The sequence below is a fragment of the Petromyzon marinus genome, chromosome 2 (genome assembly GCF_048934315.1).
Source record: "Petromyzon marinus isolate PM22_M1 ecotype Great Lakes invasive population chromosome 2, UKy_Petmar_22M1.pri1.0, whole genome shotgun sequence".
Classification (NCBI taxonomy): Eukaryota; Metazoa; Chordata; class Hyperoartia; order Petromyzontiformes; family Petromyzontidae; genus Petromyzon; species Petromyzon marinus.
Window position 1 is genome coordinate 21911618 of NC_133668.1, and position 114713 is coordinate 22026330.

Below are 114713 nucleotides of genomic sequence, written 5' to 3' on the forward strand. Positions count from 1 at the left end.
AAGGGGGGGGTTATAAGGGGGGTTGTAAGGGGGGGTTATAAGGGGGGTTGTAAGGGGGTTGTAAGGGGGGTTATAAGGGGGGGGTGGTAAGGGGGGGTGGTAAGGGGGGGTTATAAGGGGGGTTGTAAGGGGGGTTATAAGGGGGGTGGTAAGGGGGTTGTAAGGGGGGTTATAAGGGGGGGGTGGTAAGGGGGGGTGGTAAGGGGGGTTGTAAGGGGGGGTTGTAAGGGGGGTGGTAAGGGGGGGTGGTAAGGGGGGGTGGTAAGGGGGGGTGGTAAGGAGGGGTGGAAAGGGGGGGGTGGTAATGGGGGTGGTAAGGGAAGTTGTAAGGGTGGTGGTGAGGGGGGTGGGCTAGGGGGAGGGGCTCCCCCGTGACGGTGTTTCTCGTTGGTGGCCGCTCCCGCTTCCCGGAACGCGACGTGACGTCACCCCCACCCCATTCTCATCCACGGGCCGACGTTCTTGTTAAACCTTCTTGTTAAACCTTACCCCTCTGTTGTTCTTGTTAAACCTTACACCGTTCTTGTTGTTAAACCTTCTCCCGTTCTTGTTGTTAAACCTTACCCCTCAGTTGTTGTTAAACTTTCCCGCCGTTGTTGCTAAACCTCCCTCACGCACTGTACTCGCACTGTGTTGAGCGACTGAGGTTGCAAGCGACTCCGTTCGTCGCGGCCGTCTTTGTATCTCCCGCGCACCCTTCAGCCCGTGGATGCGCCTGCGTCCCGTCGCAGCTTTCGTGAGCGCCCAAGAAAGAGGTGAGAGAGAGATGAAGAGGTGGTGGTGGTGGTGGATAACCCAACGCGCACGTCCTACTACTATAACCCTCGGACGTTTTAACAAGCTGATTTGTTTGACTCTTTTTTTTCCTACCCACCCCACCACCACCCCCCCCAATAATATTTCGTTACGTTCACGAGCTGGGTGTGTTAAGTCGTTGCTTTGCCGTCAAACATTACGGACCAGCGTAAACAACAACAACAATAACAACAACAATGTCCACTCGCGGCAGACACGACGGTGTTCAGACTGAAGTCCGCCTGTCGCCCGCCCGCTCGCTCAGTGTGCGGTGCGATAAGGAACGTTAATGTTAATTATTACGGCGAATATTTTTGCTCGTATGGTCATGCCTTACAAAGTTAGGCGGCTAACTTTTATTTTATTTATTTTTCCCCCTCCCCCCTCCCTCCACCAAAGCAAAAGCCACCACCGCTTGAATGGAGCTCTCGCTATGTTATAGTAATAGAGGTTTTTAGTACCCTTTTTTATCTGGCACAAAAAACTGACACCTTTATAGAAGGGATCATGTTTGCAATAGCCACAACACAAGCAGTCAAAATGCAAACAAAAAGAGACAACTCTGATAATGATTCTAGATTTTCAAGCTTTCGTGACTGCTAGGATCAATACTCTTTGGTTCTATTGGGTAAAGTCACGTGGGTAAAAAATAAAATAACAAAAAATCACGACGTTTCGGCCACAACACAAGCGGCCTTCATCAGGTGAAGGGACGAGACTTGTCTGGAGGACAGCGCTGATAATGATATTGGAGCCTAGTCTCCACTGGTGTTGGACCAGAAGACGCCAAAAGGCGTACTGGCTATGTTGCTAGCGTAAGTTGCCTTTTGTGTTACATTGCCGTGTGACATGCACACGAAGTGGCCGAGAGCCGTCAGTTTTGGGGGCATTGGGTTCAAGAACTTGTCCAGAAGCCACCCATCTCTCGGCTCCCAAGGCTGATGATGACATTGGTGTGAACGCAGCGTCGGATTTAAGGTCATGCGGTGACCTGTAGCATGATGTTATGAAAGGTGGCCCTACAAATTTTTTTTATTTTTTTTAAAACGTAAATATTAAAACATTTTTTTAACTTGCACAGTAAAATAATCGTATTTTTTTAAATTTGCAATACAGCCAGATAATACGAAAAAATCGCTAACCTTATAAACACCCAGTCGTGTGTAAAAGTTGAAGGCGGTATAGTACTATGGTAATAGAGCAAGTGCAGAATCGCTGAGCCGGAATTGATAGCTTGAAAGCGTTTAGTGCGGGGCCCTTGAAAGTTCGGGGCCTGTATTTACTACATATGTAGTAGTAGCTACATATGTAGTGGTTACATATGTAGTAGTAGCTACTACTACATATGTACTACATATGTAGTAGTAGCTACTACTACATATGTAGTAGTAGCTACTACTACATATGTAGTGGTTACACATGTAGCTACTACTACATATGTAGTAATTACATATGTAGTAGTAGCTACTACATGTGTAGCGATTTTTGCTACTAAGATAATCTGGCACTGTGTGAACCGTGCAGTGGAACGTGTGGACATTTACTACTATAACAAGCCAAGAATGTCTGTGTGTCCCGCGCGTGACGTCACTCCACATCGGCCAGCCCCGCTAATTAATAATCATGAGCGGGTGACGTCGCTCCACATGGACCCCTCCCCCTCAATAATCATGAACAAGTGGTGTCTCTCCACATCGAACAGCCCCCCCCTCATTAATAATCATGAAGAGGTGACGTCTTCCAAATGGACACCCCCCCCCCCATTAATTAATAATAATTAGCGGGTGACGTCACTCCACATGGGGGGGGGGGCGAGGCGCCTCCTCCCCCCTCCTCGGCGTCAACTCACAACCCTCACTACAAAGGCAGAACCCTCACGTCACGTGATCTCCGTGACGCTGTTGTTGAGACATCGAAGTAAAAAGGACGTCATGATGAACAAGGGATTATAACCTTTAAATAAAATAAGTCTGTGTCACCGCGGCCTTACAACTTGCACACGCATGGATGCAATGAATATATCACGTCGCGGTCTGATTTTCGCTTGCAAGTTTTTTATTTACTGCAATACATCCGTCCTTGGACGGGCAAGAGGCTATTTAATTATATTTTCAAAGTAAAATGCTTGTACTACTGTACAGTAGGCTCTTGCCCTAACTGCCCACCACAGTTGTAGCCACAACTTTCCCGGGATATGTTGACACCCCCGTAGGCAAGACTCATCAAGCTCATGTCAAACGAAATGTGCCGCGCATTGCTACAGTGAGGGAAAAAAGTATTTGATCCTCTGCTGATTTTGTACGTTTGCGCACTGACAAAGAAATGATCAGTCTATAATTTAAATTGTAGGTTTATTTGAACAGTGAGAGACAGAATAACAACAACAAAAAATCCAGGAAAACGCATGTCAAAAATGTTATCAATTCATTTGCATTTTAATGAGGGAAATAAGTATTTGACCCCCTCTCAATCAGAAAGATTTCTGACTCCCAGGTGTCTTTTATACAGGTAACAAGCTGAGATTAGGAGCACACTCTTAAAGGGAGTGCTCCTAATCTCAGCTTGTTAACTGTATAAAAGGCACCTGTCCACAGAAACAATCAATCAATCAGATTCCAAACTTTCCACCATGGCCAAGACCAAAAAGCTATCCAAGGATGTCAGGGACAAGATTGTAGAACTACACAATGCTGGAATGGGCTACAAGACCATTGCCAAGCGGCTTGGTGAGAAGGTGACAACAGTTGGTGCGATTATTCGCAAATGGAAGAAACACAAAATAACTGTCAATCTCCCTCGGCCTGGGTCTCCATGCAAGATCTCACCTCGTGGAGTTGCAATGATCATGAGAACGGTGAAGAATCAGCCCAGAACTACACGGGAGGATCTTGTCAATGATCTCAAGGCAGCTGGGACCATCGTCACCAAGAAAAAATTGGTAACACTACGTCGTGAAGGACTGAAATCCTGCAGTGCCCGCAAGGTCCCCCTGCTCAAGAAAGCACATATACATGCCTGTCTGAAGTTTGCCAATGAACATCTGAATGATTCAGAGGACAACTGGGTGAAAGTGTTGTGGTCAGATGAGACCAAAATAGAGCTCTTTGCACACAGCGTTGGTGTGCGGTGCTATTTCAGGAATATTTTGATGTTTTTTTCCTGGAGTTTCTGTTTGCACATGCACAAAGTCACTTTAGGATGTTTTCTTGTTCATGTTTTTTTGTTTGTTGCGGTTGCACCCGATTCAAGAGCCGAATGGCTCACAGGGCTATACCAAATAAATGAAACTATGAAAACTATTAAACTATCAACTCAACTCACCGTGTTTGGAGGAGGATGAATGCTGCCTATGACCCCAAGAACACCATCCCCACCGTCAAACATGGAGGTGGAAACATTATGCTTTGGGGTGTTTTTCTGCTAAGGGGACAGGATAACTTCACCGCATCAAAGGGACGATGGACGGGGCCATGTACGGTCAAATCTTGGGAGAGAACTTCCTTCCCTCAGCCAGGGCATTGAAAATGGGTCGTGGATGGGTATTCCAGCATGACAATGACCCAAAACACATGGCCAAGGCAACAAAGGAGTGGCTCAAGAAGAAGCACATTAAGATCCTGGAGTGGCCTAGCCAGTCTCCAGACATTAATCCCATAGAAAATCTGTGGAGGGAGCTGAAGGTTCAAGTTGCCAAACGTCAGCCTCGGAACCTTAATGACTTGGAGAAAATCTGCAAAGAGGAGTGGGACAAAATCCCTCCTGAGATGTGTGCAAACCTGGTGGCCAACTACAAGAAACATTTGACATCTGTGATTGCCAACAAGGGTTTTGCCACCAAGTACTAAGTCATGTTTTGCAGAGGGGTCAAATACTTGTTTCCCTCATTAAAATGCAAATCATTTTATAACATTTTTGACATGCGTTTTTCTGGATTTTGTTGTTCTGTCTCTCACTGTTCAAATAAACCTACCATTAAAATTGTAGACTGATAATTTCTTTGTCAGTGGGCAAACGTACAAAATCAGCAGGGGATCAAATTATTTTTCCCTCACTGTAGCGTGATTGGAAACTTGCTGGAACACGCATTCAGTACTCTCACAGCTCTTTCCCACTCTCTACGGTGGCCTCAGTAAGATGTTTTGGAAATTACCTTCGACCATGCAGCATCCATGATGACTTATTTGCCGTGTAAATTATTTGCCACGAAACATACGTAAATGGGGTGATACATTTCAGTGCTGTAAAGACCTAACCCAGCAGGGTGGAATGTGGCCAGATTAAAGGTTTTTGTTTTCTTGTATTGGGATTATCGCCAGGACAATGTGGACAAGTAGCTAAGCTATTATGGATGAATACCATGAGAATCTGTAAAAACCATCCAGGAAAATAGTCCGGTGTCATGATTGGTGCTTTGTTACTACTACTACTAAATAAATGCTTCTTCATGCCATGCCAAGCGTGGTTTTCTTTTGGCAAAACTCACCATGCCTGTCAATGTGGGTTTGTGAGAGAGAGGGGGGCGGGAGGTTGGGTTGGGGAGTGGAGTGGGCAGGAACAGCAGATAACACTCATGTTACCCATGGCCAGGAAGTGAACTCAGTTCGCCCAGTTCATAACACAAACATGTTCTTACCACTGTGCCACTGCTTATTCAGTACAGTATAGCATTAGTGGAACACTATCCAATCACTGCACTATTTAGTCTCAGCTCTGATAAGCTTTTATCATACTAATAATTCAAATTATTCACCCAGAAAAGCCCAAGTCCCAAGACCTTTTCTGGAGGGGCGTGAATTTAGATGTTTGTCCAATAATATTCACGAGTACTTTGGAAAGTGTGTGGAAGCGAGTGTTCCTGGAGAAACCTCACATTTGGGGGTGACCCTCAACACTGTCACCTCCTTGGCACCTTGTAGTCCCACCCCTACAACACCTTGCAGGCCAGGCCATGGTGGGCATCCATCCAATTCCTACCCAGACTCATACAAGCGAAGCTTCAGAGATCCCATTACATTGAGGACATTTAGTGTCATTTGTCAAAGACATCTATCGAGGTCAGCCTTGAAATGCCAACATGACCATAAGTTACAATCATTCTCCTTACAGTTCCCATTCATCTTGGATGCCAAGTGTCAGGGTTTGGTATATTTCAAATAAATGTTACCCCCACCAAAGGCTGTTACTTTTCTATACAAGTTTAAAGTTTTTAACTCATATCCTGAGGGCCAAAATTCCATGTTATGCTTCTTATGAGACGTGTAAATAAGTAAGCCAATGGCCAGGTGCTTATGGCTTTGTTACTTCTGTGCATACATTATGGCGATAAAGGTAAAATAAGAGCCTTGCGTCTAATTTATGTAATTAATTGCGTCCACGAACATGGTCTTAAATATCACTCTTTTGAGCTTCATTGAATGGGTTTCATATGTCATGTGTTGAGGTCCTGAATCTATTGTTGATGTCAGGAAGTTGAAGGTGACTTTTGATGTGGGTAAAATGGAACTTCACCTACCAACTAGGGCTGGAACAATTCATGACCCTTGGAGATTCGATCGATTTTGACAATTCAGGGTCGTCATTCTTTACAATAATTCAAAATCAATTATTCTTGAATGGCAGGGCTTCTGGTGTCAACAGGGGTGATGTTGGGCCTTCCACCTCTTAGCTTTTTAAATCTATATTAAAAACTAATTTCTTCAGAACTGCCTTTTGTGCCTAGTTTACTGTCTTTCCCCCACACCTCCGATTAGCACAGTTGGGTACGTACAAAAGAAGTTCAACATACGTACATACTTTCCACACACCAAAAGCAGATACATTTCTCAGTCAACTCATGTACAGTAGAACCTCGGAGATCGAACGCACCAGAACTCGAACAAATCGGTGTTCGAACGATATTTCCGAACATTTTTTGCCCCGGAAACCGAACGAAATTCGGAGGTCGAACGGCAATCGCGCCTTGAAAGAACCTCTACGGCTGAGACGCGTATGGCCAGCAGCGTGCATGACGCTTGCCCAGACAAACAGGACTCCCCTTCCAAACAATAACACCACCTCCTCCTCCTCACAACCTTCCACTCAAGCCATCAACTCTCCTTACTACAGGTAAAGTGAAGCTCAATGTTCATTTATTTCATTTATTCCATATATTTATTCATTTTTTCCATTTATTGTGTTTCTTGTTTTTTGTATGATTTTATGCATGTTATTACTGTAAACTTCGTGTAAAAATGCTTTATGATGAGAGATTTCTTGTGTCTGGAACCAATTAATGTCATTTACATTAATTTTTATGGGGAAAATTAATTCGGTGTTCGAATAAATCGGTGTTCGAATGGCCTTCTGCAACGAATTAAGTTCGATCTCTGGGGTACCACTGTATATCAAAACTGTGCAGTATACAGTACTGCAATAAAGTTCAACAGAATGCCTGGGTCAAACCCACCCAAGGTGGTGTACAACCATTGCAACATGCATTTTTTTCTAGCTCTTTTTTAATCCACTTGAATGAATGCCTGTCAACACAAAGTTGGTCATGGGGGTTGCTTAATTATATAACGAAGAATAAGGGGTAGGAGCTAGGAACCAGAGTATTCACTCGCCGTTTCACGTGAGCCATAGCTTGGAGTCGAACTCAGGTTGCCACTATGCCACCGCTCCCTTCATGAAACATACGGTTTACGAAAAGTAAATAATTTATTCTTACACACAATTTAATCCATGTACAGTACCATGAATTTAGAGAATTACTGCGGCTTATTTTGTTTGGTATTGTAATGTTTTTTTTACGCGCCCCACTTTCGCAGACTCATCTTGAGACGTTTAAGCTTTCACCTTTTATTGAGTTAATTGCAAAGTCAGCACTCTGCTCCAGAGAAAAGTGCCTGATGCAGTGCCAACCTCCACGACCGACTTAATGTACTCTGGGAAAGTTTTAATGTTTATCAGGAAAGTTTTGCTGTTTGCCCAACATAACATTTACATCTGGCTAGTTTATGAGCAACTAGCCAGATGTTTGTAAAAACAAAACATCCGAGTCAGATTTGGCACGGTACATAAAATACAGAATTTCATATCTGGTACAAAAGATGTATTACCGAAGCTATCAACAGAAGGTGTGTACAGGATTAACTGCACGTGTGGTAAATGTTATGTTGGGCAAACAGGACGAATGATCAGCACGAGACTAAAATAACATCAGAGAAATATTATATTCTCCCAAATGCAACTGTCAGCAGCAGCAGAACACGCGTGCCAACAAGGACACTCAATTGATTTTGATAATGTTGAAGTTTTGTGCAAAACTAGCTACTACTGGCCAAGACTCATTAGAGAATCTATCAAAATTGAAAGAAATCAAAATAACTTTAACCGTTCGGATAGCTACTGTCTTAGTGCTGCATGGAAGCGAATAATCAAATAATACATTATTTAAATGCATGCCTACAAAGGGCAGCGTATTACCGTTGGTAGGGCTATTTTAATACACACAATAGACAGGAAGGACAAGTTAAAGGACTCGCATAATGCACATCCATAATATACGTTGCCTCAGTAATCCCCCCCCCCCCCACATTGTGCAAGAGCGCAGAAGCGTGGTCACCACATCTACGCCTCTATATAATCAACGAAACAGGTGGACTTCTCCACAAATCTGGCTGTCGCCTGATGAAGCTAGTTGTAATTACTGGCGAAACGTCGTACTCAGATTGTAAATGTTGTGGCTTGGCTCTCCAATACACCGGTGTGCTGTACTAGTGACGAATTGGCATGTTCTGTTTATGCGACAACCCTTACTAGTTGGCTGTGTCGGGTGATGGCGGGTTTTAACGACACATTTACGCGGTCTAACCGAAAAACCTCTTATGGATGATATTGGTCGCGAAAGCCTACATGTTAAAACGTAAGTCGATTTGTTCCTAAGTCCAACTTTACTCGTGACGATTCCAAACATGTTGTACGGCATGTACAGTAAACACGGGGAATGGCTTTCAAAGTTGTATAATCTCCTGGAGATGCAGATGCCACTGGTTCTCTTCATGTTCTGCAGATGTAGATGTCACCACCGCTATCTATTCTGAGGTGGTTGAAATGTACGACCCTTGGTCCGAACAGGCAACTGGAAATACAGACAGGTTTGTTCTTATCTCTGAAAGTTCGTAAGTCGAAAGTTCATAAGTAAAGGAGTCTCTGTAGATCGAATAGGTTTTTGACCTATTTGGGCTGACTTGTGTTCTCCACTAGTTTTGGAGTTTTCTCTGTGTGCTCTGGTTTCTTCCCACGTGGAAAAGTAAAGTATTGCCCTAAAATCCCAAAGCAACACTGCATAAAAAGAGACTTGAGGCTTTCCTGGGCCGAAGAAACTTATGAAAAATACAAGAGCGATTTTTTTTTAGAATTCGTGTTAAACGGGCATTTTAGGGTAACTGCAGTAAAGATAAAAAATGGAGATGCATGACCCGATTGTCGGAACCATCTCGAAAGCAAGAATATCCCAAGGCATCCATTACATTCTTTGTGTTTTTTTTTGCATTCTGTGCCATAGAGTAGGTAGTTCTGCTGTTTACGATGATTAAACATGGAGGCACATGCTAAAATTAGAAGGCCACTGGATGGTAATTTTCCAAATGGCATCTACCAGAACATATGACTCTTGTCATCCGGTTCACTTACACACATTTTCTTTTTCACCAAGGGTGCCACGACATAATAAAGCACTATAATTATGCTCTACTTTATGTTTTATTATAATATTTTTTTTCTTTTGTCTGGGGGGGATTCAGACATTTTAGTCGCTGGATATCGTGGCAAGTGTATTAGCACTGAGTCTGTTTTGCAATAACTAAATACCAGCAACTGACCAATAAAGCTGTGTGGCCTTATCAGCAGTGGTGTAAATGGACCAGAATGCCCTGGAACACTGTGATGGAAGTAACAATTTGAACTCGACTGTGTTCCGGAAGGAACCAAGGATTCATATTTTTATTTTATTGACTCACAGATAGACCCCTAGACTAACGGAGAGACCTACAAACATGCACATAAACCCACAGACATGCTCAGAGACCCACAAACACGCATATAGAGTCACAGACACGCATAGAGATCCACAGACATGCACAAAGACCCAGAGATGTACACAGATGAGCACAGAGACCCACGGACAGATATCCAGAGACTGGCAGACGCACACAGGGACCCACAGATACACACACACATACCCACAGAAATGCACAGACTCATATACACGCATAGAGGCCCACAGATGCACACAGATACCCACAGAAACACACAGAGGCCCACAGATGAAGCGAAGCTCCTAAGATCTAGTGTACGGTCTAGATTTAGTGGGAGGTGGGGGGAATCATTTACGAGTTCCCCCAGTAGATTATTCTCATTTCCAGCCCTGCTTATCAGAACATACCATCTACTATACAGTGAGGGAAAAAAAATATTTGATCCCCTGCTGATTTTGTATGTTTGCCCACTGAGAAAGAAATGATCAGTCTATAATTTTAATGGTAGGTTTATTTGAACAGTGAGAGACAGAATAACAACAAAAAAATCCAGACAAACGCATGTCAAAAATGTTATAAATTGATTTGCATTTTAATGAGGGAATTAAGTATTTGACCCCCTCTCAATCAGAAAGATTTCTGGTTCCCAGGTGTCTTTTATACAGGTAACGAGCTGAGATTAGGAGCACTCTCTTTAAGAGGAGCACACTCTTAAATTAGGAGCACACTCTTAAAGAGAGTGCTCCTAATCTCAGCTTGTTACCTGTATAAAAGACACCTGTCCACAGAAGCAATCAATCAGATTCCAAACTCTCCACCATGGCCAAGATCAAAGAGCTCTCCATGGATGTCAGGGACAAGATTGTAGACCTACGCAAGGCTGGAATGGGCTACAAGACCATTGCCAAGCAGCTTGGTGAGAAGGTGACAACAGTTGGTGCGATTATTCGCAAATGGAAGAAACACAAAAGAACTGTCAATCTCCCTTGGCCTGGGGCTCCATGCAAGATCTCACCTCGTGGAGTTGCAATGATCATGAGAACGGTGAGGAATCAGCCCAGAACTACACGGGAGGATTTTGTCAATGATCTCAAGGCAGCTGGGACCATAGTCACCAAGAAAACAATTGGTAACACACTACGCCATGAAGGACTGAAAACTTGCAGTGCCCGCAATGTCCCCCTGCTCAAAAAAGCACATATACATGCCTGTCTGAAGTTTGCCAATGAACATCTGAATGATTCAGAGGACAACTGGGTGAAAGTGTTGTGGTCAGATGAGACCAAAATAGAGCTCTTTGCACACAGCGTTGGTGTGCGGTGCTATTTCAGGAATATTTTGATGTTTTTTTCCGGATTTTCTCTTTGCACATGCACAAAGTCACTTTAAGATGTTTTCTTGTTCATGTTTTTGTTTTTTTGTTTGTTGCGGTTGCACCCGATTCAAGAGCCGAATGGCTCACAGGGCTATACCAAATAAATTAAACTATGAAAACTATGAAACTATCAACTCAACTCGCCGTGTTTGGAGGAGGAGGAATGCTGCCTATGACCCCAAGAACACCATCCCCACCGTCAAACATGAAGGTGGAAACATTATGCTTTGGGGGTGTTTTTCTGCTAAGGGGACACGACAACTTCACCACATCAAAGGGACGATGGACGGGGCCATCTACCGTCAAATCTTGGGTGAGAACCTATTTCCCTCAGCCACGGCATTGAAAATGGGTCGTGGATGGGTATTCCAGCATGACAATGACCCAAAACACACGGCCAAGGCAACAAAGGAGTGGCTCAAGAAGAAGCACATTAAGGTCCTGGAGTGGCCTAGCCAGTCTCCAGACCTTAATCCCATAGAAAATCTGTGGAGGGAGCTGAAGGTTCAAGTTGCAAAACGTCAGCCTCGAAACCTTAATGACTTGGAGAAGATCTGCAAAGAGGAGTGGGACAAAATCCCTCCTGAGATGTGTGCAAACCTGGTGGCCAACTACAAGAAACGTCTGACCTCTGTGATTGCCAACAAGGGTTTTGCCACCAAGTACTAAGCCATATTGTGCAGAGGGGCCAAATACTTATATCCCTCATTAAGATGCAAATCAATTTATAACAATTTTTTACATGCGTTTTTCTGGATTTTGTTGTTATTCTGCCTCTCACTGTTCAAATAAACCTACCATTAAAATTATAGACTGATCATTTCTTTGTCAGTGGGCAAACGTTCAAAATCAGCAGGGGATCAAATACTTTTTTCCCTCACTGTATATACTACCCGGCTTCGCCTGTGAATTAAACAATGTGGACACACCACACCACTTACTCGTTTGAGGCTGAGTCGACCTAGGGGAGGCCCAGGACCGTTTCAAATAATCATCACCGGCAGTGGCCGTGAGCGGGAATCGAACTCGGGTCGCCGGGTTCGTAGCGCTTTGCGCTAACCACTACACTACAATGGGTTACGCTTCCACACACACACAGATACACACACACACAGATATACACACACACACAGACACACTGACAGACACACACACAGCGCGCTAACCGCTACACTACAATGCGTTACGCTTCCACATGCGCGGGTCACATGACAGATTTGACGTCACAGCTCACTTGCCGTGCAAAAAATGTTATTGAGCTCCCCCCCCCAAAAAATAAGTATTTTTTATAATTTTTGCATGGTGTACAGTCTGGAAAAGTACCCACATGGCAAAATTCAAGTTTGTGTGAATTACGGGAAGTACGCTAAACACTTTGAACAGACACACATATTCACAACTTTGCCTTTTATATATATGGAGATGGCCCAATCACAGATTTCACAACAGCGGACCATTATTTGCACTTGTAATAGCTGAAATCTCAAATGTATTCCCCTTGTATATTTGCTCAATTTCCAATCAGCTCGTCGCATGTTCAAATGCCAGTCGTGGCTCAAATTAACCTATAATTTATCCGGGGTCACTACAATGGGTATCATGTTGGCCTATGGAGAGACTGTTCCCTGCCATAGAAATGTGCAATGGCGGAGCCAGGATTTTCAGGTAGGGGGAGCAACTCCTCCAGCAATGAAAAATGATAGGAGTTGTTAGTAAGGATTTGTCCCTTGCTTTTTATTGGACGCGTGTGCGGCGATGGCACAGCCATCGATCGAAGGTTGAATTCAAACCGTTTGTGATCGGCATCGCGCTCGCTGAAGGTGAATGCCTTCAGGGAAGTCGTGTACTGTATACGCAACTGCGCACAATTCTGAGTCACAACTGCTTTGCCGTTACTTATTGCCAATTATGGACTCAGACTATTATCCTATCATCTCATAGAGTCCCTGGCACATAATATGCTACACAGTGGCAGTGGGGGTTGCAAAATGCCGATTTATTACTAATAAACCCCATTGGGGCGGCACGTGCCCCCCGCCCCCCCCCCCCCCACTCGCTCTGCCAGTGGAAATGTGGAGCTTTCACCTCTGACTTGGTGTAACAAATAGAGATTAGTGCTGTTGCATTGCTTGCTTGAACTGTGAGTAACTTTGACAGTGAGGCCTCCGGGTTAACTCCTCTAGTTGGTTTGAGCCCGAGACGAACCTGTAACATTCCTCCCTTCTCTGACTTAAACACGATCTCCTCTAAACAGGAGATAAGCCAGTGCTTGTACATAAACTAAAACAATATTTAAACTGCACACTATTTTACCAGGCAAGGCCCTCTGAGCTATATAGCTATTTTTCAGAAGCGATCTGGCTACAAATTATAGCTCAACGGAAGTGGCTTATCACGTGCACATTTATAGCAGCCAAATGCTCTAAACGCACGTTCATTCTAAATGTGGAGGGAAAAACCGGAGGAGCCGGAGAAAAATCCACACAACCACAGAGAGAGAGAGAACATCCAGGGTCGGGATCGAACCCACGACCTCCTTGTATACCAGGTGAGGTAGTTAACATCTCGTCATCGCGGTGTGCAAATCCCCAGTCTACGAGGAAACATCATGGCGCAGTGGAACAAGCTCCAGCAGCTGGACATGAAGTACTTGGAGCTGTTGGACCAGCTCTACAACGAGAGCTTCCCCATGGAGGTGCGGCAGTTTATCGCCCCCTGGATCGAAGGACAGGACTGGTGAGGAGCTCGGTTATGCTAACGCTGCACACTGACGATGGCCCAATGATGACGATGATTACGACAATGATTTACAGCAACCTGGGCCGATTTGCCTTTAAAATCGTATAATTGAAACTCGATAGCGGCAATGCTTTTGCAAGTCGGTGATTCGCGTGGGACATGTGGTTCCAGGAGCCATGCAGCGAGCGATCCGTCGCAGGCTTCTCTGCTACTGCATACTCTGCTGAGCCAGCTGGACGTGCAGTATGGACGGTTCTCCTCCGAGCACAACCTGCTTCTGCAGCACAACCTGCGCAAGATAAAACAGAACATTCAGGTGCCTAGCTGAGCCTATGCCCAACTGCAAACACAACTCCATATGCACACACCAATGGTTTACAAGCAGTAAACAGGTATTTGTGCATAAGCCAAGGTCCTAGCTCCGTGTGGACATTTACTTTCAAATAGATGTGTGTGTGTATGCTTGTAGGGGAGCGGTAGTGCAACTGTTAGCATGCTGCACTATGAACCCGGGCATCCGAGTTCCATTCCCGCTCACTGCCAACACCAGTGATGGTTTTCTGAATGGGTCCTGGGCCTCCCCTCGGTCGACTCGGCCTCAAATGAGTACCTGGTGTGGTGTGTAAACATCGGCACTAGGGAGACAAAGGTGGCCAGCCGTGGTGCTGGCCACCCATCCCCTCGTGTGCTTTGCCGGCCTTCATAGGTGCTCGCTAACAACACTTGCCCTGTTAAGGCTGTACGAGGGATCTTTGTGTTTGTAGGGAGTGGTGGCATCGTTGTCAGCGCACTGAGCTACAATTCTCCACTCTTGATTCAATCCCTGGGCATGCACACCTTCACTTACGTAGGGAATATTAACCTGTCCTGTGCCTCCCTTAAGTTGACTCAGCCTTAAAGTAGTGCTTCATTAAATGTGCAAACAACAGTGACAGTACTCACGAACAGGACTTGCCCCCACAGCCGTATAATGCCAAGCAAGTTATCCGTCTCTGTATATATGTGTTCACAGGCAAAGTACCTAGAGAACCCAACCCAGATGGCTTCTCTCATATCTCAGTGCCTGCAGGAGGAGCAGCACATCTTAGATAGAGCGAACAAGGCCCACATGGTGAGTTGAACTTGCGTGCATTCATGCATCACTTGTAAAGGTTGCTGTTATTTTTGCTATTATTTTCCTATTCACTCTTAAACATGTAAATGCAGAGACCATGGTGAATTGCAAAGATTTACCTCCAGGTCACTTCAGTAAAGATTTGTTTCAAAGTTAAAACATTGTAGCATTGTGCGAGTCCATGTTCTCCTGAAATTCCGAATTCCTTTAATGGCGCATGCATTTAACGATGACCACATCACCCCAAAAATGAAATCGCCCTGAATGCACCCGATTTATCTAACCAGCTAATCAGGAACAAGCCTGGTTCTTGCTTGACAGGGAGACTCCCTGGAAATACCAGATGTTGTAGGCTTGGGCTGTGAAGTGGTCAGTAAATAACTATTGAGTACATCGGTGCCAAGCTTTTGCGTGTTATCGCCTCGCATGCATGGGTGTTCTCCAGGTACCTCAATTCACTCCCACAAGTAAAATACTTATTAATAGAAAAGGCCAAACATCCCAAATCAGGATTCTCTGAAACAACCCGAACGACACGGTAAGGCTTTCCTCGGTAAATAAAAAGCATGATTGTGAAAGTGTTTTATGCAACAACTTTACCAGTTTCGCAGCCTATCTAATTGTTTCATAGATGCAATCAAGTGCATCGCACTTCATGAACAGATGGATACTCATGGCTCACCATTACTGGTTACTACCGATTGCGAGTATGGACGTTCGTCCATGGTCATGACACTTTCCTTGTCTCTGCCACAGGGTGCTGAAGGTCAGCAGTATCGACCTCAGAGCTCCATCCAGTCCGAGAAGCAGAAGAACCTGGAACTAACCATCGCAGAGGTCAAGAAACGCGTGCAGGTATAACACCTGTGGAGAGTGGTGCTGTAACTCATTCCTGCGGAGGGAGCTGGTAGGAACGTTGGGTTGCTGGGTCAATGGCCAGGGTCAACGGCGGCACCACGTGGTGTATTCCGCAAATATGCCCGTCTGTGAGGGCGGGCACAAGCCGGCGTGAGTAGGTTAAACATTGAGTTTTATAAGGACACCACGGGGTGACCAGCCCCTCCCCACCCAGCCCCACCCCTCCCAGCCCCACCCAGCCCCTCCCCACCAAGCCCCACCCTCTCCACCCAGCCCCTCCCTTCCTACCCAGCCTCTTCCCACCCTCCCCTCTCCACCCAGCCCCACCCCTCCCATTTTTGGATGCACGACGGCCGAACACAATAATCCCCTGTGGCCTGGTGGTGTAACCAGTAGGTTTCCACCAGTAAAACTAGGCTTATATGGAGCCCGAGTGAATGGATCAGTCGAGACACGATGATGATGATGTTACTGCACGGATGTGCACCTGCATATCTATATATATAAAAGGGAAATTTGTGAATATGTGTGTCTGTTCGAAATGTTTAGCGTACTTCCCGACATGCAACAAACTTGACATTTGGCATGTGGGTAGCTTCCAGACTGTAGACAATGCATAAAGTATAAAAATAGAGTTTTGTATTTTGGGGGGCGGGGCGCAATAATGGATGTATTTTGCACGGCAAGTGAGCGGTGACGTCACATCTGTGATGTCACCCGCATGTGGCAGCGTCACGCAGTGTGCCTGCTGACGTCACGCTTACCCCCCCACCCCCAACCCTCCGCGTCGGCCGTGTATTAATCCAAGGCAAGAATCCAAGTCCCGGGCGAAGCTGGGTAGTAAAGCTAGTGAGAAATCAGATGGAAACATATAGTGTGAATGTGTAGTGAGCTCATAAAAAGACATAATAGTCGTAAACTATTGGGATGCTGTTGGCGAACAGTAAACCTAGTGATATCTCTTCATAGGAGATTAATGAGTTATAAGAGTTCTCAAATTACATTTGTAGAAAATGTGGTTTAGTCAAATAAATGGTACTGCACTATATATGTATTCATATGTTGTTTTGTGCCTTCAGGTAACAGAGCAAAATATCAAATCCCTGGAAAATTGTCAGGATGAGTTTGACTTCCGCTACAAAGACTTTCAGACCAAAGGTGAGGACAAATGTTCTCAAAACGTGGTCATTTGCCTGCATTTTTGTATCAGCTACTGGGCTGTTTTTTTACCACTGTTCTATTTTCTTATTCTTTCGGTGGGGCTTTTAACAACATTTTTCAGTCTTAAGTCTCTTACAAATTGACTTCTAGATGAAAAATGTAACCAGTTTTGTCTTTTGTTTTTTAAACTGTCCACTTTCAAAGTGCATTTGCATATTTTATATTGTGTGTGTTTGATTTGATTGAACACGTGGCTGAATTCTTGTGTCACCACAGACGGTCCAGAGAGCAATAGCGCCAGTCTCTTGTCAAAACAGCAGCCGTCGCCACAGAACGGCAAGCCCAACGGGCAGGGGGACTCCAAGAAGCAGATGGCACGGCTGCAGGTGATGCTGCAGAACCTGGACCAGAATCGCAAGGTGCGGGACCCTACAGCAAAACGTGTCGCGGCAATCTTGGTCTCCACGTCGGGGACACAGAGTGATCTGGTTCTGGGTTTGACCACATAGGCGCTCTGCAATTGTGGTAAATCTGCACATTCGTATCAAGCCACGCGTATCCATTGCGGTGGGTTGCGATTTGGTGTTTTAATTATGGGGAGCGGTCGAGTTAAAACCCCGATCACGGTCAACATTGCTAAATTACAGAGATGCCCCGTATATATATCTCTACCCATTCAGGGCCTCCCCCCTAAGTTAACTTAGCCTGAAATGAGTGATTGTGTGATGTTTAAACATCGCCACCAGGGAATCAAAGGGGGTCGGGGGTGTGGTTCTGACCACCCAGCCCTTCGTGTGCCGTGCCGGCCTTCGTAGGTGCTCACTAACAGGACTCGCCCCAGCAATCCGTTGACTCCTTCAGGGGATCTTTTGTCTCTTGTGCGACACAGCAAATCTTGCAATCGATGACAGAGCTGCTGGCCATCGCCGACTATGTCCACAACAAGCCGCTGCTGGAAGAGCTGAACGAGTGGAAGCGGAGGCAACAGCTCGGTTGCATCGGCGGCCCACCCAACATCTGCCTCGACCACCTGGAGAAGTGGTACACACCCTCCCACTCGCCCTCTTGCCAAGTCGCACGTGCCCGCTTGCCGCATGATGCCTGCTTGCCGCATGATGCCTGCTTTTCCCCACCTGAATTGCACAATGATCAGGTTAATAAATCTGGCCAGGTAGCTCAGCGGTTCGCGTTGAGTGGCTCGCAATGGTGAGGTTGCAAGTTCAGTTCCCGCCCCGGGGGGTTGACTCGGCCCATAAACCCTCCGCGGTCGGTTAAAATAAGTACCAATTGTGTGGTTGTCCTAGATTTGAAGCTTTCGTGACTGCAAGGATTCATACTCTTTGTTTTTTTCGGTAAAGTCACGGAGGTAAAATAAAATAAAACAACTAAATTAAATCACGACGTTTCGGAGGCAACACAAGCTTCCGTCTTCAGGTGGGGAGCTCAAGAGCTCTCCACCTGATACAGCGATTCTGCCGTGACTGTTCCACCTGAAGACGGAAGCTTGTGTTGCCTCCGAAACGTCGTGATTTAATTTAGTTGTTTTATTTTATTTTACCTACGTGATTTTACCGAAAAAACCAAAGAGTAGTGGTTGTCCTGTAGATAGAACCGCCTCCACCGTAGGAATGCGGAATTTGTAAACAGGAGATGATCACCACCCTAATGTTAATTAGAACAGGAAAGCACCGTGATTTTGAACTGACGGTGTCTTACCCAAGAAATTATATTTGTAGGTAGATTACAGTGGCAGTGAGGTTGCACTCTGCAAGCACTTCACTTGATTTTCTCTGAAGGGGATGCTTCTTGTGCTGCTTGGCCAGGCAGCACCAGTGGTCGGGGATGTTGTGTCGTAAAATCTCATCTCTGGGAGCCTACAGTAAGATATTTTTTTTTTGCTCTCGAAATACCGATACAAATACAGATTTTCATAAACGAGTCTTAAAATACTCCAGAGCTGTGAACTTTCAGTTTTCAGGTCGCACACCTGTTCTATATCATGCACACGTTTCACAAGCAAACTCCTGCCGGTAAATACTGTTGATGTGGCTAGGATGAGTTTTCTCCAAGAGCTGCGGTTATTTCCCACAAGCCAACTTGTTCATGGTATTGGTCAAATATCCAAATGCAAGAAGAGCCTTCTAAAATGATTCTTGAGACTGGTTGAAGTGTTTCTTATTAACTACCTTGCCTGTTATACAGGAGGTCGTGGGTTCGATCCCGACCCTGAATGTATATTTGGAGTTTGCTTATTTTCCCGTGGGTGTGTGGATTTTTTCCGGGTCCTCCGATTTTTCCCTCCACATTTAGAATCAACATGCATTCAAGAGTATTTGGCCGTAATAAATTTCCACGTGGTTAAGCCACTTCGTTGAGCAATCATTTGTCTGTAAATACACATTTTGAATTCCAATAATGTGTGACAATTCAATGGATTAGAATACATCACAAAAAGTGTCCCTCCGGCTTTTCATTGTAGGCACAAGTGCTGTTCACGCGCATCACACCCATCATTCCCTGTCTCCCCAGTACTACAGTTAAAAAGCTGCACAAACTGTTTATTTTGAGGCTGTATGTATGTTGAATTTCTTTCGCACCATATGTAGCCAACCGTGCTAATCGGAGGCGCCATGGCTGAGTTGTTTTAAGCTAGTCATGAACAGGTTGACTCCCGTATCTGGCACTGACGGTCGAAAAGTCATTGACAAGGTTTGAAGTAAAAAAAAAACATTATTTCCATTCATCATCTTAATTGTAGATTTGTTTTTCATTGTGCGCTCTTAAATATATGTAATTGTTATTATCGTGACACGCTAAGACATATCTAACTCTGTGCTCTATGGTTACCTGGCTATGCCCTTACACACTCCTGACCAGCTGGCTCAAAAACTCTGTAAATGGATACGCAACTGAGAAATGAACCTAGCTCACCTGGATTCTACAAATCGCTGTTCCTCCACTCCCCTCATAAAAATGCACGTAATCATCCCTGCATAAACCCGCTGTCCTTTTCCAGCCATATGAACAGAACTTTGTTTTAATTAACTATTGCTCATTACAATGCTAACGCGTGACAAAGCAGCTACATTAGGGTTATACCTAAACTATACACAGTAGTGGGGAACTATAAACCCTGCTGGATTTAGATTTCACGGAAAAGTAAACAAATATAGGTTATAGGTTGCTATGCCCTTAAACACGTGGTGGTGTACCTTGCTGAGGAAGGTTGCCCAACTGGTTTTCATGTTACTCCCAAAACCCTGGGAATGCAAATAAATGCAATTCAACAGGTTTGTCCGTCTGATGAAGTGAGTTGTAATGACTGGCGACACATCGTACTCTGGATTGTAAATGTTGTGGATTTGCTGTCCAACACACCGGCGTGCTGTAGTAGTAACGAATTGGCATGTTCTGTTTACGTGACAAATCTTACTAATTGGCTTTGTCGGGTGGTGACGGGTTTAATGACACATTTATATTTACACGATCTAATCCAAATAAAAACCTGTTATAGATGATATTGGTCGCGAAAGCCTACGTATTAAACTATATACACTTAGTGCATCTTCTAAAATGCTTATCTGTAAGATTTAGAGGCATCACTTTCACAAAATTCAATCACCTGTTGAGAAGAAAGTAAGAGGATCAGTGGAGTATATATAAATGAATTGTCCTGTGTGTTTGATACATGTGGAGGAACAACCTTAAACGTTTCCTGGCAGCGCATTGAGAGCATTGTGTTGCACAGTGACGAGGTCTGAAAACACACCTTGTGTGTGCGTGCGTGGGGGATCGTTGTCTTTGTTGTGTGCGCGCATTATAGGTACACCGAGCTGGCAGAGGCACTGCTGCAGGTGCTGAGGCAGCTCAGGAAGCTGGAGGAGCTGCAGCAGAAGGTGACCTACAAAGGGGACCCCATTGTGTCATACAAGGGCGACTTGGAGGAAAAGACCAGCAACCTGCTGCAGGCTCTCTTCAACAAGTACGCACCACATGCTGTTACAGGCTCGAAACCCATAACCACACTGCGTGTATTTCAAGCCATGCGTATTGAACAAAATATATATTTTTTGCTATTTCATCAGAAGAATTACCTGCTTCTATTATTTCGCACATCAGTCACGTGATCAGAATATTGATTTATACTGGAGGAATCCGATGAGCTGTAAAGCTCTTTTTCACATGTCCAGCAAAGACAGCTGAAGCAATACAACCTCACAAGGGTTTTAGTATTTCTTTTTAAGGATCCTGGATTTTTTTTGTTAACGAAATCATTATGAACCCACTGCTGGATGAAGGTCTCCCCATGTTTGTGCCATTGCCTCTCGATCTTGCAATGTCGTCATCCATCTTGTACCTGCACATTAGCTCATCTCATCGCCCCAACCCTTGTGGTGGTCACACATTGCTGTGTATGACTTTTGCTTTTTATTTATTTCATCAAATATAAAAGCGTTACCAAATTATGTATTGAATGAATACTTTAATGCATGGAACCTGGTCTCCTGATAACAAGGTTCAATCCACAACGTGTTGCAGCAATGTCTTTATATTTGTGTAGTGGGTTCTACGGAGACGCACACTAGAACTTGGAGGCAACACGTTTATTATAACACCCCAACTAGACCACAACGGGGTAACTACATAACCGGGTCAGTCAGTAACACACTGCCTGACCCACGTTGCCGAGCGTAAAGACCGAGGATCGAGGATTGAAGAGACGTAGCACCGACGGGTTCCATTCCAACAGACAGCCCGGATCGGCTCTCGGGACTTGCCTTTTATGCCTCTGAGCGTGGCCTAGCTCCGCTCTTGGCCACGCCCCCTTCTAGATCCTACGAGAAGGCTCTGGGCTATATATCACGTGTCCCTCTTGCCACCCTTTGGCCCCGCTCACTACCCTCTCCTGTCACGTGCCCTCTCGGGTTCACCGAGACTGTCACGTCCTCAACTGCCCTCTCTCTGACCGTCACCAGAACCATCCCCCCTAGGGCCCGCTTGCATGCCATACCTCTACTCTGGTGCCAGAGAGAGGCTCAACACGCACAGTTCCAATCCCCGTGACAGTATCTGGCGCTAAACGCCATAGTGACTCCATTTACGTCACTACACTTGTGAGTGGTGATGCAGTGGTTAGCGCACTACACTCTGAATCCAGTGTCTAAGTTAGATTTCCGGCCACGTCTAATATCAGTGGCGAGTGATATCTGAACCTCCCTTCACCAACCCATACTGACCAGCATGGTGAAATATGGTCAAATGACCCCTAAAATTGACATCCCATGGGGAAGCCTTAATCCACCAGTAGATTGACAAGGGACTTATTATTATTAACAATTATTACAGTACCATATTGCACCATACCCAAGCAAGCTTGTGCACAGTAAACAAAAAAAAAACTAACACATGAACGTCTTAAATGGCCATAAGATTATCCTGAGAGCTAATTATTTAGGTCTCGTTTCTATGGCCTCTGCTGGTTGTGCGGTAAAGCACTGAACACTTACGTGCACAGCCATTGCTGCAATTAAACCTGCAGCAATGATTGGACAGTAACTCCTGGTTGAAATTGTCCAAAGCCTTGAACTTCATATCGCCTGCAATAAAGCACACGATTACTGGTTCTGTGTTTTTTTTAATGCTCGAAGAAGAAAACAACATTATTTTAACCTTTCACAAATGGAACATATATTTCTAGATTATCCACTACTCTAGAAACAAACAGGAGAGGTTTACCACTTTGATAAAGGTGTTGTTACTTTCATATTGATAATGAAGTACCATGCAACTCACACCGCGTTAGTTTAACACACAGGCTTTTGCGACCAATATCCATAAATAGTTTTTTTTTGGGTTAGATCGCGTTACTAAATCATATCCTTCAGAACTTGTGCAATGGGTGTCATTTTCCTGCTGTTACAGTCTCGCCATGCGGCAGCTGATTTATACTAGCTGTTGGGTATAGTCTGCGGGAGGGTAGGTTCTCATGTTACTCTGTTGCTCATCTGTCTCACTTGTGTGACTGTCCACCCACGTGAATGACCTCAGTGCCTTCGTGGTGGAGTGCCAACCGTGCATGCCCACGCACCCACAGAGGCCGCTGGTGATCAAGACGAGTGTGCAGTTCACCGCCAAGATCAGGTGCGTGCATCGCACACGGTGATATTTTCCAGCAGAGCTCCGGCAACGCGGCTGGTACGCAACATAATGTCCACGGTTCTAAGCGGATACCGCATGCGCGTTGCTCCTTGCTGTTACAGGCTCCTCGTGAAGCTGTCCGAGTTGAACTACCAGTTGAAGGTTAAGGCATCCATTGACAAGTGAGTCATGCTTTCTGTAGTATCGGTCCCATTTTGGCCTCCATGTCCCCTAAAAGGGGTTCCCATTCAATTAAACTAATGCAGTGCATCTTCTTGGGTTCCTTCGGTAAAGTCACGTAGAATGAGAATAAAATAATAAATTGATAAAATAAAATAACACATTAAATCGAAATTTAATGCAGTGCATGTTTTAAAATGAAAACAGCAACTCTTGTCGGTTTGACAGGTGTTAATCAAGACTAACCTCGTGTATTTTTTTGCATTTTCTGCCGTCATCAGGGATATTGGCGATAAGCCTCCAGTCAAGGGGTGAGTGCCTGAATTCCATCTCTTTAGATTTGTTTAATGTTCTGACATTGTGCATATTATTAGCAAAACATTTGAATCTGTCATATCACACAGCATCTTGGGCTATGTGATAATTAATTCCAAAAACAAACAAGACTAAGTATACCATCAGTCCTTAAAGTCAGTTACTCTTAGACCACCCAGTGGCCTCAATTACCTGCAATATTGCGATGCATAAAATATAAAATATCACTATTTAGTTGACAAAGTACTCCGAGTCCATCACATCTTGTGCAATGTGAGCCAATCAGCGGCAAGGACAGCTGCAGCCAGTGTCGAGGACTAAAGTCACCATGTGTCCCACCAACCCTAGCTTCCGTCGCTTCAACATCCTGGGCACCAACACCAAGGTGATGAACATGGAGGAGTGCAACAGTGGCAGCCTCGCGGTGGAGTTCCGCCACCTGGTGAGCTCCTCACACGGCACACGTTCACAACGTGAGAGTGTGGCCACTGCACCTGGCAGTCAGCCACAGCTCACCGCTACAGCTGCCTGGTGATGTATGTTGAACATTTCACAGCGTACGGAGACGACCGTGCGAATTGTTGAAGGACAACAAACTAAACACAAAAAACAATTCTAAAGAAATGGGTTTTCAATTTAGATTAAAAGTATATATCTCCAGTGGCTTACTAATATCGAATGTAAGATTGTTCTAGACGTCCACAGAAGCACATCTGAAAGCGCGTGATGCACACTGGCGGAGCCAGTTGGGGGGGTGGGGTGGCACGTGTAGCATATTATTATGTGCCAGGGACTTTATGAGATGATAGGACAATAGTCTGAGTCCATAATTGGCAATAAGTAACGGCAAAGCAGATGTAATAAGTAACTCAGAATTGTGCGCAGTTGCGTATACAGTACACGACTTCCCTGAAGGCATCGACACCTTCAGCGAGCGCGATGCCGATCACACAACGCGGTTCGAATTCGACCCTCGAACGATGGCTGCGCCATCGCCGCACACGCGTCGAATAAAAACCAAGGGACAAGTCCTTACTTACTAACAACTCCTCTATATTCTTAGCTCTTTCGGTAAAGTCACGTTGAAGGGAAACAATAAAATATATATAATGCAAACCGACACACCTGATGACGACCGTTTGTGTTATGGTCGAAACGTCGTGAGAATTTTTATTGTTTTATATATATTTTATTATTTTATTGTTTCCCTTCAACGTGACTTTACCGAAAGAGCTAAGAATATGAATAACTGCAGTCACGAAAGCTTTAAATCAAAACTCCTCTATAATTTTTAATTGCTGTAGGGGTTGCCCCCCCCCCCCCCCCCCCCGACATTAAAATCCTGGCTCCGCCATTGGCGATGCAGTGACCGTCTTTGTTCGATGGCTAGGTTTATGCTCCTTGCCGAGATCAGCAAGGTATTGTGGTTCATTTGTGGCAAGCGTGATGTTACAAAGCATAAGAGCAAGGTGCCCTGCAGTAAAGTTGATGTGCAACACCCTGCAATGTCATGCACAAGCATTGCCAGAAGAGTACCGGTGTCATAGCCAAAATTCTGAATTTGAAAATCGCCTGCACACATATATATAAAATATTTCTTCCCATGCATGGGCTAAATTTCCCTATTGTTAAAGATATATTTGATCTCAATGGGCTCTCACCTGAATCGAAGTAAGTCAAACTGAATTAAACCTCTGCATTGCAGTAGCAGTAACATGATCATTGTACCGCAAGCAGCTCTTCGTTGAGTGTTTCCCTGGCAGTGCACTAGATGATGTCAATGTGCTCAGGCAAGGTTCACGTAACACCTCCTTACCACTGTCATACTGCGGTGGAGCAGCGGTGACACACATGTACATACATAGTCGCCTCTTACATAAACCGATTGATGATAGCCCCCCCTCCGCCTGTTCTACTGCTTTTGAATAATCATAGTTTAAAATAACTGTTCAAAAGGAGTCTTTGCAGGAAAAGATTTACTTTAGCAACGAGGTGTGCGTGCGTGCGCGCGCGTGTCTTCTGCAGCAAGTACGAGAACAGCGCACGCAAGCAGGAGGCAGGAACGAGGTGAGGTTCCTTTACTGCACCCCTTGCCGGGGGATCAACAGTGCCCCACTTGTGATGGACTCAATGCGCACTCTTGATAATTCAGCATGTCACCCAATAGATTTGCGAGCTCATGTAAGTACAGTGAGGGAAAAAAGTATTTGATCCCCTGCTGGTTTTGTACGTTCGCCCACCGACAAAGAAATGATCAGTCTTTAATTTTAATGGTAGGTTTATTTGAACAGTGAGAGACAGAATAACAACAACAAAATCCGGGAAAACGCATGTCAAAAATGTTATAAATTGATTTGCATTTTAATGAGGGAAATAAGTATTTGACCCCCTCTCAATCAGAAATATTTCTGGCTCCCAGGTGTCTTTTATACAGGTAACGAGCTGAGATTAGGAGCACACTCTTAAAGGGAGTGCTCCTAACCTCAGCTTGTTACCTGTATAAAAGACACCTGTCCACAGAAGCAATCAATCAATCAGATTCCAAACTCTCCACCATGGCCAAGACCAAAGAGCTCTCCAAAGATGTCAGGGACACGATTGTAGACCTACACAAGGCTGGAATGGGCTACAAGACCATTGCCAAGCAGCTTGGTGAGAAAGTGACAACAGTTGGTGCGATTATTCGCAAATGGAAGAAACACAAAAGAACTGTCAATCTCCCTCGGCCTGGGGCTCCATGCAAGATCTCACCTCGTGGAGTTGCAATGATCATGAGAACGGTGAGGAATCAGCCCAGAACTACACGGGAGGATCTTGTCAATGATCTCAAGGCAGCTGGGACCATAGTCACCAAGAAAACAATTGGTGACACACTACGCCGTGAAGGACTGAAATCCTGCAGCGCCCGCAAGGTCCCCCTGCTCAAGAAAGCACATATACATGCCCGTCTGAAGTTTGCCAATGAACATCTGAATGATTCAGAGGACAACTGGGTGAAAGTGTTGTGATCAGATGAGACCAAAATGGAGCTCTTTGGCATCAACTCAACTCGCCGTGTTTGGAGGAGGAGGAGGAATGCTGTCTATGACCCCAAGAACACCATCCCCGCCGTCAAACATGGAGGTGGAAACATGCTTTGGGGGTGTTTTTCTGATAAGGGGACAAGGACAACTTCACCGCATCAAAGGGACGATGGACGGTGCCATGTACCGTCAAATCCTGGGTGAGAACCTCCTTCCCTCAGCCAGGGCATTGAAAATGGGTCGTGGATGGGTATTCCAGCATAACAATGACCCAAACACACACGGCCAAGGCAACAAAGGAGTGGCTCAAGAAGAAGCACATTAAGGTCCTGGAGTGGCCTAGCCAGTCTCCAGACCTTAATCCCATAGAAAATATGTGGAGGGAGCTGAAGGTTTGAGTTGCCAAACGTCAGCCTCGAAACCTTAATGATTTGGAGAAGATCTGCAAAGAGGAGTGGGATAAAATCCCCCCTGAGATGTGTGCAAACCTGGTGGCCAACTACAAGACACGTCTGATCTCTGTGATTGCCAACATGGGATTTGCCACCAAGTACTAAGTCATGTTTTGCAGAGGGGTCATAAAAATGCAAATCAATTTATAACATTTTTGACATGCGTTTTTCTGGATTTTTTTGTTGTTATTCTGTCTCTCACTGTTCAAATAAACCTACCATTAAAATTATAGACTGATCATTTCTTTGTCAGTGGGCAAACGTACAAAATCAGCAGGGGATCAAATACTTTATTCCCTCACTGTAGTAACATCGCGAGGTGCCCATTAATTTCCATGGAATAGTTAATTCCGGGTTGGGAGATGAAATAAAACAGCATGGATTTCAGGGTCAATGTGAGGAGGAGGAAAACGTTGGTTGAGTGTCTGATGTGCATGTCAAAGTAGCATGGTGACGTAGTAGGGAGCACAGGTGATGCATCTGCAAAGTCACCGTAGTCTGCTGACCCATAATACCTGTGTGTTCACCTGTCAGACTATTCCACATACTCCCAAAGTACAACTAGCTAGGCACTAAATCTGTGGTGATATCACCTTCACTTTGTGGTGTCAAATTTTAATGTATTGTGCTACATTCGCCATTATCCAGATTCGAATCCTGTATTCGTTACCTCTCTGAGTCGGACTGCGGCTAAATATTTGTTCTTGATAGTGTGCCAACAATTTGTGACACTTGGGAGGCAAAGGCAATCATGACAATGATGTCTCCACCATTGTCACAGGGCATCCTAGCCATATCAGGTTATTGATAATCAGCACTTGGCCTGCAAGTGTAAGGTGGCTTAGAATGTATTCTTTGTGTGTGTGTGCAGGGATCACTGATAGTGACGGAAGAGCTCCACCTCATCAGCTTTGAGACGCAATTTTACCACCAGAGCCTCAAGATGGACCTGGAGGTAGCTGTCCCACATGCAGTGACAAGATTATTGGTTGGAGTTTAGATTAGAGTGGTAAAACATAACTACTTCAGGTTTAGTAATTTCAGTGGAGTCCTATCACCAACAATACAATTTGGATAGACATCGCATCTAAATGCAACTACATCTGAAGTCCGTGCAAAATATTAACAGATTGTTTAAACATATGGGATGATATAATGGATACACATTTACATTCCTGGCTAATATTAGTGTTGTTTTTTTGTATCTGTGAATAACATTGGGGTTTTTGCGTTGTTTGTAATATCAAACGCGAACATGAATGTTTTGGAGTCTGGCTTTAGAGCTTGGCATTTGTTATTTCTTTCCGCACCTTCGATTAGCATGGTTGGCTATGTACGGTGCAAAAGAAGTTCAACAAAAATACTTTCATAAATGGGTTTAGAGGGCGTGATACTGCAGATGTCATCTCTTCTGAAAGTCAGTGTGATGTAAGTGCTTGCATTGTCACGGCAATATCTTTGCAGCTTGATTGTGCATCACAGTGCGTGCATTGTGTGTGCGGTGCTTTCGTCTAACACAGACGACGTCTCTGCCTGTCATTGTCATCTCCAACGTGAGCCAACTGCCCAATGGCTGGGCGTCCATCCTGTGGTACAACATGCTCACCAACGAGCAGAAGGTGAGACTACACGTGCACAATGTTCTGGGTGGATGGGGCAGTGCAGGGCGATATTTTATACTACGTTTCTAAATTCTAGTGCTTGGAGAAATTAAATGAAGGCAATAGCCCTCTATTGTAAAAAAAAAAAAATCAAACTTACAATGCATTTTTTTGTATCTGTATGTACGTTGAACTTCCTTCGCACGGTATGTAACCAATGGTTATAATCGGAGGTGCAGGTATATAAAGCGTCTGGCATTAATATTGGTTGAAATATAATTATCTCTGCTAGATTGTACGATTAGAAAGGTACTTCCAAAGCATTGTATTGAATGTGTTTGTGTTGCGCTAATTAAAGTCGTGTCCATTACGTGCATGTCAGGATAACGAGGAGTGTGGCGCCACGTCTCTGTCTCTGCCACAGAACCTGTCCCTGTTCCTGAACCCACCGGCAGCGAGCTGGAGCCTGCTCTCCGACGTGCTCAGCTGGCAGTTCTCGTGCGTCACCTCCAGAGGCCTCAACCCACAGCAGCTCGTCACGCTCGCCGAGAAGCTGCTCGGTGGGTCCAGCGCGTGTTCCCCCCCGCCAGCGGCGCGGCCGGACTTAGGGCCCGCTGTAGGGTCAGCGGTGGTGACGCAGCGCTGCGTTTAAAGGGTGCATCGATCCCATCGGTTTAACATCGATTCTCAATTGTCATATCAGGGCTCTACGACACGTTTCACCGCTATTGAGTCGTGACATAGCCAACACGGTCGCGTGTAGCATCGTATCGACAAGCCTCGGTTATTGCAACTCACTACTCTACGGGACGTCTGGCAAAACCATTACCAAGCTGCAGTGTGTACAAAATGATTTGGCACGTGTCGGTGCTGTGTCCATCCATTGCTCGCCGAGCTGCATTATCTTCCAGTTGCCAAACGAATACATGATCAGGTAGCACTCGTTACACACAAAGTGCTTGCCACAAATGAACCACAATGCCTTGCTGATCTTGTCGAGGACCATACACCATCACGCGAACTCCGGCTTTTGGCTAGCCATTGAACAAAGACAGTTACTGCATCGCGCGCTTTCAGATGCACTTCCGTGGCCGTCTGGAACGCTCTTCCTTCAGATATTAGGAAGTTATGCACTTTTAAATCCAAAAATAATTTCTTTAGAACTGATTTTTGCGTTTAGTTTGTTGTCCTTCCCCCGCACCTCCGAATACCGTAGTCGGCTATGTATGATGCGAAAGAAGTTCAACTTAGAGGGCCCGCATTAGGGTCAGCGGTAGGGACGCGGCGCTGTGTGGAGAGTCGTAAGCATTTAAAGAGTGCATCGATCCATCGGTTAAAATTGATTCTCACGTACACGGTTCACACGTGGATCATCCATGTGAGAATCGATCGCATTCAACTTATGCAAATAACATACAAATGATATGCGAAAGTTATACCTGCGCTGATGAAGCAAACTAAAATACAGAAAGATGCACGGTACTCGACTTGTGTTTAGTAAAAAGTCAGCGTCTCCTTGCTCAAGCAAGCATTTGGCAGTACTCATCTCTGTTGACAGGCCTCACCCAGTTATGGTAATTTTGCTATGGTGGGAACCAGTCTCTCCATAGGATGATCAATGTTGACTTCCCATTAAGTGATGTGAATTTATTGACACCTGGGAAGGATGATGGGCTGAATTGACCTGCAACAAAAAAATCTTATTTCATAATTCAAACTCTAGGATAGACTTCTGGGATGTCACGGTATGTCTGTACCACTTGTGTTTTTGGTGATTAAAAAAAAATAACTGCTGTTTGAAATATGGTGGCAGATAATTATTTATAATGGCATAGCTTCTACTGTGACGATAACTGACCGTGTCTATGGCTCGACATTGTTCCAGGTCTCACTACAAACTACAAGGAGTGCCAGGTGCCCTGGGCTAAGTTCTGCAAGGTGAGATCAGCAGCTCTCACTGGTAGCAGGTTCTAGCTTAATAAAGTGATAAATATAAAAGGGCAGAGAATATGCCTCAACATATCTGTCTCGCCACATAAAACGCAAAAGTATTTATCCACATCCCATCAGCCACACATTCCCCAGGGAGTGCGTAATATCAGCAGCCATTGATTAAACACGAGAAAAATTTGGACTGGTTTGACATTGAGTGTCTCATCAGCAGTCCAGCTTGCTTGAACCAATTCTGGTGAGCTGCCAGATGTTTTAAAGTCAAGGACCCCCTCTCTTTTGGCGTCATCTGGTCCAACACCAGTGGAGACTAGGCTCTAAGAAAAGCCGTCTCGGGTGTGGACCAATCAATTTCAAGGACAGTGCCTTTATCATTATCAGAGTTGTCTCTTTTTGTTTGCATTTTGACTGCTTGTGTTGTGGTTATTGCAAACATAATCCCTTGTATAAAGGTGTCAGTTTTGGTGCCAGATAAAAGGGTAAAAACCTATTACTACTACTGAGTCTGAATCGCTTTACTGCCATTCCGTGTGTACGTGGAGTGCAGGAGAACATGCCCGAGAAGCAGTTTTCGTTTTGGCTGTGGCTGGATGGGATCATTGAACTCATAAAGAAGCACCTTCTGCCCATCTGGAATGAAGGGTAATGTGTGAAACGGAGGCAACAATTCACCTATTATTCCTGCCCCACTTACCTCACCGGTACACCTCGCTTTTCCATCAGCAATCGATTCTCTCCCCAACACTAAGCCTCCGCATTACTCGCTCTTTCATAACCACACTCGCCCTCTTCATAGCACTCAGTCTTTCCGTGCTAGTCACCCACTTCACACCATGAACGCTGTGGGCTTCCAATAGGCTGAATCGGCCACGTGCAGTGCAGTTGACAAAAAAACAGTTGGGCCACACATGCGTGGTGCTTGCCACGCTCGCCTTGTTGGACACTCGCTCATGGTGCCTGCCCAAGGGGCAAGCTGATGCTAAACGGGCGAGCCTTGTCTTTGTCTGCGCACACACCAGGTACATCATGGGCTTTGTGAGCAAGGACACGGAAAAGTCCCTGCTTAAGGACCAGCTGAGCGGCACCTTCCTGCTGCGCTTCAGCGAGAGCAGTCGTGACGGTGGCATCACCTTCACCTGGGTCGAGAAGCAGGATGGCATTGCCTGCGGTGAGCTTGGGGGGGAGGTTGGGAGCGTTGCGTGCTTTGAGAATCGCCCACCGGGGCATCCCTGGCAACAAGATGAGGCGGTGGGCACAGTGGGAGGATGGAGAGGTGTGAGAGAGGAGGGGGGTCCTGGAAAAAAGGGCAAGGAGAGGTGTGAATGTGATAACACGGCCACGACTAGAGGGTGGGCCGGCATGAAGAGCACCGGGAAGAGTTTGTGAATGGAATTGTAATAGGGGGTTAGGGAGAGAACAGGAATCTTACAGCACTTAAGGCCACTCACTGCAGGCCCGGTGAAAACATGGGCAGAATAATGCATGTGGAGCAGTACGTGAAGCCGGGTGGAGCAGGATCCTATTTTTAATTGAGCTAAGGAGTAGTGCTGTGACCCAGCTGTTTGAATCAGCTGCTTGCCCCTCCTGCGAGTGGATCACTATGAGTGGAGGCTCACGTGCTGCCCATGTGATCATTGCCCCCGCCCCCGCCCTTCCTTCTCTCCTCTATTGTCCACGGGGTTGCGCGTCTGCAGGTGATGTTCAGATCCACTCGGTGGAGCCGTACACCAAGCAGCAGCTAACGGCCGTGTCTTTCCCCGACATCATCAATTCTTTCAAGATCCTGAGCGACGCCAACATTCCCGAGTGCCCCCTGAAGTTCCTCTATCCGAACATCGGCAAGGATGTAGCCTTCAGCAAGTACTACTCGCGCAGTAAGTCCTAAGCCTCTGTTTACTCGCGTGCATTATATGTATGCACAATACAACAGTCATCCCACTCGTGCTGATGAGACTCTCAGCAAGCCCCTGTGAAGGTCATCGTGGCACATGAGAAGGTGATGTGACCAGGAACATGCTACCTCTGTCTCCCCAGTGTTGCTGTTAACACAATTGCAAGATTATCCATTTCAGACTGAGTTACCCTAGTGGAAGCCCAGGTCATGTTCACGTATCGATTTTCAGATGTATGCATGGGCACGAATCGAATGTGGGTTGCCAATATGAGAATGCAGTTTTGTCTTTTGTGGGTTTAATTGCTTAACCCTATGTCCCCGTTACCTGTAGCATCATAAGCAATATGTTCTGCACAGACATTTTTTACAGAGCCAGTGAATAGCACTCTAAAAAGTAATGAAAGAGATTACATTTAATAGTGGATTATGTGTTTCATCTTTGTGTGTGTGTGTGGCAGAGGTTGATGCCATGGAGGAGGATAAGAAAGAGGGCTACATCCAGACTGTGTTCATCCCGGTGCATGAGTTGTAAGCCCCTCTCTGCATCATTGTATTATGGAGGTTACCACATTGGTCTTGTTTGTGCTCCGCGCGATGGACGAGCGACTTGGCCTTTCTCTGTACATCAGTTGAATGCGTTATTACGTGCGCTGTGTTGCGAGCTCTGAGCTGTGTGCCACACCGTGTAGGGTGTCAAGTGCATGCTCTGTTCTGTGCTACTGCTGTGAACACCGCTCGCTGCACTCGCTGTGCCATTCGGTGTGTGTACACTTGCACTGTGCCATGTGTGTTGCTTGCTGTGCCGTACACTGTATTGTGCTGCGTGTGCTATCTGCAGTGTGGTGTTTACTGTGTGCCGTGGTGTGCTATGGGTCACTGTGTGCCTGTGTCACCGGTGTGGTGTGCCGCGTCAGCAGGAGGGTACCCCGCAACTCCGACATCTTCCCCATGTCCCCGGAGGACTTTCAGCAGCTGACAGACACCTTCCCTGACTTTGAACAGATGAGCATGGAGGTGAGATACTATTCAGTCAATCCCACATCGATCCTCTGATTTAAATATCATTCGCCACAATCATAGATGAACATTTACTGTACGTGTATCCCAAAATGTTTTAATTGCATGAATTAAAATTACATTCCGCAAGCAACGGTGTTGCGCATCATACTTTACACCGGTGGAGTTTGACCTCTGGAGATAATATTAAGACTGGATTACAACTGGTGTATAAGAGAAACTGCTGTGTTTTGCCCTACAGCTGTGCAGCCCACCCCATCCTCCCCTGTGATGAAGGAAGACCCCTCCCCCAATTGCGAAAACCAGCATCGCGCCTCCTTGGTGGGAATGGAAGAACTACTCATTCCGAGGCAATTGCACCAGTCTGATGATGAAACAATTAACAGTCGCCCTTAAAAGCTGTCCCTTAGAGACAGCCATTCAATGAGAAACCTGCCCCCCCACTCCTTTCCTGTCCACACTTCTTGTCTTTGCTTCCCTCCGAGGTTATAGCCTGGAACCGTATATGCCAACGCGTGTCGCTGCCACAGTATGCACACTTGGATCGCGGGCTCAAAGTGGATGAACTTTCAAACTGTTTTTTTTGTAAAATGTTTAAATCACCCTGAAAGTTAATTAATTAAGCTCCTAGAAAGCTTTATTATTGATGAGGCGAATGCCCATTTGAGGTTACTGAATTGGCACTTTTGAGATTCTGGCTTGAAGCACTGGGGTGGATAGGTGTGGTCTCCCTCAAATCCCCCTACCCAGGTGATCATGAAAAAGGCCCAAATTAATGTTTGCACTTGAAACTCCTGTGCTGTTCTCTTACCACTTGCAGCAGGCTACACAGCTTACATGTATTAAGAGTTTGTGAGGATTCTAATTGGCAATGATAGGTGGGGTAAAATCCCACACTTTCTGTTCTGCATAGCATTGCCGCAGAAACAGCTGCTGTGCTGATCCTGGGCACTCCACTGTTATCCAGGGCATTGCAGGCAACCTGCATAATGCAGGGAACATCACGTGTACGAGACTCACAACTTCCAGGTTACAAATGAGCACGTAGTTAGTCGTTCAGCAATGTTTGTATGTACGGACGTTGAACTTCTTTCGCACCATATGTAGCCAACTGTAGGTATGAGCAAGAAGGATGCTGAGTAATCTCTAAATATATATTTGAGCGATTTATAATAGATTTTTGAGTTGGTGGCATGCGTGTCGTAAAAACCCTGCTCCATTGGACACGGCCCTGTTAAAGTTGTCACGCGATGTGCCAATATATAACCGGAGTGTTACACACAGCGATTCACATTTAGCTGGTAGTTCCAACCAGCTTCCATGAAAAAAAAACATTTTGAGTATTACCCCTAATATTAGTCGTTTCTTTAGCACGTAGATCCTCCCCTCCCCCCAACCCAACATTCTTAGTCAATAAGGAATTTGGTCAGTGTTCCAAGCAGGAACCTCCTAACTTACCTGGTATGTAGGAGTTTTTGGGTTTGATCCCGACCCCAATGTCTGTGTATTTGGGGTTTGCATGTTCTCCCCATGGTTGCGTGCTTTTTTTCTCCGGTTTTCCCGCCGTATTTGGCTGCTTAAAATTTTCACAAAGGCCACTGCATTGAGCTATTATTTGTGGCCACGACGCTTCTGAAAAAAATAGTTCCTAGTTGAAGGACATTGTTGTTTTTATTACAATTATAGTAGGGACTCCAATTGAGGGAAAGCCTTGGGCTGTAACATTTGCACACTGAAAAAAACAATTGTAAATACATTAGCAATCATTAGAACTCGTGAATGTCAATGACTTCCAAACTTATTGCTTCTGCTGCAATTTTTTTATGGATATGCGTTTCTTTTTTGAAGCACCTATATATTTGTCTTCGTACTGTTTAAATATCGTGCATATGCTTTTGTAGTATACCTGTTTTTGGAATTTCAGTCTGATACTATTCTTGCAACGTATATATGCGTAACATTAAGCAATGGGATGCATGTTCGATAGTGGTTCAGGAAAGTAGTCGACACTCTGCTTGTTCCATTAAATAACTTTATTGAAACACAAAGCCTTTTTTGTACACAAGCACTCGGGCACTTACGCAAACACACAAACAACAGTTGGCCGTTTAACATTTTGCTTCATGTCAACTTTACTTCAAAGTACTGCTCCTCAAACTGCACTTAATGGGATTGCAAATGACACCAAGACGAACAAAGCGGTGTCCGTGATTCTGCTATTAATCATAAAATAAAGTTGCCCACAAGTCTTCTTTGTTGCATCCTTATCCTGCTTGAATCGATAACCTACAATTCACGATTGTCATTTGGAAGTAAATCTGCTGTGTACTTTTGTAACCATGTGCTTGTAAATTATTCAGAGCTGTCAGGGAACTAAAAAGGACTAAAAGTTCTGCAAATGTTTGATTCGAAGCTGACTCTACAATTTCATAGCAGGTACTTGTGAGAGTACTTTTTTTTTCATTGCATTCTGACCACAAGTATTGTGGTTAATGCAGACATGATTCCTTGTAAAAGGTTTCAATTTGGTGTTTTAACATCTTATCTGTTTTGTTGCCAGAAAAAAGGGGAAAACCTCTTCTCAGGTACTTTTGAATTTAAAATAAAGTGGTCACGTGTCAAAATAAATTAAATATATTCAATGAAAATGCTGTAAATCTTAAAGCTTTTGTCACTGCTGGAATTCATATTCTTTGGGTCTTTTGGTAAAGCCACGTAAATAGAACAAATAATAATATATAATTTTTAATAAAAAGAGTATATAATTTAATATATAAATAATTATCCTATATCATTTTTAAGAAAAAATAAGATATAATTTAATATATTTTTATTATTTGTTCTATCTACGTGGCTTTACCGAACGGCCCAAAGAATAAAATTCTGTACGTTCTAGCATTACAGTGAAAATAATCCTAACGTTTTAACAGTATCACTTCTGCCCATGGTGGTTCACACAGGAGTAGCAAGTTCAGTACATGCATCAAAACAATGCCAAACATGCTGATGAGTTGTGTTAACAGGCAGGACACTTGAGTACAATTTTTAAAGTTAGCAGATAAGAGGCTATCTTGTCTTGAAGTCATAACTAATGAACAAAACATACATTCAGAAACTCAATAGCGATGTATGCTTTTTGAATTGATTGCCTTGAAAGTTATGTTTCATTTAAAACCGGCTGTTACATAACAAAAGTAGCAAACGGCTGTGTATGTTAGATACCCATAACATAAATTGTCGACATCAGACGAAGTTAAATGCCTCGACTCTAAAACACTGCACATCTTAGTATCCTGTGTTGGAAGGCTGCATGTCCAGGATGAAGATACTATGAAGACAACAGCTTCACTTCAGTTCCAATAAACATCAATACTCAAAATAAACAAATGGGGAAATGACAAAACACACAAGACCGCTCATGACGACATCACGCTGGAAAAAAAATATAAAATAATACATCGCCATAACGCGGGTTTGCACAAAGAAAGCCAGTTGCTCATGCTGTACAAATACAATGAAGCAATACCAGAGCCTCTTCTTACAATAACTTAACTGCACATTTGTAAAAAGAAACACATTCCGAATAACCATCCCCACCTTTGGTACTAATGGTTTACTCGGGTTACAGAGTGACAACCAAAAACGATAGCGCATTCATTGCGCTCACTCGCATAGCGAAAACGTTCAGCCTCTCGAGGTGTTTTATTCCAGCAAGTGTGTGTCCTGCGCATCCACAATTGCGTGAATATTGCAGACTGCAAAGCAGACACGCACCAGTGCAGCACGCAAGATCCGCAACTGGCAGCATTGTGAGACAACTGCTCGAGGTGGTATATGCTCGTAACTGTAAAGGCAAGCATCTGTACCAAGCCAATGTGACAATTATCGGTTTATTAATGTTATGCCTCATACTGCAAAGTTGAAAGTGTTGCGAGACCACGAATGTATTCCCAGAAATGTTACTTGTGGACAGTGTTGACTCATTGCATCCCTGCAAGTTTCTCCATATGGAACAGAAGAGTAACTGCAAATCTGAAGACAGTGATTTTAAACTAATGTATCAGTTTCAAGTCTGCTTGGATATATATATTACTAAAGGCATTACTCTACATAGTTAAACTATCACTCAATTATCCTTTAACAAACCTATCCAATCGATCAACTATGTAAAATCGGCACAAAAATGTATTGCCAAAAATGACGTTAGAAGTTAAGAATTTACGAGTGACGAAACGAAATACGTTCCAATTTGGAGGCCTCATTTGTTTAAAAAAAAAATTATTTTCAAAGGCAGAGCCAGCAAGTCGTATGCAATCGGTCCCAGGACACATCCTTCCAATTTGGAATGCTATAGCATAGCTTTAAGACTCATCGATCCTGCTCCAGACACCAGTCTCACCCAATGTGGCACAGCGATGCCGGCGATGATGAACAATGGGCAATGCACCATCGGAGTACTGAGCTCCAAAGGACTCAACACTACACCTCTCATTTGGATATTGGCAGAAGCAAACAAGTTTGGTTTATAACAATAAATATATATTTTTGTTCCGTACAACCAATAAACATTTGTTCTTTCCATTTGTAGTGAGTCACTTCTGAGACACTATTTTAGGAGGCAACGTTTATTCTACACTATATATCTCAAACACTGTTCACACACGGGATAACTAATTACGGGTCAGAGCAGCCAACACGCTGCGAAGACGAAGCAACTCAGGTTCTATTCCACCTGTAGACAGCCCTGATTCAGCCTCAGAGCTTCCCTTTTATGCCCCTCAGCATGGCCTGGCTCCGCCCTCGGCCACACCCCCTTCTGGAACCTTCCAGGTTCTGGGCCGACCTCCACGTGCCACCTGCCCGGCTCCGCCCTTAACCACACCCCCTTCTGGAACCCTCCAGAAGGTCCTGGCCCATGCTCCGTGTCCCCTCGGTCACCTTTGCCCTACATCCTTCACCCCGGCCCATCACGTGCTTCACCGGCCGGCCGGGGTGCCGTGTCCCCACATGCCCCTCTCTGCCAGCAGCCAGCGCCACGCACCCTAATGACCCACTGCGTGGTATTACATGCTGTGCTGGCTGCTACACCCATATTCCCTCATTCTATTGTACCCAGCTCTACGCGCCATAGTGATCCATTGTATGTCACTACACATTTAAGATTGATCAGTTTAAGTCCGTAGTCTACAGCGAGTAAATTTGACTAAGGAAACCACCACTACAGTAACACCAGACCAGCACGAACGCTCAATTCTCTACTTTAGGCACAGCAAGGTCTACAAGTGCAGTTCAAGCAACGACATCCACCTTGTGCCTTGACCACAAAGCTGTCATCATCCCACGAGCAAAGCACTCGTCACGGGCTCGTTTTCACTACATTGCACTCTGATGACAACCTTTATATGCGTCTCGTCAGATCTTACAACTCGCACACACAAAAATTGACGTCCGTAAAAACTAATTTCAGAAATGTACATTCGTGCGTGTGTAAACATTGCGGTAAACAAATGGTTACAATTTGTATTGGGGTGTTTTTGGCGGGACACTTTAGTCTGGGGGTCTGACGCAATGCAAGTAGGTGCCGATGCACAGCTCAAATCCACGTGACTGACAGAAATCAAACATGACCCTTGATCTGAAAATGTTCCCATGCGCAGTGGATACAGCTCAGTGACTACATCGTCTGACTAACAAGTGCTTCCTAGTCACTGACCTATTCCAAATGTTTTTGTATTTGTAATGCTCAACTCCGGAGAAAGCAAAACCAGTAGCGTGAAGTCTCATTTTGAATGGGCACTGGGAAAGAGTTCAGTCTGCAATTAGGGCTGTGATTACATCTTGGATTACTGTATATTTGGTCTGGGCTGGGCCTGTTCCCAGCACGACTAATTGGAAAAATCATTGAACACAATGGAAAAAAAAAACCCTCTACAGATTCATGCATTCATTTGATAACAGATCAGTCAAACCACACTAGAAACTTCATGCAACTTCCGATGCGACTGCTTTTCTGATTAAAAGGTTTTCAAGTCTCGGACGTCTCTGACTGCACGAGGGATGACAACAGCCTTCACTGCACACACGTATTACACCACTGGTTACAAACACATCTCACGATGCTCCGAAAGCTTTAAATACGGACGACACCCACCTTGCAAGGCCACAGCAGGACGGCCAAACAGTGCAAACATAGAAGACCACAACTCCATTCTGACTACAGCCATCCCAAAAGCAGCAAAACCCCAAAACGCACACTCAGGACCTGGATCAGGAACTGGGTCAGGACCTGGGTCAGGAACTGGGTCAGGAACTGGGTCAGGACCTGGATCAGGAACTGGGTCAGGACCTGGGTCAAGACCTGGATCAGGAACTGGGTCAGGACCTGGAGCTGACCGCCAACGTCGTGGATGAGGGGCAGGGAGAGACAGTGGTGAAACACGTGATAGAAGATGAAACCCTATGCACATGGGATCGTGAGTCCACGCTTCAGCTGATCAACGCCGAAAGGAACTTTGTGGAAGTGTTCAGCAGACGCCCGCACCTTAAGAAGGAGATATGGGCAGAGATCACGCGGCACCTGCAGCAGCTGGGACTCAGATTCCAGGCGGTGCAGGGTCGCCGGAAAAACGCTGGCCGCCGCCTACCGCCGGGCCCTGGTGCTGAACCGACACGCCAACGGCAGCACGGAGCGGCGCTTCTGCCGCTACTTTAACGGGCTTCAAAGCAAATTTTGATTTAAAGCTTTCGTGACTGCAGGGATTCATATTCTTGGTTCTTTCGGTAAAGTCACGTAGAAGGGAAACAATAAAATAATTGTTTTATATTTTTATTATTTTGTTTCCCTTCTACGTGACTTTACCGAAAGAACCAAGAATGAGCTTCAAAGCATTCTGGGCGACGGTGAGGCGCAGGCTGCGGGGGGCATAAACATAGCCGCCGGGAACTGGGGAAGCACCACAGGAGGAGGGGAGGTCGCTGATGGAGCCGAGTCTGCCATCCTCCACCCGACCTCCTCCACAACCGCCAGCAGCACCACGGTCGACTCAGCCTCAAATCAGTCGTCAGTCCCCCTCGCAGAGGCGGAGGAGCTGGAGGAGGCTGTCCGCGTGGAGCGTAAAACGCTGGCGTCGTATGACGGCCCAACAGCCACCGCCGTCACAACCGCCGCAGCCACTGCTATCATCACCACAACAACTACCACCGCTACAAGTACAGCTACAGCAACAACCCCAGCCGCCGCAGCATCTATACCACCATCATCAGCACCACCACCACCATCAGACGCCTAAGTACCAAATCGCCAGCTACTCGCCGGTCGGCTCTACCGCATCCCCCCCTGGCTTCTGTGAGCATGGCCGCAGCCTCCTCGTCCTCCTCCACCTACTGCTCACCTGGTCAGCCCTCTCAACCCTTGAATCATCGGTCGAGTTTTCAGGGTCCAGGAGATGGGGTCATCTACGACCCCAGCACTTTGCCCAGCCTGACACAGCACACGCGTTTCGACAAGGGTGACCGTTCATGTTGCGACGAGTGTGCGAGATGTTCTCGCGCTCGGCTAACCTGTGCTTTTCACGTGCGTGTTTCACTGTGTACCTATTATATTTTAACAAGGGCAGTTCTCCTTCTGTTGTGTATCCAACTACTGTCCCTCCCAGACATACCAAGTGCCACACTCAACTCTACCACCGACTATGCTCGTTATTTCTCGTCCGTACTTGATGCTCTGTTTGCCACTAAATCTGCAAGTGGAACAGCTCATAGCCACTTCTACACTCCATCATTTGATCCTTTAAACCCCTATCTGTCCCATTACTTCACCAGCTCTCTTTCCAAACGTCATTCAGCTCTTTAAAATTTCGCCATCTGCGAGCTGCTGCTATTCGTCCAAGGTTTGCCGCTCTTCATCCTTTCACAGAAAATATCAGTGCAAACTATTAATTCTATTTCTGTAAATAACTCGTATAATTCTGTAGATTTTTCTGGTAGAAAAGGTGTTGGTGTTCTACACGTCAACATCAGAGGGCTTGTGATTAAATTTAGCCAACTAAAACTAGAAGTGGCAAATCTGGATCCGGACACCCCTGCAGATTATGATTGACAACTACAACCTTTTTCGGCTTGACCGAGGATCTAAAGGAGGTGGAATTGCCATCTATGTTCGTAGTACTATTGCATGTCTACCAGCTCATTCAGTGTTGAAACAATGTTGCTTTGAAGGTCTGGCTCGCAGAATCACTCTCCCTAATAATCAACAGATATTGGTAGTGTGCTGCTATAGACCGCCTAGTGGTAAGGATGTTTAAGCTTTGGACTGCACTGAGGGAGCTTATTGGGGGCCTCCCTAAAGGTGAAATAGTTTTAGTGGGTGATCTGAATTGGAATTGGCTAAACCCACCTGCCGTGGCCACAAATTTTGAAAATGAATTTAGCTTATTTCAATAAAAAAAATGTCCCCACAAGACCCAACCTAAAAAACACCCGGGACAGTCATCTCTGATTGATGTCCTGTTGACTAATGCCCCTCACAATTTCACACTTACTGGTGTTCTGGGTAATAACCTTAGTGATCACCCCTTCATATTTGGGGTGAGATTGTCAGCGAGACCCAAAGCCCCCCCAAATCAGTTGATAAGCACTACATGAGACACGTCAGCATACAGGCATTTACTGATGATGTGCTTCACTCTGATATTGACAAGGTCTGCGGTATCCACAAACTGACTACGGCTTGGGAGACCCTTCAGGTACACGTTTCTCCAAATTCTTGGCAAACATGCTCCGTTGGTTAGATTTAAAATTAAAGGCAACCGTCCACCATGTTTTGATCCTTTGATTACTAAGCTCATGAAAGCTAGGGAAAAGGCCTGGGCATGTGCTCACAAAAAGTAATTTTGTCTGACTGGCTCGAGTACAGGAGTTTGAGGAATAGATGCGTAAAAAAAATACGGCATGCAAAAAATGCTTACTTTTCCTACACTCTCCTGGAATCACGTGGCAACGCCAGGATCTTCTGGAAAACAGTCAAATGTATTGAAAAGGCATCTAATACGGATAATCTTGCACTTAACCGAAATGGGGACGATTTTTCAGAGTCCCAAAAAATAGTCGACAATTTTAACCTAAATTTTTCTGAAGCTGGTGACCTTTTTGATAATAATGTGTTGAGAGTAAACCCCACTAAAACAATTTCTGACACCCCTGTACAAACATTAAACGAATTTAGTTTCCAGTCAATCCACGAAAATAATGTTCTGAAACATCTGTCCTACCTCAAAGGGTCCTACTCTTCCAGAGAGGATAGTATTCCCGTCTTTGCTCTGATAACTGTTGGTCACCTAATATACAAACCTATAGCCCATATTTTCAACCTGTCCATCAATGAAGCCATCGGTACCTCTAGAATGGAAACATTCCTATGTTCGTCCACTTCATAAAGGGGGCCCTAAAGATGATCCAAAATAACTACCGTCCAATCTCAATTTTGTCCCCGTTGATGAAAATTTTTGCAATTTCCTGTCTGACAATAATCTCTTACATCGAAACCAATCTGGATTCCAAAAAAAATACAGCACCACATCTGCTGCACTAGGCTCTCCAAATCACATTTACAGTAGCACGGATAATAAGCAGTACTGCGCCAGTCTTTTTATTGACTTGTCCAAAGCCTTTGATACAGTGGACCACAACACCCTGCTTAGTAAACTAAGTTGCCTCCGTTTCTCCAAACACGCAGTGGAATGGTTAAAAAATTACCGCTCTTCTCGCACCCAAACTGTATTCATAGATGGTTGGAGGGCAGTGTTAAGTTAGCAAAAGGGGTTCCACAGGGTTCCATCATTGGCCCCCTCTTGTTCTCTCTTTATGTAAATGACTTGGGCACTGACCTGGATCATTCCAGGGTAAATCTGTTTGTAGATGACACGATATTGATTACTGCTGGCCACTCCTCGGATGACGTTATTGCTAAGCTCCAGTGTGATTTCAACAAACTACAATAGCAGCTAGTTGCTCTTAAACTAGTTCTGAATACCTCCAAAACCAAGGTGCTATGCTTCTCACCAGGACTAAAGCAGGAAATTATTTTTCCCCAATTACATTCCTTAAATAATTATCAAATAGAGCAAGTGAAGATCTATAAGTATCTTGGGGTCATCTTTGATTCAAATCAAAATTTTCAAGATCACATTGATTATATTGGTAAAAAAACAATAAAAATGTTTTTTTCTGTATCGACACAAGCACTGCTTCCCCCCTATGTTCTGTTTAGAATTGATAAAAGCTACCATACTGCCTCTACTTGATTACTGTGACATCGTATATAAATCAGCCCCCAGTACTGTACTGAATAAGCTTGACCCAATTTATCACTCGGCCTTAAGATTTGCAATGAACTGCCCATATAGGACCCACCACTGCGAATCTCTACACTGGGTCAAACTTACCATCTCTTATTGATTGGCGGTTTGTGCATCAGATCTTATTTATTCACGATGAACTTACAAATAAATCAGCAGACTACCTGCTGGATCTCCTCACTGTTTTGAAGAACAAATGTCACCTCAGGTAATTTACCAGCTTCACATTCCTTATTGCCGTACAAATACTGGAGGAAGGGCCTTTGCTGTTGATGCCCCAAGGGTCTGGAATGCTATCGCCAATAAACTGCAACTTGGGTCACTCCCTGTGAGATCTGCACTCAAAACTGCTCTTGAGGAGCTGTATACCCCCCCCCCCCCCGCGACTGCTATGCTGAGTGGCCTGAAATTAAATGCATCGCTCCGGATGTCCGCTGCAAAGTATGATTTTTAAGTTGATTATCGTGTACTCATCTAAAAAGGTGAATTGATATAGTACGATACTACTGCTGATATTTGTGCTGTTATGGAGTAACTCATGCTTGTGACTATGGCTACAACGGTTTTTTTACTGTTGTTACATTGTTTTTATAGTTTTAATTTGGTGATTTCAGAAACGTTATGGTTAAGCCATGTTTGTTTGTTGAAGTACTGAGCTAGCCTGATAACTTTAATCGAAATTGTCTTTTGGTTGTTTTTTTACTTAAATCCCATTGGGATTTTTGCACACAGCCTTGTTATACCGTGTTTTTTTCCTGGGAGATTTAGCTCTTTTTTTCCTGGATCTTTCTGTTGCGTGTCGTCATTTTAAAGATGTTCTGTGTTCATGTTTTTGTTTGTTGCGGTTGCACCCGAGTCAAGAGCCACATGGGTCACAGGGCTACACCTGAAAATTAAACTTGAAACGCGGCCGCAAGTGCCGTCGAGATCATTTTCGCTTGGCAAAGTGCGTGACGGCATCCCTGCCACCGTATGCCACGACGTGGCTGCTCATTAAATACGTCACGTACAGAATGTGGCAGTGTGCTGCAGAGGTCAAGAGCACCGAGCTGTCACTGCCAAAATCCTGGGTTTGAATGCTAGCAGCCGACCGTGATTAAAAACGGGTTCGAGTGTCGTAAGTCCATGGTCTCAACACAGTCACCAATGACTGCACAAGTAAACAAAACATCACATACCGAATTCGGTGTTGCACTTAAGAAGGTTAAATGCTATCTCTGAGAGTTAAAAACACTGGTCTGTCATGTGATGAATAATACTCTGCAGCAGGGCGAGTGGAAAAGTGCTGCCACCTTAAGTTGTGCTGCTCTTTGACAGTTCCCGATGGATTACAATTCATCACATGACATGGCACTAAATAACCCAATTGAGATAACATTTTAGAAAAACACACAAATCAGTCACGTATCAAAACAAACTGCACAGGCCAGGTTTCTATTTATCTGGTAGTATCAGACAAATAAGTGCATTTAATAAGATGCGCACTTTGCAATGTAACGTATATTTGGTTGGATATAATCAAACAGGAGAAGAGCATTCCTGTAATTGTTTTACATCAAACTATCTGTAAAGATGTCACCGGAGATGAAATGAAGCAATCAGATCACGTGCAGGATCTAGACGGACTGTTGCATTGCGAGATTGTTATACATTGAGATTGCTTAGGGAGGCATTCATCCCAGCAGTTGATTGATCATGGCTGATATCTGTTATGTAGAATGTATTTGTTAAAATGAGTGACTGCACAGAGCTGCAGACAATCTTTCACGTGGACACTCAATATAAATATGTAGTCATAGATCCGTTAGGCATGCTTCAGCGGAAACCGTGTGGTGACGCGCAACGGCCTCAGGTACAGAGATGTACTGCCTCATGTGTCTGTATGCGTTGGTGTGTATAGACATGGAGTGCTCATATTTACAGTAAACAAAATATTCAGGATAACAATAAACATGCAAATGTAAAAAGTTTAGATGTAAAGTGTTCCGCTCAGCACAGTTGTCCGATTTTAAAGAAATCCAACATGTTGTTGGTGTATTTGGCAAGCCAAACCTTTTCAATGATCTGCCTGTTTAGACTAAGCTTGTCCATTTTTTATAATGAAGATGTTGGCCTAGTTAATTAATTATATTAAGTTGCCAGGTTTAAATTCCTAAATTTCCTCTTCTTAATATATTAATTCCCTGCACAAATGCATCACAGGGATTTTCATTGTATGCATATTTATGTGATAGAACTGTGACTTGTAATGTGCATACAAACTTTATCTGATCAGACACTTAATATTGCAGCCAATTTACTTTAAAGGACTGTTGATGCCTTAGTCATAGCAGCCTAGCACTACTTATTATCCAAACGCACAATGTACAAGTTACCGGCTCGTTATAGACATACAAACATGTCTTTAATGCCACTATACACACACACACTTTTGATGACTGTTGGAACTACCAAATATTTAGCCTATGTATTTGACTTATTATATAAAGCCTGACAAAAGCCAATACCATTTTGGTTGCTTTTGCTTTGCCATGTCATGAATATGAAGGGTGATCGCTGCTCATAAAAATGGGCAGTGCTTAAGACTCAACACATGTAAACACAACAAACTAAAAAGCATCCAACTGCTAACCAGATGATGGCTTCTCAAAGAACCCCTGGCAAAATTCCCACGGGCAATTACATGGCCATTTCTTTGTTCTTACTATAAAAAAGCACAATTGACGTGTGCGTGTATGCACGAGCTGGACTCTCGCCATCAGTTGGGGCTAATATTCAGTGTGCGGTGTAGTCCAGTAGAGGCCACTGAAGCCCACGCAATGCTCACTGAAGCTGCTTGCAGTCTCGAAAAATGTAGATGCATTTGCAGCAGGAAGAGCGTTTCACTGATACACTTTGAAAATTGTGCTGCAGATGCGGCTGCTGAAGTCTTGCCAGCAGGGTGTGCCGATGAGCCTTCGCCTGCATCTGCATACTTTTACTGAAAGTCATATATATGCAACTGTAATATTAATATAATAGGGGTTTTCCCTTTTTTTTCTGGCAACAAAACTGAAACCTTTTTATGAGGATTCATGTCTGCATTAACCACAATACCTGCAGTAAGTTCAAGGACAATGCATATATTATCATAGTATGCTTTTTTGTTTGCATTTTGACTGCAGGTATTGTGGTTAATGCAGACATGAATCCTCGTAAAAAGATTTCAGTTTTGTTGCCAGAAGGGGAAAAACCTTATTATATTTTGGTACTGGCAAAGGAGGTCTAATGATGTAATATTATTATGAATACAAAAAAATCTGAGAATGTTATTCACACATAAGCAACCATGTTTAGCTGACATGGCATGCCTATCATGTGACCATAAGCAGCCAATGAGGAGGCAAATTTCCCTCATGCAATCTCATCCTCAATTCAAAAAGATCACAATAATTTTTTTTGCAATAATTAAATTTGCCTTTTGGAAACACTTTCTTGCGGCAGATGCATACATGAGCACCGAAACCCTAAGAACAAGTGTTCCCTGGCACAGCCACAGTGCAACATACGGCTTAGAGATGAGACTATGAACACTCGAATCTTGACTTAAAGCTTTCGTGACTGCAGAAATTCACTCTTTGGGTATTTCGGTAAAGTCACGTAGGTAGAAAAATAATAATAAAGAAATCACGACGCTTCGATCACAACACAAGCAATCGTTTTCAGGTGAAACAATACAGCAGGCGAACTGCTTAGGCAGGGAAAATACAGGGTATATATTTCCTATTCTTGGTTCTTTCGGTAAAGTCACATAGAAGGGAAACAATAAAATAAAAAAAAATATAAAACAATAAAATTCTCACGACGTTTCGACTGCAACACAAGCACTCATCATCAAATTTTCTTGCTGTGGTTTTTACACCTGATGATGAAAGCATATATTTTCTCTCTATATTTCTCCTGCCTCAGCAGTTCGCCTGCTGTATTCAAGACGATTGCTTGTGTTGCGATCAAAACGTCGTGATGTTTTATTATTATTATTATTTTTCTTCTATCTACGCGACTTCACCGAAAGACCCAAAGAGTATGAACACTTGCTCCGCTATTTCCTGACCTGTTCAGCCTCACACCGTGTGTCCCCAGAGGCCTCTTGTCATTGTACAAGCCCCAGGATTGATGCATGGAGGTCATTATGGGAGCAGGCAGCAGAGAACAAATAATCTCCCCCCCCATTGTGCATTGCAAAAACGCTTTTTTTAAATGAAAGTGATTCAACACAGAGGCAATTACTGAATCGAACTGTTGATAATTTTGGTTCTTGAATGGTTGTGTTTGTGTCTGTAAAAGCATAAAAACTGTTTACGGAAAATGTTTTATTTAAAGCTTTCGTGACTGCAGTAATTCATATTCTTAGCTCTTTCGGTAAAGTCACGTTGAAGGGAAACAATAAAATAATAAAATATATGTAAAACAAAAAAAATTCTCACGACGTTTCGACCATAACACAAACGGTTGTAATTGTGTTATGGTCGAAACGTCGTGAGAATTTTTATTGTTTTATATATATTTTATTATTTTATTGTTTCCCTTCAACGTGACTTTACCGAAAGAGCTAAGAATATAACTGTTTACGGACTTTGCCGAATTTTGAACACAATTGTGTTGCTTGTTTAGGAGTGCACAAAAGGCAAAAGTGCTGTATTTAGTTGACTGGCTTCTACGTTTTGTGACTGTAGGACATAACTCGTGCTTTCAAGAAATGAAATGAGCTGAATTTTCCACCAACATATGTATACACATACATATTTAGGGGTGATAAATAATGTAGTTGTGCAAATGCAGTTTATCTTAAGGTTTAACGGGGCTTTGTTCAAGCACCTATCGTTTTCAGGAGCGGTGCGTGAATTTTATGGAAAGAAGTTCTGTAACATTCAGTTTGTCAAATGTTTTAACGCGATTTTAAAATGAAACGTTGCTTAAGAGAGACCAGTCTGTTAGCTTAACTAAAATACCCTGAAATAATGTTCTGACCACAACAGAAATAAAATAAAAACTATTTCAACATGACGATAGCTTAATTTAAATGGCCGCAGAGTGTACGCTCAGAAATGTATAGAAATATAAGCAGTGAGCGAGTTCAACAGTTTAGATGTGTAAGTAAAAGGGAATTGAAGAGCCACACAATACGGACGGCACATGAAAGCAGAGAAAGTTTTAAGCACAGCTATCTTGTCCTGAACACAGCAGTGGCCAATAAGTTGATCACAATCCACTTCAAAATATTTGTTGTGGATATCAGAACAAATCGGAACACTTACATAAGCAGACAGCAATTTTCGTTAGGGCTGATGGCAAATTAAAATCCTCAAATAATTATTCACGTAAAAAAAACTTCTTCCAATAGATGGCGCTAGTACTTTATGTCTACATGTTAGTGTATTGGCCACTGCCGCCTGAACACATTTTGATCACCCCTTGTAAATACTGTCGATGCTCAATGTCATATTTATTTAAGCACTTGCTTCTAAGCGTACAGCGAGTAGAGCTTTTTAATGACCTATTATATTCGGTGATGCTCTTGAAGGGTTTTAACAGATCACGCAGTGTCAAAGTCGCAGGGCCACCTGTGAGGGTGATACCCTTGGGAGTGCGTGCGCACGCACACGTACATGAGTCCCCCGCCCTGTGCCGCTCGCTTGCTCGCTCACACCATGCTCTCCAGGTTGTCCTTGGTGACAGATTCAGGCAGTGGCTTGTCGGCCACGTTCCCCGCCTGCAGGTACTTGTGCTCAAACTGTTGCAGCAGGTGAACAATCTCCTGGTGTCCGAAGCGCACGGCCTCATCCATCGGGGTGTTACCCCACCTGTGGGTAACATCACGCACACGTGAGTGCACACACAGCAGCAATGCACATCAAAGCACCCCAGCACAGGGTAATGGTCAGCAATGAATAGCAGCGTGGCGCAATGGAGTCCAACAGAGAGCAATGGTTCAACAGTGCACAGTTTCTTATTTGAGATGTATGTTCTACAGCTGTTGATCACGACAAAGTAAGGTCAAGTGGCATTTGCAACTTTTTTTTTTTAAAACACTAAAAATCTCAAACAGCCAAACTATGGCAATCGACTGTAAAATCTAAGTGCGTGGAAATAGACATTCCAGGCTGGCCTGCATGGTTGCTTTGGTATTACTCGCGAGTCATCACTTCCAGTGCCAGAAAATAAGCATAGAGCACAGGCAAATTCTGTACGCCCGCATTTCATTCAGCACCATCATGTAACACCTAGCATCTCCATATTCTAATCAATCAACGGGCATTCAAGCACCCCCCTGTGTCAACCCTGAATAGAATATTCCCCCCCCCCCCCCCCCCATATGCAAATAATTAAAAGTCAAAAGCATATCCATGGCACAAGGGACGGTATTCATCTTCACTGGCAGCTTTAAACAAGCGTTTGGGAAAGCCACATTCTATCACAAGAGCCGATTTTCATACTGAACAAACGCTGTTGATTCTCCACTACCATACTGATTTTATAATCGACAAAGGGATGAGGAATTCCAACTGTAATTCTTGCCACCGTATATCTCAGACAGATAAGGCCATCACAACCATCACCCACCTCCTTCTCCACGATGAGCCATTTTAAAATCAGCCATAGAGCCACTACTGCCACCAAAGACCTCATCATCCCAAGGACCTAGTAAATGTGTCAGTCTCTTCTTAAGAGTTTCCCTTGCTTAGTCCAAGGAACACTGAGGCATATGTATGACCTTAGGTTCCTATACTCTGGTTCTTTCGGTAAAGTCACGTAGGTATGAAATAAAATAAGTGTCCTGTCATCAAAGACTCCCTGCGACACGTACTGGCGACACACTTACCTGTCTTTGGGAGTAGGGTTCACCTTGCATTTCTCCAACAGGAAACGCACCACGTCCTGGTGGCCTGTGGTAGAGCAACCCGTCATGTCAGATTGAGCTTTAAGCACGCGAATAATACAAATGCCATGGGGCTAGGATGTTAGATTAAACTGGCTCTTTCAGTTATCTCTGAGAGACCAGTGCACTTTTCATTGATGTAAACACCACGCGTTAAATGACACGTTAACATGACATTAGTGCTATGATTTTGAGAGTCTCATTCTAGAAAACCATTTAACTCAAAGAAATAAGTGTCAGTGTCTCCATGCTCATAACAGAGGAAGACTCAAACATATTAGTGGCCACGTGCCAGTAATTTAAGTGTCTGTTGATTATATTATTGGTTCTTTCGGTAAAGTCACGTAGAAGGGAAACAATAAAATAATACAAATTTAAAACAATAAAATTCTCACGACGTTTCGACTGCAACACAAGCAACCATCAACAGGTGTGAAAACCACAGCAAGAAAATTTGAAAAAAGTGGCGGTTTTTTTTTTACGTTAGCACCACGGAGAGCGATTTCACAGTTTGTTCAGATGGACGGGTCCATCTATGTTCGTAAAAGAGGAGGGGGGAGACGAAAATAATGGATGCGGTCTGAAAGCCACCGTAAGCGTGAACAATCAATTAAGACCCGAAATGGTTTACCAATGGGTTGACATTGATTTTATCAATCCCACAGACACGATGGGCTGCAATGACAACCGACTGGAATTTGAAGTAGAAAAGCGCCGACTGTAAGATGAGCGCCGAAAGTAAATGGCACAAGTGGCACTCGGAGGCCCCAATCGATAGGTGTGCATGGGCCACCAAATACGCGAGATGCGGTCCAACGGGGTGGGGGGGGGGGGTCTACATTGCACACAGGGACCTCACCTTCAGCAGAACCCACGTGCAGTGCTGTGCGGTAGTCATAGTCCCTCTGCTCCATGTCCATTGCTGACAAGGCATACCTAAGCACAAGCAGGAAACGCAGAGTTGAAATACACCACTTAAATGTGCCATTCACGCCAACATAGCATACGCAGGAACCTTGAACAGTCTTTTGAAGCTGTACGGTCCCATCGGACAGTTCTTCGGTGGCATTTATCTCAAAAGAATGTATACTTTGTTTTTTTTACCAAATTGGTTTTTAAGACTATGAAGATTGCAGGTATGGCCAGAGATGCGACGAAATGCTGAAAACGCCACACAGTACTTGTGGTGAACATGCAAACAAACATACTCTGATAATACAGTAAAACCTTGGATTGCGAGCATAATTCGTTCCGGAAACGTGTTTGTAATCCAAAGCACTCGTATATCAGTTGTGATCACGTGATGCTCGGCAGACAAAGCGTATACGTACTACTCGTATTGCAAGACCTCGCTCGTTTATCAAATTAATATTCATTTAAAATTTATGCTCGTCTTGCAAAACACTCGCGGACCAAGTTACTCGCAATCCAAGGCTTTACTGTACATTCGTTGTCTTTGAAACTGAATGACTTACACCAGTGACAGCTTTCTCTATGGCCTAATCTCATCAGTGTCAGGCCAGAGAACGGCAAAAAAAGGCGAACAGCGCAAAGACAATGCACGTGCCAGAGAGTTTATAACTCTGGGTTAGGAGCTATATCACGGGACCTTTTCACCAGGATCAAAGTATCAAAGAAGCTCAAACAAAGCGCAGAAGCATCACCTTCGGAGGGCCGACACATCTCCACTGTAGGCCGCAAACAGGAGGCTGATAACCGACTTGGCCTGAAAAGAAACGCATAAAAGCTTTTAGGCACAACAAGGGATTAACAGGATTTCACCCACCAAACGAAGAATTGTTTTATATATGACAAAAATATATTTTACATAATATATCTATATATATAAAAGGGAAATTTGTGATTGTGTGTGTCTATTTGAAAATGTTTAGCGTACTTCCCGACATGCAACAAACTTAAAATTTGCCATGTGGGTACTTTCCAGACTGTACGCCATGCAAAAATTATGAAAATAGATTTTAGGTTTTTTGTTTTTGGGGGGGGGGGGTCGCAATAATGCATTTATTTTGCACGGCAAGTGAGCTGTGACGTCACATCTCTGTAATGTCGCAAGCATGCGGCAGCATGACGCAGTGTGCTTAGCTGACGTCACACCCCCCCCCCCAACCCTCCGTGTAGGCCGGCTGGGGGGGGAGGGGAATAGGTTACAAACTTTTAATTTGCCATGTGGCTAGCTCCCATACCGTGCGCAATGTAAAACGTTTAAAAATAGACTTTTGTATTTGGGTGGGGGGGGAATGACCATAGTGTGGCGTCCAACCCGCATACAGGACTGGCGGGAATCGATTTCTGGTGAGCGTTTGTGGTATCGATTAAACGGGAATAGGCCGATTCTAACGAAATCTACAACCTTCGATTCCTTTGCACGAATTAAAGAATCGAATCTTGGCACGCGAGCCCAAGTTTTTTTTTTCCCACCGCGCGTTGGGTTTTATTTTTATTAATGAGGTAATGATCAAAGTTTTATTGTCATTTGTACATGTTATTTTTTTTAAGTCTTGAGAAGTTTTTTTAAACAATTTTTTTTTTCCCCCGGGCAACGCCGGGTGCTTATCTTATATATGGAATACAATGAGTGAAGGATGACATAAAATTATCTGTGTAATCTCCGTCATATAACGACGATTTGTTTACCCAGGAACATCTTTCGACTCTTTATTAGGAGGGCCCTGCTTTGGATGGTTGGCTAATTTCTTGTTAAATTGTGTTTGTTTTCCAAAGCTCATAGAGGTAAACTTTCCACTTCCCATTCTGCCTCCAAATAGTACATTACTGCCTCTGCAGGGTGGGAGTCTTGTGCACGTAATTACAGCGACACCAACAAATCTTGCCTCCGAATCTCTGAATTACATGGCTATAAATGTACTTCACTTGATTCACAATGAACACTGATAATGATGGTCAATCTCACCATACAGATAGGCAGAACAATCGATGATGATGATAAACCAGTTTTGTAGTACGAGCCTACAGTGACCTATCCTCTGAGTAATAAGCATGCATTAGCACGTGGATGTGTGAACAAACGACTCAATAGAGCTCGTGTTGGTGAAGGGAGGAATATATCTCACCTGTGCATCGCGACCCTCCGTCCGTGGGTCCAGCTTCTTGACAAAGTGTCGCAGGTTGTCATAGTTGTGGAAGTTGAAGACGGAGACCAGTTCCTGATGAAAACATGGGAGGGCATGAGACATCCACACAGTCAATGTACAGAGGCAGACACTCGCGCAGCATGCTCTCAATGATATAGCCACACACAGCAGCACACATCCAATAACTGCAATCTCAAGCGGACCCGAAGCAGTGGTATCCTCAACACAATATGCACTGCTATCGTACATCAGAGTAATTAACTTTAAACTTGGCATCACCACATGCCGCACATGGCAATAATGAACACCTCATCGGCCAGTGCCAAATTTATCTGCTCTGGCAATATTGCACACCATACCTGACAGAACTGAATGCCACGGACGCTGTTGCCCAGGCGATCGAGTGCGGGCGACCAGCACATGACTCCCATCACGTTGGGAACCACCAACAGGATACCACCCGAGACCCCCGACTTGGCCGGGAGCCCCACCTAACATCGCACGGCACACTACACGGTTAGGAGCTCTACAGCAACGATGGCAAATATTTCAGGCTAAGTAGTACGGCTGGCAGTGCATGTGTGTGGTGTTGTACGCAGTGATTGGCTTGTGTGATGCGCCACAATTTTGGTGACTTGGATCGATTTCCCACATCCCCATATCAGCGGGAAGTGGTATATGAACTGGTTCTGGGTTTCTAAGGCGAATCAACTTTAATTGTCGAAGACGACATGGGGCTGATTTGTGCTGTGGCAGCATAAGAAGCTTCTTGCTATGAGCACTAGTTCCCACATCCTTAATAGCACTCGCCACAAGAGTCTATCGCGTGATTTACATGCTGAAGGAATGCCATTTAAAGCTTGCGGATTGCTCCATCTTGGCCTTGGCAGAGTGCACGCAAGCATGGCCCTCCTCCACCAGCTTGTGAATCAGACCTTCCAAGCCTGAAAGAAATGTTTTTTCTTGTATATGGGGGGGGGGCATTGGTGTGTTTTACACACTGCACAATTGTTTCGGTCGACCCAAGCTTGATTATTTGCCATACACAACATGAGCAATCAAATATAGATTCAAGGTTTAACAAACAAAATAGTTAATGTAGAACAAGGGCACAAAAACGAGGCAGTGGGTGGCAAAGATGAGAGCAGAAGAGCAGGGTTGAGGAGAGTGGATAAGTGGGTTTCGCAGACCAAGTTAGAAACCAGTCGGGAAAGTTTCACAGAAATGTAAGTGTTCACTCACTCAAACAAGTGAAACCACATTAACCACCGTGAGTGCGCGTGTGCGCAAACGACAGAAGCAGACCAGGGAGAATCTACTCGTGGCAAAGAGCGTGCGAGCTTCTTGGCATTCAGTGACCAGCGACGCCGAACAGTGAACAGCGACACTGTTCACAGCGACGCACCATTCATCGAACGCCAAGAGGCTAATGTGGCTTCACCACACGCAAGCCGGCGCCACGAGAGTACTCGGACAACTCACCTGGAACGCGAACTGCCCGGAGAAGTCGTACATGCCACACGAGTGCATGAGGCTCAGCGTGTTGCGCACGGCCTCGGGGCTCATCACACGCTCGCCCGTGGTGGGACAGATCCCGCCGTTGGCTAGCGTGGCCGCCATCACGCTTGCCGACTCGCACGTCACCTCGATGGAACACAGCTGGAGTGCCCACGCGCAAACAAAGGAAAGGGGTCACCCCCTATAGCCCTGAACAAGCTTTTTGGAACAAGTGCTGTTAGCGAGCGCCTTGCACGCCGCCACGGCACGTCAGGGGGCGGGCGGGCGGCCAGCACCACGCCAGGCCACTTGTCCCCACAGTAGCAATGTTTACGCATCGCACCAGGTACTAATTTGAGGCTGAGTCGACCTAGGGGAGGCCCAGGACCGGTTCAGATAATCGTCACCGGTGTTGGTGGCCATGAGTGGGAATCGAACGACGGTCGCCAAGTTTGTAGCGCAGTGTAATAACTGCGGTGCCACCTCTACTCACAAAGGCAACCACACAGGCATGGTTCCTGCCATTGGAATGTGAAATGTTCACCACTTTCTCACCCCTGGACTACCAACAGATGTGAGTGCCACCCCAATTGCTTATTGAAGCAGAAATATATTTTTTACTCAACTGTGACTTTCAGTGGCTAATCAAATTAGTATCATGTTACTTTTAAAAAAACTGGGTAATCAGTTACGACACTAATAACATTACAGAGCTCAAATTGAGATACTTGCCAAATCAGATCCATACTCACAATCAACAAAGCTAAATTAATTAGTTACCTTATCGATACAGTGTTTAAAAATCATGACAAAATAATGAATTTTGTACGATGTATTAAAAAATTGTCAGAAGTACAACTGAAAATTGTGTACTCAGGGGCCATAACCATTATCTGCAACATTCAAGAGGACAACCATTCTGTTTACATCCAGGTTTGTGCTAAGTGACCACTGCACTGCTTGTACTTTAATACAGTAATGCTACATGACAAACTAAATACTGCATGCTAATCTTCATTGCCGACTGCATTTTTCCAAGCTATATTTAAAAATGACTACTTTCGATTGTTAAAACTAGTTAATAGTTGACATCCATTTTCCCAAGTCACCGGCAAAAGGAAGGTACCTGCAAAATACAATACAGGTGGGCAGGCAACCCAGGCTCACCCACCTGGAAGTAGAAATCCAGGCAGCCAATAAGATCTGTGCCCTCAGGAAAGCACTGGGGTTCGGGAAAAAAAAGACAATGTTGTTATAGACCTTGCATACAACACTTTAAGAGACACTGAACACTCCCACAAAGCAAAGTGTGTGTGTGCACAGAGCGGAAATGGCCTCGTGGTTCACATACTAATTCTGCTTCCCTGATTTTTATTTGGATTGCAACAAAAAAAAAACACTGTGGGCCTCTCCGATAAGCTTAACATTAAATGAGTACTGTGCCTGGTAAGGTGTATAAACATCAGGACTGGGTAGTTGTTGAACTTCTTTCGCACCGTACGTAGCCAAGCGTGCTAATCGGAGGTTAGCACAGTTGTCTATGCCAGTCGTGCTGACTTTAATAGGTCCTCTCTAATTGCAGTTATCCCTGAGGTAGCTGGTGGGCAACCTGTGGCTGCATATCAGGCCGGGCAGATAACATCTCGGCAGCGTCTGCTCTGAGCTGTGAGGCTCTGAGAGCAAGAATGAACGGCAGGCAAGAGTCAAATAGCACAGTCAAAACCTTGGAGTAAATTGCCAACATATTTTATTACAGGTCATAAAAGCACAGTGAATGAGTAGCAACTGTGATAATCATTAACCAATAAGTTTAGGGGCTGCAGGAAAGTTCATTTCTTTATCAAAAACCCAAAAATGTTACGGAGCTATAGAGCTAGATAATTTACTATAGTTGCACACAAATATGAAGCTTTAAATGATATCTACATAATGTAATAGGTGGACAATAAACCAAACGATCAATTGTAAATGTTTTATTTAGCAATTCATATGTATGCAGGGTATATGGTTACATATGTTAAAATGTTGACCGCCTTGCATCCCAACAGTAAAAACGATGACGTTGACAAAATAAAACCTGTTACAGTGGATACCTAGGTTCTGCTTTAACCCACTGGCATAAATATTTAAGGTTTGGAAAAAGACAGAATCTGCACAACCCTAGGGAACCTTGGCCGATGAAGCATGCAGGCATGTAATGAGAGAATGAGCATCAGCGCTGTGGGCATGTGAAGGACGTAAGCACGGGGGACGTAAGGACTCGTACAGCGGAGGACGGGGCAGGGAGGAGGTGTGTGCATTAGTGAGCTCACCTTCTTCTCCTTCAGGTAGTAACCAATGGCGAAGTTGCGATCGCCCGATTCCCTCTCTGACTGGAACCTGCCGAGGCACAGCGGAATGTTAAAAAGCGTGCATGGGGTGAGGTGGTGAATGCTATTGGCTGTCACGCACCAATGTGACGACCCAACAATAATGCTGCGTGTAGAAAGAAAGAAAAAACACGCACACAGAATGGCAGCTGTACAGTAGTACACATAATTAAAGACTCAAAATGTTCGCGTCAAATTGTCTTCATCTTTAATGGCGGTTCTGAGACAGCAGTGAAAATGACGCGTTGATATGGCAGGGGCCAATAATATCTACAAAGGACAATCACAAATGACTTTCAAGATTGGTTCATATTTTACTGACCCAAGGAGGGATGGATGAGCCGAGTTAACCAGAATTTTTTTTTTTGTAACTGACCAAAGGTGGCCACTATAGCCCATAGCGCCATCCTGCAGGGTAGCTGCATACTGAGGGAATGCAGCAAATCACTATGATAAATGCACAAGGCTGACCGAGCATGAGCACACTGTGGATTGAAAGGGGGAGTTGAGTGTGTGCCACGAAAGTTTCAGGGAGGTGAACTCACGTGGCATTGCTGAAGCCCACGTACTCGTGCCCACCCATCTTGTTAAGGTACTCCATGACCTGCGTTGGGAAGCAGTTCGGCACATTATGGATAGCGCAGCAACAGCAAGGAAGACGGCGATACACAGGACAGGAGCGAGTGTATGATGTGCAGCTGCTTTAGTCAAATTACATGAAAACTTTTTCACTGCCAGTGTGAAATGTGCTTCTACCAGGGCAATGGATCTCATCATCGCTCACTTGCCATTGCTTTTTTTTTTCTCAGTTAACTTCTGAGATTATAGTAATAGGTTTTTACCCTTTTATCTGGCACGAAAAAAACTGACACCTTTATACGAGGGATCATGTTTGCAATAACCACAACACAAGCAGTCAAAATGCAAACAAAAAGAGACAACTCTGATAATGATATGCACTGTCCTTGAAATTGATTGGTCCACACCCAAGACAGCTTTTCTTAGAGCCTAGTCTCCACTGGTGTTGGACCAGATGACGCCAAAAGGCATATCATTATCAGAGTTGTCTCTTTTTGTTTGCATTTTGACTGCTTGTGTTGTGGTTATTGCAAACATGATCCCTTGTATAAAGGTGTCAGTTTATGTGCCAGATAAAAGGGTAAAAACCTATTACTATATCTTGCTACTGGCAAAGGTGTTCTGAGATTATTTCAAGTCAAAGGTAATGTGTCTCCACACCTAAGCCCTGGGGGAAGTGCTCAGCTCAACTCAACTCAATATTATTAACCTCAGATGGATGATGTGCTCAATTAATAATTCCCAAATTAGGATTTGAACTCGAAAACTTTTAAATTGAGTTATGCAGTCTTCAACAGCACCACACTAAACAATGCATTTCAGTTTGTTGCATTACTAATAATGCTACCATATTTATATGTACAACAGAATTATCTCTGCAAGATAGTTCTTACGTTCGTTATTGTCATGAACAATAAAGACCGCCTTGATAATGTATCCATGCAGATCATACACAGTGGCAGTGTTAACAAAAAAATAAGCAGGGCAGCCTCAGGGCCGAGAATAGTTGGTAATTAAAGAAGACTTTCGATGAGCATGCAAAGTGCTCATTATTGCATTTGACCACTGATGAGCGACCATTTAAAATTAGCCATGGAATCTCAGCTGTACAAACCGATGAAGTCTGATCCTTGGGACTCGTTATATAAATATAATCCTCACTCAAATTATTGGGATGGATTACACCATGACTGATTTCCTTTATATCTATGCAGCGCCATTCAACTCGGGAGAGTATTCAGGAATCAGCATTTCAGAATAACACAGGTACATCTCCAAAACTCAAGGTTTGCAACCAGGATGTGTAATTGATATCGATTTTGCAGCACGTCATCATGGGGCTAAATTTGCCTTGAAACCCACAAAAATACCACGAGGTCAATGACTACCGTATTTTCCCGCATATAACCCGCAGAGGGTGGGGCAGCTGAGGGGAGAGAGAGGTGGGGGTTGGGGGGTGGGGCAGCTGGGGGGAGAGAGAGGTGGGGGTTGGGGGGTGGGGCAGTTGGGGGGAGAGAGAAGTGGGGGGTTGGGGGGTGGGGCAGCTGAGGGGAGAGAGAGGTGGGGGTTGGGGGGTGGGGCAGCTGGGGGGAGAGAGAGGTGGGGGTTGGGGGTGGGGCAGCTGGGGGGAGAGAGAGGTGGGGGGTTGGGGGGTGGGGCAGTTGGGGGGAGAGAGAGGTGGGGGTTGGGGGGTGGGGCAGCTGGGGGGAGAGAGAGGTGGGGGGTTGGGGGGTGGGGCAGTTGGGGGGAGAGAGAAGTGGGGGGTTGGGGGGTGGGGCAGTTGGGGGGAGAGAGAAGTGGGGGGTTGGGGGGTGGGGCAGCTGGGGGGAGAGAGAAGTGGGGGGTTGGGGGGCAGCTGGGGGGAGAGAGAGGTGGGGGTGGGGGGGTGGGGCAGCTGAGGGGTTGGGGGGGTGGGGCAGCTGGGGGAGAGAGAGGTGGGGGTTGGAGAGTGGGGCAGCTGGGAGGAGGGAGAGGTGGGGGGGTTGGGGGCGGGGCGACGGCGTTACCGTAGTGCCGCTATTATCTGCGCAGTGCGCAATCTACCAGTGCTAAAATTGTACTTGCGTATCTACCAGTTATGTGTTACTTATTTATTGGATATTTTCTTTTGTTACGTATTTACTGCTTTAAGTTAACTCGTTTCCGGTTAGTTTGTTTTCTTTGTGCACGTTATGATTTTCATGTTAACAATTGATAGTGGAATGTATTACAAATGTAAACTTCGTATTAATATGATGGAATCAAGCTGCGGTAACGACGTTAAATATATGAATGCATGTGGGGTATATGGAGGTGCGGGCTATCTGAAATTTGTTTCACACAAAACGCTATTTTTGCGGGTTATATGCGTGTGCGGGCTATATGCGGGAAAATACAGTAATTGTACTGGACACCTGAAGAGACACACGGGCTGGAGGAATGTCCTTGCTGTGGCAGTGATTAGAGAAGCTATTTGACACGAGCAAATGATGAGGCCCATTGGCTGGTGTTGAATCTAAATCCAGAGGAGCCCCCATGTGGAGATTTCGGTCAGAAAGGCACTCGTGATCAAAGCTTGTGGGGCACACACGAATGTCTTCTGCAGGTGAGTTACTCACATGGTCAAACTTCTCAGAGGTGTGTGCTCCTTGCTGTGAACAGAAATAAAATACCTTTGATGTTATGTTTCCGAAAATAAAAAAGCCATTTTAGTTCATAAAGTCCAGTATCATTTTATCATTTAAAATGATACTGTATCATGGGAACTCCTTTCCCAGTACCAAAATATGAGAAGAAGTTTCCCCCCTTTTTTCTGGCAACAAAACAGGTGTTAAGATGTAAAAAAAAAACACCAAACTGAAACCTTTCACGAGGAATCATGCCTGCATTAAACCACAATACTTGCGGCCATAATGCAAACAAAAAAAAACAACTCTGATAATACATGCATCGTCTTTGTATGGTTTGTACACCGTTTGAGACTCGGCTCCAAAGAAAGCTGTACTCTTGTGTGGACCACAATCAGTTTCATGAGACAATGCATATGTAGTGGAGTAACACGCGCGGGGTTTTGCGAACAAGTGTGCACGCGTGTGTGAGCTGCGGAAAGCGAGTTCACATCGGGTGCTGCGAGAGAAAGCAACGAGAGAGCGAGAGAGAGACGACCAATTATAAGATGCATAGCGGTGATTGACTGGCTGCAAATGCAGGCGCCAGGTTGGCGAGAGATTGAGGCGACAGCGGCCGAGGCCACGGGCGAGAGGCGACGGGAGGACGCCAGATTAATTAGGGCGTTTAACGAGGAGCAGGATAAATAGGGCAACGTGTGAGGCAGAGGAGGTTGAGTTGGTTGGAGTGAAGACGAGAGCGAACACGAGCGAAGTCCTCGGCCACGCTGTCCACAGTTCGATCTCTCCGGCGGTGATGGCCGATCCCCCGCTGGAGGCAAGGGCGAGTGTGGAGAAGTGAGGTTAGACAGGCTAGCAGTAGAGAAGATAGCAGGGTGTATAGTGAGAGGCTAGCAGTGGAGAGACTAGGAGAGTGAAAGGGAGCAGGCTAGCAGTGGAGAGACTAGGAGAATGATAGGGAGCAGGCTAGCAGTGGAGAGGCTAGGAGAATGAAAGGGAGCAGGCTAGCAGTGGAGAGGCTAGGAGAATGAAAGGGATGCAGGCTAGCAGTGGAGAGGCTAGGAGAATGAAAGGGAGCAGGCTAGCAGTGGAGAGGCTAGGAGAATGAAAGGGAGCAGGCTAGCAGTGGAGAGGCTAGGAGAATGAAAGGGAGCAGGCTAGCAGTGGAGAGGCTAGGAGAATGAAAGGGATGCAGGCTAGCAGTGGAGAGGCTAGAATGAAAGGGAGCAGGCTAGCAGTGGAGAGGCTAGAGGAATGAAAGGGATGCAGGCGAGCAGTGGAGAGGCTAGAGGAATGAAAGGGAGCAGGCTAGCAGTGGAGAGGCTAGGAGAATGAAAGGGATGCAGGCTAGCAGTGGAGAGGCTAGGAGAATGAAATGCATGCAGGCTAGCAGTGGAGAGGCTAGAAGAGTGAAAGGGAGCAGGCTAGCAGTGGAGAGGCTAGGAGAATGAAAGGGAGCAGGCTAGCAGTGGAGAGGCTAGGAGATTGAAAGGGATGCAGGCTAGCAGTGGAGAGGCTAGGAGAATGAAAGGGAGCAGGCTAGCAGTGGAGAGGCTAGGGGAATGAAAGGGAGCAGGCTAGCAGTGGAGAGGCTAGGAGAATGAAAGGGATGCAGGCTAGCAGTGGAGAGGCTAGGAGAATGAAACGGAGCAGGCGAGCAGTGGAGAGGCTAGGGGAATGAAAGGGAGCAGGCTAGCAGTGGAGAGGCTAGGAGAATGAAAGGGATGCAGGCTAGCAGTGGAGAGGCTAGGAGAATGAAAGGGATGCAGGCTAGCAGTGGAGAGGCTAGAGGAATGAAAGGGATGCAGGCGAGCAGTGGAGAGGCTAGAGGAATGAAAGGGAGCAGGCTAGCAGTGGAGAGGCTAGGAGAATGAAAGGGATGCAGGCTAGCAGTGGAGAGGCTAGGAGAATGAAATGCATGCAGGCTAGCAGTGGAGAGGCTAGGAGAGTGAAAGGGAGCAGGCTAGCAGTGGAGAGGCTAGGGGAATGAAAGGGAGCAGGCTAGCAGTGGAGAGGCTAGGAGAATGAAAGGGAGCAGGCTAGCAGTGGAGAGGCTAGGAGAGTGAAAGGGAGCAGGCTAGCAGTGGAGAGGCTAGGAGAATGAAAGGGAGCAGGCTAGCAGTGGAGAGGCTAGGGGAATGAAAGGGAGCAGGCTAGCAGTGGAGAGGCTAGGAGAATGAAAGGGAGCAGGCTAGCAGTGGAGAGGCTAGAGGAATGAAAGGGAGCAGGCTAGCAGTGGAGAGGCTAGGAGAATGAAAGGGAGCAGGCTAGCAGTGGAGAGGCTAGGAGAATGAAAGGGATGCAGGCTAGCAGTGGAGAGGCTAGGAGAATGAAATGGATGCAGGCTAGCAGTGGAGAGGCTAGGAGAGTGAAAGGGAGCAGGCTAGCAGTGGAGAGGCTAGGAGAATGAAAGGGAGCAGGCGAGCAGAGCAAGTGGGAGAGTTGCGACGGAGTCACGTGGCGTTGAACGCGAGGAGTTGTTCGAAAAAAGTGACACAGGAGAATAATAAATTTGTCCGCGTGATATAACGCCACTACACGCACTATCAGTGTTTTTGTTTGTTTGTTTGAATTCTGACCACAAGTATTGTGGTTAATGCAGACATGATTCCTCGTAAAAGGTTTCAGTTTGGTGTTGTAACATCTTAACGCAGCTGTTTTGTTGCCAGAAAAAAGGGGAAAACCTATTCTGATATTTTGCTACTGGCAAAGGAGGTCCCATGATACAGCATCATTTATTTTGTTTAACCTGGACTTATTCTGCATTTGTGTATACAACATTCTCTATGTATGTCTGTTCTTGTCTGCATATTCTCAATTATAAATCACCCTTCCTTTGCCGTTACAGTTATAAAGCAGGCGTCTGGCAGCACTGAGTGTGTCTTGCATTTAAACACACGGTAAAAACAAACCACTCTTTACAGAAGCACCTGAAATACCAAAGTGTGTTTAATAAACATCGCCCAAATTCCACAAACAACACACCCAAGATTTCCATTCGTGACAAGTGCGTATGCATTAACCGCCGAAAATAATAGACTTAAAACTTTCGTGACTGCAGGAATTCATATTCTTGTTTTTTTTCCCCCCCGTAAAGTTACGTACATAGAACACAAAAATCTAAATTCAAAGCAAAAAAACCCCACGACGTTTCGATCGCAACACAAGCGGTCTTCATCAGGTGCAGGGAAAAGAGGGTGGGGGCAAGCCTTCAAATGTAGCTGCTTATAAGGGCTCCAGAATTAGTGGGCGGGGCAAAGGACTGCGTGGGCAGACAATGTGGGGGACAGAACAATGGGGATACACAAATTCAAGGGCTCCAGAATGAGTGGGCGGGGCAAAGGGCTGCGTGGGCAGACAATGTGGGGGACAGAACAATGGGGATACACAAATTCAAGGGCTCCAGAATGAGTGGGCGGGGCAAAGGACTGCGTGGGCAGACAATGTGGGGGACAGACCAATGGGGATACACAAATTCAAGGGCTCCAGAATGAGTGGGCGGGGCAAAGGACTGCGTGGGCAGACAATGTGGGGGACAGACCAATGGGGATACACAAATTCAAGGGCTCCAGAATGAGTGGGCGGGGCAAAGGGCTGCGTGGGCAGACAATGTGGGGGACAGACCAATGGGGATACACAAATTCAAGGGCTCCAAAATGAGTGGGCGGGGCAAAGGGCTGTGTGGGCAGAGAATGTGGGGGGCAGACCAATGGGGATACACAAATTCAAGGGCTCCAGAATGAGTGGGCGGGGCAAAGGGCTGCGCAAAAGACAGGGGGAGAGAGAGGGATGATGGGGCAGAGATGGGGGGGGGGTAGAGATGGGAGGGAGGAATTGCACCTCGGTACACCCATCAGAAAATGGGGGGGGGGGGGAAGGAATGGGGCAGAGACAGAGGGAGAGAGAGGGGGTGGAGCAGAGATAGAGATGGGAGGGGTAGAGATGGGGGAGGGGTAGAGATGGGGGAGGGGTAGAGATGGCGGGAGGGGTAGAGATGGGGGGGGGGTAGAGATGGGGGAGGGGTAGAGATGGGGGGGGGGTAGAGATGGGGGGGGTAGAGATGGGGGGGTGGAATTGCACCTCGCTACACCCATCCACACTGCCGACGGTAGAGGTTGACAAGAAAACACAAATCAAGTCATGACCCAAAGTGGTTGAAGACATCTTTCCAATGATTGCTGAGTTTAAAACCGTTGTCTCGGTTGCAATTGTGTCTGTGTCTGTATATATTTGGATGGTTTCGTGAACGAATCTTTGTTGATAGCCAGTCGGCTTGCAAAGTACCATCGTCTTAGAGAAATCCATTTCATGTGAGCCAGCCGCATTAAAGTAATGATCAGCTACGGCAAAAGTATTGGTCCTGCCGTGTTTCAAATCTGCCTTGTGTTCACGAACACGGTCCGAGACATGTCGTTTGGTTGCCCCAATGTAACTGCTGCCACAGGTACAGCTTAGTGTTCCAAACTGATGTTTGTTAGTATCACGTATTTAATGGTGATATCATTATTGGGTAAAGCCACCGAGATGATGTCTCAGCTGATGTGATATCCATGCCTAGCTTGAGAAGACCAGCCTCTTTGAAAACTGTCCTTTCCAGGTTGACATAATTTATTGACAGAATTCAAACAAAACGAGTCCTAAAGATTAATAACCTCAGTGTTTGGGCTTTAAACACCATTACATTTAGATTTACTTATACACATGTGTACATAATATATCATGTACATAATAGTATTTGAAGGAATAGAAACCTAACTGATATAGCAATGACGAAGACTGTGAACACCTGGGATGTTTCATCAGTATGTATGTTCGTTTAACTTCTTTCGAACAGTTTGTAACCAACAGTGCTAATCGGAGGTGTGTACCAGGTACATGTGGGTGCACGACGTCACGTGCTTAGAAAGGCGGGTGAATTTTCCACTCAGGGATAGACTTTAGACACTATGAGACCTCCTTTGCCAGTAGCAAGCTATAGTAATAGGTATTTACCCTTTTATCTGGCACCAAAACTGACACCTTTATTCAAGGCATCATGTTTGCAATAACCACAACACAAGCAGTCAAAATGCAAACAAAAAGAGACAACTCTGATGATATGCCTTTTGGCGTCTTCTGGCCCAACACCAGTGGAGACTAGGCTCTAAGAAAAGCCGTCTCGGGTGTGGACCAATCAATTTCAAGGACAGTGCCAATATCATTATCAGAGTTGTCTCTTTTTGTTTGCATTTTTACTGCTTGTGTTGTGGTTATTACAAACATGATCCCTTGTATAAAGGTGTCAATTTTGGTGCCAGATAAAAGGGTAAAAACCTATTGCTATACTTTAGACAGTCCAGCATGGTTCTAGAAGCCACTTCACTGCAAGAGGTGCTGCGACTATGCAATGATATATCAATGTATGCCATTGCCTCATCTGAGAGCACTAAGCAGGCATCATGTCCATTGTTGTATCCTATGAACCCATACAATGCTTAGGTAATACTGCGCTGTATTACCTAAATAATGGCACGTTAGAACTTTCAACTGGAAATGTACACAATAAGGACATTTGACAGCCAATTTCTCTGCTGGCTATGTGGAACAAAGTTGTTCAGGTGCTATTTCCATGATTGTTTATAACATACTTTAATGACATGTAACATTTGAAGACATTTGACATGCAAATGTGATTCATGGTATTTATAAAAAAACACAAAAAAACACCTTTCGGCTGAACTGCTAAATTCAGGTCATATTATGCAAATAAAACCACCAGAAAGCATTTCCATGCACTCCTAATCCTGAAAATGTCAGGGAGCTGAGTTTTCATCATGCAATCAATGGATTACTTTGGGCTCGATATTTTTTCCGTGCTGCCCATTTGTACAAATTGGGGCAGACGTGTGTCAGCACAAGACCCACGGTTACGATAATCCCACTTCAAGGTCAAACCAGCTCCACGCAAAAGCTCCACTGGGCCCTTGCACCAACGCGGCATCTATGTCTTGGAAGTGATCATAAATTACCCAATAATAGACAAACTAGCTTGTTAGCCCGTCATAGGACGGAAGCTGTGATATTAAAGATGTAAATTCGCCCCCCCCCCCCCCCCAAAATACAAAAGTCTATTTTAATATTTTTTTGCATTGTGTACAGTCTGGAAGCTACCCACATGGCAAATTTCAAGTTTGTTGCATGTCGGGAAGTACGCTAAACATTTTGAACAGACACACATAATCACGAATTTCCCTTTTTTATATATATAGAGATGACCTGAAGAATTGGCATGCCAATTGGTGTGTGCATTTAGCAAAATTGAAATTGTCTGCACTGCACTGTAGTTTTATAAAATATTGAAGATAGAAATATCTACCACGGCATACAAAGCTGCAATGCATAATGCATAGAAGGTGGGAGCTGTGTTTAATGCTGTTCGTGCAAGACATTCACAGCATACATAATAAACGCAGTTCTTTCTGCAGTCAATTTCGGGTTACAATTGCATTGGAATATTTGACTTGGCATGTGCTCTGCTCGTTGCAAACCTGATTTGAATTCCGCACAAAAGTTGGGATTCCTGGAGAATTTTCCCCCAGGAAGCAACTGTACTCATTGACAGCATGAATAATGATTATGCACACACAGATAAACCAAGCACATCTGTCACCACAAAGCAGCACCAACGCATTCTCAAAGTGAGAGCCCTGCTCATTCACATTCATCACGCAATTCGTTTCAGTTACCGTGAAAAAATGTTTTTCTATTTTTAAGCTTCGATTTAAAGCTTTCGTGACTGCAAGGATTCATCTTCTTTGGTTCTTTCGGTAAAGTCACGTAGAATGAGAATAAAATAATAAATTGATAAAATAAAATAACACAATAATATTCTCACGACGTTTCGGCCACAACACAAGCGGCCTTCATCAGGTGAAGGGACGAGACTGTCTGGTAGGACAGCGCTGGAGTGAAAGAAAGTGAGAGCCCTGCTCATTCACATTCATCACGCAATTCGTTTCAGTTACCGTGAAAAAAAGTTTTTTTTTACAAAACATGCAACAGCACCGCCCCGAATAAATATTACGATGATAAACAGGAGGCAATTCAAGCACTGCTCAATAATAATTTGAGAAGCAAAGCAGAGGGAGCTATGTTATCTATTTAAAAAAAAAAACTGGTTCTTCCAGACTGACAGCTCTAACAAGGTTAATAAACATGGACTTTTATACATCTCGCCATTAAACGCAGTCACCCGTTTTATTGCGTTTTCAATATGCACCACCACAGCAATATTTTTTTGGTTTTAGACAGGCTCCCTGAAATAGCTAAAAGCCCCTCGGGACAAACAGCAAATTAATAAGATGCTGGTGCTACACAATCAATAAACCAAACTCCGTAGCACTGACTGATGTTGGGCTGCACGTGCCAGCTGTGTACCGACATGCGCACACATGGGCTGGCCAGCAGCACAGAGAGGCCCCACTTGTGCATTATCAACAGTGAATGCAGTGAAACCTGCCAAAGTCAAACGAATTCAGTAGAGGGCTTCTCTGGTTATGGTGTGGGGGGAGGGAGGGGAGGGGGTGCTGCAAATAAATAAAAACAAATATATATTTATTTACATTATTCACACGTAATTAACACCTAAGAAATTTAATTAGCACATATTAACTTAATGAGAATTCACTAAATATTCATAATCTAATAATTGCAGTGAAATAACACGAAAACAGGTGTAATCCAAGTCATGTACCATCACCATGAAGCGGTAATAGAATAGGTTCACTGCATGTGCAAGTCTGAACACATTTTCTCACAGGCCTGTAGAATGTATTTTGTTTATTTGTAAATGAATTGCAAAATAAACATGTGAGCACGTGAGAGGGAGAGAGACAGAAAACGAGCAGAGCACGTGGCAAACCAAGGCACCCAGGAGCATGGGTTTACTGAATCCCATACAGGACACAAGTATCACGGCACAAATGCACATCAATTGTACCAATTACAACAGTCGGGGATGGGGTTTAACACTTGCTGGTATCGAGAAGCCGTCTCCTACACCACGCAGCTTAATTAGCACGTATACAATTGTGCTCTCTGGAGTTTTGGGGTACAAATGAAAATCTAAACGTGATAGTGATAATCATCGTGAAATTTATCGTGAAATATCACATCACGGAAACCCTCATCTAAACGCTGTTTGACCATGACCACTTTAGAGCTCTTGTATGGGCCACGTAGAAGCCTTCTTCAGACAGCCTTGTTTGGCCCGCAGACGTTTGCCCATGAATAAATCAGCAGGTCTGCCATCTGAGTCTGTGCCCTGGCGCAGCATTTTCCTGCACTGCCAGCCAGCCGGCCAGCCCTGATCAATCCGTTTTTTTCTGTTTATTTGTCCGAGCAATGCAATGACAAATTGCTATACTATACTGTACAGGTCTGTGCAATGTTAACGCAAAAAGGCTGTTGCGGTGCAACTTCCTTGGCGTGTAAATGTATGCGGTGCGAAGAGAGGCGACGAGGAATGTACACCAAGCCACGTGGCAGGCAGTTAAAGAGCAAGACACATCAAGGGCTTCTCACTCGTTTCGAGCGTTACAGCGCGCTAATTCACCGTCTGCCATGGTAAAAAAACAGCAACCGAATTGCATGCATATTTTCCCCAAGAACCGGCTGAATAAAACTTCTATTAAAAAAATGGAAAGCATCCAATTACAATATTATATTTTTTTTGTTAATCAAGCAGTGCAAGCGAGATGTTTGGGCAAAGCCAAACTTTTTTTCTGGCAGATTCGCAAGCCAGAAGACCGACGGCTCATTTAGGTATGAACAACATTTTGAATGTACTCTCTAGTGTCTTCATTATTTTCAACAAAACACATTTGGGTAATTCGGAAAATACCAGCTGCATCACTGAAAGCATGATTGAATTATGAGAAAGCTTGTTTATATATAGAAATGTGATGCAAGGAATTGTTGCATCTAGCCTGCTGTGCTCATTATAAAGGTCACTCTGGAAATAGCGCACCCATGCCATCTAGTTCAGCTTACAGCACATAACCCTCTTATGCAAAGATTGGGACTCAATACCCCGGGGTCTGGCACGCGTGCAGGATTACCCGGCACACGAATCGCGAGCCCCAACGAGTACTCCCTGATAAATCCACGGACACAAACCAGCGCAGGTGAATACTGCCTGGTCTGAACACGGCAAGAAGGTGCGTCAGGCGAGACCGTCATGGGCCATTCGCCCTGAGTGGAAGCCAACAGGACAGTGAGATGGGGGAGAGGTGGCATAGCTAAGTAGTTTTTAATCACTGGGATCATAATAACCCACTAGCGTATTCTGCAGGTGGCGAATGGATACTGAATTTAGCATCATTAATAGATAAGGGGCACCATGGTGGCGAGATGTTAACTACCTCGCCTGGTATACAGGAGATCGTGGGTTTCCATCCTGCCCCTGACGTCTGTATATTAAGAGTGTGCATGTTCTTCCTATGGCCGCATGGATTTTCTCCAGGTCCTCTGGCTTTTCCCTCTGCATTTAGAAAAATGCTATACATTTCCCCATGATAAGCCACTTCGTGAAGCTCTCATTTGTGGCCAGGTAAATATTGAAATAGAGCTACATAGCTCAGTGGCCTTACCTGGTAAAAAAAAAACTATAGTTTAGCAGTTAATAGGCGAGTCAGTCGTGAGTTGTAAGCAATACCGACCTCAAACACTGTTAGGCAATGTAAATCAGGCTCACTTGGAAAAAGCATGGCTGAGATCAAAGCCAGCGGAAGAACGATTTACATTTTTCCTGACACTAAATAGATTCATATTTGTTGTTCTGCTTTCCAGGTCATCAAGTTCATATATTACAAGTGCATTCGTCCATATAAGCCAGAGTCTAGTAGACCAACGCCCATTCAAATATAAAGGGCCTCTACATACATACAGACGTGTGCATACATATGTGTAGAGAACACTTACGCTTGACATAATGCAATGTTACAGTTGACATTGCATGAATAATTTTTGCTTTTTTGAATGACGTGTATAATTTTCTTGACTCAAAATAATGTATCAGAACATAAAACTGTACCTATAATTTACATCAATGTCAATTCGTTAATAAGCACAGATGCCCTTCTAGACTGAATATACAAAGGCCTCATTTAGCACCAACCAACACAAGCAATAGCTCCAAGCAACCACTCCCTAACAGCGAGTACAAAGCCTGGATAATGAGTAAAAAAATACTATTAATATTATTTATTTATCCAGGAAAGCCTCACTGAATGTTCTGCATTGGAGTGTTTGGCCAATTCCATTGATGTGTTGCAAATGATTCTGAATCACTCCTGCTGCTCATTAACTGGGGACATCACATTGGAAGATGAAACCAGTTACACTGAGCATACAGTGATAGAGTGATAGAGTGATGCATGTCAAATATAGAGCGTGCCTTAATATTGTTAACTCAAATTTGGAGCGCAGTTGATAGCTTACACACTGGCTCTGGCCACATGTATCATGAAAACCCACACGCACCTGGCCCTGATACCCTAACCAGAATTGTGCATCCCTCTTTTTTCAAAGCTCGTACACAAACATGCCCTTAATGAAAACCCTTCTGTAGCCAATCCACTCACTCAGCTCAATGCATACACATTAAAACCGATCCACACATCAGATAAGCACATATTCATTGGTCTTCATATGGAACGCTTAAATATTAGTCCGTTATTTCTTCGCGGTGTTATAGGCAAGGCATTTTACATTTTCATGATTTTTAGAACATGTTACGTTTTTGTTTAATTGCTCGCACTGTGAACCCCATTTATTTTTACAAATATTTGTATGATTCATGTAGCTGGGATGTGAACAACTCTAGTAATCGCATTCCAGAGTAATCATTTGTCCATCTATATTCACAGCTCGCACATACAGTAAATAAAAAATAAAGCCTCATTCCAACCAATTCCAACACACAAGTCATTCTCATTTTCAAAAATGCCATAAAATGTCTCCTAAAATTAGGTACAAATAGCTTTCCCTCCAAAACCCCAAGCTGATTCTCTATGGAAATCCTTAAGGAATTTGGCATTTAATCCATGGCAGTGCTGCCGACTTTCTACAAAGTGGCACTATATATATGGTTTCTGGGGTGGTAATAGGCTGAGTAAAATACTTTTTAAACGAAGGGGTGTCATTCAAATTACCTATAAACTATCCATGACCTGAAAGTCTTTTTGAGAGCTACTAAGCCACAGCGAACCCTGCTCAGATTATAAACACAAAACTTGATTATTGCAGCCAAAGCAGCAGCAAAGCCGAGTGGCAAAGAAGGCGTGATGCATTCTTGCCACATACAAGGCAAGGTCGTGATGGACAGACCCCAAAAAAAAACATTTTAAATCTGGCAAAAAATGTTTATGATAGTGTATAAATTCAGCACACAGTACAGTTGTTGTTCCAAGGGCAGACAAGTGCCGACGTACGTGCACCAACAGTGACACAATCTTTTTTTAAAAATGTGTTGCACAGCTCCATGCTGTGCAGCGGAAGGATGGTAAGTGAGATCGATGGTGTACAAACTCTGCTAACTGGTCTGTTAAATGCACGTCAAGTACCACCATTGTTGATCTTAACCACCACCAGTTAGTCACGCACGCCTATTGGATTCTGCACTGCAGCGCAACACACACAGCGAGCAATGGGAAATAAATTAAATCGGTCAAGGGAAGTTTTCAATACATTACAATAGCCGTAATGTCAGCAATTCCACCTGGATTCCTTCTGATTCATATTGTGCTGCCGTGTTCATTGCGTCTCGTCTGCGCTGTTGCCCAGACTGCCTGTGCTGTTGCCCAGACTGCGTCAATGCTGCTGTTAAAACGCCTGACTGCACACCACGGCTCAGTGCAGGCAGGAAAAACGCTTCCCACAGCCACTGTTGATATAAGCTTTTGACTGCGATGTGAGAAAACTACTATTTCCCACACGACATTGACGTATATATTAACACCAAATTTTAGGTAGCAAATACCTTTTAAAAACTAAAGTTACAATTGATAACATTGTAACAGTGGAATATGATAATAAAATGCCTTAAAAACTGGCCATGCACACGCCTTCGGTGGGAGTGAGGGTTGCGTTAAAAATGCGATAAAAATACACTAAACGCTCAGGTAAATTCTTCACTGTCTCTTGTCCCCCCCCCACCACGATGTGTGCAGTTATTACTACTATACAGTCGCTAGATGCAACCACTATAGGCCGTAGATATTACTGCAGAGCGGCCGGGGAGATCGTGCCTGTGGGGGGAGGGGGGCAATAGCCCAGTCTGCCAAGGTGTCACCTAGGCCGGCTGGACAATCTAGGCGAGGCCGGAGGCTCTGCACAGGACTAGGCCTCACCACGCCAATCTGTCAGGTGAGTACTTTGTGCTATAGAGTCGAGAAATACTGTTAAAGAGTCAGCATGTACTACTTTAGTGATAGCAGGTACCACCACAGTCAGTATGCACTGCTGTAATCATAGCAGGTACCACCGCAGTCAGTATGCACTGCTGTAATCATAGCAGGTACCACCAGTCGGTATGCACTGCTGTAATCATAGCAGCTACCAACACAGTATGCATTGCTGCAGTGAAAGCAGGTACCACCACAGCATGCACTGCTGTAATCATAGCAGGTACCACCACAGCATGCACTACTGTAATCATAGCAGGTACCATCACAGTATGCACTGCTGTAATAATAGCAGGTACCACCGCACAGGACTAGGCCTCACCACGCCACTCTGTCAGGCGAGTACTTTGTGCTATAGAGTCGATAAATACTGCTATAGGGTCAGCATGAACTACTGTAGTGATAGCAGGTACCACCACAGTCGGTATGCACTGCTGTAATCATAGCAGGTACCACCACAGTCGGTATGCACTGCTGTAACAATAGCAGGTAACCATCACAGTATGCACTGCTGCAGTGAAAGCAGGTACCACCACAGTATGCAATGCTGTAATCATAGCAGGTACCACCATACTATGCACTACTGTAATCATAGCAGGTACCACCACAGTCAGTACGCACTGCTGTTACATTTTTAAAAGTATCTTCTTGGTTCTTTCGGTGAAGTCACGTAGAAGGGAAATAATAAAATATTAAAAATAAAACATAATAAAATAAAATTGTATTTTATTATAATAATTGAAGATGAATCCCTGCAGTCACGAACGCTTTAAATCGAAATTTTTAAGAGTAGTTTTGAAATATTTTTAAGACCCGGTCAACGCCGGGTACTTCCTGCTAGCATTATGTAAATTTGTTTCTACATCTGCAAACATTTCATCTTTGATGTGTTGCTGATGTCCAATAATGTTACCACGGCCTCTGAAAAAAGCCCATTTCAACAGGACAGATGCAAGTGGATGCATGTATCCTCAATGGCTATGGACATCGGGCAGCAGCTGTCTCAGCATCTTAAGACAGAAGAACCGATTATTTGGGTCAACGTCAAAGATGTCCATTTTACTGTGCTCTACGCCTCCCTACCCAATGGGGGCACAGTATTCTGGGTGACCAAACCATCACAGCTAAGGTCTCCCTGGCACACACGCGTGAACACGTGATCAGCAAGCTCATTAAATCACATGTCATTTGACCCATACAGCCACTGGAATGTCAATACTTACAGACGATTCTCGGTGTAACAAGCGATTTCATCTGCCTCGTGAACCAAGCAGGCACAGCATAGACAACATGGGCAGGCGCTCTCGTGGCACAGACACACGCTCTCACATGAGCCACGGGCCACGCACAGGAATCAACAAAGCGCTGTTAAGCGAGCACCTATGAAGGCCGGCACAGTACACAAGTGCAGTGCCGATGTTTACACACTGCATCAGGTACTAATTTTGAGGCTGCGTCGACCTACCGGAGGGCCTGGGACCGGCACGAATAATCGTCACTGGTGTTGGCCGTGAGCGGGAATCGAACCCGGGGTTCCTGGGTTCGAAGCGCTAAACTACCACTTCCCTACCAACGAACACACAAGCACACATACAGCCAACACCACTCCTGCAAACATTTGCGAGGGAATTAAAAAAAAACCAGCCCACGTCACGGTTTGCGGCAACAGCATGCACATCCCCAGCCACCCTCTCACCACCGCCAGATCGAGGTATCGCCGAGCAAAGCCAAGCAAGCACTGTGTGCCCCCCCGGGAACGGTTGCCTAGCAACGGCGGGTTCGGCGCGGCACTGTTGCCGAGCAACGAGCGACCGGGTTGGGCTGCTGGAAAGCACAGACACTCAAGAACTCGCCTTGATGAGGGACGTGATGACGATGGCGCCTGCATTCACCATGGGGTTGTGGGGTTTGTCTGCCAGAGGGAGGGACAAGCATCAGCCACAGTTTGCATTGAGAATTTCAGGAACTGTGCATTTCAAATGGTATCTGTGTATTTGATTTTATGAAAAATATGGACATTCATCTTTTTGTCAATACTCTAAGCTATTTTAGCCCTACAATTAAGGGTTCACGTGCCCAATTAAAAACATAATTTGAAAAGGTGACAATCATAGCAATGAATTACATCATGTGCCTCTGCCTGCATATCAATGAAGGTCAGTACTGAAAGTCATGCTTTATTGCAGTACCCACACATGGGCGCAAGCAAACAGCGACACCCACACATTCCACTCACCCCGTTTATGCAGGAATTCCCTGGTGACATAAACGTCATAGTGACTGTTGAAATCAGGTCCATTAGCGAGCACCTTTTGACATTGGCACACTACAAGAGGCGACTGCATTGCAATCACCATGCCTGGCCATCTGTCTCTTTAATAATGTTCAGTATCACACTAGGTACTTATTACATGCATAGGCTGATCCAGTCCAGGGCAGACCAAGGACAGGGTCAGATACCATGTCAATTATATTGTAAATGGCCAGGAGTAAAACTTGATTTGCCTTGATTTTAGCGCAGTGTGCTTATCAGAAATGTCAGCACTAGGAAACTATCTCTTTCATGCACATACTCTGCATAACCTGGGGTTACTGTGGCATAGCGGCTAACAAGGCACATACATGAACAGAATGTGTTCGGTTAGCATGCTGGGAACAACATACATAACCTCTGTGAGCCAGTAAAATGTCACACCTTGCATACGCAGTATCCCATTGCATGACTCAACACACGAAGGATCTCGGTGAAAGATACTAAGCTTATTGTGAACATTTATAGTTTGTTTTCATTTCATTGCTGATCATATTTTTTAGCATGGTATTTAATGGTTATGTGTGTATATGAGCTTTCGAGAAACGGGATTCTTTCTGTTCATGTGATCTACATTTTCAAGAAACGTGGCCAATTCGTCACTAGTACAGCAGCACACCGGTGGCTTGGCTCTCCAACACACCGCTGTGCTGCACTCGTGATGAAATGACATGTTCTGTTTACGTGACAACCCTTACTAATTGACTGTCGGGTGGTGGCGGGTTTTAACGACATATTTATATATTTACGCGATCTAACCCAAAAATAAACCTCTATTATGGATGATATTGGTCGCGAAAGCGTGTGTATTGTGGTTCATTTGTGGCAAGAACTTTGTGTGTATTGAGGGACAAGGCATTATAAATTACTTCACCATTATAACAAAATATTGTTGTCAAATGATAATGAATTCTTAATAATGTGTTGATAAAATACCGTACTTCCGCTCGTCGTAATAATAACGCTATAGAAAGCCACCCAGATATTTTTTTATATACTATAGGATAAATGTCATGCACAATACACGGAAATATACAAAAGGTTAAGCTTCTCGTGTACTCTACCGCTTGGGAAAAAATGATAAGATTGCTCTAGAAGTTGAATGATCACCAGTGGATTATTTTTCACCATTAAACTGAAATGGCATTGCCGCTACCAGGAAGAATTGGTCCCATTGATCATCAAATTTCACACTGTCCAATTTGTCTCCACCTAGCAGAAGTGCAACTTGTGTACTCAGCTGCTTGCGAGGCTCTTCCAGCTTTGCCACTTCAACCAACGTTATTTAATCTCCGAGCTTGCCACCACAAATTCCCTTTTCACAACAATATTCAAGTTTAAGCCAACTCATGGCTATCAACATAACACTTTCCCATCTTCTTTGGTTCTTTCGGTAAAGTCACGTAGAATGAGAATAAAATAATAAATTGATAAAATAAAATAACACAATAATATTCTCACTAAGAAAATAAAATAACACAATAATATTCTCTTAGTGAGAATAACATAATAATATTCTCTTAGTGAGAATATTTTTATTATCTTAGTGAGAATATTATTGTGTTATTTTATTTTCTTAGTGAGAATATTATTGTTATTTTATTTTATCAATTTATTATTTTATTCTCATTCTACGTGACTTTACCGAAAGAACCAAAGAAGATGAATCATTGCAGTCACGAAAGCTTGAAATCGAAACTTTCCCATCTTCTAAAAAAATAATTTTCAACGTTCTCTGGCAAGTCTGAGCATCTAATCTCAATGAATCCGAAAACGTCACTGACATAAAATGCATTCATGCTGGCAGACAGAGGATGTTAAAACTGTTATAAAAGTACGAGTTTACTACAAAAAAAGAGTTCAACGTCCTACAGATTGCCAGGTTGTTCAGAGCACTGAGTTAACACTGCTGAGATGCTTGGTTCGCTTTTATGGCATTACACTGGTGACCAATGAGTGCACAAAAAAAACATCATACTATACTTATTTGTTTCAATGAATTTGCCTTATTCCAATTAAAGCAATGAACATTCTTCGTAAAGCACATAAATGGTATCTGGGTGTGGATGAAGTAGTTTATTGGAGTGATATCAACTCCTGAAGCCATTCTTTGACAATGCTAGGAATGACACTTCCAAATGGAAACTTCTTCTTCCCTTGACATGATAGTGAGTGCATTATCGAAACATGATTTGGAGAAAAAGGCAAACAAATATAATATTAAAACCAAGTTCAACCTTCCAGCTGGCCTCAAAATAGGTGGTACGCACCAAACATGGAACATGAAAGTCACGTTAAGCACTTAATATATCGCTCTGTTTGAAATAATGTGGCATGTGGAAAAGCAGGGGTCACTGGGGTCACTGGGGCTATGGGGCAGCCAGGGCACATTGGCTGTCACAGCTGCAGCCAGGCCCACTAAAAACTTTACAAAGCTGTAATCCTCCACATGCGCAGCCAGTGGAAAGGCCCTTCCTGTTTTTATAGCAAATTCAACAAGCAGCGAGGATGTAGCAGGACAAACGGTATGTCCATGTGGCAACAAACCGAGTTGTTAACCAATAATGAATTGAGTCAAAAACCTCACCAACACCTGTATTAGGCTCATCAGGCTACAGGCTCTCTATAGGTCTGGGCAACAGTTATTAGGTTGATAAATTAATGTTAGTGCCATTTATTGACACGACTGTATATGTGTATAAACAAATACTCATAAGTAAATATGTACACAGTAGTTTTGTCCTTGATACAACAGGGGATTGAACCTACACAATTGCTATATGTGCATGGACCTTCCCCAGAACCCAGTGCAAAACACAGTCCCAAAGCGAGCCGAGGCAAGTGGAATGTGGGGCGTGTGGACATGCGAGCGGTGGGGGAGGGACATGTCCGCGCGTGTAAGCGACGTACTCTCCTCGTTGAGAGAGAGCGTGTTGAAGCGCAGGCCGCTGGGCTCCTTGCCCACATAGCGGTGCACGTGTTGCGTGCCCAGCTCGTTGACGGCCACCGAATACTTGAGCGGCTTCACACACGACTGCAGGCAGAACGGAATCTTGGTGTCACCTATCGAATGCCTGCAGAACACACGCGTGCAGGCGCAGGCGTAAACAAACGCACGCCCACACGTATACCGACACTCGCCACTGACAGTCGCCACGGCGCTTAAGGCCGAGGTGAAGCTTTGAACGCTCCCTTGCAGGTCACAAGCCTGGCCTGGGTATTATGGGTGAAATGACTGAGATCACAGCCAGATAGATTTGTGTGTGTACACACACACAAACGCAAATGCACAAACACAAACAGGCACACATAAATGCACAACAAAAAAGACAAATACAGTCTGTTTAGCATTAAAGACTGTTGAGGAAAGTACTTTTAAATTAGAAGACACAGCCAACAAATGGACTCAAAACCCCATACACAGGACACACATATACAAATGCAAATCCACACATACATACGAGTACAAATACACCTGACACGCACATACAACACCGATATTCCATCTCGGCGTGGTTACACTTGCCTATTATCATTTATATTCTCCAAAATGATGCCGATTATTTTAAGTTATGTAGAATAGAATTTTCTCTCAAACCAAGACCCGTATCTTATGACACGATTTATTATTTAGAGTGAGCTTGAGGTCATTATAATTTTGTAGGTATAAAAGACATCATTTCCCCAGGAGGATCCATGTCATATGCTAATTGTGAGCAATGTGAAATGCACAGTCACCATCTGACAATGCACACTGCAGACTCAGTACTTGTGTAACGACAGTACGGGACCTAAGTGGTCGTAAATAATCATTGAAGCTGCGGGAACGGACAGGGTCACGTCCGCCGCTGGTATGCCATCGAAGTCGGGCGGACCGGAACAGACAATAAATATACACATACCTGGACAAGAACGTCTCTGAGTGCTACATTACACTTGCATCAACAAGTCCACTAAGCATGATACCATTTCTAATGTCTCAGTCCCATCAATCTATAACGCAATGCAGAGTCAATGTGCTAACGGCAACAGTCAAGCTGCTTCTAGAAGCTGAAATAATGGAATTAAATTTCATACATTCACGTCTTTTTTCACCATGAACCAGGTTGTATATTTAGAAGATTATAACAAAACCATAAATATCAATAAGCACACTTTAATTATATTATTGGTGTGTCAAATAGTCTATTGTCATGGCAATAACATAAAATCTGAAGCAATGAGCACTATTAACTCCGTCAGAGGTGGTGCTCTGATAGCATGTCGAATGACACTCAGACATTTAGATGCTTTTTAACTGACAGGACAGGTATAGGAGCACATGCACCCACCTCTGCCCATCAACTGTGCACATGGAGACCCCCCACAGGTCAGGGCTGAACTTGGCCAGCTGAGGGATGTAGTCAGCCACCTAGTCATGGACAAGTAAAACAATCAAATACAATACAGCAGGAACTAACATTGAGATACCAATACACGGATGAGTCAATGGATGTCCACGGGTATCCAAGGGTGTCACAATGGCAAGATGTTAACTGGCTCGCCTGGTATACAGGAAGTCGTGGGCTCGATCCTGATCCTGATCCGGACTCCTGTATATTCAGAGTTTGCATGTTCTCCCCATGGCCGCGTGGATTTTTCTCCGGGTTTTGCGTTTTTTTTCCCTCCGTATTTAAAAACATGCGTTTATAGTATTTGACTACTATACATTTCCACGTGATAAGACACTTCCTTGAGCTATCATTTGTGACCAGGTCACTTCTGAAAAAGAGCTATATAGCTCAGAGGACCTTAGTTGAGTTTAGATATTTGTGTACATATAGCAAGCAATTGATTGATCGTGTCGATGATGATGATGATGCCAGACTCATGCACACTGCTCACCTTCCCCCAGGTGAGGCCCCGGGCGTTCTCGTGGATGCGGTCCATCTGCGCCGTGAAGTTCTCAAAGTCAGGGATGACGAACTTGCGTCGGAACGCCTGCGTCAGCAGCACGATGTTACTGCCCATGCACCTGCAGCAGGCATATGCAGGACAGCAGCCAGGTCAACGTCAGGGTCAATTGCCTGAAAATGTATCCTAGTGAAGGCTGGTACTGTAATCCCAAACGACAATGCACGGCGGACCTGCACGGGCTTATTTCCACAACGCATATATGATCTGGGGGCTATTATGATAAAAGAAGATGTGATACAAAAGGTGTGGCGGTTTGGCACAGCATAAATAGATTCCTGGGGAATTAAAGCAGGGCGAGAAAAAGCATTAGAAAATATTGTTTTGGTCTAGGCAATGAGGATGAACCCAGCTATATCAAATCGCATCAAGGTCTATATTTCATGTCAGCTTAAGTCACATTACACTACTTCGTCATTCACAAAAAACTAAATCACAATACCAAGTTTTTTTCTTAATGCTATTGAAAACACACTTGAGGGATTTGTGTTTAATTATTTTTGTACACATTTGGACATGTTCTTATAAAGATTTGAATTTTATAAAAACAAGACTTCCAACAGGAAAAATGTGGTTCAATAAAACCAGGTTTGATAGTCACATGTATGGTCTCAAATATATTTGCAATATCTGCTTTATGTGCGCACTGTTAAAACCAAGTGGAATGTGCCCACGAGATCAAATTGATAATGGACACACATTGCGACATACAGTACATTTGAACAGTACATTTGAACAGTACAATTTGCAATGTAAACCTAAACCTTTTACTTTTAAAATATAGTTGATTTGAAAACAAAACAAAATCAAACATGAAAACATGAAAACGTAAATTTGCTCTTACATACCTCGGCATCAGGGCACAGCTAGATGCAGTGTGAAGGGCTTTATTGCCACAACCAGGGCAGAGTTTATTTGGCCAAATCCACAATGAGTCCGAATAAAAACCAACCATTACTTTACAACTTAAAAAAATGAATAACAGATGTGGTTAAACCGAATGCACCAAACATGGCATATTTATAATTAGTTACGTAACAATTATGAAACGTGGCAATTTGAGGTGACGATTAACTGTAAGACTCATATACTTTATATTTTAATACCATTTTTACGGTCTTGTTTGGAATAGTTTTTTGGGATTTTTGGGGGGATTTTTTTACATCTTATTTCTCCAGTTTTGTTCTTTCCATTAGCCTGATGTATCAATAACGCATAATTGAAACAAATGGTAAAGTAAATTCTTGCTCAATTTATCGAAAGTATAAGAATACATTTTAATAAGTGAATCAGCATTGTTATATGCCTACTTCTAATACAAGTAGCCGGTATTACAAAGGCATTATCTTTCAGCCTCCGACTCTTTAAATTTGTATTTAACGTGCTTCATGGTTTTATTGTTCTTGACATTGACATGCTGAATTATTACTGGGTCTGGCCAATGATAAATAACCTATGGAGGCAGCCACAGACACTTTTGTCTCTGGGAAAACACCGGGCTACACCTCAGTACACGTGACAGATTGCGGCAATTGGTCACCCCGATCCAGTCTGTCGCTATACGCGATTAACGAGCATTACCGGCCATAAATAGTATCTCTAATCCAACTAAAGCCCCAGCAGGCAGAGTAATAAATTAGTTGCATGGGGGTTTTTTTAACCCTACTGGTGTCATTTAAGTCCTCTGTGTTTGCACTCTGATAATACCATAGATCATGCCTTAATTTGACAGGTAACCAATTAATGTTCCAGGAGGCAATGGTAGCTCAGTATGCGATATTCATGATATGGGGAAAATGTTATATTACCCATTTACTCAGCAATATAAAGGCTGGCCAAAACATAAAAGAGTGAAAATTATGCATTTTGTATTTTAGAAATGTAAGTTATATTATATAACAATTTACAGATGAATTTCAGATATTTTTCTGATTTTTAAATAATTTCCATTATATATACGAATGGGAAACGTATTCGTGCTAACAATAACATCAGCAGAGGCCAAGTGACACCACTTTTGTAGAAAAAAAAGGGATGTCATAAAAATGCCGCTTTAGGTTTTTGGATCAACGTGAAGAAAACATTTCAGAATGTCTGAAATTTCAAATCTAGGTCTGATTTTCCAAATTTTTTTTATTAATCTGAAAATCGGGAGAATATATTCAGACTACAAAATCATTAATGGGAGTCATTCTAGCCACTCCCATGGGTTTCTTGATTTAATCACTGTCCCACCTCTTGTTAAAGACAAATTACAGAATGCATGACAATTATGACTCCAAATTACGATTTCGTGACTGAGTAAGTTGCACATAGCAAGATTTGGCACAAATATGATGACTCATTTATATGTAATGCCTGGACACAATTGGCAGCAGTTGCTGCAAGCATCTTGGATCTATTAACTTCTAATGAAGGGCAAAAGACAAATTGTGACTTTTTTTACATATCAGAAAAGGTTATTCTAAAGCAAGGAAAACTATCATTCTGGCTGCTTGGACAATTAAATACCTGAAGTCACTCAGCAGGACAGCGAACAACTCGCGATTGGCAGGTTGTAAATTCAAATCCTGGTTGGTGATTGACTCGGAGAATCATTACCCCATTGTCGATACAATACGTAGTACTTTCTGGGGAAGTGAATAGTGGTTAGCCAATGGAGAGACCTGACCAGTGGCTCAGGGCGATAAACTACACTGCCTCAAAGCTCATTTGAACAATACAACAAGAAATCATTGCCTCCAAAAACAAAGGAATGTTAAAACAAGTGTAGTCCTTTCGAAGTTTTACGGATTGCCATTGTATCTTGCTTAAACGGCAATTTTGTTACAGGCTTTTGAATGGTTTTCCATGAGGAACGCGGTAGCCAGTGCATATGTCCTATATGAATGCTTAAGCAGGTCACGTTCAGAAAAGCCTTGAGGTGCTCACGAAAACATCTCAATGTCTCAAGACTATGCTTGTGCCAACATTAACCAATTATGATATTGCTACCAAAGAATATAATTTGGTCCATGGTTCCTAGACTACACTATTCACTGTTTGGAGAACTACCTGTCAACCGCCCAAGCTGATGAAAATTAGACCACATTGCGAAAGTGGTGACAAGTTCATACGACACGTCATTTCTTTCAGCTGCAAAGTCACACGACCTCAGTTGTGCAATGTGTGTTTAGCTTAACAATCTATAATGTGATTAACTATGTATTCCAAGAAACCACGAAGCAGCTAAGGCACATGCAACTGTGCATGGGCTGCTTATGATGTTGAGGCAGGAAACAGCTCCTTTGTAGGATAATAAAACACGGTGGTTTAGGTGGCTTCCTCAATGCAGCACCAGGTCTTCATAGACAAGGAGCATAACAAAACAGAGCCCTCTACTTACATAATGGCACCGCGGCCCCACCCATCCTGCAAGCGGTTGGAATGCAGGCCTAGTCGACCTCAGAGGCTTAATATGCATGAGGTCATAAAGCAATCAGGAGTGCCTACACTGGAGCAGTGCTGACCAGCTTGAACCAACACTAACTGATTGCTACATATATCCGTTCAGGGTATTTACACGTTCTAGAAATGTTAACCAGCTACTGAATTCACAGGCTGATTAACAGGCGTATTGTGTGATATCCAAAACACACCTCTCACTGCTTTGCGCAAACAATATTTTAAGACAACAGAAACCCAGTATGATTAACAGACAGTCTAACACCTAGCTAACTTGTTTTTATTGCTTGGGAGTTATTTACTATGTTTTTCTGCGCAACAGCACAAACACATTCATATGGACCATAAGATGACCTTAAATACCACCTGCAAGGAGGATAATTATACCACGAAGATAGAGGAGGCCACGATGGCGTGGAGGAGGCCGCGATGGCGTGGAGGAGGCCACGATGGCGGGGAGGAGGCCACAATGGCATGGAGGAGGCCGCGATGGCGGGGAGGAGGCCGTGATGGTGTGGAGGAGGCCGCGATGGCGTGGAGGATGCCGTGATACACTCACTCATCATACACTGATTCACTCACACATCATACACTCACACAACCACTGACGCATTCACTCATCATACAATGATTCACTCATCATACACTCACTCATAAAACGCTGACTCCGACATCATACACTCACAATACCACTGACTCACACATCACACACTGACTCACTTATCATATGCTGACTCACACATCATACACTCCCTACCATTGATTCACTCACATGTCATACACGGGGAGTGTCATGCTGACAGATATGGCTGAAAGTTTGTTCGGACATGTTATGTATATCGTTCATTGTTAAATTTGAATCGAAGTTCCTATGATTACTGTTGTTACATTGTATTTTATAGCTTTATTTTGGTGATTTCTAAAACATTATGGTTAAGCCATGTTCCTTGCGGAAGTGCGGAGTTGGCCTGATAACTTGAATCTAAATTGTCTTATGGTTGTTATTATTTGTCTTGCATCACACTGGGATTTTTGCACACAGCGTTGTAATACGGTTTTTTTTTCTGGAAGATTTGCTGGTTTATCCCAGGATGTTTCTGTTGCGGGTCGTCGCTTTAAGATGTTTCTCTGTTCATATTTTGTTTTGTTGCGGTTGCATCCGACTCAAGAGCCGCATGGCTCACAGGGCTGTACCTAATACATGAAACTTGAAACTTGAAACAACGTCAATGCTCTGTTTGGGGATGCAGATGAAATGCATTATCGTGCCTCTGAGAACAGTAAATAAATCATGGATGAAATGCACACTGGATCGAATGATAAATACATAAAATATGCATTCTTTTATCAAGAAAATCCTCACTGAATCTCAAATATCTCTTTAAAAACCCTGCACGGATATATTTCACTAATCCCTTTTTAAAGTAAGGTTAGGCATGTAGAAGAAATGGGATTAATCTGTAAAAACCCGTGAATACTACCATTCCCTGACCACGTCTAAACCTAGCAGGTTTGAAGATTAGACAAATGTATGTGATCCATCAACCTTTGCCTATCAAGTTCTGGATTGCAGGTGTGCGCAATCACACATGTGTAAGCCACCGAGTCTTTAAGATGGGTTCTGAACAGTCCAGTGGTTGTCCTTAAGAGAAACTGGCTCGTGTGATAGAAATGGGCAAGTTTATCGCTTTCATTGGGACACGAACAAGGATGAGCATACACAACAGTCAATCGAGCTGGGAGACAACTTAACCATATGAAAGGTAATGTACAAAGCATTTTGGAATGTCACCCCTCATTTTAATTTAAAGACACAGAAACACCTTCGTAATGCGGAAAGCGGTTTTAAAAACAGGCTTCGTTCTCTCAGTCAACATCAAGAGGAGCCTTTCAGTCATGCTGCCTCTTAACGTTTTCCAACTGAAGTGACATCGGGGATGTCACTGTACGGTGCCGGCTCGGGAGGGCCGTGGTGTGCGGTGTACCTACGTCGCGGACAGCACCGGGTGGGTTGCTGTGTGAGGCCGGCTCTAGCACAGCACGGCGTGCGGTGCACCGTCATCGCGTTACACCCCGGAGATGGGTGTAGTACCAGCCCTAGCGGGGCTTGGTGAGTGCTGGAATAGTGCAGGCACCACGCATAGCGTGTAGTGCGGGCTCCCACCAGGGGGAGCGAGAGAGTGTCAGCCCAGGGGCAGGGTTGCCCCTGGCCATGGCACTCTGGTTGACCCCGTAGACACGTGATCCGGAGTGTCCACAGAGAGGCCCCCAGGTGGGGGGGGCTAGGGGGTGATCACGTGTCCGGGGAGAGCTCTCGAGAGGGATTGAGAAGGAGCTAGAACGCTCGAGAAGGTGGGCGGGGCCTGGGCGGAGCAGCCCCGACCCAGGGGGATATAAGGTGGGTCCCTGAGAGGGACCGGGATCCCTTCATTCTACAAGCTGGAAGCTCTACGTCTACAAGCTGGAAGCTCTACGTCTACAAGCTGGACGCTCTACGTCCTACAAGCTGGAAGCTCTACGTCTACAAGCTGGAAGCTCTACGTCCTACAAGCTGGAAGCTCTACGTCCTACAAGCTGGAAGCTCTACGTCCTACAAGCTGGAAGCTCTACGTCCTACAAGCTGGAAGCTCTACGTCCTACAAGCTAGAAGCACTATGTCTACAAGCTGGAAGCTCTACGTCCAACAAGCTGGAAGCTCTACGTCCAACAAGCTGGAAGCTCTACGTCCTACAAGCTGGAAGCTCTACGTCCTACAAGCTGGAAGCTCTACGTCCTACAAGCTGGAAGCTCTACGTCCTACAAGCTGAAGCTCTACGTCCTACAACCTGGAAGCTCTACGTCTACAAGCTGGAAGCTCCACGTCTACAAGCTGGAAGCTCTACGTCCTACAAGCTGGAAGCTCTACGTCCTACAAGCTGGAAGCTCTACATCCTACAAGCTGAAGCTCTACGTCCTACAACCTGGAAGCTCCACGTCTACAAGCTGGAAGCTCCACGTCTACAAGCTGGAAGCTCTACGGCCTACGAGGCATCAACACGTGGCCGGGGACTCGAGTGAGGGTCCGACCCTTCATAGCTGTAATTCCTACGTATAGTGTAGTTAGCTGGGTGGTCACCACCTCAGGCTGTATCTGGTAAAGGGGCAGTTACCCCTTTTTATATACGTGTTACAATAAATGTGTTGCCTCTAAAGAATAACGTCAGCGACTCAGTTGGACTCACTACACAACTAAGGTTGCATTAGCTCTGTCCATCTGCAATGGGGGGTGGTGGAAGGAGGGCATGATAACTTTCACCCAGGTGAATGAATATGAACACAACTTCAATATCACAGTTATGTTATTAAAGGCTTACCATATTAATGGACAAATTTATTAAAGAGTTAACATCCATAAAAGTGTTCAATTCTTCTTCTTGTTTTGTATGGCTGATGTAGATGCAGAGCAACAACTAAAATTTTGCATTCCAGGGGCCAAGCCAGATAACCGCATCAGGAGCAGCTGAAAAGTGTTCAATTAAAATATTTATTTTTATTTTTCATTGGTTTATAAAGATCACCTTACTTTATACGTTTTCACTGGTGGTGTACAGCACCCCACCCACCATGATTTTTTTCCAATATACCATGTGTGGCAATGCACCAAATTAAATGTTACATTATTCATAGGAAAGGCAGAGTGCCTGAACACAGACTGCTCATGACACTGAGACTTGGGGTCAGATACTGTGCAGCACAGTGTAACAACACATCCATCAGTATGCAACAGCATTGGCTCTTTGGGCCAATTAAAACGAGGAGAAAAAGCTTGTGATAAAAGTACATGAACACACAGTTCACCATAATGGCTAATGAGCCACACATAATTTGGCGAGCTGCACTACTGTCTCGAATTCCATGAATCACTCATTGGCCCATTTTTATCACCTGTGATATCTGGATAATAGGTGTTAGCTAAATTAATAATTTGCCAAAATAACCAGAGGAAAGTCAATGGTGTAGTAAAAATATCCTATTTAATGCAGTAAAATGAAATGTACAAATCTATTAAAACAAGACGACTGCTTTTAATTGAGATGTTCTAAATGTTTTGAGTTTACATTATCGGGAAGCATTATGCACCACCCTTTCTCGAAGCCACACTAATAAAAATCAAAACACATTACATACTATTCTTTGGGTCTTTCGGTAAAGTCACGTAGATGGTTCAAAGAAAATAACAAAAAACTACGACGTTTCGATCGTCATCCTCCTGATGACGACCGCTTGTGTTGTGATCGAAACGTCGTAGTTTTTTGTTATTTTCTTTGAACCTATCTACGTGACTTTACCGAAGGACCCAAAGAACATTAATTCCTGCAGTCACGAAAGCTTGAAGTCAAGGCATTACATAATACAGGCCAAAGTCACCCAACGCAATGTGAGATTGCATCACTCACTTGCGGAAGAGCATTTTGTCCAGGACTACTCCGTCAGCTGCTGTCTGCACCGTCTTGCGCAGGGCATCCATCGAATCCTTTAGACGGGGGTCTGAGGTGCGCAGTCCGGTCGCTTTTAAGGCCTGATGACAAACAGGAGAACACAGAGGTGAACTCTTCATATTGGTATTGATTCTATGAAGCTAGGTGGAACACGGGCTGCATTCATCCCAAACCAAAATTTGAACTCAAAATCTTCTGATAATGAGGCAAGTGCTCCTCCAATAGCACCATTTCATTAGAAACGGAATATTTAGTTAATTTAGAAATGATACAGTTCATTCGTTATATGAGACCAATAAAGCTGGCTTAGACATCTTTCCTTATGCATACTATATGTAAATAATTACACTTTTTTTAATGCAGCAAATTTACAGTCAATAGATAATGGTGAATGATTAAAATAATTGTATAAGGCAATAATTAAATACAGAACATAATCTGCAATGCTTTCATACATACATGTTTCGTTAACAGTGCACATGCTATCAGGAGTGGTGAGGTAACGTGCATGCCTGGTTAAATTTTATTCAAAGTTATATCTTGGTACAAAACCATGCCAAGCATTAACACATTCATGCAGAGGGAGCTGGTAGGAACGTTGGGTTGCTGGGTCAATGGCCAGGGTCAACAACGGCGGCACCACGTGGTGTATTCCGCAAATATGCCCGACTGTGAGGGCGGGCACAAGCCGGCGTGAGTAGGTTAAACGTTGAGTTTTATAAGGGCACCACGGGGTGACCAGCCCCTCCCCACCCAGCCCCATCCCTCCCACCCCCCACCCAGCCCCTCCCATTTTTGGATGCACGACGGACGGACACAATAATCCCCTGTGGGCTGGTGTAACAAGGAGGTTCCTACCAGTATAATTAGTTCAATGTGTTGCATAGCATACCCCGTGTTTCAAGATATCAACCATAGACTCATGAGTACTGATGTCCCTTCAATAGGGGTCATGATATTTCCGAAATATAAATTCTGTTTATAACAAGATTTTTTGTAAAATAATAACACACTATTTTATTCATTCACATTGTTTTTTTTAAGGATATTTTTTGTAGCTTATGGGTTTTTTTACAAGCATTTTACCCAAAATCTTGATTTTATCAGCCCCCTGGGCACACTAAACCATAATGAATAAAACATGAGGTAAAAGACGTAGGCATGGGGTGGTGATCACTCACAGTTATAAATTTGACAACAGGGATCTTGTCCTGACCCTCAGCGATGGCATCAAACAGCAGGTCTTCAAGGCGGGGCAGGGGCCTCATCTTCTCTCTGCATGCACAAACCACCCACAACAACAACAACAACGGCCATTCGCACTGAGTGGCGGTGACGTCACCACGACGCTTGTGCCAGGCTATGTGCACCTTGAGGCCACGTTTAGTGTCGAACGCCCGCGGGCAGGAGGTCACGGGGCAGACCCAGGTACCACGGGTCGACTGAGATGACTGAGATGACTGGCTGGTGCACCACCTGTGCCCCCTACTGTGCCAACCTGCTGTGCTTTAGCCACCCGGCGCTCCGCTCGTTGTTGTGTCATCAGACGCACAACACACGGTAGAGGCACTCAATGCCCACATATGAAACTTCATTTGGCATAGCTAGTTTAATCTGGCTAGGTGGCACAGTAGGCAGAATGTTTGACTCGCAACCAAAAGAACGCAAGTATAAATATTAGTCCATCATGAGTATTACTTTGTAGTAATTCAACAGCAGTCATAATGCGTAGAAGGGAGTCCCCCTTGCCATGAGAATGTGTAATGTCCACAGCTGTCTCAGTACTCAGAGATGAATTCCCAATGCTTCTCTGTGCAGGAAGACACTTGAGGCCAGATTCATATTATTACGAGAGACAATGACGAATGTAATAAAAACAAAACTAACATTTTCCAATAAGAGAATAGAGCCTCTTGACTTTTTGATATTGTTTTACAGCAGCAATGACTGCTGAGGATATAACACCTTATTCCAGGCCTTGAGAGACCTCAGACCTCACATACCATTCAATAATGCAAATTAAGTTGAGGAATATTGATCACATCAATTGCCTCCCAACACGTAGACCCGTTCCAGGGCGAGGGATGGGGAAGGCAACATAGAAAGCCCTGCTTTTGCTTCAGCGTGCAATAAGCTGCAGTTCGAGCCACCATTTCATGTCTCGGATCCTCAACATTTAGGAGAGGCAATGCCTACAAAACCTCTCTACATATGCCTGTGCCTGTGATGAATCCTGGAAAAAAGAAATACTGTTATCGCAAGGCTTTGGATAGAAAAGAGTTAAGTGCGTAAATAGAGCCATCAGTGTATTGATTTTGTGTCACGTTAGTGGGATTGTCTCATCCACAGTGTTGATTTCCTGCAATTTTCCAATGAAATTGCAGGACAAATGACCATTTTGCATGTCATGGAATAAAACATTACATGTTTAAACTTGTTCAAATACAGTCTATTCTAAAAAAAGCTATCACAGTTGCTCTTATCAGTTGCTTATTTTCACATCCTCTTGTTACGTAAATGCAAAAAAATGTGTGATTATTGAGGTGGTTCCCTTCTCAGATGGCAGCCTTGAGCCAGTGGTGGAAATTGGAAATCCATATTCCCATGTCAGGGGGCACATATTGCATTCATAAAAAAAAAAATATGTAAGCGGAATGAATGTATTTGGTTGCCATATTTAAACAAAAAATACTGACTGCAGATTATATGCACGCCCCTAAAACAGCCATGAAAAGGTGATGTGCTACAAGGACACCATGTCAACTTAGCACCAATATTTCACCTGCAGTCTGCAAGCCTTGCAACGTGATCGTGATGTACCATTAGCAGATGAATTTCGATAACAGTACACAGAGGCCCGACAGAGAAATCTTTAGACAATTAAGTAATAGTATACTTAATTCATTATTTTAGTTTTACCAGGCAAGGCCCGCTGACCAATAAAGGGTTTTTTTCCAGAAGCGACCTGGGCACAAATGATAGCTCAACAAAGTGGTTTGTCTTGTGGAAATGTATAGCAGCCAAATAATCTGAACGCGTGTTTGCAAATGTGAAGGGAAAAACTGAAAAATCCACGCGGCCACGGGGAGAAAATGCAAACTCCAAATACACAGGAGTCACAGTCAAGATCAAACCCACGACCTTCTGTGTACCAGGCGAGCTAGTTAACATCTCGCCACCATGGCACCTTACAATTTTAAGGTTGACAACGTAGTTCCCAGTTGGAGATTTACTAAATGGAGCACAATCTACTTTGGGATTCAACAGCAGTTGTCGTATGGCGGTACTGGCTCGTCACGTAGGACTGACTAAAGGAGACGAGCACCAACCAATGCTTCTTTGAGCATGGAGACACGTTGACTTCTCGATGACTCATTAATCTGTTTGGTCAGCAACAGCAACCAGTAGAATTTCTTGGCAAAGCACGTGAAAAATGATCATGAAAATGCTCAGCGCTTTTTTTTTACTGCAAAAGCTATTGTATTGAAATAATTTTTCTTAAATGAAAGCCTTGCTAACGTACTGTCTAGTGAAGCACAGCATTTTAATAATCGCTAATTTATTTCCACACAGCACAGAGCAAATGTTAGATAACACTTGCGGCGCACCTCCCTAAGCAAAAGCACGTTTTACTGCAATGCTTAAATTACCCGAGTTTGTTCAGGCTTTTAATAGGGCTGTAAACACCCACGGCACGCAGAAAGTGAAAAGGTCAACAATCCAGACAAACCCAACTCCACAGTATAGATGGAAACTGCCGAATACTATTCATTCATCTGAAATTGGAATGGCACCATAAAAAAACAAACAAAATGTTACAGCTCCCAAACAGGGATATACACGACAATAGTTCGTATTAACAAAGGGTAATTTTCGGAATTGGCAATGATCGACTATTGCAAAAGATGTCACAGGATTGAATTACACCCACTTTACTGCTGTAGCCCACTGATACCCCGTGGCATTAATGGGAGCCAGCAGGACCAGATTGGTTAAACTGGCTCAGTGGTGAGTGATACTGACCACCGTGACTTGAAACATGTAGCAAATGTTCATTGAATGTGCTAACAGGTAAGACACCAAAAGCCCAGCAGTGACCTTTTACCAATTGATGCTAACCCGTTTTAACGTTAACTTATACACTTATATATTAAATAATTCCAACAACTGTATGGCACAGCCTTAAGTGATTTAAAATATATAGTTAACAGCAGCATGCAAGGTAAACAGTAGGAATGTATGAGTGGTGTTGGGATTAGAATGTCTGACTCACTCAAGGAAGGGTTCACTTTTAAATCCCAGCCTAGTGTTGACTCAGCCTTTCATCTCTTTGAGACCAATTAAACGAGCACCAGGAAGTCAACGATGGAACGTTTGGGGCAAAAGGGATTTGGAATTATCACCACTGTCTCAGAGGTAACAATGGAGGGAGGAGAGAACGACCTTACACTTGCTGGAGCAGGGAGACAGACACTTTGATGTATTCTCTCGTGTTCATTAGAGACGACACATGACCTTGGAAAGACAACATCTATAGGCTAAAAAAGCACCGCAACCAGCATTTTGGCACCGCTCACAAGGCAGGTTCCATGACACATTTCTCTTCCAAGACTATTTCCGTGCCTGGAGGTATTTTTCTGTTTGGGGAAAAAAGAGAACTGAAAATGTGGATGTAAGCATATTAAATAGTTTCAGTGATGTATATACTGTATTACTGTACATGTGTGTAAGTGCTTGTTCCAGGTTTCAGAATAGAAAGTGCAGTGTATTTCTTAAATACTTTCCCATACACACACACGCTCATTTCACGAGTCAATCTCAGTTGATGAACATTTCCATTTCAGTGCGAATTATGTAATACTACAGTACAGTACACTTATCCAATGATTAGTAGACATTGAAACACCACTATGCAAAGACTGGGTGGGAATCCTCATTATAGTCCCTTTCATTAACAGATTACGTCTAGCTAAATGAAATGTTTCTCATTGTGACGAGAATAAGCTCATTTTATACATTGTCTCCAGATGACATCAACCTGATACACATTTGTGCACTGCAATGGAGTCAAAGTTAGACATGGAGAGCTTCAGTAACAGAGAAGATTGAACATGAGCGGTGGTCGTGCAGTTTGCACAAATTTAAACGCTGCCTTAATCCAGGAAAATCGAAGGTCTGCTGGTTGGCACTCGGGCTCAGGCGAAAACATTTGTGGATCAGGTGTGGTGGTCGCAGACTCCAGGATTCGGTTTTCGACTCGTGCAATGAAGCTCGGCACCATAATAGACTTCAATATTGTTTGAGCATCATGTGCAAAATAGACAGGTCCTGAAATTTTAATATCAGGGCTCCACAACACATTCGGCCACTATATGAACCTTATGGCTGTACCCCGGGGTACCAAATAATACAAAAAGGCCGAGGCAATTAAATATTTTATTTCTGGGACACTTTTTTTCCAGGGGTGTTACTTCAATCCGCGACTGGGGTACCAAACAATCCGAAATCAGTGCTATTCCATGAAACGCAAAACATTGGCATAATAGTACATCGTGTAGAGCTCGTCGAGATGAGTCGATTGCCGCATCGCGGACCATCAACAGGCTGAAAATGACTGCATCACGGACATTATGCGAGAGCCGGGGTACTATGGTACCCCGGGGAACCGCCATAAGGTTCATTTGTGATATAGGCAACACGGTGGCATGTAGCATAGTATCGACAAGGCTCGATTATTGCAACTCACTACTCTGCAGGACGTCTAGAAAAAACACATGAGCAAGCTGTAGCTTGTACAAAATTATTTGGCACATTTCGTGACAGGTACTGCAAGATCTGACCATATGCATCAGTTGCTCACTGAGCTGCATTGGCTTTCATTTTCTGTACGAATACATTATAGAGTCGCGCTCATTACAGTGTTTTCCATAAATGAATCACAATACCTTTCTGTTCTAATCAAAAAAGGAGCATAAACCATCACGCAAACTCCGTAGATGTGGTGACCACGCGCAGAAGCGTGGTCACCACATCTACGCCTCTATATAAGGAACGAAACGGTTAGACTACACAAATCTGGCTGTCGCCTGATGAAGCTAGTTGTAATTACTGGCGAAACGTCGTACTCAAATTGTAAATGTTGTGGCTTGGCTCTCCAACACACCGGTGTGCTGTACTAGTGACGAATTGGCATGTTCTGTTTATGTGACAACCCTTTCTAGTTGGCTGTGTCGAGTAGTGGCGGGTTTTAAAGACATTTATATATTTACGCGATCTAACCCAAAACACCTCTTATGGATGATATTGGTCGAGAAAGCCAAAAATGTTGGTGGCTCAGGCAGATGTCATCAAAGACTGAGACTTCTAACCTTCTGGGCTGTGACAGGAGAATGAAATAAAGCAAATGGGTTTCTGACTCGTCTATGCAGCTTTTGAGTGGTATTACTTTGTAAGCAAATTTGCTTACACATACAAAACATCCACTCATTAAATAACTTGTCAAACAGCTAAATACAGACAATCCTAAACAAATATGCTAATCCCGGTAATCAAGACTTTTGAAAAATCAGCGACTTCGTTATTATAGTATTTAAAGAGGATAATGGTCTGAGCACGGATAAATCATAAGATTGTAAATTTTAAACTCAATCAGGGGCCTACTCAGTCAATCTGGCTGGCCTCCACCATGGGAATGTGGAAATTTCACCACTGCATCACAGCTACCAACAAGGAAGATGACTACCCTCCCAATAATGCTTGTTTGAAAAAGGAGATGCTCCTTCATTTTGAATTCATAAGGAGCATTTATTTTATGCAGGCAATGAGGCAAGTATTGGGAATGAACAACAGATTGAGCCTGAAAATGAGAGCACTCGAGAAACCAGCACACTGTACGGTCCAAATGAGTCATGGCAGAAAACAGACCAAGCTCCCTCCAACTCCAATATATGGGATCCTGCCATAAATGGTGAATGTACCTGCACAGCCCTTTGCCAACCTACTGTGGGATTTGGGCCTGCCCACACCACGGTGACTATTTCGCGTAGGGGAAGATGGGTTTGGGGGGGGGGGGAGGTTAGATGTGAGAAAATATAAGTCCAGTACAATAATGGATTTTTCTGTACTGACTTTTCTTTCCGTACTGACTTTTTGCAGTGAATTTGAATGCACATAGTCAACAGAGCATTAATTCTATGATTCATCTGCTTTGGGTGATTTTAAATTCCTTAAAGATATTTTTTGCCAATACTGTGGCCACACCTTTAGAAGAACTTATTTCTCGTCTGTATTTTTTTTGTTAATATGCATGAATAGAAACGTTTCAGTACATGAGCTGCACTTTTTGAGTGACCTATATAGCCAACACTTTAGCTCAGCTTCTTTAGAAGACGCATATACTGGCAGCAATCACGCTTGCTGGGTTTTGCAAAAATGCCTGGTGAGACAAATGTGGATGTTATTTTATGCCAGTTAGCGTAGCTCGACTTATCAGTATTGCTGGACAGTCTAACAATCTATTGACGTGCACCCGTTATGCAATAAACCGCGTGACTGGAGAGTGATTTATGTCGATCATTCGTCCAGTTGCATGTATTAAAGCAGACATTGTGCTGCATTCATCTACTCTCAATTTCAGACAAGGTCTGGCCATGCATCGCATTCAACTGGTGTGCTATTGCATTAACCTACACAAATTAATAACCCGATTTCAACAACTTTATCGTTTTGAAATGCAAATTAAGTTGGCCGCCATTTTTCATCATGAAAATTACATATTTCAATATTTGCATTTTTATATGCAGCTTAACATGGTTGTGTTTTAGGCCATGTTAGAAGAGGCACAATTATTTCAATATTTGCATTTTTATATGCAGCTTAACATGGTTGTGTTTTAGGCCATGTTAGAAGAGGCACAATTCTGCGCGTTTGCTGTTGATAATAATGGGGGTAACGATGTAAACTTGGTCAAGAAAAGTACAATGACCGATGAGGGTGGGCATTATTAACTTGTACGGCAAATATTCACTTAGTCATAACCACTGCCTCAATCCTCAACCTATGCTCCTAAAGAGCAAGTAAATATTGCTCATGACTCTACGAATTCCACGGTGGTAAGATGTTAACTAAGAGTCCTCCGGTTTTTCCCTCCACATTTAGAAACATGCTGAACATATAGCTCTCCCATGCTCACAGAACTCGAAATCGTTTGGATGTGTTTCATAGCAGCGTTTCTTCTCCACCTCCCCCCAGTGGCAATTGATCCAATACCTTTGCTCTTGCATGATGATGATATCATGCCATTAAAAGCTTCTTCACTACCACACATCCATAGTCTTAGGCATGTTTCGTGGATATCCTCCTGCTCCTCAAACAGCAAGGCTCTCCCACCAATTACCCCTGTCTTAGGCATCCTTTGCTTGATGCCTTTGTACTCTGGACAATTATAACAATGATAGGCACCTGTTTCTAAATATATACTCCAGTTGTTTCCCTCTGACAAGATATTTTAATGCTTAGTGAACACGACTTTTGTTTTGCTCATATTTATCTTGAGCCAATATTGACATTTTCTTGTTATCATTTCCTCGAAATCATTTCCCGTAGTTCATTTCCAGTAACTCTGAGATTGTTAATATTTTCCGCTTTTCACCCCTTTATTTATCCAATTGTCAGAAAACACATTTTCATGTTGTTGCTAATAGCTTTTAAAAAAAACGCCACTTCTTTCAAATTGTATTGCTGTGGTTTTGACACCTGATGACGATTGCTTGTGTTGCAGTCGAAACGTCGTGAGAATTGTATTGTTTTATATTTTTATTATTTTATCGTTTCCCTTCTACGTGACTTTACCGAAAGAACCAATAATATACCAATAGCTTTGTCAAGATCGTCTCCGGCACCCCTTCTGATGCCGTTACATTCTTTGTTGAATTTTAACGTGTCTGTTCCTGTTCATAAGATGTTTCCCGTCGCTTCCTAAGGATACCACTTAATTTACTCAAGTCTTTTGTTTGTTTGTTTTAACATGACCACAGCAACGGTGATGCCACCAGAAACCACTGGGGCCATTCCCATACTCACGCATCCATTCTCTTGGATACCATTCCTTCTCCTCCAGCTCCATCATCGCCTCCTCCTCCTCCTCCTGAAGTTGTTGCCGCTGCTGCCGCTGTGGCCGCTGTGGCCTCATCCGCTCCATCTCCATTTGCCCGTCCGAACAGGGCCCGTCTGCACCCCAGCGTCTCCGTGCCGTCGAGGGTGGCTCGACTTTTGGCCACAGGGCCCAGCAGGAGCTGGGCAGGCCCTCGGCGCTGTCCCTGCAGCAGGTGCTGGTGATACTGCTGCGACCGTCGGTGCTCACGCTGGTTAGCCAACAGATCAGGGGGCCCGGTTCGAACCCCGTGCCAGGTCTTGTTCGCTCCCACGCCCCGCCAGGCAGGGGCATTGTGACGAAAGATTGAGGAGGCTCGTGCCAGAGAATGCATGTTCCACTCGCGCAGACTGTGGCACAACTGTGTGACCCTTCCTTCACTATCAAGACACAAGTGTCACCTAGACTTGAACCCTTATGGTACAACTGATATTGGCCCTATGCGCTGTATACGATGTTTGTAAAGATTATTTCCAGTCTATTATTGGCGATGCCAATAACGGAATCGCCGTCACTACAATAGTAAGTTCTACTCCGTGCCTATATATAAACAACTTGTCACTTATACGTAGTGTACGCCTCTTCACTATTGATCAGTAATATTATATCCCCGTATTATATTACCGTTTGGCATCACCGCACTGTATATTAGTCCGTAAACTTCATACAGATCGCTGTGTGTGTCAATAGCCTTGGTCAATGTATCCTCCAGCTATGTTACTATATCGCATCGACTGAAATATGACACACTCTGCAAACAAAATCGATCGGTATCATAGGCTGTATATAGATATTGACAAGACAATACGACAATTTTGGATGTCAATTAATGTCCCACACGTTGTATACGCTCTCATTTACACACTCGGGAGTATTTAGCACATCCCCGTCTACTTACCGTGTGTTTGGTGTATTGGGCAATTAGTATGCCTGTGAATGTGTCTATGTCACAGACGTATGGTGTATTTATACCATTAGTATGTCTACGCCCTCCGTTATATAACATCTGTCTGCCCACGAGACGTCTGGTCTAGGCGATGTTGCATGCCTCTGTGGGTCTAATGTATATTCCTAGACACCCGCTAATTATCGTGCAGACAGTGCGCGTGTGTGTGTCTATTGTCCGGCTATCTCCTCTGCTATAGCCTCTTGCCTCTGTGCAATGCTTCTTACCGCCTTGCAAGACCACGCACGCACGCGTCCTCTCCGACTCGCTATGCGTGTCTCTACGCGTCTACCGTATGCAGGCCGCCAACCTTCGCTCCAGCTGCCGTCTCTTTCCTCCCTCGTGAGCCCTCTGTGTCCAACCCACGCCCGCTCCGTCCTCCCCCGTTGTCGGCGTGCTAGCGAGCGAGCGAGCGAGCGACAGAGCTCGGAGCGGACAAACAAAACGCGACCAAAAAAAACACAAACCACGCGTCCGGCTTGGAGCAGCGGCAAAGCGAGTGCGGTCGTCCACTCGATCACCTCGCCCCACCCCCTCCCAAACCACGCCCCCTAAACCACGCCCCTCCAAACCACGCCCCTCCCCAAACCACGCCCCCCCCCAAACCACTCCCCCCCCCAAACCACGTGGTACCGCGTCTGCCCAATGACAACAACAACAATAACGCCACACACCGGCGACCGCTACATCTTCCGGAAGACACGCGGGGCAACTTCCGGAAGACGAATGCTCAACGGTAGACGATCGCCCGAGGTCTGTAGTGCGGGGCGGGGCATAGAGGGGTGGGGGTGGGGTGGGGGTGGGGTGGGGGTGGGGCAGGAAAAAAACGGGCAAGCTTAATCTTCCGGAAGATTTCATTCCCAGAGGCTGGGGGGTGGGAGGGAACGCGTCGCCATCTTCCGGAAGAGCACGCGCGGCGGTGTGTGTCTGATATAAAACAAGCCCGCGTCTTCTGGAAGATGTTTTTGGCGGCAGGGTTGTGTGGTTGTTGGGGGGGGGCATTGGGCGTGGTCGTCTCGATTTGAAGTTTTCGTGGCTGAAGGGATCCATAATACTCTATGGTTCTATTCGGTAAAGTCACGTAGGTAAAAAAATAAAATAACAAAAATCACGACGTTTCGGCCACAACACAAGTGGCCTTCCATCAGGTGAAGGGACCGTGCTGTCATGAGGGCAGCGTCGGAGTGAAAACAGCCAAGCCCAGGTCGCGTCCTTTAAGCTGTGTGGGAGGAAGCAAAACGCTTTGACAATGGGATTAGTATAGAAATGAGCACGATGTACGTAGGAGGTGCATGGGCCATGATGGACCAGGAGCGGGTGGGGACCATAACGGACCAGCAGCGGGGGGAAGTAGAGAGTGAGTGGAGTGAGTGTGGGGTGAGTGAGTGGAGTGAGTGGAGTAAGTGGGGTGAGTGAGTAGAGTGGAGTGGGGTGAGTGAGTGAAGTGGAGTGAATGAGTGGAGTGAGTAGAGTGAGTGAGTGGAGTGAATGAGTGGAGTGAGGGAGTGGAGGAGTGGAGTGAGTGAGTGGAGTGAGTAGAGTGAGTGAGTAGAGTGAGTGAGTGGAGTGAGTGAGTGGAGTGAATGAGTGGAGTGAGTGAGTGGAGTGAATGAGTGGAGTGAGTGAGTGGAGTGATTTTTGTTATTTTATTTTTTACCTACGTGACTTTACCGAATAAAACCAAAGAGTACATTTCAATCATCATCAGGTGGGAAAACCACAGCAAGATGAATGGCTACTCGGACCGTATTATTCGCAAAGCTGTTTTTTTTCCAACCATGGAGAAACAACCCCCCTGAGACGCCGATCAAAACCATCACGTTACCATACATAGCAGGCGTTACCAAAAAGATTTGCAAAATCTTAAACAAACACAAGATCCAGGTCCGATTCAGTACAGTACACAAAATCCCTGATCTAATCCCATCTGTGAAGGATGTCATTCCTGACATTGCAATATCCTGGAGTCTACAAACTAAGTTGCACTGGTGGTGGCTGTTACATTGGGGAAACGTCAGATCAGAGGACCTTATAAGGTGGGAAATTACTTTGTGGGTTAACCTCAGACTTGTCAACGTGCGGTTCTTCATGATCCCCTGCTACGTGTGGGGTTTCTCCAGGTACTGGTTTACCACCAACAAGCAACAATAAGGCATTGGTTAAACATCACAATGCAGGACCCCATTAACTTCAGACATTAGTCAACGATAACATCCAGAATGTGAATTCTACTGTATGATGACTCATTACATTCTTCTTGAAACGTGACATTTTTATTTCTTCCAGCAAGTGCTCACTGGGTCAGTTGAAACTACTTGAATAGTTTAACATTTTACAGACCAAAATATTGAGGCTTATTGAGCTCAAATATTACAAGTAAAATAATTGTATTTGTGTTGGAAATTTACAATGCACATAAAGCCATGACATTTTCAACATTTCGTTTTTGAAGTAACTTCATGGCCCGCCCCTAATGGACATTTCCACATGAATTTCCACATAAGCCACTTCGTTGAGCTATCATATGTGGCCAGGTTGCTTCTGAAAAATAACTAAAAGCTCAGTGGGCATTAGCTGGTTAATAAATAAAAAAATGTTTATATTTAGTTAATAATTTTTGTGATTTGCTTACCTTTCATATACTTTGCACTCCTATCTTTTTTAAAATGTAGTTTATTGTTGTAAATTTCTGACCCGCCCCTACTGGACATCTGTGAAAAAGAGCTTAATAGCTCATAGGATTTCTCCAGGATAAATAAAGATTCTGATATGCATTATTTTGGTGACACTGCGCTAGCAATGGTGCTCAAGCTCAAATTATAAAAAAAAAACACAACACATATTCTTAGCTCTTTAAAACACAACACGTCAATAACAATAACACTGCCTTAAAGGGAATGTTTCAGGCAATGGTCATTCTTCACAGCACATCGGATAAGCGTAGGGATTGAGGCATCTGGTGGTGTGGCAGGTGGAGCTCATTTCTACCAATGCGTGGGACATTTTCAAAGCAACTCTTGCCCTTATTCGGAAATGTGAATACAGTACTGTATATTACATCGAATGGTTGATTGATTTGTGATTCTAATGAACAATGCTGCCACCCAGTGGCTGAGTTGGATACAAGGCTCTTGTGCTGGTTATAAAACTTTCGATCTACTTTGCAGTACCGGTATTGAATAGTAGGTGTACTCTAGTCTGCTTTGCAGTGTGTTACGGTTGATACTACAGTATAAGGATGGGTTCCCGATTTTCGTATTGATCTGAAAATTTAGAAAATATAGCCTATATTCTAAACTTCGGGAAATTAGAAACTAAAACGAATTTCAGTTCGATCTGAAAACAGACATCACTTTCGTGATTTGTCCTCACCCCCCCCCCCCCCCAAAAGTGATGTCACGTGACATTAGACGACAGCATTATTGTGAGCACAAATATATTTTATCTTTATAGCGGTACCCCGGGGTAAAATGGGCGGAGGCAAATTAAATATTTTATTTCTGGGACACTATTCTTCTGAGGGGTGTTACTGAACTCCGCGGCTGGGGCAACCAATCAATCCCAAAATCGGTGGTGCCACACTCCGCGATGTCGAAACGCAGCGAGGGCGATTGCTCCGAAACCCCGAACGCTGGGAACGCACCGTAGTGGTGGTGCATCGTGAGTGTACAGCTCGTCGGGATGAGTCGATTGTCGCAACGCCAACCGTCAACAGACTAACAGTGACTGCATCACGGAGACATTATGCGAGAGCCGGGGCACTTTGGTAACCCGGGGTACCATCCATAAGGTTCATTTTAAATGAGTACGTAATGTTCATGAACCAAAAACACGATAAATGTGCCGAATTGTGCTTCAAGCATCAAAAATCTAAAATGTTTAATCCGAAACACATCCCTAGGCGATACTGTTTGCTTTCTGCGGTGAATGTATTTGTTCAAATAAACATGAATTATTGCTGAATTTAAGTGGTCTAAGATAGCAGTGAGACGTAAAATGCAAGAAGCAAAATATTTGACTGTAAAGCTCCAGTAAGCTCCTACTGTACCTTAAGAATACCAAAAAAACCTGTGGGCTAATTTTGACAAATCAATCCACGTCTAGAAAACTCTATTATCATTCAAACCGGAGCAAACCTTCATTGGCCACTCATCGCTTTTGTCCAGCTTCCATGTTCAGACAATCCCAGTGAACGTTGGGCCAACGTTGGCACGCGGTGGGACCAGTTGTCCCAACGTTGGCCAACCGAACCACGTTAACTGGGATGAAGGCAGACAAGTCGCCAACCCATACAGCACACAATGTTGTCCCCTTGAGGAGTTCCTTATCTCCTTGACTCAAGGTTAATTACGCATGACGAGTCACGTGACCCAAAACACCTTTCCACCATTGCATATCTGTGCGTCAAAGAGATGCGGGGTGGGTAAACTTTTGCCTGACTAGACATAGTCTTTGTCAAGCCACGCATGGATGTGCTCTAAGATTTATTGAAAGGCATGAACTAAATATGTCACAGACACGTTGTAAACAGCCCGATCATTACAGGGTTGGGAGTAGTTAAAAATAGAAGGACATGGGACTTCAAGGTCCTGCACTAGAACTGATGGGTGAATGGGCAGCGCAGTACATAGAGGTGGACGTTTTAAATTGATTGTTTTACCTATAGAAGGGCTGTCATGTACACGTTTACTGATAAACATCAGTAATTTTGTGTTGCATTGTACTTTTAAATTCACAAAATAGGAGAGATGACACGATTCCAAAAAAAAACAACCTCGAACCACTGCTGTCAGCAATGCAGTGTATTTCAGAGGCTTGCGATTATGCTCATTATGCATTGAATCATGCATGATTTGATTCGTAAATGTTGTTATTATTACCTACTTTTACATGTGGACCAAGAACCATGGACACTGACAAGGAAAATGGAAAAAAAAGCTGCAAAGTGCACAAATGAGCATGAAGAGGGGCAAAATTTGGCATGACCCTGAGAGGCAAAGAGAGGAACACATGGCTTAGAGAATACATATGCGTGACATCATATTGGCTCATCAGAAAAATGGATGATGGCCACTAATTGAGCAATATGACAGAGTGGCAGACAAAGGAGGCAACACGCTCAAGAGGACATCTACCACGAAGATAGAGTAATGAAATCAGCTCATATGCAAGGGCTAGATGATTAGCATATATCACGTGACTATGAGGGATGGTGATGGCATTAGGAAGTCTTCATAGACGATAATGATATTGATGAAATGTTGTATGGGGGCAGCAGTGGTAAAGTAATTCGTGCACTGTGCCTGGTCATCTGAATTGGACGCCCAGCCGTTGCTAACATCAGCGGCGAGTGATATCAACACACACTTACTGATTAGCGTGGTGAAGTATGGTCAAACAAAGCCACCCATGCCAGATATGGCGTGGGGAGGTCTTCAACCAGCACATTATTTAATTACAGCATGTGTTATCGTGCAGTATGTTTTATATAATTTGTGCACATACAACCGGCAACCATTATATATTCTACATGCACTACAATGGTAATACAGAAGCAATTCTTAAATCAAATAGTGAGCCTGTATCGTGACAATTCATCACATTGCATTTTGAGGCGAACTGGTACATGTCTAGTATTTCATATGAAAGCATTTTTTTACAATGTAATTGCAGTGTAACACCTCCTAGCTTTCATGTTTACCTATTCGTTTAACAAAAAAACATGAAATGTGCATTTCAGACGTAGCTGAGCTGTAGATACATGTGTAATGACAGGGTGACACCTGTTGGCCTGGAAGGGGAATCACGGGTACGGGCACGGTCAAGTAACAACCAATCAGAGAGGGAGAGGTATCTGGGGCAAAGGTATTAGGTGGGACTAGCTGAGAAACTCCGAAAACCTGCTGGAAGGTTCCACGAGAGGGCGTGGCCAGAGGCGGGGCCTAGCAACGCCTGGGGGTATATAAGGGGGAGCGGACCCGGGGCTCGGGGCTCGTGTGTGGGATTTTGGGTCCTGGCTGCGTCGCTGCTCGCCGACATTTCTCTCCGTCGTCCGGCCACGTGGAAGATCTCCTGCGGGGTTTCCATCGCCGTCATCGTCACGCCAGCCAGCCAGCGGCGTAGCCGAGTGAGGGTGATGGGACCATGCTGAGTGATCGGCTGTGTGTAGCCAGTAGAGACGTTAATATCTAAGTGTTGTACTCAGAGTGAGGAAGAATAAGTGTTGGTCTGTGTTGTGCCCAGTGTGAGCAATAAAGAAGAAGTACCCTCTACACGACGTGTCGTGGAAGTCGCTCATTACACATGTAACAAAAGGCACATCACTCCAGTATTATGCTAGGAATGTTACTATTCACCCTCCTCGCAATGTAAGTCTTGACATTCAGGGTCACGACTCGAAGACTAGATTCTATGTTCACCATTGTGGTGAATGTAGCGAATTTGAGGGTGGGGAACAATAGCACGGGAAGAAACATTTTCACAGTATATGCGTAAAGCCAAAAGTACTGTCCTGGCGTCGGAATCAAGGCACCTTCAATTTGGCTTTTGGTCTGCATATTTGCATTTGAGTGTGAGAGCCAAGCATCTAAAATATGTTAACATATCCCAGTTGTTAAAGCCATTGATCTCAGACACGTTTGTGCAACCCACGCCTGCATCTCAGCCACTCTGAAGAGAAGTAAACTACAACATCAGTTGGTGTTTGATAATTATTGTACCTCATGGCGGTTCCCCGGGGTACCACAGTACCCCGGCTCTCGCATGATGTCTCCGTGATGCAGTCATTTTCAGCCTGTTGACGGTCGGCGATGCGGCAGTCGACTCATCTCGACGAGCTCTACACTCACGATGATGCACCGCCGCCACGGTGCGTTACGAAAGTTCAGGGTTTCGGAGCAATCGCCCTCGCTGCGTTTCGACATCGCCGAGTGTGGCACCACCGATTTCGGATTGATTGGTTTACCCCAGTCGCGGAGTGAAGTAACACCCCTGGAGAAAAAAAAAAGTGTCCCAGAAATAAAATATTTTAATTGCCTCGGCCCACTTTGTATTATTTGGTACCGCCATAAGGATCAATCCATAGAACTTGTGCAGAGGAGGAAAGGCATGACTGCAGACTGCCTGTCCACTCTGTTGGAATAAACTGCAGCGTTAAGGCCCATAGTTGTTCATCCAGGGCACTTGACATACAAACCCCAACTGTTATGTCAGATCTCTTGTAAAGTCCATTACCAACAAAAAAAAACCCATCAAGATTAATGACCATAACCTTCTTAGGCCGTTGTAAGACCGCTGAGATATATTGACTTATTGCACACTCGTGATGCATATAGTGTGTGGGATATAGACATGGAGAATTCTCTCCGACAATGGCCGCTCTATTTTCACTTTACAAAATCCTGACCGACTCATTACCGAGCAGTCACCGAATGTGATGGTGTATTGGGGTGAACGAGTGGGCTCTTCAACTCACAAGCCCAATGCTGTGGTATGTAGCAGTGAACTAATTTAATTCCACACAGGAAACATGACAATGTGTAGACTTTGGGGCCGTCCATAAATGACGTCACGCGATTTTGGACGATTTTTTACCACCCCCCCCCCCTTCGTCACACGGCGTCACAAAAAGTCAGACCCCCCCCTCAAATATGACGTCACAAAGCTCTGCCCCCACCCCCCAAAAAAATATAAAACATGCTTCAAATCGCTTTAAACTATTGTCATTGTAGTGCGTATTTAATGTGGCGCTGCACTCTGATGTTGTAGGAAAAAAACATTTATTAAAAAGTCTATTTAATTAAGTAGAACGTATTGTCTATATTTATTTATAAAGTTGCGCATTTTGATGTGACGTCACATTTCTCAACCCCCCCCCCATCGTCACACATCGTCACAAATGTCTAGCCCCTCCCCCTAGGTGCGTGACGTCATTTATGGACGGCCCCTTTGTTAATCCACTGCTAGATAAAGGCACCCCGCACCGTATTGATCATCGTCGTCATTTGACGGTACTTCACCATGCTGGTCAGTGTGTTCACATTTCCTTTATTTTTTGTCAAGCCTGTTCAATGCGTCTCAATGTAAACATCAATGCAACTGTGATGGCGGACACGTCTCTCGGTTGGATAAAGCAATGAGACACGCGTACACTGCAATACAATGGCGTATTGAGGAGCCACGAAAGGCTCGCCGAAACACGTGGGACAGGCAGACGATGTCGGTAGGTGGCAGTAGTACTCAAATGTACAGCACTGCATAATGTCTCAACGCAGAGGCGTCACACAGGCGTGCCTGGTGAATATAGTACTTGATGGGGGAATGCCTGGTAATACCAGGCTTTGGGATTCAAGTTGATCAGACAGCAACGCAGAGATCCTATGAGATCTTCACTCAAAGCTGCTCTAGAGGAGTTGTACACCCCTAGCTGCCACTGCTATTCAGTGGCCTAAAATATGGCTCTAGATTTTGGTGTTATAATTTATTTATGCAGTTTATTGTTAAAAATTCGGTCACAGTCCCTATGATCACTGTTACATTGCATTTATGGCTTTTATTTTGGTGATTTCGAAAACGTTTTTTTTGTTTTTGGCCATGTTTTTGTTTATTGTAGTACGGACTTAGACTGATGGCCTTAATCTTAGTTGTATTGTGGTTGTTGTTGTTATTTGACTTGCATCCCACTGGGATTTTTGCACACAGCGTTGGTGTACGGTGCTATTTCAGGAATATTTTGATGTTTTTTTCCTGTATTTTCTGTTTACACAGTCACATAATCACTTTAAGATGTTTTCTTGTTCATGTTTTTTGTTTGTTGAGGTTGCACCCGATTCAAGAGCCGAATGGCTCACAGGGCTATACCAAATAAATAAAACTAAACTAAAAATAAGATGGATCTTTGACTGTATCTGTATAAGCCTTCGATTGTGTCTCAAGTACATGTGGCTTAACCACTTTGGACATGTGGGTTTTCTGCAGACTCTCCATTGTTTTCCTCCATGACACTCGTTCATGAAATTCGTGAAACATCCAAAAGGAGGAACTTTGATAAACGAAGGTCCTTGTTTTTTTTATTATTATTATTATTTGACACGAAACGATTATCTGGTTTGGAACACACCTGCATAGATGGCGTTGGTGGATCATGCAGAGATTATCAGGTATGCGTAGTTCCTCATGTTCTGGGCTATGAATTGGTCAGTGTTTATCCGCATAAAATAAGTTGCTGACCTATCTCTATATTTGGGAATATTATCTTCTCATACAGTTACGTATGAGTTCTCTCTCTGGCCATTGTTTTTCAGTTTTCTGCCACGTGCAAAATGCACCATTAAGGAACTTGGAAATCATCCCAGTTGGAGGCCTTGGTGTAAAAGCATATCACGAGACTCAATCAAATTCAATCGGGATTACTCTTGTCATCTCTCTTCGCGATGAGGAGTGCCGAACCATTGTTTCTGCGCTGTGTCACTATCCCGGTTGCCTAGGGGTTCAATCCCCAAGCATAACTCCACATCGGTAACAAGTTGTATCTAGACGTTTTCTTGCCTTCCTCTAGGCCGAGGTAATATTTAAAACGAGTAGCTGGTACCGCTTTCGGCAGCAGCAGCAGCACTGCGGAGACAGAGTCTGGCAATGGCTGGCCTTAATAGGTACAGCATTTTCCCCTTAAGAGATTGAGGCTAAACGTGGACCGTTGTCTTTGAGTGGAATAGGCATATAGTAATTCAGTCCCATCAGCAATTCAAATAAGTACATATTTCATGCCTTGATTGTTCTGTCTTGTTTAATTTTCGAAGGGTTTTTTTCTCACTGTGTGGACAATTTTAGTCACTCCGTGAGCCTAGATATTTGCATACATTTTGCATAAATTGTAAGTCATCGATTTTCAAACGCACAATTCCATGCAAGCATCGTGAGTGTAAACAAAAAAAAAACATCTATATTATTTAATGAACCAATGCATCGTTATAAGCCGAGTGTATACCGTGGCAGGCGTATAATGCATAATAGTGGAGTGTACAAACCGTTCAGCGAGGCAAGAAGGCCATGTACTTCCATGTGCGTGGGTATTGCGAGGAAGGTGATAGCTGCAGAGAGTGGGGTCTTGGTATGTGCAGGGAGGCAGTGCAGAAGACGCGATGTAGGCCAAACACCAGGTAGCCTCGATTCTGAGCCAGGAAACCCACACAGCCATCCACTCATCATCTCTGCATCACAGCCAGCTGGTGCGTGCCAACACTTAGAAGCATCTCCCTCGGACATTGGCAAGTTGAAACTTCATAACATGCAGAAGGAAATGTGTTGTTGCCATCTTGTTCCAGCACCTCTAACATCAGAGGGGGCCCCAATTCATTTCCCCCCAAAATATTTTCTTAGGGGGGGGGGGGGGCAAAGAAAATTGTCACTTTATTATACAGACTTCTTTAATGGCCTAGTCTCACCGGTGTTAGGTCAGAGAACGCCAAAAGGCGAACGGTGTTCAAAAACGGCGAATATTTTCAGAGGATGTTTGTTTGCATGTTTTGCCACAAGTTACGTGTGGTTGAATGCAGACTTGATGCCTTGTAAAATGTATCTATGTGGTGTTTGGACATGATAACGCCTGTTTTGTTGGCAGAAAGGGTAAAGCCTTCTCTTTTTACATATTCTTTGTGACTATCTATGTGTCTGATCTTTATCTCGAAGCAGGCCATAAACACTGTTCTCATTTTGGCACCTTGGCTTTGGACAAGATAAGGTGAACATGTACATCCCTTTTGTCAATCCAATGCTAGACTAAGCATTTGCCCATACTTCACCCTGCTGGTCAACGGCATTTGGTAAAGAAGCAGGTACATTCATAGGCAGTAGGTGTTCAGGAAAATATGAAATCCTATCCAATACTTTTTCGTAATTGTGACCGAAGTGTAATTTTATACGATGACATGCCATTAAATGGGACTCCTTACATAACCGTAATAATATTCGCATGCAAATGAGTTGTATGGTAGGCTGACGATACTTTTTCCTTTTCCCAGTGTTTCATGACAAATGCAAATCTGATAAGATTTGTTGGTGACAATCTGCCACGTGATCATATATACAATTCAGTCTTAACCTATGCCCTATAAAAATGTATGCTTGAATGTGGAACATTGATGTGGGATTGATATCATGTTTAATCAAGGAATTTACATTATTCACTAGTGTATACCGTCATTGATTAAAATATAATTTCATAAAATGAGTTCTAGAGACAGGTGTGCTGTCATTCCTGTCGACAGTATATTGCAGTTAAATATTACAAATGTCAATCATAAAAAAATAATATAACTCAAGATTTGTAACATGTTATTTTAGAAAAGAAAAGCTTAAAATTATTGTATGATTGTGCAAATGTCTTGCGGAAAAGTGTATACATTGTTTAGGAGAACAAACTTAATATGCTGTTATACAATGTTTTTTTTGCAAAGGTATTCATAATAGAGGCTTTTTGGGTTAGATCGCGTAAATATAAACGTGCCGGTAAACCCGGCACCAAAGAAACACCGATGATGGATAATATTGTTTGCGAAAGCCTACGTGTTAAAAAAAGGTCTACATTTTGATTTAAAGCTTTCGTGTCTGCAGGGATTCATATTCTTGGTTCTGTCGGTGAAGTCACGTAGAAGGGAAACAATAAAATAATACAAATATAACACAATAAAATTCTCACGACGTTTCGACTGCAACACAAGCAATCGTCATCAGGTGTGAAAACCACAGCAGTCGAAACGTCGTGAGAATTTTATTGTTTTATATTTTTATTATTTTATTGTTTCCCTTCTATGTGACTTTACCGACAGAATCAAGAATATAAAGGTCTACATGTTATTCGTTTGAAAAGTAAATAAAGCGAAGCATTTACTTTAAAACAAAATATTTAACCAATCCGATTGGTTGCATATTTTACTCTGTGTGGTACTTTTGCATACAGCAGATTGCAGCATATGGCAGAAGAGTGACAATGAGAATTTTTTTTAAAGCTCAAAAGATGAAAAGCGTGACAAAGATGAAAAGCGTTTCCATATTTTGTGAAACTGCCAAAAAAGACCTTGTCACAGCAAAGTGAAGAGTACCCGCCTTGGAGCATATTTTTCAGCCACCGTTATTTTCTGGTGAAAAGATAAGAATCTTCGCTCCGCTATATCTAAGCATGTTTCTGACAGGAAACATGCTTCTGGAAAACAATAGTAAAGTCAAGAAAAACATGTTTTGAAATGCAATTAAAAACACTGAAAGCTGTGTGAAATTTCAATACGGTAATTATTGTGGGGTTTGATTTGAATTGTCCAAAATCATGTCAGTTATACAATGTTCACTAAGCATGGACAGTGAAGAAATAGGATGGAACATAAGTTCAAACGTGCACAAAAAGCATAGAGAGAGATGCATGCCCGAGATTACACCTACAGATACAGAAAAAGTTAAAGATGATTACAGGGTGATGCACAGGTTAAAGATACTATTTTAACTGTTAAAAGTTATTGGGATTGGGCAGGACACATCAGGCGAAAAGAATAGCTACTGAGTGGCTACCAAAGTGGGCAAAAGTGCCCAAGAGGCCGTCCATCATGGAGATGGAGTGACGATACCATCTTGTGTGCAGGTGTTGGATTAATTGTTGCATCGCTGGACCATTAAGGATGGTGGAAACTTTTGGAGGCCTTTATCCAGCAGTGGATTGATCAATCAGAGGTGCAAATCACACCTCCGATTAGCACGGTCGGTTACGTGCGGTGCGAAAGAAGTTCAACATACATACATTCATGGCTATAGTCATGATTAATTTGCAAATGGAACATATTGCGGAGCAATGACAACTTTCATATACGGTGAAACATTATGTTTGGATGAGAGGCCAGGTGACCTCCACCCTGCACCTTATGAGCAGCTCAGAATTCCTGTGCAGGTGGCTTACAGCTGCAGCCAAGCACGTTACGTGACACAAATTCCACCGGTTGTGTCAAGGCTGAAACCCGGCTACTCTGTGGCCTGCGCCAACAAGCGAAAAACAAGGACACTCATCAGTCTGGGGGCTACCAAAGCAGAAGTTCCTACATTTCAGAGACAAAAAAATCCCTCTTTAACGAAACGTGCGTTAAACATTTACTGGGAATTTTTGTTGAATTGGGAAAATAACTCAAATTCGCTGATGTTGGGAACTTGCATTCAATTCCCTACCATGGAGAACATGAGTGGCGAGTGTTATCTGTACCATAATGGTAAATTACTGTATAGTCAATAAAAACACTGGACATTACTTAGGTGATATACAGGCTCATACTCACGCCGTATTTGCTTATTTTGATATGGCATTTTAAATATTATTTTAATTTTCAAAACATACCTCACAGTTTTCAATGTGTAAAGGAATACGTTTCCATATTTATTGCAATGTTGCATTATACTTTATATTCTCAGTGCTATATATGGTATGCTGATTTAAAAAAAATACATTTGCCATTTACTTAGATTGTACCGTCGTAATCCTATTAAGTTTTAGTGGGGGATGCAGTCTGCAATTGTCTTGTAAATGTATTCTCACAGGCAGCCTGTGCAATGCCTGCAATATCGTCTGCGAAAAGCATCTAAGCTTTTCCAAAGCCAGGCTCCATGCAGATGTTTTATGGACGCACACTGCGATTGCTCACCATTCACGCACACAGCCACCTCAAAGCCCAGCCTGCCTGGGTATGAGTATGCATCACTGTGCGTGATGCAAAAAGTGGTTGAGTAATAGCACTCTGATGGAAAGTTTTAGAGAATCTTGGAATAGATCTTGGATTTAGATCACACTGTGGACTTCAGTTGTAGCAATGAAACTAGCAATGGGTGCTGACGTTGTTGAGTAATGAAGTGATGTGGTGGTTGGGTATATATGTGGTTGGGTGTTATGTAAGTTAGACATTTAGACATTGGCTGATCCCATATACAAGATGGGTTCGAATACACAAATGAATAAAACGGATGCACTGTATACCATAAAATAATAATATAACTACACATCTTTTATTGAAAAAAATACTTAAATGCAAATTTAAAGTGCCTTTATTTTCATTATACCCAGACAAACATGCTTCACATACATATGAATAACAGTTCCAAAGAAATAATTATCTGTAGCATAAACAAAATACATCTACTACATAAATCACCATGGCTACAATCTGGATAATGAAGGTTCAAAAACTTTACGTCAAAAGTATACCTGCCAGCCTCACATATTATGTAGATAAAAGTCCACAGGCTGGGTTTTTTTATATTTGTTCTTTACTTCCTGAGAGTGACATTCGTTTAGCGAGTTGTTTTGTGGGAAACCCACAGAGGGTTCTTGTAAAATGACTCACCTGCGGGAAGTTTCTGGAAGTATAATTTACATGGCGTGACTCCCGTAAGTTGGTGGCGCTACTGAACGTGCAGTTGTGAAACGTTCCTTCGCTCCTACTTAAAACAGCCAAACCAATCAAATGTTTACAAAGTGCTGATACACGACCAACGAGATACACATTCAAAATATAATTCAAAGGACTGTGCTGCCAACGATGTGTCTCGAACCGTCATCATCAACACCGCTTTGCAGTAATAAAATAACAGTGCCATGTATATGTGCAGACCTTGGCCAATCCACTGCTGGACGAAAGCCTCTCAATGCCGTGCGGGTCACGGGTGTCATTGGACCGTACATCACCACTCTTGATCGGTGCGGGTTGGTGAAGTTGGGGAACATCGATGGGGAGGCATAGAAGTCTAGCACAGCAATTATTTTTGTATCACTGCCTTCTGCTTTTCGCCACACATCACCACACCTGGTATGCGTGGTAGTCATCGAACGAAGCACTATCCAGGCTTAAATCTGCTTAGCTTTTGAGGAATTCTGGGTAATTTGTTCATGGGCACAACACTATATCTCTACTAATATATATACGGCCATATAAGTTCAAACAGCGCGGATAAGTAATATTAGTGAAGTGTTTTCTGTTCATGCGATGTATGTGTAAGTATATGTATGGTAGAATACATACACTTACACATGTATATGAACTGTTCACAAAGATCATAGATCATAGGCCAAACACCCACAAGAGCAAGTTGGTTAAAAAAAATTGCTTTACCATTAACCACATCATAATATCAAACAGATTTTTGAAAAAGACAAGTTAATATCAAACTCCACTATGCCTAGATTGTGCATACTATGAAAAGGCTTTGGACTCGTTGGAATACTTTACAAACTCATTGCCATAGCAAGGTGGTGGCGGGTGGTGCAGGTCGGGTGGCGGACCACGTGGGAAACCGGTTTGTTGCAAAGCAGTGGCGGCTTGATCAAAACCATTTCTCAAACGGAAAAACGCAACACACTTGTCATTAACACTACACTTAAATTTAAAATATACAATGGGAAACCTTTCGGGAAATAGACCTTCTTCATAGCACGTAAAACATATTTTAATTTGATTGACTTATTTATCCAGGGTAGCCACACTTAATCGTAGGTCTCTTTTTCAAATGCAACGACCTGCATCAGTTTGTTGTCCTTCTCCCGCCACTTCCAAGTAGACGCGGTTGGCTGCGTACGGTGAATTCAACATTTTTGTTTTTACATGGAACTTACTTGCACGTGTACCTAACCTTTTCTGGTGCCTCTTGTACTCGTATTTTATTTGGTCGTTTGTTCGTTATGCTACATTTTCTTGCTCTTTGGTTCTATTCGGTAAAGTAACGTAGGTAAAAAAATAAAACAACAAAAATCACGACGTTTCGGCCACTCGTGTTGTGGCCGAAACGTCGTGATTTTTGTTGTTTTATTTTTTTTTTACCTACGTGACTGTACCGAATAGAACCAAAGAGTATGGATCCTTGCAGTCACAAAAGCTTCAAATCTAGAATTGTATTCTTGG

General features: G+C 44.0%; 2 protein-coding genes across 2 annotated transcripts; one reads left to right on the forward strand and one right to left on the reverse strand.

Annotated features, from left to right (window-relative positions):
- The first annotated feature begins 391 nt into the window (after positions 1 to 391).
- LOC116945023 (signal transducer and activator of transcription 1-alpha/beta-like) lies at positions 392 to 35880 on the forward strand. Its single transcript, XM_032959087.2, has 24 exons — positions 392 to 755; positions 13780 to 13923; positions 14098 to 14242; positions 14939 to 15037; positions 15797 to 15895; positions 16978 to 17056; positions 17336 to 17478; positions 17949 to 18100; positions 20883 to 21041; positions 23108 to 23200; positions 23320 to 23379; positions 23659 to 23688; positions 24041 to 24134; positions 25718 to 25759; positions 28039 to 28122; positions 28688 to 28786; positions 29193 to 29328; positions 30654 to 30706; positions 31266 to 31360; positions 31738 to 31886; positions 32413 to 32592; positions 33071 to 33140; positions 33530 to 33626; positions 33871 to 35880. Exons 2-24 carry the CDS (start codon positions 13796 to 13798, stop codon positions 33898 to 33900), a joined length of 2316 nt encoding a protein of 771 aa, XP_032814978.1. The 5' UTR covers positions 392 to 755; positions 13780 to 13795; the 3' UTR covers positions 33901 to 35880.
- LOC116945034 (glutaminase liver isoform, mitochondrial-like) lies at positions 35645 to 99341 on the reverse strand. Its single transcript, XM_032959108.2, has 18 exons — positions 97778 to 99341; positions 89878 to 89971; positions 88655 to 88776; positions 80706 to 80835; positions 80153 to 80232; positions 78732 to 78895; positions 75364 to 75422; positions 61059 to 61091; positions 58428 to 58486; positions 57826 to 57892; positions 56685 to 56735; positions 55499 to 55675; positions 54376 to 54507; positions 53996 to 54088; positions 52568 to 52629; positions 51763 to 51839; positions 50847 to 50910; positions 35645 to 49827 (listed from the first exon to the last, which is right to left on the reverse strand). Exons 1-18 carry the CDS (start codon positions 98179 to 98181, stop codon positions 49668 to 49670), a joined length of 2028 nt encoding a protein of 675 aa, XP_032814999.2. The 5' UTR covers positions 98182 to 99341; the 3' UTR covers positions 35645 to 49667.
- Between the last annotated feature and the right edge of the window lie 15372 nt (positions 99342 to 114713).

Excerpts from the sequence above, each read along its gene's own strand:
- LOC116945023 (XM_032959087.2), top strand. The coding sequence starts at position 13,796 with ATGGCGCAGTGGAACAAGCTCCAGCAGCTGGACATGAAGTACTTGGAG. Across the intron at positions 18,101-20,882 it reads CTCGACCACCTGGAGAAGTG|GTACACCGAGCTGGCAGAGG; the intron begins GTACACACCCTC and ends CGCGCATTATAG. Across the intron at positions 29,329-30,653 it reads GCTCGCCGAGAAGCTGCTCG|GTCTCACTACAAACTACAAG; the intron begins GTGGGTCCAGCG and ends ACATTGTTCCAG.
- LOC116945034 (XM_032959108.2), bottom strand. The coding sequence starts at position 98,181 with ATGCATTCTCTGGCACGAGCCTCCTCAATCTTTCGTCACAATGCCCCT. Across the intron at positions 80,233-80,705 it reads GGGGCCTCACCTGGGGGAAG|GTGGCTGACTACATCCCTCA; the intron begins GTGAGCAGTGTG and ends GTCCATGACTAG. Across the intron at positions 75,423-78,731 it reads GCTCTCTCTCAACGAGGAGA|ACAAACCCCACAACCCCATG; the intron begins GTACGTCGCTTA and ends TCCCTCTGGCAG.